We start from the raw sequence: 118,029 nt of genomic DNA, 5'->3' as shown, positions 1-118,029 counted from the left end.
TTCTACCTTCCTTTCTACAAAGCTGAAAGAATTCTATCACTGAGCAATCCATCCCAGCCTACAAAGTGATCGCATAATCACGCTGTTCCTGTGCATAATCAGAGGACATTAAATAGCGTTAGGAACCATAATGCTTCCCAAAGCGCTAATACAATTAATGTATCAGAGTGACTGAGGGTAAAGCAATGACTCTTACCTAAAGATATCATTGAGGATACTAATGAAACAAAATCGAGTTTTTAAAATCAAGTTTTAAAATAAGAGGGGAGATACTAAAGTTAACATTTTTAGACTGGTATTATGAGCGAAATAGCAAAAGAGCCTGGACATTGATGGATTTGGTAGCGTTGGCGCTTTACATGGTGTTCCTTAAAGCCTCATCTTCTTGGTACTTTCCTCTAAAACTAACACACTAATTCACCACTAACTTTACGGTTGTTTTTATTTTTTCGGCCGCACCACACCACATGCAGGATCTTACTTCCCCGACCAGGGAGCCAACCCGTACCCCCTGCAGTGGGGTCGCAGTCTTAACCACTGGACCCCCAGGGAAGTCCCACGGTTATTTATTTTTAAATTATTATAATTACGAAGTACATATTATACTTTACGTATAACCACAGTGTTGACTGAAGAAAAATGCACAACCTAAAAGTTACTAGTTATGTTTTATTTGGGGACCTTGCTGAGGACCATCGCCTGGGAGACAGGCGTTCCAAAGAGGTAAGGGGGAGTGAGGATATATAAGAGTTTCTCTGAAAAACACACATGGGAAGATGCAAGAGTCTGGGTCATTAAAGTTACTCCTTAGGTATGCATCTTTTTGTAGGGCCACTATCCTGTTTTTCTCCATCCTGAATTCCGCTCATGGGGCACTAATGGGGGGCGGGGGGTGGAGGGGGGCCAGGCTACAGTGGCTGATAGCTTGCGCTTGCGGGCAGGCAATAGTCATTATTTACTAGGATGGCAGGCAACATTCTTTGCCCTCGATAGTAAGTATATATTCATATTTATTTACCATATTTATAATGTTTCCATGTATGAAGTATATAGTCATTTCTTTTTTTTTCCCCCAAAAAAATCAGTTTTGAATCCCTAATCTCGGTTTTAAGTCCAAGATATCAGTGGTACTAGAACCTGCTAAAAGTTCTGTATATAGACCTTGGATTGGAGACTCCAACGAACTGTTGGGAACACACATTTTGGCACATGCCTCCTATTAGGCGAATAAATGCTGCTTCCTCCGGTTCCGAAGTGTGGCCTCCCTTCACGAGATCAGGTAGACTGTTTTGTTTTCATTTGGTGAAAATGACACTGATTCTGGTTGAAAGAGAATTAAAACTGCTATTTTTTGTAGGTCACAGGTCCCTAACACTGTAAACTCAGGTTGGAACAGGATAAACGGCTCGGTAGCTCCCGGCATGCAGCCAAGCACCTGCAAAGTACTAAGACTGCAATTGGCTCAATAAATGCTTTTCGGAGAAACCAGGGAATAAAGAAGCAACGACCATGAGACATGACCGTGCTGAGGACCGGTCCAAACGCTGGCTTTACCGCCTGACCGAGAGCAGCGCGAGCCTTTCTGTACATCCGATCCGGAGGTCCCGAGGGGGCTCTTCCCGCCGCCTCCGCGTATCCCCTCGGCGCTCCCCCCTCCAGCGTCTTCCCCGCCCGGCCCCCGGCTGCCCAGCCAAGACTGACCACCCGGCTCCCCGGCGCCGCCAGGACCGGGCTCCGCGCATGCTCCCTGGCTGCACCGGGGTCCCTCCCGAGCAGGGTGAGAATCCGCTCCTCCGCGTCTTGGAGGCGACCTGGAAGAGCCGTGACGAACGCACTAGGTCCCCAGAGGAGGAAGCCGCCGGGCAGAGGCGCAGAGTGGCCGGGAGGAGGCTACTCGCAAAGCCCGGAAGCCCTCCCGGATCCACCCTGCGGCGGCCGCGCGACCCCGGACTTGCGCAGTAGCGTCTGCGGCGGCGGCGGCAGCACGGTCCGCGGCGGCGAGGTCCGCGGCGTCCCCCAGCCGGAAGGTCCGGCAGCCTCAGGCCGCCCGAGGCCTCCCGCGTCATGTCGGCCCAGGGCGACTGCGAGTTCCTGGTGCAGCGAGCCCGCGAGCTGGTGCAGCAGGACCTGTGGGCCGCCAAGGCTTGGCTGATCACGGCCCGCAGCCTCTACCCCGCAGACTTCAACATCCAGGTGAGGCCGGGCGGGGGCGCAGGTGGGGCGCTCCTCCCCGCTTCCCTGAGCCCCCAGCGAGCCCGGCCCAGGGGACCCCGGGTCCCGCTCCGGGTCGGGGCGACGGGAGCGTTACCCTCTTGGCGGTCGGGACAGCGCCTCGCGCCGCCTGGGAAGGCCGCCCGCCGGCTCGTGGGTCCGGACGGCAGCCGCGTGGGCGCGGGTAGTGGCGGGGGCAGGGGCGGGGTGGGGGTGTTCTAGGTCCCCATGGGAGGGAGCTGGGGTGCAGTGTAGTGAACACAGGCGCCAGCTCCGGGCTGCGGCTCTGTGAGGGGACCAATACTGCGCATCTGCGGGCCCCGCGGTTGATAAAGGCATCCGAGTGACGCGAACGGCATAGACCTGCACCGCGTTGCCGTCCGCGATAGTCAGAAGTCCCACTGGCCGCCGGAGACGTGCCTGCGCTAATCCGGGGCTCCGGGGCCGCGCGGCGCGAGCCCTGAGGCTCCGTCAGCACGTGATGCCCGACCCTGGAACCTCCGGGGCGGTGGGGTGAGCCGGGCCGGCCGGGCGGAGGGCCTGACGCGGCCCCGGCCCGTGTTGCAGTATGAGATGTACACCATCGAGCGGAACGCGGAGCGGACGGCCACCGCCGGGAGGCTGCTCTACGACATGTGAGTGGGGACGCCGCCCCGCACCTCTCGGGAGGTTTCCGTTCTGTCTGTGGCAGAGGGAGTTGGGGGAAGGTCCTCAAGTTCATCTGCGTGTCCGGCACCTAAAGCTTAACTTGGTAGTGGTCTAGGCCTTCCGTTAACTGCAGGGAAGTCTTCTTAGGTTTTATTCTTGTTACAGCTCTTCCATTCAATCATTTATTTTACTTTGGGAATAACGTAATACAGGCTCCTCGCAGAAGTTGCGACGGTACTGAAGTATAAAGAATAATCAGTGGAAGTCCCTCCTAACCTCGGCCCGAATTCAGGAGTGTGTGTGTCTGTGTGCATGTACGGCCCAGGACGCATCAGTAGGTTCTGGGGGAGGAGTTGCAGCGGTGAGCGCCTACTGCACACCCACTGTGATGGGGCTCTTTCCAGGCCAGCATGTAGGGATCTACTTGGTTCTTTCTCCTGTCTGCATAGCGTTTCAGCCCTCTTTTGTCGGCGGACATTTAGGTAGTTTCCAGTTGTTTGAAATTATATTCAGAGTGTCTGAAAGCAGTTTTGTACTCACATTTGGGTGTTTTTCTGTAGAGTAGATCCTTAGAGTAGGTTTTCCTAGTCGAAGGGTATGCGCATTTTAAATTTCGATGCACTGTCAGATTACTCTCCAAAAAGTACTGTTCAGCTTACATCTCCACTGACCGTCTTTGAGTGCCTGTTTTCCCACACCTTCGCCAGCAATGGATATTATCCGTCTTTCCCTCAGCTGTCAATTTTTGCCGGTGCTGTAGGAGAAGGCAATATCTTGCTATTTTTTAAAGATTTGTGTTTGTTGTATTACTAATAAGACTGAGTATCTTTTCAAATATTTGGCTGTTTGTATTTTTTCTGTGATTTACCTTTGCCCATTTTTTTCTTTGGGGAGTTTTTTTTTTTTCTTGTTTGCCGTTTAGTAGTGTTTTGCATATTATGGACACTTGTCTTTTCACTTACTAAAAAAAACTAAAGACTTTTGTGAGTACCCTCATTTTTGTTAGTTTTTATTTTTATATCTTTATTTCAGTTTGTTTTGGTACATCTATGTATTCACTTGGAATATAGTAAAATGTGTTTTTCTCTGATGCTAGCGTTTTACTTTCTTTTTTGGATACTATTTAGAATCTGACATTTTAATTTAATGCATTCATTTTAAAAATAGGTTTGTGAATTTCCCAGATCAGCCCGTGGTGTGGAGAGAAATCAGCATTATTACATCAGCATTAAGAAACGATTCACAGGATAAACAAACCCAATTTTTAAGAAGTAAGAATAAAATGATAACTTACTGGTGTATAAATTACTACTTCTGTAAGTCAGAAAGAGAAATACAAATACCGTATGCTAACGCATGTATATGGAATCTAAAAAAAATGGTTCTGATGAACCTAGTGGCAGGACAGGAATAAAGACACAGGCGTAGAGAACAGACTTGAGGACACAGGGGGAAAGAGGAAGATGAACAAAGTGAGAGAGTAGCACTGACATATATGCACTACCAAATGTAAAATAGCTAGTGGGAAGCTGCTACACAGCACAGGGAGATCAGCTTTGTGACCACCTAGAGGGGTGGGATAGGGAGGGTGGGAGGGAGAAGCAAGAGGGAGGGGATATGGGGATATATGTATACGTATAGCTGATTCACTTTGTTGTACAGCAGAAACTAGCACAACGTTGTAAAGCAGTTATACTCCAATAAAGATGTAAAAAATAAAATTATCAACATCGATAAATAGCTAAGGTATTAAAGCTATCATTAAGATATCAGAGATAAGATATAATAATGTGTTTTATGCTACATACTCTAGCAATATACATAATTTATAAAATTAGAAGCAAAAATGTAAAAGAAGATAATTCATCTAATTTTTATAAAATGTCTGCATGAGATTAAAAGTAATTATATTTTGGAAGTTTTGCCTACTTGGGTAAAAATACTAGCAATTATTTCACCATAGTAAAAGTGACTCACAACTGTGAACCCAATAAGATGCAGTTTTATTGAGCTGTTAATTTTAAAAATAATAATTTTCTGAAAAACAGAAATATCTAGAAAGTGATCATTCTTTTTACTGTTATTAGAACATAATGATGGTGCTATCTCATATAATACAGTTGTAGATATACCAAAATGTTTCCAAGTAGAATTATATTATAATAAAAAACATATAATTCTTTTTAAAACCTCTGGAATACCAAGTTCTGTGTAGTAATTTCACAAAAAAGTCACATCTGTGGTATTGGTACCCATATGCATGTTTTGTTCTTGGCAACTGAAGCCTGTACAAATGATGTCACTTGATCCCTTGAGCATATGCTTAGAACCCTTTAAACTTTCTTAAAGGATGTGGATTTATCAGTTAGCCTGGGAAACTGAATATATTTTAACAAGTTCTACAGTAATCATAAAACATCTGTAGATTAGACAGATCTCCACAGAACAGGAGAGAAACTTTTAGTAATTTATGACCTTTCTCATTAACCTTCACTCTGTGTTGGTTGCTATAGCCAATCCAGTATTTCAGATTTTGGATAAAAAAGAAAGTAGATTGTTTAGGTCATTTCAACTTAAGTGAGTGTTTTTTATCTCAGTCAGCAGCAAACACTGCTGTGACCCTTCCCAGACATCATTCTTCTCTTCTAGATCCAATAAGGCCTCCAAAGGTTTTATCGTCATTCAGCAAATATCTTATGCCCAATAATATCTGACCCCAAAGCCTTCCAGGTTGTAGGTGAACTCCAACAATAGTGATTCTTCACTTAGTATATACCATTCTGTACATGATGATGCCTTATTTCCACTTTTGCTTCCGTATTTTCTTTCTGAAAGAAACTTTTAAAAGTGAAATATGTTATATACAGGTTTATTTGAAACTCTTCCTGGTCGGGTCCAGTGTGAAATGTTACTAAAGGTTACGGAACAATGCTTCAACACTTTGGAACGATCAGAAATGTTGCTTCTACTTTTGAGACGATTCCCTGAAACGGTGGTACAGCATGGGGTAAGATTTGATCCTTTCCTTTTTCATAAAAGAGTATAAAATTGATCAGTGGACTCACGAGTATGTTTAAGAGCTACAGTGTGTATTATTCTAAAGTAGATTATTCTAATTCTGAGGAGTACCAGATAAGATTGAATTCAAATCAAGGAATTTTTGTCAGTAAAGCTAAAAGGGTGTCACTGTTACCAAACTCTATGAACATCCAGTAGGAGTTGTGTTACCAGTGTGAGGAAACAATTACCAAGCCTTGACAGTGCAACTTATCTTCAATTTGTGAAGTTCACTAAAGTTTTAAAAAATAATGTTTCATTGTATTGAACAGTGTGTTTGAATTTAAAGGAGAGCCATAGTTTGTATTCTTAATGTTTTTCATATGCTTTTGCCATATGGTCACTGTTTTCCCTCTGCTCTGCCCTTTCCTCATATCTCTAATTATTATTGAGTGCTACTGGCAGGCATTGGTCGGTGTTCAGTAGGTCCTTCTATACTGCTTAGATCCGTTGAGGTAGACAGCATCCTACTTTACATATATGTTAGTCACTTCCCGTAGCCAGTAACGGAGAAGTGGGATTCAAATCTTTAACTTTCTTAATTCAACCTCTTTGGCTTATTCTTTCTGGCTCCACTTTTCTGGCTGCTGGCCCCAGTTAACCTTCTCTGTACGTCCCTATATTAGTTTCAAGGACCGCCGTAACAAAATACCAGAAACTGGGTGCCTTAAAACAACAGAAGTTTATTCTTTCACAATTCTGGAAGCTCGAAGCCCAAAAGCAAGGTATGGGCAGGGCCGTGCTCCCCGTGAAGGCTCTGGGTAGGACTCCTGCTCACCTCATCCTGGCTTCTGGGGCACCAGCGATCCTTGTCATTCTTTGGCTTGCAGCTTCATCTCTCAGTTTCTGCCTCTGTTGTCACATGGCCTTCTTTGTGGTCTGTGTCCCTGTGTCTTTACATGACCTTCTTATAAAGATACCAGTCATTGGATTTAGGACCCACCCTGATCCAGTATGACTTCTACGAAGACCTTTTTTTTTTGGCTGCGTTGGGTCTTCTTTGCTGCGCACAGGCTTTCTCTAGTTGCGGCGAGCGGGGGCTACTCTTCATTGCGGTGCGCGGGCTTCTCACTGCGGTGGCTTCTCTTGCCGCGGAGCACAGGCTCTAGGCATGCAGGCTTCAGTAGTTGTAGCATGTGGGCTCTGTAGTTGTGGCTCGCGGGCTCTAGAGCACAGGCTCGGTAGTTGTGATACACGGGCTTAGTTGCTCGGCGGCATGTGGGATCTTCCCGGCCCAGGGCTCGAACCCGTGTCCCCTGAATTGGCAGGCGGATTCTTAACCACTGCACCACCAGGGAAGTCCCACGAAGACCTTTTTAATAAGGTAAAAAAATATATGAGGTCACATTCTGAGGTTCTGAGTGGACGTGAATTTTGGGGGGATGCTGTTCAACCTGGTGTCCTCCCTGACGATTACTCTTTTAACTTTCTGTCTCATGTAATTGTTTACATGGTTCCCCTCTCCCCCCACCCCATGCATCCCCAGGTGGTTGCAAGGAAGATGATGCAGGTGTTGGTGGATTTGGAGAAGCCAGCTTTCTACTAGGCTAGGGCATCAGTAATGGGAAGGTGGCCTTCTCAAACAGTTGTGTCCGACCTAGTCCAGGCTGTATGACTGACTACTCCCGGCAACTCTTGAAAATGTTGTTTTGTCTACATGATACATCTTGATGTAGAGAATAAAGTTAGTTTCTACATTTCTTAGAAAAATCTCTACATCTGTATTATCAAACTAGCTCCAGTGCTTCCATTAAGTTTCTTAGACATTTTAATTTTACTAGTTCAGGGGAGAATAACCAAGACAGAGTGGTCTGTGGTCAGGTGAATGTAGGGTTCCCTTCTGGGTGGTGTTGCTGATGCATTCTTTTGTTTTCTAGTCTTTAAAATGATAATATTTGTTTCTTGGGTAAGTTTGAATATACAAACTATGTGGTAAATCAAATATGGTGTTTATTCATGTAATTCTGACATCTGAAACTTAACACAGATGATTAATTGTATTTTGAAACAGGTTGGCCTTGGGGAGGCACTGTTGGAGGCTGAAACTATTGAAGAGCAAGAATCTCCTGTTAACTGCTTTAGAAAATTATTTGGTAAGAAAAATTACATTTTGTATTCATTCCTTATGCTAAGTAGAATATGCTGGGGGTAAGTGTCATTTCAGAAATAAGGTCATTTGTGGAAAGCAGAGGAACTCTTCGTATTATGGGATTTAAATCCGTGTTTATTTTTTCAGTTCAGAAAGCATTTTAAACAACTCCTAAATTTTTATTATGTAATGGTTGATACTTCTGAAAGAATATGTGTAACCATGTATTTGAGTATGAGGCATAATAATAAACACCTGAATTTCCACCCAAACATCACTCATAATGTGGAATCTGCCTGTGTGTTTCCTTCCTGACTCCATCCACTGGTGTCCCTCTGCACTGCATTTTTTAAATAAATGTGCCATAAGGGGTTTCTTTTTTGCCTATATATTTCAGGTACTACATTAAGTGAACTCTAAAATAAATTTTGTTTTTGCCAGAACCCTAGAGTAGACAAACAGCTTAATCGGTTTTTCCTCATTTTCCCTCTTCAACAGTGTGTGATGTCCTTCCTCTAATAATTAACAACCATGATGTTCGGTTGCCCGCCAATTTGTTGTATAAGTACTTGAACAAAGCAGCTGAATTTTATATCAATTATGTCACTAGGTCTACTCAAATAGAGAGTCAGCATCAAGGTAAGTGGGAATAACCTGCAGTTTATTTTATTGTATTTCTTACTTTGTAAAATTTCAAGCTCAGAAATCCCTCAACATTCTGATTATTCTCCTCTGGATACATACCAGTTTGATAGTCTTGCTAAAAGATGGTTCCTAGAAAAAAACACTACAGTTAAGAGATGAGACTTTTTTGGAGCCAGTTTTACCCCTCGATTGAAGCAGTGAACCTGCTGAACTGTAAGGTTAGCTTCATACGTTAACCACAGCTCAAAGGTCCCTTCCTACTCTACCAGGGGCCAGTGGTGGGTCTTTGAATAAAACACACAACATGTTGAAGTTCTGTGTTCTTGCCTCTTGCATGGGGAGTTAGACGTTTCTTCTCTATAAAGTACTGCATAAATAGTAAGTAGTAATGGTAATTGTAAACTACTTTTTGTTCACATCTCAGGTACCCAGGAAACGTCTGATTTAATGTCACCGAGCAAACGTAGCTCTCAGAAGTACATAATAGAGGGGCTGACTGAAAAATCATCCCAGATCGTGGACCCTTGGGAGAGGTTGTTTAAGATTTTGAATGTTGTTGGAATGAGATGTGACTGGCAGATGGATAAAGGAAGACGGTACAAAACTGTTCATTTCTAAGATTGCATAACAAATCTTTTGATAGCATACTCTCTATAAAACAAAATACTTTTTTCTAAAAGCATATAATGTATAGGGACACCTCTGTCTGGGCAAATTCTGTAACACTCAGTATTTATGCAAAAGAGTGTGGTTTTTCACTTTATTAAAAGATTCCCAACGGGAGTATGAACTCTTAAGATGATATTGAGTTTGAAGAACTCCTTGGTGTTTAGAGGAAAGAGAAGCTACTTGGCATGTTTGTGTCATGAACTCTTGGCCTGTTGCTGCTCTAATTCGGAAGAGGAATTTGCATCCGTATGCAGACAATGAAGAATAGTTTTACATGCCTAGAGCCACATTTGGTAGTTGTAATGGTTCTATTGGGGCTTTTCTCTGGTAGACCTTTTGCTGACAAGCCCAGAGTAATTAAATAATTTTTATTGTCCTTCACCTTTCAGAAGCTATGGTGATATTTTGCATAGAATGAAGGATCTCTGCAGATACATGAACAACTTTGATAACGAAGCTCATGCAAAATATAAAAACCAAGTGGTTTATTCCACTATGTTGGTCTTCTTTAAGAATGCGTTTCAGTATGTCAACAGCATACAGCCGTCTCTATTCCAAGGTTGGTTGAAGAATTTTAGAGTGTCTCAAAATACTGGCCTCATTGTGGGTGGTGAGGAAGATGAAAATGTTTACCTTAACATTGTTCTTGGATCCAAGTAATTGCGGGGTGATGCCAGAGCTTTCATTAGTTGTTGATTTTTATGTAAGAAAGTTTTCATTAAAAACTTATATATCAAAGGATGTAGTGGTACTGTGAAACTACAGATATTGAATGCCTCTTTTAAAAAAGCAGCAGATATAGCTAAGTACTGAAGTAGATTTCACAATGACTTCTCAACAGACAAAGATTTTTAAAATAAGATGTATGCATATAAATTCTAGAGAATGTGAAAAACAGGAAAACTACAGGGTGAGATCACCCACAATACTTCCAGTATAATGCAGCTCTCATTTTTGTGTATTGACTGTAGTGTTTCATATATTTAGATTTGTTTGGAATTTATAACAATAATGTATGTGTGTATGTGTGACTTGGTAGTTTTTCTTTTTTTGGTAATTTTATGCTTCGTGATCATTGTAAAAAATTGTCCACCACTGAGAAAGAACCTTTATTAACAATTTGGTTTATATCTGTACAGTTTTTCATTTCTGTATATGTATACTTATTTGTTTACCTAGCTGGGATGATACTGAACGTATTTTCACACGATGTTTGAGTAAATTTCCACCTGATATTAAGTACTGTTTCCCTGCTGCATTTTTAAGTGTTGGTGTTTTCCCTCCGTCCACAGGTCCTAATGCCCCTAGCCAAGTTCCACTGGTTCTTCTGGAGGACATATCAAATGTATACGGTGATGTAGAGATCGATCGCAATAAACACATACATAAAAAGAGGAAACTAGCTGAGGGAAGAGAAAAAACCATGGTAATTCTTTCAGATATAATTGTTAACAGATTATATGTTTATGGTTTGCTAGAAATGAATCTTTGTAAAACATGGCTCTGGAGCTAAATTGATAAAGCTTGGGTCTTTTAATTATAAAATATAATTACTATATAAAATCAGTGGTTCTCCACTAGAGGTGATTTTGCCCCCTGGGTTATTTGACAGTGTCCGAGGGCATTTCTGATGGTCATGGCTCAGTGGGGAGGGATTACTGTTAGTACCTAGTGAACGGAGGCCAGGGGTGCTGTTAAACATGCTCCTGTGCACAAGGAGAGCCCCACAGCAAAGAGTTATCCAGCCCCAAAGGCCGCTAGTGCTGAGGCTGAGGAGCCCTGGTATAAGTCGTTTATACCTGTTTGACTTAGTGCCATCGATTAAATTTAAAAGGCAAAACCAAATAAACTACCTTGGGCATATAGAGCGGGGTGCCGAGGGGCACTGGCCGCCGAACGGGGAGTTCTTAGCCATCGGGGTAGGAAGTCATAACCCCAGGGGAGATGTTGGAAAGGTCCCATGAAGGAGGTTGGCATTTGACGCCAGCCTCGTAGGGTTTTGTTGTTTGGAATTGGGAAGTAGATTTTGTTAAGAAGGGGCAGCTTGCACAAAGATGCAGGAAACCAGAGAGTGAACCATCAGTCTTCTGGTCTGGCCTGCTGGCAAGCCAGTGCCCAGCGCTGATTTTCGAACTCTTTTTAAGCAGAGGAATCCTTTCTTTCAAGGAGCACTTTTGTGGAGGCCCGTCATGTAATGTGACAGTGGGGATGCTCTCGGTCAGGTCTCAGCAAACTTTGTCCTGTAAAATGCTGGGTGGTGAATGTTTCAGGCTTTGCAGGCCATGCGTCTCCATTGCAGATACTCAGCTCTGCTCCTAAAGTGCAGAAATAGCCACAGACAGTGGGAGACAGCAGGGTTTGTCCTGCAGGGCATAGCGTGCCAGCCCCTCTTCTGGTGGAAGTGTGAGGGCAGCCAGGAGTCTCACCCAACTTCTGTCCCCTCTTCTCTCCACCTTTCAGTTTCTTAACATGCTCTTCTTCAGCCCTTGGGTAACATTTAACGAGACCCTGGCTTGATGAGAGACAGGTCTGAAAATCAGTTTAATCTGATGTCTCCAAGGCTCTGGAGTATGAAATGGTTTGGAGTGGGAAGACGTGGCCCATTCTGAATGTGCGTGTAAGGGTATTAACTAGTTCTGAAAAACTGGTTTGTTTCCTTCCACAGAAAAATGCTCAACATGCACAATTTTGCTTTGAAGCCCAACCCTGAACCCCAGGCTGAGATCTCCGTGCTAACCAGGCTTTCCCAGATGCCCTCTGTCTGCTCTTTTGTTCTTTCCTGACATTCCCAGGCGGGGTAGCTCTTGTCAGCTCTCCCTTCTGCTTTCTGAGGGTGTGTGGTTTCACAGTAAGACCACAGACACCTCTCCCACCCACGTAGGTGGTAGGTTGTGTGTCCCTAGTCTCAATGAAAAGCAGTGGCCTGTCATTCAGTGTATGTAGCGTAGCCGCGCCCTGAGTTTCTCTCCACCCCCTCCCTGTCCAGGCACCGCGGCCTCTGCCCCGGCTCACCCGAGTCATCATCCTGGCTCCCTGCTCGCACTCTTGCCTCCCACAATCTCTCCTCTCCCCAGCAGCCTTAGTGACCTTTTTACAATGTGAGTAAGACATGGCTTCTGCCTCTGACGGCTCCGCATCACTCTAAGAATAAAATCCAGACTCTTTCCTTTGGCTTCAGAGCATGCACTGAGCCGCCCTCGGTGCTGCAGACACACTGGCTGCCACTGCTCCTGCCCGGGCCCCGGCGCAGCTCATAGCCATGCACTGGGGCGGAGTGCCTTTCTGTGCCTGGCTGGGTCCCATCGGGCAGTGCTTAGCCCAGAGCTGAGCTCTCTCCCGGAGGCTGCCTCCAAATGGCCATCAGTTTTCTCTTTTTATTACTGTATCTTAATTCTGCATAGCCCTTATTGCAGTTTATTTTTCATTCTTTCTTGGTTGGTTGGTTTGCTGTCCGTGTCCCTTCACCAGAGTACAAGCTCCACGGGGCCAGTGGCAGTGTCTGGGCATCCATCTGAACGGTGCCTGCGCCCCAGCAGGCCTTCGGTGAGCTCTGGTGCGCGAGGGGATTCACACATGCCCTCCCGGGTGTGGGTCCGGGCAGTGGTACAGCTGTGTAGCCTCTGGCCCATCCGTTCCTCCTTCCATCCTTCACTCGTCGTGTGCCGTCTAGCAGGCTCTGCTCTCATGCTCTGACCCTCCAGGCAGTCTGGGGTCTCCGTCCCACTGCCTGCCCCACCCAGTGCAGGTCCAGCCAGGTCTGTTTGTCCCATTGTGGCAAGGGACATACCTGGTGGCCCATGAGCTCAGCTCACAGACCTGTCTTGTTTTACTCGTAGTGTTTTGTTTTGTTTTGTTTTTACTAACCTAGCACCTAAAACTTGGAAGCTTTCTCTCACTATCCAGATGTCTGACTTCCCTTTAATAATTGGTGTCTCTGATAATGCTGGCCCTTGTGGAGGCCCACCCCTGCAGTGGGGTGGACATTCTCCCCGCAGCCTAAGTGCCTGCCAGGCAGCTGGAGCCGGGGGCAGTCTTCCCTGTGGGCAGGGTGTTCCACCACGTACACTCGTGTACCTTCCCTGAAGTCAAGACTCCTGCTTCAGAGCATCCCTGCAGAGCCTCAGAGTGCATTACTGTATTTCGAAATCAATTTCTCGAAATTTTACAGACTGTTTGGAACTCCACACTATCCCCACCACATCTGAGGCCCTTCCAGAAACTCCTGATCTCATTTTGAGCCCGGAATATGTTCCATGAGTTGCCACGGCGATGAACACACCATTCCTATTACTGTATCTCACTAGATGGCCCACGTGTGGCCCACATGTGGCCCCGATAAGCTAAGATGGGTTTTGGTTTTGAAAGGAATTGGGGTGTGTGTCATTACTAAGGGGATAAGAATATGAAGCTAACTAGGGTGGGACGGGGAGGTAGTGGGAGGGAGGTGCCAATTTTTTCTGAGTTTAGCTTGAGGATTGGAGCTTTTTATGTTTGTTTTAACTATAGTTGTTTTACAATGTTGTGTTAGTTTCAGGTGTACAACTTCAGATTCTTTTCTATTCTACGTTATTACAAGATATTAAATATAGTTCCCTGTGCTGTGCAATAGGTCCTTGTTGGTTATCTATTTTATATATAGTAGTTTTTATCTATTAATCCCATACTCCTAGTTTATCTCCCCCCGCCCCTCCTTTCCCCTTGGTCACCATAAGTTTGTTTTTTATATCTGTGAGTTTGTTTCTGTTTTGTAAATAAGTTTATTTGTGTCTTTTTTAGATTCTACATACAAGTCATATCATATAATATTTGTCTTTCTCTGACTTACTTCACTTAGTATAATAAGTCCATCCATTGGTCCTGCAAATGGCATTATTTCATTGTTTTTTGTGGCTGAGTAGTCCATTGTACATATATACCACATCTTCTTTATCCAGTCATCTGTTGATGGACACTTGGGTTGTTTCCATGTCTTGACCATTGTGAATAGTGCTGCTATGAAGATTGGGGTGCATGTATCTTTTCCAATTAGACTTTTTGTCTTTTCCACATATATACCCAGGAGTGGGATTGATGGATCATATGGTAGCTCTACTTTTAGTTTTTTAAGGAACCTCCATACTGTTCTCCATAGTGGCTGCACCAATTTACATTCCCACCAACAGCACAGAAGGGTTCCCTTTGCTGCACACCCTCTCCAATGTTTATTATTTGTACACTTTTTAATGATGGCCATCTTGACCAGTGTGAGGTGATACCTCATTGTAATTTTGATTTGCATTTCTCAAATAATTAGTGTTGTTGAGCATCTTTTCACGTGCCTGTTGCCATCTGTTTGTCCTCTTTGGAAAAATGTCTGTGTAGGTCTTCTGCCCATTTTTTGATTGGGTTGTTTGTTTCTTTGATATTGAGCTGCATGAGCTGTCTGTATATTTTGGAAATTAATCCCTTGTTGGTCACATTGTTTGCAAATATTTTCTCCCAGTCCATTGGTTGTCTGTTCGTTTTGCTTATGATTTTCTTTTTTTTTTAAACATCTTTACTGGAGTATAATTGCTTTACAATGGTGTGTTACTTGCTGCTGTATAACAAAGTGATTCAGCTGTACATATACATATATCCCCATATCCCCTTCCTCTTGCATCTCTCCCTCCCATCCTCCCTACCCCACCACTCTAGGTGGTCACAGAGTACAAGCTGATTTCCCTGTGCTATGCAGCAGCTTCCCACTAGCTATCTGTTTTACATTTGGTAGTGTATATATGTCCATGCCACTCTCTCATTTCGTCCCAGCTTATGCTTCCCCCTCCCCGTGTCCTCAAGTTTGTTCTCTACGTCTGCGTCTTTATTGCTGTCCTGCCTCTAGGTTCTTCAGAACCACTTTTTTTTTTTTTAGATTCCATATGTATGTGTTACCATATGGTATTTGTTTTTCACTCTGACTTACTTCACTCTGTAGGACAGACTCTAGGTCCATCCACCTCACTACAAATAACTCAATTTCATTTCTTTTTATGGCTGAGTAATATTCCAGTGTATATATGTGCCACATCTTCTTTATCCATTCACCTGTCAGTGGACATTTAGGTTGCTTCCATGTCCTGGCTATTGTAAATAGCGCTGCAATGAACATTGTGGTACATGACTCTTTTTGAATTATGGTTTTCTCAGGGTATATGCCCAGTAGTGGGATTGCTGGGTCATATGGTAGTTCTATTTGTAGCTTTTTAAGGAACCTCCATACTGTTCTCCACAGTGGCTGTATCAATTTACATTCCCACCAACAGTGCAAGAGGGGTTCCCTTTTCTCCATACCTCCTCCAGCATTTATTGTTTGTAGATTTTTTGATGATGGCCATTCTGACTGGTGTGAGGTGATACCTCATTGTAGTTTTGATTTGCATTTCTCTAATGGTTAATGATGTTGAGCATCCTTTCATGTGTTTGTTGGCAGTCTGTATATCTTCTTTGGAGAAATGTCTATTTAGGTCTTCTGCCCATTTTTGGATTGGGTTGTTTGTTTTTTTGATATTGAGCTGCATGAGCTGCTTGTAAATTTTGGAGATTAATCCTTTGTCAGTTGCTTTGTTTACAAATATTTTCTCCCATTATGAGGGTTGTCTTTTGGTCTTGTTTATGGTTTCCTTTGCTGTGCAAAAGCTTTTAAGTTTCATTAGGTACCATTTGTTTATTTTTGTTTTTATTTCCATTTCTCTAGGAGGTGGGTCAAAAAGGATCTTGCTGTGATTTATGTCGTAGAGTGTTCTGCCTATGTTTTCCTTGAAGAGTTTTATAGTGTCTGACCCTACATTTAGGTCATTAATCCATTTTGAGTTTGTTTTTGTTTACGGTGTTAGGGAGTGTTCTAATTTTATTCTTTTACATGTAGCTGTCCAGTTTTCCCAGCACCACTTATTGAAGAGCCTGTCTTTCTTCCATTGTATATTCTTGCCGCCTTTATCAAAGAGAAGGCGACCATATGTGCATGGGTTTACCTCTGGGCTTTCTGTCCTGTTCCATTGATCTATCTTTCTGTTTTTGTGCCAGTACCATACTGTCTTGATTACAGTAGCTTTGTAGTATAGTCTGAAGTCAGGGAGTCTGATTACTCCAGCTCCATTTTTCTTTCTCAAGATTGCTTTGGCTATTCGGGGTCTTTTGTGTTTCCATACAAATTGTGAAATTTTTTGTTCTACTTCTGTGAAAAATGCCATTGGTAGTTTATAGGGATTGCATTGAATCTGTAGATCGCTTTGGGTAGTATAGTCATTTTCACAACATTGATTCTTCCAATCCAAGAACATGGTATATCTCTCCATCTGTTTGTATTGTCTTTAATTTCTTTCATCAGTGTCTTATAGTTTTCTGCATATAGGTCTTTTGTCTCCTTAGGTAGGTTTATTCCTAGGTATTTTATTCTTTTTGTTGCAGTGGTAAATGGGAGTGTTTTCTTGATTTCACTTTCATATTTTTCATCATTAGTGTATAGGAATGCAAGAGATTTCTGTGCATTAATTTTGTATACTGCTATGCAAATCAAACAATGTGATACGCCATATTAAGAAACTGAAGGATAAAAACCATATGATAATCTTAATAGATGCAGAAAAAGCTTTTGACAAAATTCAACACCAATTTATGATAAAAACCTTCCAGAAAGTAGGCATAGAGGGAACCTACCTCAACATAATAAAGGCCATATACAACAAACCCACAGCCAACATCGTTCTCAGTGGTGAAAAACTGAAACCATTTCCTCTAAGATCAGGCACAAGACAAGGTTGCCCACTCTCACCACTATTATTCAACATAGTTTTGGAAGTTTTAGCCACAGCAGTCAGAGAAGAAAAAGAAATAAAAGGAATCCAAATCGTAAAAGAAGAAGTAAAACTGTCACTGTTTGTAGATGACATGACACTATACATAGAGAATCATGAAGATGCTACCAGAGGGCTTCCCTGGTGGCGCAATGGTTAAGAATATGCCTGCCAATGCAGGGGACACGGGTTCGAGCCCTGGTCTGGGAAGAACCCACATGCTGCGGAGCAGCTAAGCCCATGCGCCACAACTACTGAGCCTGCACTCTAGAGCCCGCCAGCCACAACTGCTGAAGCCCGCACACCTAGAGCCTGTGCTCTGCAACAAGAGAAATCACCGCAGTGAGAAGCCTCCACACCACAATGAAGAGTAGCCCCCGCTCACCTCAACTAGAGAAAGCCCGTGTGCAGCAACGAAGACCCAATGCCGCCAATAACAAAAAAACAAGAAACAAAACAAAAAGAAAAGATGCTACCAGAATACTACTAGATCTAATCAATGAATTTGGTAAAGTAGCAGGATACAAAATTGATGCACAGAAATCTCTTGCATTCCTATGAGTTTCTTTGCTGAGCAAAAGCTTATAAGTTTAATTAGGTGCCATTTGTTTGTTTTTGTTTTTATTTCTTTTGCCTTGGGAGACTGATCTAAGAAAATACTACTATGATTAATGTCTGAGAATGTTTTGCCTATGTTCTCTTATAGGTGTTTTATGGTGTCATGTTTTATATATAAGTCTTTAGGCCATTTTGAGTTTATTTTTGTGTATGGTTTGAGGGAGTGTTGTAATTTCATTAATTTGCATGCGGCTGTCCAGCTTTCCCAGAACCACTTGCTGAAGAGACTGTCTTTTCTCCATTGTATATTCTTGCCTCCTCTGTTGAAGATTAATTGACCAGAGGTGTGTGGGTTTATTTCTGGTCTCTATTCTGTTCCATTGATCTGTATGTCTGTTTTTGTGCCAATACCATGCTATTTTGATTACTATAGCTTTGTAGTATTGTCTGAAGTCTGGGAGGGTTATGCCTCCAGCTTTGTTCTTTTTCCTGAGAATTACTTTGGCAATTCTAGTTCTTTTGTGGTTCCATGTAAATTTTAGGATTATTTGTTTTAGCTGTTTGAAAAATGTCATAGGTAATTTGATAAAGGATCACATTAAATCTGTAGATTGCTTTTGGTAGTATGGCCATTTTAACAATATTAATTATTCCATTTCAAGAGCATGGGATACCTTTCCATTTCTTTGAATCATCTTCAGTTTCCTTTATCAGTGTTTTAGAGTTCTCAGCATATAGGTCTTTCACCTCCTTGATTAGGTTTATTCCTAGGTTTATTTATTTTTTGACCTGATTTTAAATGGGATTTTTTTTTTTTTTTTTACTTTCTGATATTTCATTGTTAATGTGAAGAAATGTAACAGATTTTTGTATATCTATCTTGTATCCTGCTCCCTCGCTGAATTCATTTATTAGTTCTAATAGTTTTTGTGTGGAGTCTTTAGGATTTTTCTATATAGAGTATCATTTCTTCTGCATACAATGACAGTTTTACCTCTTCCTTTCCAATGTGGATACATTTTATTTCTTTTTCTTGTCTAATTGCTGGGTTAGGACTTCCAATACTGTGTTGAATAGAAGTGGTAAGAGTGGGCATCCTTGTCTTGTTGCAGATTTTAGTGGGAAGGCTTTCAGCTTTTCACCATTGAGTATTATGTTGGCTGTGGGTTTGTCGTAAGTGGTTTTATTATGTTGAGATATGTTCATTCCCACTTTGGTGAGAACTTTCATCATGAATGGATGTTGAGTTTTGTTTTCTTTTTTTTTTTCTTATTTATTTTTTGGCTGCATTGGGTCTTCATTGCTGCACAAGGGCTTTCTCTAATTGCAGTGAGCAGGGGCTACTCTTCATTGCGGTGCACAGGCTTCTCATTGCGGTGGCTTCTCTTGTTGTGGAGCATGGGCTCTAGGCGTGTGGGCCTCAGTAGTTGCAACATGCAGGCTCAGTAGTTGCAGCACGTGGACCCTAGAGTGCACGGGCTTCAGTAGTCGCAGCGCATGGGCTCAGTATTTGTGGCACACAGGCTCTAGGGTGCGCAGGCTTCAGTAGTTGTGGCGCACAGGCTTAGTTGCTCCATGTGGGATCTTCCCGGACCAGGGATCGAATCTGTGTCCTGTGCATTGGCAGGCGGATTCTTAACCACTGCGCCATCTGGGAAGTCCAGATGTTGAGATTTATCAAATGCTTTTTCTGCATCTGTTGAGATAATCATGTGGTTTTTGTGTTTTCTTTTGTTAATATGATGTATCACATTGATTGATTAGTGTTATGTTGAACCATCCTTGTGACCCTGGAATGAATCTGACTTGATCATGGGTGTATGATCATTTTTGTGTATTGTTGGATTCAGTTTGCTAATATTTTGTTGAGGAATTTTGCATCTATATTTATCAAAGATATTGACCTGTAATTTTCTTTTTTTGTAGTGTCTTTGTCTGGTTTGGTATCAGGGTGATGGTGGCTTCATAGAATGACTTTGGGAGTGTTCCCTCCTCTTCAGTCTTTTGGAAGAGTTTGAGAAGGATTGGTATGAGTTCTTCTTTGTGTGTTTGGTAGAATTCCCCAGTGAAGCCATCTCATCCTGGACTTCTGTTTACGGGGAGTTTTCTTAATTACAGATTCTGTTTTAGTGATTGGTCTGTTCAGAGTATCTGTTTCTTCTTGATTAAGTTTTGACAGGCTGTATGTTTCTAGAAACTTGTCCATTTCTTCTAGGTTGTCCATTTCATTGGCATATAACTGTTCATAGTACTCTCTTATGATTTTTTTTGTTTCTCCAGTATTGGTTGTTATTTCTCCTCTTTCATTTCTTATTTTATTTAGTTCCTCTCTTTTCTTCTTGGTGAACCTGGCTAGAGGTTTGTTGGTTTTGTTTATGAGGATTGGAGCTTTTAGGTGAAATATTTTTACATATTTTTTAAAAATTTTACTGAATCTAAAAAATTCAGTTGATTTACAGTGTTATATTAATTTCTTCTGTACAGAAAATTGATTCAGTTATACATACATATTCTTTTTCATATTCTTTTCCATTATGGTTTATTACAGGCTATTGAATATAGTCCCCTGTGCTATACAGTAGAATCTTGTTTTTTATCCATTCTGTATATAATAGTTTGCATCTGTTAATCACAAACTCCCAGTTCTTCCCTCCCCTATTCCCACCCTTGGCAACCACAAGTCTCTTCTCTATGTCTGTGAGTCTGTTTCTGTTTCATAGATGTGTTTATTTGTACATATTTTTAGACAGTCTTAGTGGGGTAAAAATCTGCAGGGAAAATTTAATTTGGGTCAATTAATAAAAATGACGTAGGTGGAATAAAAGGTTCAAGAAATTTTCAGGAAAATAAAGTGAAATGGAGCTTTTTTGACTTTACTTGTTTTTGGCAAAAAGTCTGACCATACTCAGTGGCATTTACAATAGTTGCCTTTCTCTGAGGCCCTCTCTTTTCTTTGGCTTTATTTGAGATGAAGAGCAAGAAATGTAGGAAAGTTTATTATAAAGTAAAATGGGTAAGTGCAGACAAATGTAATTCCTGGCCAGACACCTTGCATTGGGTGGCCATTGGAGAAGTTATATGCAGTGAACAAAGGATAAGTAACAGTTTCTCTTAATTATTTCTCAGAGGACTCGGGCTTTAATTTTATGGCACTACAGAACAAACTGTTTCTTGGAAGCAAATTAAATGTCACCTATTGGAAAAAAGTAAACTGTAAAACAGGTGCTACTTAATTAAGCTGTATCCCTAAATGTAAAAATGTAAGTTTTGGCTTTTATAACATTGGTATATTTTTAAAGTTATTGGAAGTTTTAACTCTATAGCTTTACTCTGAAACCAACATAAGCTTAGAATTTTTTTTTTTTTTTTTTTTTTTTTGCGGTACGCGGGCCTCTCACTGTTGTGGCCTCTCCCGTTGCGGAGCACAGGCTCCGGACGCGCAGGCTCAGCGGCCATGGCTCACGGGCCCAGCCGCTCCGCGGCATGTGGGATCTTCCCAGACCGGGGCACGAACCCGTGTCGCCTGCATCGGCAGGCGGACTCTCAACCACTGCGCCACCAGGGAAGCCCAAGCTTAGAATTTATCATCAGAAAACCTTAATTTTAAAAGTAACTATCAAACTTGTGAAAGGATGAAAATTTTATGTTACTTTTTAAAGCTAAATTGTTAAATTCAAAAGAATTGTATTATACTCATGATAGTATCCTTTGATATGAAATTCATATAATGATCAGAATTGGCAACAATAAATGTAATAATGTTTAAGTAGTGACTATCTTCATAACTTTAATCATGTTCTTCACATTCTCTAAGCAGAGTTCAGACGATGAAGACTGTTCAGCAAAAGGAAGGAATCGTCACATTGTTGTCAATAAGGCAGAACTTGCTAACTCCATCGAGGTGTTGGAAAGCTTTAAGCTGGCCAGAGAGAGCTGGGAGCTGCTCTATTCCCTGGAATTCCTTGACAAGGGTAAGGCATGCTCATCCTGTTGTGATATTTCATTTTTTATGGGAAATCATCATGCCGAAAAGGTTCATTATTCTACTCGAAATGTCGTCACTAACGGCTGATTAAATTGATTACAGTAGTTCACACATTTCATAGGATTCTTTTTTGAGCAGGAAATCTAGTCAGTTATAAATATTCAAATAACCATTTACCTCTTAGCTCGTGCACTGGGGGTGTATTATAATCAGGGTTGGGGTGGACTTGGGGGGGGGGGTTTGATCTTTCTGTTAAAATTTATATTGCTGGCCATTTTCTTGCTGGGTTTGTCTGGTGCTTTTAGTCGCTCTGCCCACTGCTTTGTGTCCCCTCCAGCCACATGTGACTAAGGCTGCAGAAGGTGGTGCTGTGATGCCTGACTTGACTCCGTTGCTTGAAAGCCCAAATTCCAAACACTGCAGAAAGCCCGCTTTGAGCATAGACAGAAATGAGAGGGAGTTTCCTCTGTATAATATTTACACTACTGAGTATTTCAACACTACTCAGAAATCACTAGCACTCTGCTAACCAGCATATTTTCCTGTACTTTGGGATCAAGGCCGTTACTTTCCTCCTGGCCAGTGGACATTTGTCCCTGGCTTGCTCCTGTCACGTGCCTATACAGGCCCCTTGTTTGATGTGTCATGTCATAGTTTCTAAGTAAACATTGCATCGTCCAGTTCCTCCTTGTCACATCTAGAATGGTGAACAGGTATGTGACTTTTGGAGGGGATGTTTTTCTTTAGGCATAAATCGACTTAAAAAAATGAGTGAAACTCTTAATGTCATATATTTATTACTTTAACTGGGTGAAAGCAAAGCAGTTTAGAAGATAAAGTAATGTGTGAAAAGCATTTTGAGCAGCTGCTAGCACATGATGTGTGCTTAGGAAGTGTTGGTGCCTAATAAGGTTATTGCTTGTGTATTACTGGTAAGTATTCTGCCCTAACTTTACTATCGAACTGAAAGTTCAGACCATTGTTTTAGAAATCAAAGTCTAAAGTTACATCCATTTTTTGGTAATTTGTTTCTCTCTGACTATTGTTCTGTTGGTGGGTATGTCAGTTTTATTCTCTGCTTCTGTGTTACGTATTTCTGGTAAATTAACTTTTGAATTCTTGCTCAGAATTTACAAGAATTTGTTTGGCGTGGAAGACGGATACTTGGCTTTGGTTGAGAATCTTCCTCAACGATGTGATCATCTATCAGGTAATGTGTGTTTAAGTACCTGTGTCTTGACCACGGTTGCTGTGAGCATCTTCAGCGTGAAGATGTGTGCGTTTCCTCCTGCTCTGAAGGCAGATGTTCCTTCTTCACTGATGAGGGGATTGTGGTCCACTTTCAGCTGAGAACAGCTCCGGACGGCAGGCCCACATCTGGGTTACTTTTGGGGGGTCCAATCACACCCCTCTGTAAAAGTAAGAGTTTTATTTCTCAGTGAAAGACAAACACTGCTCACCTCTCCTCTCTGCTCTGGGGGAGCCCTGCTGCCTTGCTCTGCTGTCCTCGAGCTACTTATGTCCAGAAGCGAGAGAGGATTCAGTAACAAGAGGGAGAGCTTCCAACCCCCGTTGTTGAAATGGGCAGGTTGCAGCTTCCAGCCTTCATGAGGAGAAATGGTATTAGTAGTAAAATATTCATAAAGAAGTGGTATATCCAAAATGTACGCTACCAAAGAGCTTGTGTCATTTTATTTAGTCTCAAGAATTAAGACTAGAAAGAAAAATCTTTGTATTTTTGAAGTCCCCCTACAGATCCTCCACGTAGCTTTAGCTAAGTTGGTTTGATTCTGTAGCTGTGTCCATTCCCTCCTCAAATGATTAAGCACAGGTGCCTGATTTGTGGTTGCTTGCTAGGTGCGTAATTAGCTCTGGAGATTCTTTAATGGCACTGTGTTTCCCTCCTTGCTGTGACTTTCTAAGGGTCAATATAAAAAGGCCATAGCCAGCCTGCACCACTTGGCCGCTCTCCAGGGACCGCTTCCTCAGCCACAGATCTCGGGACAGGGGACCTTGGAGCATCAGAGGGCGCTCATCCAGCTGGCGACCTGCCACTTTGCCTTGGGGGAGTACAGAGTGAGTACTGGGTGCCTGGTATGGGGACGTGCAGGCGCACTCGGTAACCTTGGGGCTTTCTTTTTTTTTCCCAGAGTGGCTTTTTAATTCAGTGCATGTTTACTTGAAGCTTGCTCTTTCTGCCTAGATTTTATTATCTCATCTGCTGGTGAAAAGGTTAGTGATGCTGTTTAATTTCCTCCTTTCTATAGCTTCCCTCAAGTTAGGCTTCCATACTTTTCACATTTCCCGCTCATTATTCCATTTGTTTGAGGATGATTTTTACTTTCTTGCCTGGAATCCCTTTAGAGTAGAGTCAGTCCTCTTGTACTTGGACAGAAGAGGCCTTCACCCAGTGGGACATGGAGATTCACAATAGCATATCTGAACTCAGATTCTCTTTTTACGTGGTGGTGACACCTCTTAGGGGTGTTGCAGGAGCAGCTGTATGAACAGACCTGCCTTCTCCATGCTGTGAGCCCCTCCTTGCATGGTGGCCGCACAGCTTCGGTCCACAGTAAACACCTGCATGCGGTGAGCGTGACCAGCGCGGCTTTATACGCACAGTTACTGGATAGATTCAGGTCACACCTTAACACACCAACTCGGATTTCTTCTTGTCTCTCTATAGAGATTAAGTTGATTACTTTGTGATTAAAAACGCTAAATTAAATTTTTTCACTTGAACTTTGAAATATGATTTACAATTTGCCGTGATGAATTTTAGAAAGAAAAAGTTAATAAGTATGTGAAGTATGTGCATTTAAAATTGAAATGCTTTTCTATCACTTACGTTGTCAGGTGCCTAATTCTAAGTTTCAATTGATTCCTTTTGCGAACTTAAGAGAGCACATAGTTACGCACACAGATACACACGTGTCGTGTAGAATTAGACAGCCGTGCACGGTACGAGGGAATGTACGATAAACTGGTAGATTTGATTAAGCTACGCAGACTCATTCTCTCTGAGGGCTCCTGTTACCACCTCCGTGCGGGTCGCTCTTAGGCTTTTATCTTTGGTTTCTACCTTACCCGATTCCTGAGTCTCTGACTGCCTGTCTTTGGCTGGGACTCAGCATGTCCAGATGTGCATTTCCTTAGTTCTCTGGACCTTAGACACCACCTGTCAAGTCACAGAGACTCTTACTCAAGCTGGTCCTTTTGTCTCTTCCAGGATGGGGCACCAGTGCTTTTGGCATAGTGCCTTTTATTTCCACTGCCACCACCCTAACCCATGGCTTTTAACTGAGTTTGTTGCCTGTAACCATTTTTCCAACCCTATAAGTTATGGTCAGCTCTCTACAACATTGCTGTCATCATTCCATTTCATTGAGGTGTTGACTTCCTGGGTGCCCCAGGGTGGGATCCCTGTGTTCAAGGACATCTAATTTGAGTTGGAGAGAGAAGTGCAGGTGTTTATGTAAGACAGTTAAAAATCCAGTACTAGCAGTTTGCCTCAGACCTGTGCACAGCAGTCATACAGCAGTCATTCAGGGAAGGGTGGTTTCGCCCAGGCCCACACCCTCGGGGAAAGAAGGTGGGTATTGAAGGAAGGATGGCGGCATATGATTCTGAGTTAACTCCCGGTCTCACTACTCACTAGCGCTGTGACCTATCTAACTCCAGGGTTCAAGTTCTTAACTCCCCAGCTGCCGATCTCTCAAAGCTGGAGCTTCATGACCCTGTGGCCATGGGTGATTCTGGATGTGCCAGGATACCGACCCCTCAGCCCCAGGCAGTTAGCTGTGGCTTGGGCAGCTAAGCCCCAGATCATTTGCTGCCAGCTCCGAGCAGCCTTACAAATACTATTTTCTGGAAGTGCCAAGACATGAAAAAGGTTGGGAAGATTCCACTTCATCATCTGTAAAATGGGGGTAGTAGGGGGTTGTGCCTGACACACAGGAAATGCTCCCTCAGCCGATTCTGACTGTTACTACTGGAATTTGATGGGTGGACAGAAGGTGATGCCCTGCTCTCTGTGGCTTGAGACCACCTGCTCCATGGGCACCTGGGGCCGCCTCTCATCCAGCAGCACGTCATTGGTCCAGTTTCATGTCTGTTTCCTAAACCACGCCCTCCTTCCCCTCAAGGGAATTGCCAAAAACAGTAGAAAGCCTTCCCCACGTCGTCTTTCTCTCCTCCTTTGAAAACCCGTTTTTCTCTTTTCCATATTTCAGATCCTGCCCCCCTTTAAGGCTTAGATCACCTCCCTGCCTGAAATTTTTCCTGCTAGTTTAGTCTGTGGGTGTTTCTACTTAGTTTTAAATTATGCTCTAAACATAACATTTTAGTCCGCCACCATGTGTCCCATTTTGTTAATTTTTCTATTCAGTGAGTTAGTAAATGTCCTTAAGATAGGGACATACTTCTTTTGGATTCCACTGTGCTGTGAAACACTTTGGTAGTTTAGTTAATACTTGATTAATTTTTAGGTTTTGTTCTTTTGTTTTTTAACAGTGAAGAATGAGTTAGTGTTCCCTGAATGGTCTAGTACATGGATTTGATCTCAGTTATTTTTCTACACGGTGACAAGCAGACAGTACTGGTCACATGGCGTCCTGGGGCCGTGCTCCCAAGCTCTGTGCACAGGTGGCCCCACTTGTGCTGCATAGGTTTTAGTTACGTAGATTTGGTTTCAGTCAGAAACGTTCAGTTAGTTCCTTCTGGTCTTGTCTTCTCTAGATGACGTGTGAGAAAGTCCTTGATTTGATGTGCTACATGGTCCTCCCCATCCAGGATGGAGGCAAGTCACAGGAAGAACCCTCAAAAATAAAGCCCAAGTTTAGAAAAGGTACAGTGACAAATTTTATTTTTATTTTATAGAAATAGCTTTAGGACCTAAGGCTGGGAATTTTTTGTAATTCCTGACAACGTAATACCATGTGATCTGCAGAGCTTGACAAATTGTATAAGAAACGAAGTGCTCGCCAAGCTTTTCGTGGCTCTGATTTCATAAGCAGCCATACATCTGTCCTTCTTCCGAAGTTCTCATCAGTTCCTGAGTTTGTTGGCTCTTTGAAGAATATCAGTGAGCTCCTTTTCCTGTCTTTACCAATTCTAGGAAATCTTGTAATACTTAGTTGAGAAGGATCTCTTAGCTTGTCTCTCGGGCTGTTTTGAGCTTTACCTCAAGTTGCTCATTGTTGAAAAACTACGTAAATTGAGCTGTGATGCTTCCTAGGAAAGGAAGAGAGCCCCACTGTCATGATCTAACTTCCATCTTAGAAGTTGGAAAAAGATAATCTGTCAAACCCAAGCCAAGTAGAAAATGGGGACTAATAAAGACAAGAGCAGAAACTAATGAAATAGAAAAAAAATAGAGGAAATTAATAAAGCAAAAAGTCGGTTTTCTGAAAAAAAATAATGAAATTGATGAACCCCTAACAAGATGGACCAGGAAGGTAGTAAATACAAATAACCAATATCAGGAATGGAAGAGGGAATGTCACTCCAGATCGTGCTGAAACCAGAAGGACAGTAAGAGAATAGGTTGTGAATAACTTTATGCCAATAAATTTAACAATTTAGGTGAAATGGAAAGAATTCCTTGAAAAACACAACTTACCAAAACAGACACAAAATGAAATAGAAAATCTGAATGTTTTATATCTATCAAAGAAATTAAATTTTGTTGTCAAAAACTTTCCCACAAAGAAAACTCCAGGCCCGTTTGGCTTCACTGTGAATCTTGTCAAGCATTTAGTAAGAAATAACTCCAATCCTGTACACACTTTTGGAGAAAACAGAGAAAGAGGGAACACTTACCAATTCAGTTTTTAAGACAAACATAACCCTGATAGCAAAACCAAACAAGAGAAGAACATTAAAGGCCAGTGTCTATCATGATCTTAGATGCCAAAATTCTTAAGAAAATATAAGCAAATACAGCAATATATAAGAAAGATAATACATAATGGCCAAGTATACCGGAAATGCAAAGGTGGCTTAACACAGGAAAACCAGTCACTGCAGTTCACCACATTAGCAGATTAAAGGAGAAAAATCATAAGATTATCTTAATAGATGCAGACAGAATTCAATTGTGTCTGCATTTATCATTCATGATTTTTTTAAAATCTTAGTAAACTAGAGATAGGAGGAAACTTCCTCAGCATCATTCTTAACTATGAAATATTGAATGCTTTCCCCAAGACCAGCAGCAGTACAGGGGTGTCTGCTGTCAGCACCTCAATTCAACATCCTGGAGATTCTAGCAAACACAATAAGCAAGAAAAAGAAAGGTTGAAAAAGAACCGTTTTTATTCACAGCTACATATTTGGCTACGTAGAAAAGTCAAGGAATCTCCAAATAGAATAACATCAAACCCCATAAAATACTTAGGGATAAATTTAATGAAAGATATGCAAAATTATGTTTGTAGGTTAGAAGACTCAATATTGTTAGGATACCAGTTCTCCCCAAATGTCTTTATAGATTCAGTGCAATCCCAGTCAAAATCCCAGCAGACTTTTTTTTTTAACAGAAGTTGACAAACTGATTCTAAAATTTATATGGAAATACTACAACAGTTTTGAAAAAGACTAACAAAATGACAAGTGACCCTACCTGATAGCAGGGTTTAATATAAAGCTACAGTTATCCAGACAGTATTGGCACAAGATTGGAGAATCCAGAAATGGACCCACATAAGTATGGTCAAATGATTTTCCATGAAGACGCCAAAGTAATTCAATGGAGAAAGGAAAGCCTTTTCAACAAATGGTGCTGGAACAAAGGGATCTTCATGTAGAGGAAAAAAAGATCCTCACCTCCTACCTCACATTTTTCCCAAAAATTAATTTGAGCTGGAGCAGAGAGACTAAATGGAGAAGCTAAATGATAACATTTTTTTAGAAGAAAATTTCTTTGAGACTGGTAGTAGGTTCCTTAGGACACTAAAAGCTTTCTAGAAGACAAAAGCATGACAGTTTTGATACTTATTGGGAGTTCATTATACTATTCTGTTTACTTTTTATATGTTTGGGATTTTCTACAACAAAAGGCTGAAAAAACTAGACATAGCCCAGACCCCTTCAAAAATTAATATCTCTGTGGAACAGAAACAGATCAGGTGGGTAAGACTTGACCTAGCGGACATCAAGACTGATTTTAAAGTGTGGCATTGGCGTAGAGATTGACCCCAGGAACAGAATAGAGAACGAAGAAACTGGAAGCATTACAGTTCAGGGGAGGAAGAATGAATTTATCCTGTAAGTGGTACTGTTACAGTTGATTATCCAAATACAAAAATGACAGAAAAGAGATTCCTCCTTCATACTACACAAGAACCCTTTAAATTTTAAGATTTAAATATTAAAACTAAAACTTTTAAACTTTTAGAGGAAAATACAGAAGACGATCCTTGTTGCTTTCTAGTTAGAGAAGGATTTAGGCTACAAAGAGCACACGACATAAAAGATTAGTGAATTTGATCACGTTAAAATCAAAATACCAACAAAAGATATTATGATCAAAGTGAAAAGCTATAGACTATAAGAAAATTGTCCAGCACAATTTATATATTTATATACTTATATATTCAACAAAAAATTAGTATCCAGAATGTTGAAAGAGCTCCTATAAGAAACAAATAACCAACCCCCCATAGAAAAATAGGCAAAAAATATGAACAACAGATTCACAGAAGCCAAATGGCCAAAAACTACTTGGAAAGATTCTCCACCTATTATTAATACAGGAAATTCAGATTAAAACAATAAGCTATCATTTTACATCAGGATGCAGAGAGTAAAGGGTGGCCGTATTGACCATCAGGACGTGAAGATACGCGTCGCCCACGTGCTTCTGGAAGGTGCATAGATTCATATGGTCACTTTGGAGAGCAGTTTAGCAGTACCAAGTTGCATATCTCACTACCTGGTTATGTGCCCCTTCCAGGTATAGACTTTAGATCAGTGATCTCCAAATTTGGGCCCTCACCTACTAGGTCATGAATTTCCCATAGAAATTTTCTTTTTTAATGAGATAGACTGTAACAGTATTATTAAAATGAATGTATCTCCACTAAAAAGGGTAAATTTTATTTCATGAACCTTTTGTTTTAGACACGCAGTTGACCCTTGAACAATGCAGGAGTTAACCCAGGGGCTCAGACCCACCCCTCCCCGCAACGGTCGAAAATCTGGGTACTGCTCTCTGCCTCAAAAACAGGAACTGACCAGTGACTCAGCCTAGGGCAGGGAGCTGGAACAGTTTGGATAAAATCAGGGCTTAAACCGCAATTCTTCTGATTCCACATGTTGTGATCTCTAATCCAATACAGACTTTCCCCACAGTTAGTTCGTTTAGAGATCTGTAAGATGGAAATGCAGACACTGTATTTACTGAAAATCCACGTGTAAGTGGACCCGTGCAATTCAGACCTGTGTTGCTCAGAAGCCAGCTGTATGAACATGTGTAAGTGTGTGTGCACAGGGTTGCCACGTGAAAAGCATATTTATTTCTTGCTACTTCTTGCCTCTGGGGTAGAGAGGATTTAGGATAGAAAGAGCACACAGCATAAAGGAAAGGACTATGGTCTTGGTTTGAAAAACAACCATTGCTTAAAGTTTTTTCCACAAGTGCACAAGAAAATATATATAAGAATGTTTATTTCAGCATTGTTGGTAATAGTGAAAAATTGGAATACTCAGTGTTTACCATAAAAGAATGGATAAATCAGGTGTGGTCAGTGTAACCAACAGAACACTACGTAACACAGAAAACCAATGAGCTAGAGCCACAGATATTAGTACCAAAAACAATCTGCAGAAAGATATGTACGCTATGACACCATTTATATAGTAGACTGAAAACACACGAGACGTTTCTCTGCAGTGCGTGAATATAGATTCCTGTGTTAAAAGCAGGCAGTGTGCACAGGAATGATGAACCCCCGTTCAGAATAGCAGTCTTCTCTCAGGAGGGAGGCAGGAGTGGCATCAGAAGAGAAGTGAGCTTGCGATGCTTTATATTAAAATCTAAAACTAAAGCAGATGTCAGCATTTTATACAGCTGAGTGGTGAGCACTCTGCTGTTTGTAATAATCTCTGTCATTTTCTATGTATTTGAAATGTTTCATAATAATAAGTATTTAAGCAACTTTAGAAATTTAGATTGAGAAATGAAATCCAGAGACGATTGAAAAACCAGTTTCACCTTCACTAAATGTAATTGTGGTTTAACTGTGTTGAGACCATGTGATTGTTGCTTATCCTTTTCCTTTTAAGGAAAGCACTTTAAACATTTGCTTTTCAAAGCTCTTTTCTTTGCTACTAACAGATATATTGTGGACTTTTCTTAGGTTCAGATCTGAAGCTGCTGCCTTGTACCAGCAAGGCTATCATGCCCTATTGCCTGCATTTAATGTTAGCTTGTTTTAAGGTAAGCTTCACGTTGATTAGTGTAAAGGAAATTAATCTGCAGGATTGTTCTGATGACCTGGAATGACTTGAATTGAGAGCCTTAGGCACAAATGTTAGTTTAGTCCTTTGAAAACAGGGTGGTGTAGTGAGGAAAGCACATGGGCAAGGAATTAACAAATATTTATTAAATATCGACTGCACTAGGCAAAGATGAGTAGGAAATAATCCCCATCCTCGAGAGGTTTATGGGTAACAGTGGGGCAGATAATTTACAGGTAATAGTGGGGTGGATACACAAATAACCTTGCCTGTGGTAGCGTCCAGTAAATATTTTATCAATTAGCCTACGAGTCAGGATATATTAGCTACAGAAGAAGGGAGCACAAGTGCTGTTGGGCTTATGGAGGGATGTGAGTTCATTATCACAGGGATAGGGCATGAGGCTGGGCACGTGCAGAGGCCCAGCAGAGTCAGGAAAGCCTAAGGACCGGGCTGTGGGGAGTGGAGGCCTGGGGTGGACAGGCTGAATTGTCTACGAAGGCTCAAGCGGGCAGCAGTGTCGGGTCTCCCCTTCAGGGCGGTAATTCCCAAACCTGACTCTTTTTTTTTTTTTTTTTTTTGAATGGCTGTGTCCACTTTATTGATGTGTACCACAACGTATTTAGTCTTTCTCCTGGTGATGGACATTTAAGTTATTCATCTCGTCCTATCCCCGCCCCCCCTTTTTTTTTTAACATCTTTATTGGGAGGGTGGGAGGGAGGGAGACGCAAGAGGGAAGAGATATGGGAACATATGTTTATGTATAACTGATTCACTTTGTTATAAAGCAGAAACTAACACACCATTGTAAAGCAATTATACCCCAAACCTGACTCTTGATCTGAAGCATTGAGCGGCAGAAACAATTTGAAGTGACTTCAGGCACAGCTGCCGGTTTAGAACCAGAAGCCCTTTGACAGCGTCTCACTTCACACCCCTGCGTCCTCCTTCCCGTGGCTCCCGCCGGCCTTTCTCCCCAGTCCCACAGTCTCCTCAGACCCCTCTGTCTAAGGGGGCCTCTCACCCGCCCTCCATCCCCCCCCCCGGCCCCTTAAAAGAAGTCCCCAAATTCTCTGTTGCCCAGACCGCTCACCTTCCTCGCACCCTCATCCCCGTGTTCAGAGCCTCGGGCCCACCCTGCATGTCCCACTCCCGCCAGGATGCTCACGAGGGTGCCGGGGAGCCGGGTTCTGTGGTGGGGCCCCTCCTCGCCGGCAGCGGTGACATTTGCCAGGCAGGCTTGACTTCTGCTGTCCCTTCTGACTAGTGACCGTAGTCACGCACCTCCCTGCCACAGTGTTTTGGAGGAGGTGGTATCGGGCATGTGTGAGATCACCCCGTGACTCCCTCCCCTCTGTCCTGCAGCTGAGAGCCTTCACAGACAGCAGAGACGACCTGGCGCTGGGGCACGTGATCGTGCTGCTTCAGCAGGAGTGGCCGCGGGGAGAGACCCTTTTCTTGAAAGCCGTCAATAAGATTTGCCAGCAAGGAAACTTCCAATATGAGAATTTTTTCAATTATGTTACAAGTATCCTTTTTCTTGTTTGAGCAGAAGAAATGCTTGGTACAAAACTGAACGAACCATTTGGGGTAGAAATAATGCTTTTGGTGATTTGGGGGAAAAGGAGAAGGAATGGTGACTTAAAATGGGATTGTGGCAGCTGGTTTTGTGAAAGTCATGAATGGCTTCAAAGAGGAATCAGGAACGTGGACAGCCCTGTTGCATTTTCCACTTCAAGTGGCTTCTTAGGAAGGTACCCAGGGTGCCTGAAGTAAGAGCCTGCAGGCTCCCTGCAGGCCCAGGGTGACTGCTGGGGCCATAGACTGTGATTCTCTGTTGGCCTTCCTCTGGGAACAGGGCCCCTGGGGTCTGGGGTTACAACAGCAGCTGGTGGCCCGTGGGGCACCCGCCAGAGAATCTCCTCCACCCAGCACTGGCTTTCGTGTGGGGGAGCATTGTATTTCATACTGTTGGTTAGGGAAAGGTCTGCTTCTCTTAATATATTACTTTTGAGTTGCAAGGCATCTGACATCCCTCTCCAGGTACCTAGAGCAGCATTTCTTAACCTTTGGGCCAGGGGGAGGGGGGCGGTGTGTATAGCACCTCTACCGCCTCTTTCTTACTAAGAAAACAGAAGATTCTGCTCTTGGGACCTTATAGGCTCTGCTCAGTCAGCTACCTGAGGAACATGTTTCTCTTTGTGAGGGCGTTGGGCTGGCATAGGAACCGCTGGGTCTGGACTCAGGCAGCGCTGGGTTGTTGGTGCGGTCGCCGTGGGCAGGTCTCTCAGTGGCTGCGAGCCAGTCTGCTCCTCCAGGAGAGCAGGGCTCCATGATTTCTCACGTGGTTCCCTGAATCTGGCCTCAGATATCGACATGCTGGAGGAGTTCGCCTACCTGAGAACTCAGGAAGGTGGGAAGATCCATCTGGAACTCCTGCCCAATCAAGGGATGCTGATCAAGTAAGGGCACCGCCTCCTGCCCTCCGTGCTGAGCGCCCGCCTTCGTGTGCTCGTGGGAAACGTTTGTAAATGTCCGTGGCTTGCACACAGTCATTAGAAAGGAATACAAACCTGGTCTCTGTTTTGGAGAGTAGATTTGATTCCGGGAATCCTTTTGAAAGACTTGGCATTTCCTTAACTACATTTCTGATAGAACATTGTTTAAATTGGGGTAGTTCTGTCACTTTTGATACTTACTTCACTAGACAAAAGTCTTACTCATGGTATCTTTTCTGTTCCAAAACTTACAGACTGATCCTATAATTTCTGATTAGAAGTAGGGTGCTTTTAATTAAGAAAAGCCATGCTTAACTAAAGTTGAGCTGGACTGGGAAAAACTGCAGACCTAACTTCCACACTGTACTTGGGCCTCAGTGTTGACTGAAGCCCTGCTGAGCACCTGCCCGCTCAGCGGGGTGGGGTTTGGTCTTGGCACTCCCCACTCCTGGATGAAATCAGTGACCATTTATGATTTTTAAATGCCCTTGCTTCTGCCCTTCAGTCCTCATTGCAGTTTGGACAGTACATCCTCTGTGCTGCAGACGCCTCGCGTAGTGTGATGTCCATACCTCCTCCTCTGCGTCCTGCACGTTCAGCGTGTGTGGGTCAGGATCAGAGTCACTGCAGGAGACCGAACCCCGAGTGAGAAGAAAGTGTTGCTGAGGCTGACAGATTCTCCTTTTTCCCTCACTTGTGAAAGGGACGAGTTTTCAGCGCAAAGCCAAAATCCGCATCTCGTGCTGTCTTTGGGGAGTGTTGTCGAGAGGGAAGTAAGAAGTGTCCCTCTGGACTCCCGTAGCCTCGGGGCTGGGGCATCCAGGCAGCACGGTGTCCTGTCGGGAATGGGAAGGTGGGGTGCTTGTCCTTCACCTTGCAAACGTTACTAAAGATTCTGAGCATTTGACATGAAAGCGCAAGACCTTTATACGTTAGCTGGCTCAGGCAAGGGGACCAGACATGCTCATCTTCTCACTCTGGTAGCTCCCCTAGAACGTGGGGAAAATAATTGCGTGATTCAAAATATTCTTCACCATGCTTGAGAGTAAAGATGGCTTTTTGACACGGAAGCCTAGGTAACCCCTTTTACGTTGTAATTTGCAGGTTTTGAGGCTGGACACACAAACATACCTTTAATAGCTTTTTCTTTAATTCCCATTAATGCTCACCATACAAATTGTCATAATACGGAGACAACCTCAGTAGAATCAACTCCGTTTACTTAGATTAAACCTGAGTTTAATAATCCTCACACTAGATAATGCTTAGCTGTGAATGTGAGAGAAGAGGCTGTCAGAAAATCAGCAGTGAGTCTCAGACTTCATTCTACTGAACCTGTCTTCTCCAGCCAGTCTTATTGAGCTGCACAGCGACACGGGAACATGCAGACAAGCCCTCGGACGAGTAGTGAAGGCGAGGGCTGTTGGGCACGCAGACGGTGTCCTTAGTTAAAGAAACCCTTAATTTCTTCTAACTCCCTGTAGAAGACCATTAAGTCTCTTAGGAAACCTGCTGCCCCGTCAGTTTGGAAGCAGGACTAGGGGCTGTTGCTTAGTGAGCTGACAGTGTGAGTCCCAGGGTTCATTTGAAACCTGCCTTCCAAATTTCTGACGAGAAGCTACCGTGGAGAAGCGGGCCGCCTGAGACAGTTGAGGTATGGTCGGGATCTTGAGTAAAACTGTCACATTCCTTTTCCCTTTGGGTCGCAAACAAATTGTCTGAAGCCATTGTGGACCTTTTGGGGGGCCCTCCAGCCGAGCGCAGAGATGCAGGGAGCAGAGTCCAGCCTTCCCTCAGGTGAGGCTGTGAGTCTGTCCTGGTTGTGGCGTCTGGGCTGCAGCAGGTACGGTACCAGCGCCGAGGGCACGGGGGCCTGACTGGCAGGAGGGACGAGCTCTGATTCTTACCTACACGTGCTGCTCTCATGTATTTTGAAGTAGAGAAATGCTTCTGTGCTGATGCTTGCAGTACCCTGGGTGACACAGAAACCCATGTCCTGTGTGTGCCCCGAACTGGGTGCATGATGACGTTCTCAGAGGTGATCACCCGGCTAATGTACTCATTTCTGTTGTTACAGAATCCCACAAAGCCATGGCCCAGACTCTTGTTTTCCCCCATCTGTTCCTTTTCTCAATACTTTTTGAAATTTAAACTCAACCTTTCTTTATCAAAAACATTGCCAGCCTCTCCAGTCCTCTTGAAAGGGCCTCTTCAGTCTGGGGCTTCAGTCCCATCAAAGATGGTTCTAAAAAGTCACGGGTGTCTTTCTGGGATCGGCATGGACGTGGCAAGCGTGGAGAGCAAAGGCGCTGGATTTGAGATTCTCTCCACGGCCGTTCCATGGCATCTCCCCGTCCTCTCCCCTGGCTCTTGCTTTTCATGCCAGATCTCAGCGGGCTGAGCCAGGGACCGGCAGCCGAGAGGCCTGTGGACCCATGTGGGCCACAGCCGTGCAGCGGGGGGGCTGGTAGCCTCTGTCCTCCCGAAACAGCTGCTCGAGGCCTGAGGCTGGCGGTTCTGTGCAGCCTGCCCCCCGTCTCATGCGTTTTCTCTGGAGTGTTGTTTTTAAGTGCAGGCTGAGTCGGTGTGGGTGTTTGAATGCCGCTGTTTGCTGTTTTTTAAAGGCCTTCTAGCCCTCCCATGGGGTTACTGCAGCAGGAATTCTTACCTGTGCTTCAGCCCAGCATACAGACTGCTGACAGGTACCAAGTGGACACACCTGCTCATAGTGTACTGTTTGTCGACATGTTTTACTGCCCATGGTTTTCAGCTCTTTGTTCCTCAGTGCTCTTTTTCATGCTTTATTTAATTTTTTAATTTGTTCTGCATTCCTTGGCAAACCATCTGGTTGTAATATTGTAACATTTCTTATTTTTTTCCATAAGTTGCCAGTGTTTTTGTGTTCAATTTAAAAATCATTATGGATCTGGAAATAAGTGAACGTTATATAAAACTGTGTGAGACTAAGTACACATTAGATTAGGCACTAAATTATGATTCTCTTTTGGTAAAACATAAGGCATTCGGTCCTAAATATTTAAGGATGCTGAAACTTACTCTAAGTAAATTTTTATTCTCAGATTTTCGTATTAGTGTTGAGGTCTTGGTCTAAATGGGCATAAGCACAGTATCTTCCTGCCACTGGTACTGTTTTTTCTGACCTTACCTGTCCGGATTGAAAATATTTGGTAGGCTAGAATGCTGCATTTACTAGTTGACTTATCCTGGTCTTAAACCACAAAAGCTAATTCGTCCTCTTCTTCATCCAAACTTGCCAGAGCAATAAAGACTCTGATAGAAATACAGTTGGGTTGTACCACTCTTCATATGTGGAAACACCTTTGGCCCGTGACCAGCAGGACACAGCATTTTATTACATTTTTACTAGTATTAAGGGGAGCGTGTGCTTGGAGCCATCCATGCCCTTTAGCTCAGTGTCTGCAAATACCAGCGTCTTTCAGTGGGTCAGAGGGAGGGCTCCCATTTGGGGTTGCAGTCTGGGTCCCCTGAGAGCAGTATCTCAGGGCAGCATAAAGGGGCTGCATGAGCTCCCAGCGGGGCTCACTGACACTGTACTTACTACTGAGTCACCAGCCAGACCTGATTAGAGATGTCCACAGAGAACTGGCTGTGCTGTCTCACTGTGTGGTTCTATAAACTGTCCATGGGCGTTGTAGGGTGTCCTGTAATATCTTGCCCTTCTAACAAAGCCTGTTTTGGTTTTCTTTTTCCTTCTATTACATTGCAACTTTCTGACTTCTGTTGTACTTATTTTATATAATTCAAGTTTTAAAAACAGCAACATTTTAGAGTGGTTTCAACAGTTTAATCTTGGCCAGTACCTAAAAATCTAATTTTAAACCCCCATGACTGTGTCTTAGGGAAGTTAGGCAGTGGGAGTGGAGGATGGAGGTGGCTTCTGTTCGTCTAAATCTACCAAATTACTAACTGGTAGTTAAAACGCCTTTCCTTTTGATTGAACCCATTGAATTTTGCTAGGTTTTTCTTTTGCTTCCTTCATTTTGGTGTTTGGAGTTTCCTGGGGTTTCCTCTGTAATTTCCTTCTCTGAAGCCCACCCTCCAGGGCGTTGTGAAGGACCCACCTGTGCTCCCACCGGCCCAGCCCAGCCCAGCATGCAGGGCTCCCGGGCCCCAGCAGGCCCTCAGGAAGCTTTGCATCAGCGACTCTGCTGCTCTCTCCCTGCCGGTGCCGGACTCTTGTCTTGGGGCCCCAGGTCCTCCTGCTTCTTTGCAAAAAGACCTGGAGGAGCTGTCCCATCCTGGCATCACAGGGAGAGAGACACGCCTGTGGCCCGCAGCCTGACACGGGGCACCGGCCGGGGGCTGCGGCCATGGCCACGCTCGCTCAGGCATCCCCCTCCCCACTGCTGCCTCTGCGCTCAGCTGGCCTGGCTGGACCCGAACTGTGTGGCCAGGGTGGTCTGGACTCCGTCAGCCCCAAGTAACTGAACTGTGCACAAGTCACAGAGGGAAGTACAGCGTCAGGGCTGCAGAAGTTAGAAGCCAAGCAGGCAGCACCTCGCCAAACATGCGATGTTTAGAATAGCCTTTTCCTGAGTGGGGAAGACGACTCTCCGGCTTTAAGTCTTTCTGAAGAGGAACGGGCAGTGGAGGCTGTTTGGTTGGGGCTTTTTGCTTTTTTAAACTCTTCGCTAGATTTGAGGCAGCCTGTTCTCCTGCCCCAGAGTCACTGACCCGTGCTGCCGTGCTAACTGTGGTGTCTGTTTGTTTCCCTGTCGCTGCCCCAGGCACCACACGGTCACCCGGGGCATCACCAAGGGCGTGAAGGAGGACTTCCGCCTGGCCATGGAGCGCCAGGTGTCCCGCTGTGGGGAGAACTTGACGCTGGTGCTGCACAGGTTCTGCGTCAACGAGAAGATCTTGCTGCTCCAGACTCTGGCCTGACCGGCCCTCCCGCCAGGGGCAGCCCACAGCCGCGGGGCTCTGGGGAGACATAAAGCGCAGATGAGCGTTGCCGTCATCGCTCTTCAAAAGAGGAAGACCATCGGGGTTTTAACTCATTGGTTGCTTAGAAGTAGTTCCCAACAGTCCAAGAAGCTATTTCTATTTTTGTCGTATTTTGTAATTTTTGTAAAACAAAAGAACCTGTTTTGTAAATAAAATCATCCTAAATTTGTGGGGGTGGTTTTCAATTTTATTTTTAATTCTTAGAGTTTCTGAACAAGAGTGTACTTTACTTAAAAGGCATTTCCTTCCATGTTCTCAAGATTTTCTTTTCCACAGTCAGGTTTTGGTGAATATCACATATCAACATAATGCTAGACCTTTTCCTTCAGGAAGTTTTAACACCAAAATCCTTTGTGCCAGGATGAACTTGAGTGAACTTCCACTGAAGCCGCCGTTGGGGGCTGGGGTGGGGGTCCTGCCCAGTGGCCTGTGGAGGGCACCTCCCCTCCCCGTCGGCTGCTGTCACCTGGGTGCCCTGAACCAGACAGCCTAGCCTCCGGCCTGGTTCTGCCCAGCCCTTTACTTGCCACGTACCAGGGACAGATTCATGTCCCTCAAGCTTGTCATGGGAAATACAGGCACTGGCCCTTCCCTCCCAGCTGGCTGTAAAGCCAGTGACGTGACACACTTGGGATGGGGCCTCACACTTCTAAGTACAACACTGGGGTCAGGGGTCAGGTTCATTTCTTTTGCTGTTCCTGAAATATATCAGGTAAGCATCACATGAACAGTTGTTTCTGGGGGGATGTAAGAATGAAAGAGCTAAGAAGTTGTTCAGTTACTGTTACTGGACCAGGCCCATTGGCCCAACATGCAACAAGCCAAATGCTGAGAGGCCAAGGTTTGCAGCTGAGAAAGACTTTATTCCTAAGGCAGCCAAGCGAAGAGACAGGAGAACGAGTCTCAGGTCTGCCTGCCCGAAGGCAAGGGGCTCGGGGTATGTGTGTTGTGAGCAGGGTGGTCTTGGGAGTGGGGACAGATGAGGTGTTGGGTGTTCTGTGCGGGGTCATCTGGGCTCGTGCGTCTGCACGTTCACAGTGGAGGCACCGAGCGCCATCTGAGGGTGGAGACTTCTGGCGGCAGAGGCTGTTCATGGGAACCCCCAAGGCCCAGTTTCAGGAGCAGTGGTCCCAACCGGTCCTAGCCAGCTCACGTCGGGCAGGAGCTGATTACAAGTTCCTGGGCTACGGGAGGCTGGGAGGCGTGCATTTAAAGAGGAAGAAAAGGAAAATAACCAAAGTGAACTTGCTCAGTGAAAGCAGGCCACAGGGGTTTTTAAGCTGTTCCCTTTGCTGCTGTTCTGTGAGGAGCTCGGGAACTTCCGTTAGTCACCAGTCTCTGTCAACCCTGTGGGGCATGGTTTCATTACCGTGCACAAAAATTTTAGAAATCTTTTCTATATAAGACCCTTTTATAGATTTATTAAAATCGATGGGAAACTGCAACAAGAGAAGCCACCACTATGAGAAGCACGTACACCACAACGAAGAGTAGCCCCTGCTCGCCACAACCGGAGAAAGCTGCGTGCAGCAACGGAGACCCAATGCAGCAAAAAAAAATAATTATTATTTTTTAAAAATCAGTAGGAAAGAAAAGATGGTGAGGTAGAAGGACTTTGAGCTCACCTCCTCTCATGAGCACACCAAAATCACAACTGCTGAACAACCATCAAAATAAAAGACTGGAACCTTCCAAAACCAGATGTTCTACATCCAAAGACATGACGAAACCACAACGAGACAGTAGGAGGGGTTCACTTGCAATATAATCAAATCCCATACCACCCAGGTGGGCAAACCACAAACTGGACAATAATTATATTGCAGAAGTTCTCCCACAGGGCACTTCCCTGGTGGCACAGTGGTTAGGACACCTTGCTCCCAATGCAGGGGGCCCAGGTTTGATCCCTGGTCAGGAAACCAGATCCCACATGCATGCCGCAACTAAGGGTTCATGTGCCGCAACGAAGGAGCCCGCAAGCCACAGCTAAGACCCAATGCAACCAAATAAATAAGTAAATATTTTTTTAAAATGTTCTCCCACAGGAGTGAGAGCTCTGAGTCCCACATCAAGCTCCCCGGCCTGGGGGGGTCCAGCATTGGGAGGGGGAGCCCCCAGAGCATTTGGCTTCGAAGGCCAGTTGGGCTTGACTGTAGGAGCTCCACGGGACTGGGGGAAGCAAAGACTCCACTCTTGGCACACACAAGGTCCTGTGTGCACCAGAACTCGGGGCAAAATCAGTGACTTCACAGGAGCCTGGGCCAGACCTACCTGCTGGTCCTGGAGGTTCTCCTGGGGAGGTGGGAGGGGGCGCCTGTGGCTCTCTCTGGGGTCATGAAAACTGGTGGCGAACGTATCAGGGAGTGTTCACCTGTGTGAACTCACTAGAGGCAGACGTTTTGCTTGGCTCATTAGCACCAAGACCTGGCCCTATGCAACAGCCTATGGCTCAGTGCTGGGATGCCTCAGGCCAAGCCAACAGTGGGGGTTAAACAGCCCCACCCATCAACAGACAGGCTGCCTAAAGATCTCCTGAGCCCACAGCTACCTCTAGACATGGCCCTGCCCACTAGAGGGCCAAGACCAAGCTCCACCCACCAGTGGGCAGGCACCAGCCCTTCCCGCCAGGAAGGCTGCACAGCTGCTAGACCAGCCTCATCCGCCAGGGGGCAGATACCAGAAGCAAGAAAACTATGATCCCAGAGTCTGCAGAACTGAGTCCACAAACGCAGATCAGAACCTACTCTGGGACCACCTGGTCCCTGGCCCTTGGGTGATGAGAGGGGAGTGTACTGCTGGGACACATAGGACATCTCCTACAGAGGGCCACCTCTCCAAGATCAAGAAAAATAACTAACCTACCACATAAATAAAAATGCTAACAAATGTAAACAAAATGAGACAGCAAAGGAATATATTCCAGATGAAGGAACAACATAAAACACCAGAAGAACAACTAAGTAACGTGGAGATAGGCAATCTACCTGAGAAAGGTTCAGGGTAATGGTCCTAAAGATGATCCAAGAACACAGGAAAAGAATGGATGCAGAGAGTGAGAAGTTACAAGAAGTCTTTAACAAAGAGAAGATATAAAGAAGAGGCAAACAGAGTTGAAGAATACAATAACTGAAATGAAAAATACACTCGAAGGAATCAATAGAATAAATGAGGCAGAAGAACGGATCAGTAAGCTGGAAAACAGAATAGTGGAAATCACTGATGCAAAACAAAATAAAGAGAAAAGAATGAAAAGAAAAAAGGACAGTTTAAGAGACCTCTGGGACAACATCAAATGCACCAACATTCACATTATACAGGAAGGAGAAAAGAGAGGGGAAGGGCATGAAAAATATTTTAAGAGATAATAGCTGAAAACTTCCCTAACATGGGAAAGGAAACAGTCACCCAAGGCCAGGAAGCACAGAGTGTCTCATACAAGATTAACCCCAGGAGGAACATGCCAAGACACATAGTAATCAAATTGACAAAAATTAAAGACAAAGAGAAAATATTAATATTAAAAGCAACAAGGGAAAAACAACAGATAACATAAAGGGGAATCCCATAAGACTATAAGCTGATTTTTCAGCAGAAACTGCAGGCCAGAAGGGAGTAGCACACTATATTTAAAGTGATGAAATGGAAAAACCTACAACCAAGAACACTCTACCCATCAAAGCGGTCATTCAGATTCGACAGAGAAATCAAAAGCTTTACATACAAGCAAAAGCTAAAAGAATTCAGCACCATGAAGCAGCTTTACAACAGATGCTAAAGGAATTTCTTTAAGCAGGAAAGAAAAGGTCATAACAAGAAAATTATGAAATGGGAATGCTCACCAAAACATACAGTAAAGGTAGGAAGTCATCCACACACAAATATGATATCAAAACCAGCCACCATGAGAAGAGGAGAGTACAAATGCAGGAAATGGGAATTGCATTTGAAATTAAGAGACAAGCAACTTAAAACAATCTTGTATATATATAGACTGCTGTATCAAAACCTCATGGGAAATGCAAACCAAAAAACTACAATAGATACACAAACAAAAAAGAAAAAGCAACTCAAACACAACACTAAAGATGGTCATCAAACCACAAAAGAAGAGAACAAAAGAGGGAGGGAAGAAAAAAGACCTACAAAACAACCCAAAACAATTAAGACAATGGCAATAGGAACATACATATCAATAATTACCTTAAATGTAAATGGATTAAATGCTCCAACCAAAAGACATAGACTAGCTGAATCGATATAAAAACAAGAGATGAATATGCTGTCTACAAGAGACCCACTTCAGATCTAGAGACATATACAGACTGAAAGTGAGAGGATAGAAAAAGGTATTCCATGCAAATGGAAATCAAAAGAAAGCAGGAGTACCAATACTTATATCAGATAAAATAGACTTTAAAGATTGTTACAAGAGACAAGGACACTACATAATGATCAAGGGATCATCCAAGAAGAAGATATAACAATTGTAAATAGATATGCACCCAAAACAGGAGCATCTCAATATATAAGGCAAATGCTACACTAGCACAATAATAGTGGGGGACTTTAACACCCCAGTTACATCAATGGACAGATTATCCAGACAGAAAATCAATAAGGAAACACAGGCATTAAATGACACATTAGACCAGATGGACTTAATTGACATTTTTAGAACATTTTATGTGAAAGCAGCAGAATACACATTCTTTTCAAGTGCACATGGAACATTCGCCAGGATAGATCATATGCTGGTCCAGAAAGCAATTTTTGATAAATTGAAGAAAAAAATCATATCAATCTTCTTTTCCGACCACAACACTCTAAGATTAGAAATCAACTACCAGAAAAAAAAAAAAAAAACTGCAAAAAACACAAACACATGGAGGCTAAACAATATGCTACTAAACAACCAATGGACCACTGAAGAAATCAAAGAGGAAATTAAAAATTACCTAGAGATAAAATGAAAACATGATGATCCAAAACCTGTGGGACACAGCAAAAGCAGTTCTAAGATGGAAGTTTATAGCAATACAATCTTACCTCAGGAAACAAAAACCTCAAATAAACAACCTAAGTTTACATCTAAAGCAACTAAAGGGGAACAAACAAACAAAACCCAAAGTTAGTAGAAGGAAGGAAATCATAAAGATCAGAGCAGAAGTTAATAAAATAGAGACGAAGAAAACAATAGAAAAGATCAATGAAACTAAAAGCTAGTTCTTTGAGAAGATAAACAAAATTGATAAACCTCTAGCCAGGCTCATCAAGAAAGAAAGGGAGAGGGCCCAAATCAATAAAATTAGAAATGAAAAAGGAGAAGTTACAACTAATACCACAGAAATACAAAGGATCATAAGAGACTTCTACGACCAACTATATGCCAATCAAAAGGACAACCTAGAAGAAATGGACAAATTCGTAGAAAGGTACAATCTCCTGAGATTGAACCAGGAAGAAACAGAATATATGAACAGACAAATTACAAGTACTGAAATTGAATCTGTGATTTAAAAACTCCCAACAAACAAAAGTCCAGGACCAGATGGCTTCACAGGCAAATTCTATTAAAAATTTAGAGAAGAGTTAACACCCATCCTTCTGAAAGTATTCCCAAAAATTGCAGAGGAAAGAACACTTCTGAACGCATTCTATGAGGCCACCATCACTCTGATACCAAACCAGACAAAGATACCATCAAAAAAGAAAAGTACAGGCCAATATAACTGATGAACATAGATGCAAAAATCCTCAACACAATACTAGCAAACCAAATCCAAGAATATACTAAAAGGATCATAAACCATGATCAAGTGGGATATAAGCCAAGGATCAAGGATTTTTTCAATATCTGCAAATCAATCAGTACGATACACCACATTAACAAACTGAAGAATAAAAACCGTATGATCATCTCAATAGAGGCAGAGAAAGCTTTTGACAAAATTCAACATTCATTTATGATTAAAACTCTCCAGAAGGAAGGCACAGAGGGAACATACCTCAACATAATAAAGGCCATATATGATAAACCCACAGCTAACGTCATCCTCAATGAGGAAAAACTGAAAGCATTTCCTCTAAGATCAGGAACAAGACAAGGATGGTCACTCTCACCACTTTATTTTTTTTGAATTTTATTTTCTATATTTTTTTATACAGCAGGTTCTTATTAGTCATCCATTTTATACACATCAGTGTATACATGTCAATCCCAATCTCCCAATTCATCACATCACCACATCCACCCTCCCGCCACTTTCCCCGCTCCTTGGTGTCCATATGTTTGTTCTCTACATCTGTGTCTCAATTTCTGCCCTGCAAACCAGTTCATCTGTACCATTTTTCTAGGTCCCACATATATGCGTTAATACACGATATTTGTTTTTCTCCTTCTGACTTACTTCACTCTATGACAGTCTCTAGATCCATCCACATCTCTACAAATGACCCAATTTCATTCCTTTTTATGGCTGAGTACTATTCCATTGTATATATGTACCGTATCTCCTTTATCCATTCGTCTGTTGATGGGCATTTAGGTTGCTTCCATGACATGGCTATTGTAAATAGTGCTGCAATGAATATTGGGGTGCATGTGTCTTTTTGAATTATGGTTTTCTCTGGGTATATGCCCAGTAATGGGATTGCTGGGTCATATGGTAGTTCTATTTTTAGTTTTTTAAGGAACATCCATACTGTTCTCCATAGTGGCTGTATCAATTTACATTCCCACCAACAGTGCAGGAGGGTTCCCTTTTCTCCATACCCTCTCAGCATTTGTTCTTTGTAGATTTCCTGATGAGGCCCATTCTAACTGGTGTGAGGTGATACCTCATTGTAGTTTTGATTTGCATTTCTCTAATAATTAGTGATGTTGAGCAGCTTTTCATGTGCTTCTTGGCCATCTGTATGTCGTCTTTGGAGAAATGTCTATTTAGGTCTTCTGCCCGCTTTTGGATGGGGTTGTTTGTTTTTTTAATATTGAGTTGCATGAGCTGTTTATATATTTTGGAGATTAATCCTTTGTCCATTGATTCATTTGCAAATATTTTTTCCCATTCTGAGGGTTGTCTTTTCATCTTGTTTGTAGTTTCCTTTGCTTTGCAAAGGGTTTTAAGTTTCATTTAGGTCCCGTTTGTTTATTTTTGTTTTCATTTCCATTACTGTAGGAGGTGGATCAAAAAAGATCTTGCTGTGATTTATGTCATAGAGTGTTCTTCCTATGTTTTCCTTGAAGAGTTTTATAGTGTCTGGTCTTACATTTAGGTCTCTAGTCCATTTTGAGTTTATTTTTGTGTATGGTGTTAGGGAGTGTTCTAATTTCATTCTTTTACATGTAGCTGTGCAGTTTTCCCAGTACCACTTATTGAAGAGACTGTCTTTTCTCCACTGTATATCCTTGCCTCCTTTGTCATAGATTAGTTGACCATAGGTGCATGGGTTTATCTCTGGGCTTTCTATCCTGTTCCATTGATCTATATTTCTGTTTTTGTGCCAGTACCATATTATCTTGATTACTGTAGCTTTGTAGTATAGTCTGAAGTCAGGGAGCCTGATTCCTCCAGTTCCATTTTTTTCCCCTCAAGACTGCTTTGACTATTCGGGGTCATTTGTGCCTCCATACAAATTTTAAGATTTTTTTGTTCTAGTTCTGTAAAAATTGCCATTGGTAATTTGATAGAGATTGCATTGAACCTATAGATTGCTTTGGGTAGTACAGTCATTTTCACAATATTGATTCTTCCAATCCAAGATAATGGATATCTCTCCATCTGTTGGTATCACCTTTAATTTCTTTCAACAGTGTCTTATAATTTTCTGCATACAGGTCTTTTGTCTCCTTAGGTAGGTTTATTCCCAGGTATTTTATTCTTTTTGTTGCAATGGTAAATGGGAGTGTTTCCTTAATTTCTCTTTCAGATTTTTCATCATTAGTGTATAGGAATGCAAGAGATTTCTGTGCATTAATTTTGCATACTGCAACTTGACCAAATTCATTTATTATCTCTAGTAGTTTTCTAGTGGCATCTTTAGGATTCTCTATGTATAGTATTATGTCATCTACAAACACTGACAATTTTACTTCTTCTTTTCCAATGTGGATTCCTTTTATTTCTTTCTCTTCTCTGATTGTCGTGGCTAGGACTTCCAAAACTATGTTGAGTAAGAGTGGCAAGAGTGGATATCCTTGTTTTGTTCCTGATCTTAGAGGAAATGCTTTCAGTTTTTCACGATTGAGAATGATGTTTGCTGTGGGTTTGTCATACATGGCCTTTATTATGTTGAGGTAGTTTCCCTCTATGCCCACTTTCTGAAGAGATTTTATCATAAATGGGTGTTGAATTTTGTCAAAAGCTTTTTCTGCATCCATTGACATGATCATATGGTTTTTCTTCTTCAATTTGTTAATATGGTATATCACATTGGTTGATTTGCCTATATTGAAGAATCCTTGCATCCCTGGGATAAATCCCACTTGATGGTATATGATCCTTTTAATGTGTTGTTGGATTCTGTTTGCTAGTATTTTGTTGAGGATTTTTGCACCTATATTCATCAGTGATATTGGTCTGTAATTTTCTTTTTTGTAGTATCTTTGTCTGGTTTTGGTATCAGGGCGATGGTGGCCTCATAGAATGAGTTTCGGAGTGTTCCTTCCTCTGCAATTTTTTGGAAGAGTTTGAAAAGGATGGGTGTTAGGTCTTTTCTAAATGTTTGGTAGAATTCACCTGTGAAGCCATCTGGTCCTAGACGTTTGTTTGTTGGAAGATTTTAAATCACAGTTTCAATTTCATTACTTGTGATCCATCTGTTCATATTTTCTATTTCTTCCTGGTTCAGTCTTGGAAGGTTATACCTTTCTAAGAATCTGTCCATTTCTTCCAGGTTGTCCATTTTATTGGCATAGGATTGCTTGTAGTAGTCTCTTAGGATGCTTTGTATATCTGCGTTGTCTGTTGTAACTTCTCCTTTTTCATTTCTAATTTTATTGATTTGTGTCCTCTCCCTCTTTTTCTTGATGAGTCTGGCTAATGGTTTATCAATTTTGTTTATCTTCTCAAAGAACCAGCTATTAGTTTTATTGATCTCTGCTTTTCTTTTCTTTGTTTCTATTTATTTCTGCTCTGATCTTTATGATTTCTTTCCTTCTGATAACTTTGGCTTTTGTTTGTTCTTCTTTCTCTAGTTCTTTTAGGTGTAAGGTTAGATTCTTTATTTGAGATTTTTCTTGTTTCTTGAGGTAGGCTTGTATAGCTATAAACTTCTCTCTTAGAACTGCTTTTGCTGCATCCCATAGGTTTTGGACCCTCGTGTTTTCATTATCATTTGTCTCTAGGTATTTTTTGATTTCTTCACTGATCTCTTGATATTTAGTAATGTATTGTTTACCCTCCATGTGTTTGTGCTTTTTACATTTTTTTCCCTGTAATTGATTTCTAATCTTATAGTGTTGTGGTCAGAAAAGATGCCTGATATGACTTCAATTTTCTTAAGTTTACTGAGGCTTGATTTGTGACCCAAGATGTGATCTATCCTGGAGAATGTTCCATGTACACTTGAGAAGAAAGTGTAATCTGCTGTTTTTGGATGGAATGTCCTACAAATATCAATTAAATCTGGTCTATTGTGTCATTTAAAGCTTGTGTTTCCTTATTTTCTGTTTAGATGATCTGTCCACTGGTGTAAGTGAGGTGTTAAAGTCCCCCACTATTATTGTGTTACTGTCGATTTCCTCTTTTATAGCTGTTAGCAGTTGCCTTATGTATTGAGGTGCTCCTATGTTGGGTACATATATATTTATAATTGTTCTATCATCTTCTTGGTTTGATCCCTTGATCATTATGTAGTGTCCTTCCTTGTCTCTTGTAACAGTCTTTATTTTAAAGTCTATTTTATCTGATATGAGTATTGCTACTCCAGCTTTCTTTTGATTTCCATTTGCATGGAATATCTTTTTCCATCCCCTCACTTTCAGTCTGAATGTGTCCCTAGGTCTGAAGTGGGTCTCTCTGAAGTGGGTGGATGAGGCTATCTAAGAGGCTTGTGCAAGTTTCCTGATGAGAGGGACTGCCCACGGTTCTCAGTCTTGGCTCTATGCTTGGGGAGCTGCTCTGTGTCCTCAAGGCCTTGGGGGCATCCTGGCTCCACCCACCGGGACTCTGGGCTTCTTCCTCACAGAGCAGAAGGTCTTCCTCGATCCAGGTCTTGATCCAGGTCTGTAGGCACGACACAGCCCACCTTCTCTGTTCACTGAGTTCTGAAGGCTGGGAAGTCCAAGATCAAGATGCCAGCTGATTGGTCTCTAGTAGAGCACCCTTCCTAGCTTGCAGACAGCTGCCTCCTTGCTGTGTTCTTCCCACTTTTTTTTTTTTTTTGGCCATGCCACACCGCTTGCAGGATCTTAGTTTCCTGACCAGGGAGTGAACCCAGGGCCACAGCAGTGAAAGTGCCAAGTCCTAACCACTGGACTGCCAGGAATTCCTTACCACTTTTATCCAACATAATTTTGGAAGTCCTAGCCACAGCCATCAGAGAAGAAAAACAAATTAAAGGAATTCAAATTGGAAAGGAAGAAGTAAAACTATCACTGTTTGCAGATGACATGATACTATACATAGAAAATCCTAAAGATGCCAACAGAAAACTACTAGAGCTCATAATGAATTCAGTAAAGTTGCAGGATACAAAATTAACACACCAAAATCCACTGCATTTCTATACACTAACAGTGAAAGATCAGAAAGAGAAATTAAGGAAAGAATCCCATTTACCATCACATCAAAAAGAATAAAATACCTAGGAATAAATCTGCCTAAGGAGGCAGAAGACCTGTACTTTGAAAACTATAAGATGCTGATAAAAGAACCTGAAGATGAAAAAACAGATGGTTAGATATACCGTGTTCTTGGATTGAAAGAATTAATATTGTTAAAATGACCATACTGCCCAAGGCAATCTACAGATTCAATGCAATCCCTACCATATTACCAATGGCATTTTTCACAGAACTAGAACAACAACAAAAATTAATTTGTATGGAAACAAAAAAGACCATGAATAAGCCAAAGCAATCATGAGAAAGAAAAACATAGTTGGAGGAATCAGGCTCCCTGACTTCACACTACTACAAAGCTACAGTCATGAAAACAGTACGGTACTGGCACAAAAACAGACACATAGTTCAGTGGAACAGGATAGGAAGCCGAGAAATAAGTCCATGCACCTATGGTCAATTAATCACAACAAAGGAGGCAAGAACATGCAATGGAGAAAAGACAGTCTCTTCAATAAGTGGTGCTGGGAAAACTGGACAGCTACACGTAAAAGAAAGAAATTAGAACATTCTGTAACATCATATACAAAAATAAACTCAAATGGATTAAAGACCTAAATGTAAGACTGGATAGTATAAAACTGCTAGAGGAAAATGTAGGCAGAACACTATTTGACATAAATCACAGCAATATCTTTTTGGATCCATCTCCTAGAGTAATGGAAATAAAAACAAAAATAAATGAATGAGACCTAATTAAACTTAAAAGCTTTTGCACAGCAAAGGAAACCACAGATAAGATGAAAAGACAACCCAAAAAATGGGAGAAAATATTTGCAAACAATACAACCGACAAGGGATTAATGTCCAAAATGTACAGACAGCTCAAACAACTCAATATCAAAAAACCAAATGACCCAGTCCAAAAAATGCGCAGAAGACCGAAATAGACATTTCTCTGAAGAAGACATACTGATGGCCAAAAGGCACATGAAAAAACGCTCAATATTACTAATTATTAGAGAATGCAAATCAAAAGTACATGGAGGTATCACCTCACACCAGTCAGAATGGCCATCATCGAAAAGTCTACAAATAATAAATGCTGGAGAGGGTGTGGAGAAAAGGGAACCCTCTTGCACTGTTGGTGGGAATGTAAATTGGTGCAGCTACTGTGGAGAACAGTATGGAGGTTCCTTACAGAACTAAAAATAGAACAACCATATGATCCAGCAATCCCATTACTGGGCATATATCCAGAGAAAACCATAACTTGAAAAGTTACATGCACCCCAAATTTCATAGCAGCACTATTCACAACAGTCAAGACCTAGAAGCAACCTAAGTACCCATCGAGAGAGGAATGGGTAAAGAGATGTGGTACATATATAAAATGTACCAGCCATAAAAAAGAATGAAATAATGCCATTTTCAGCAATAGGACCTAGAGATTATCATACTAAGTGAAATAAGTCAGACAAAGAGAAATATCATATGATATCACTTATATGTGGAGTCTAAAAAATAAAAGATACAAATGAATTTATCTACAAAACAGAAATAGACAGAAAAACACTTATGGCTAGCAAAGGGGAAAGGAAGGGGGAGGGATAAATTAGGAATTTGGGATTAATATATATACATCCTATATGTAAAACAGTCAACAAGGACCTACTGTATAGCACAGGGAACTATACTCAATATTTTGTAATAACCTAAGGGAAAAGAATCTGAAAAAGAATTATATAACTGGATCACTGTGCTGTACACCTGAAACTAACATGACATTGTAAATCAACTATACTTCAATAAAATTTTTAAAAATAAAATTAGATCAATATAGTGGCTTAAGGAATAGACATCCGGTTTCAGAAAATATTTCAACTAGCTCATTTTAAAGTGCTTATCACTGTGATATGAGTGGATTACAAATATTAAACCATCCTGTTGTTTTTACAAACGTGGCGTGCGTTGCCCGTAGCAACTTTCAAAGTAAACACTCTGGCACCTTTTGGTTTCATAACCCCTTCCTCAGATCGGCATCTGGGGGCAGCACACATCAAAATAAGACTGTCTCACACCCACATGTGTAGGGACCAGATAAAAGGGAACCAATCATCTTTTTTTTTTTTTTTTTCAATTCGGTGGTGCGTTGCTGTGCAGAGTTGCAGGAAAAGGGCCACAGGATAGAATGGAAACTCAGACCAAGTGTGCAGATGAGGAAGGGCTCGCACCACTGGCACAGCAGGGTCCGTCCAAGCCCTGCACTGAGAGACTCAACCAAAGGGCAACCGCCTTCCAGCAGCTGAAAGAGTGTCCCGGGATGACCCCAGCGCCCTTAAAACGTCTGCCTGAGAAAGCTGCCACCGCCAGAATTTACTCTTTGCTCCTTTAGAAAGCTTGCAGTGCTCAACCCGCCCTCTGTTCTCTGAGATGTGAGACTGCCACCCGGAACTGTTTCCTCCAGGAGCTCTCTCTGAAATGTAAACATCCGGGGAGGATGGGGACTAATTCCGTGGGTACCTTGCTTCATGTGGCACCACCGCCTCCTGCCATAAGGATAGAAGTTTGTTTCTCCTCCATAAAAGCGCGAGTGAACAAACCCAGGTGGCCCAGTCACGTGGACCAATCCCGTCCCAGCTCCCAGTGCCCTTCCAAAGCCAGTCAGCCTTTCAAACTCCAGCCTTTTGCTTCAGGAAACTAGTTCCGATCACGCTGGACCCTCTTTCCATTGGCCTCACCGCTTTAGCAGCCTCTGGCTTTGTTCATCTTTGACAAGGGCTGGCTTCGCCTGTGATTTGTTAAACTGATGTGAGCTGTCTCCTGGGCAGAGCTGTAACAGGCAGGATTTGGACGGAGGTACCACTTTACAAGCCAAATGACATACAGAGTTTAATCAAATAGAAGAAAAACTCTTTATTTATGGAAGTGGAAGGGTGTGACCTCTAATAAGATAAAATGCAAGAACAAACAGCCATGAAAGGTGGGAAAATAGAAAAAGAACTGACCTCTGTCGAAAAAATCCAGCAGTCAGGACAGAATCCCACCAGACCCGAGATGGTAATGGACACCGTGGGAAGCCGTGGGCTCGGCCCTGCGGGGAGTGAGGCCAGCTGTCCTTACAGCTGCGTTTGGGATGGATTCTGAAAAGGAAAGCTAGCGGGATGCTGGCATCTTTTATCTGGCGCAGTGTTTGCAACATACATAATTAGATAAGGGGGTTACAGGGTCTGGAGCATCTTATGACATGACGCAAACATCTAGCATTTCTATCAACTTTGAAATCGGAAACACATGTAGCCTGAAGAAAAAAAAATGTTTGGAACTAATGCCCAACAAAAACTGATTACCGGGAGAAAAATGGTGGCTTGCTACACCAGTGAAAACAGATTACACAGATATGTAGCTGAAGACAACCACTGGCGATGCGTCTTCCCGCCTAATTTCAAAGTTTAAACAGAAGGTGTGTTTAAAACCTCAGAAGCTGCATTGTTCACAGGGCCATGGCTGCTACAGCGTACTGCTTAGGATTTTTAAAGATCTACCCCTGGTTTTTTACGATTGATGGAAATCTCTTTCTGAAAGGCAGTTTGATTTGTTGAGAAAATTTCTCAAAGTCCTTTTGTCACCCCCATTTATTTGGAAAAAAGGACTACATTAAAGGAAAAATAGTATGTTGACTTTCATTTAAGCTGATACCATCTGATAAAAACCAGATTTATGAACGAGGCCCTTTATGGGCCAGAATGAAGTGAGGTCAAGTGTAAGAGCAGCAGTTTATTCACCTAATTATAAAGCGGAATTAGGAATATAAGTGCAAAAAATGAATAAACAATGTCAAATTATTACATCCCCACTCCAGGACAGTACTTTCTGCTTTGTTACACAAGGACTCCACCCAACTTCCCCACAGGATGCACTGTGACATGGGTTTTCTGCAGCCACCGCTGCACACGGTTGTCCCCGCTGCCATGTCTCACTCCACCACTCACCCTGCACACTCCCTGCCCTCCCCAGGGAGGTGCCAGCTGTCCCTGCTCAGCCCTGGGCCAGGCCAGCCCAAGCTCCCTCGTCACGGCTGGTCTTGCACAGTTTGGGGAGCGTTTTCCGGCCAATAACGTTATGAGGCACAGAGGGGATGCCCGCTCCCTCCCGTGTGGCGCTGGCCGAGTGCGTGTGTCTGTCGTGATGGCAGTGGGGTGGGCATCTCAGCCGTGAAGTGACCTGAGCGGGAGCCCACCCGCCGTGGGACCACTTATGTGCGATGCTCTGCTTATAACCCAGCTGGATGGGGAGTTCCTGCTCCATCCGGCTCAAGACATCCTAACCGATGGACACCCCGACTTGAAAACTGCTTCTGGAGAGGCCCAGCTCAGCCTTACCTGCTGAGACTCGGGATGACAAATGTGCACCGCAAGAGAGGGGTTTCCTCAAAGATGACAGCTCTCCCCACACGCACGCGTGCACACACGCACACACACACATTAGCTCCAGATACACGTGAAATTTTACCTATGAAAAGCAAACCCACCACCCCATTTTGCTTTCACACGTTTATTTAGTGCCTGCTCTGCACGGGCCACTGTGGCGTGCGTGAAGAATGTGCCTTATCCGCCACAAGCTCACAGGCCAGCGTGGGAAACTGGTCATGTACCCAAATCACTGTCATGCAAGGCAGAGAGCAACAAGTGCCACAAGATTGAGCCCAATCAGATATTACGAGAACTCAGAGCAAGAAAATATTACTTAGGGACAAGATTAAGAGATTAGAGAAGGTGCCTTAGAAGCAGGGGGCAAATGTGATAGGTCAAGGGTCGATGGGAGAAAATTAAGGGGACTAATCAAACTCAGGGGCAGGAGGCAGCTGATGGGGCTGGACACAGCCGAGAAGGTGTGCTGGGCTCAACGGAGGACGGCTCTACCTGCCAGCAAAGCTGTTCGAACTTCAGTGTAAGTGCTTATAAGGAGGTGATGTGAGTCAGCTCTGTTTATGAAGTGTAATCTGGGGCAGTGGACAGTGGCTTTACAGAAGGAGGGACTGAGGGAAGGAGGCCGGTTGAAAAATGATTCCTCTTGGCATCTGGGCAAGAGTAACAGGCAGTGACCGTGAGAACTGAGACGACTTGGCAATGACTAAACATGGGAAAGGGGGACAGAGGAGGTAAAGCGGGTGAAAGACAGTTTTATCCGAGAGACAGAGGGTCACCTGTCTGCAGAGCTGGGACAATCCAAGCCGGAAAGGCTTGTGTTTGAGAAGAGAGGGTGGAGGGGGAAGCCTGAATGCTGGCGGACACCCAGGTGGACGGGTACAAGTTGGGATGAGAGTTCGGGTAGAGACGGGGTAGCTGGAAACTCACTATCCAAGCAGGGTGATAGCTGACATCAGGGGACAGGTCGAAGTGACCCCGTCTCACCATGCAAGGATGCTCCAAAGTACACCTATAGCCACATCTTCCTTCAGTTTGGAATTCTCACAGGAAATCCCTAAGTAGGATGCTGCAAAACGGGGGTGCTGGTCCCCTGTGTTCTCCTCCTTCACTCCTGAGAAACAATTCTGCAGTTTGGTGATTCCAAGCAGGAAAGCTGCCTCCACTGTGGAGGGTCATTCTGAAAAGAGTTACTCTGATGAGAGTTTTTTAAACTTCTCATTTATTTTGAAGAGTTTTCTGTAACAAAATTATTTTTCTAAGGATTTCAGAAATGCCACTGATGTCTCCCACCCCACTGGGTCTCAGAGCTGGAGGGGAGCTGAGCGGGCAGCACCGTGTCCCTCGTTGTGAGGGGACCTGCCTCGCGTCTGACCCGGCAAAGACGCCACAGCAGGAGCCCGGCCGAGACCATGAGCTTCTCTCTCTTCCTAGAGTCAGAGGATGGCCTGGGGGACCAGCTACCACCCAGACACACAGACAGAAAGACAGACAGGCAGGCAGGAGGTGGGTGGGTAGAGAGATAGGTATATGCAAGGGTGGCTGGGAATAACACACCTACTGTTTCACTTGTTTTTCAAATGAGGAAAAGGAGAAAATGGCTTCTGATAGAAAGGCATTTTTTTGGACCCACCAGTTACTTACAGATCTGAAAGGAGATTACTTGGAATTTCTTGAAATACTAAACTGTACGTAACCGAAATATGTTAGACTATGTTACCACACACTATACCCAATAAGCTTCACAGTCAGACACAACAGAAACGGTGGTATCTTGGTCGGCGTGGACCAGCACAGAAAGGCAGTCTGCAGGAAAGATCATAAGGTCAGACCGTAGGTGGTCACAGAAGCAAAATGGCCTGGTTAACTCCCTTGTGAAAAATTAGAGGAGAAATCCTTAGAATGAAGTTGCAAAGGCATCCATTTCTACAGAAGATGGAGAGGAAAGACAATCACGTTTCAGACGTCTGAGTCTCACGTATACAGAGTCAGATGAGCCACGTCCGATAATCAACCAGCCTGAGCACGTCCGCATCGCCCCCAATAACCTGCAAATACGCAGGTTTATAACGAATGGCTCCTTTTAATGATGCCCCAGGCCCTGTTGTCTGCTAGCAACACATCTCAGCTGGGGACTCAGATTTTCCAAAACACCTTCTTCTTATAGAGAACGTAAGCGATGAGCACCCAGAGTGCAGTGGCGACTATGTTCTGAACGAGATGCTCCCTGTGTGACTGGTTGTCCCCCAGCCTCCACTGGAAGGGGAAGTAGTTGGCGAAGACCTCGTGGCCCACGTACACCAAGATCGAGTTCATTCCTGGGGAAACACAGCTGGTTATCCACTTAACTCTTGCAATTTGCCTTTAGTTCAGTGAAAAAAGAAAAAGTGCCCACTTGTTATTGGCTACTCCAAAAATAAGTGATGCGAATCTTAGAGATTTGAGTGTGAACCTTATTCAAAAATTATTAGAAAACATTCCTTTGGTAAGTGTAATTCTGGAATACCAAATTTGAAAGGAAAGCCAGAATTATTCATTTATATTCTCCACACAGAAAACTGGAGGACCAATGAGCGTAACTGTTACTGGACTCGGGGCTGAAACGAGTCACTGAAGTCATCTGCTGTCTCTCATCTCGGGCAGAACCCGTGCATCTCCGCGTGGTGTCTCTTAGGCACCGCCTGTAGGGCAGGGGGTTTACATGAGAAAGCACGGCCCTGTTTGTGAAGCTCGAGGGACTGGATGACGTGCCTGAAGCGGCCAGAGGGGTGCATTTATGATCCCACAACCTAACTGGTAAAACGAGGTGGCGCTGCTCGGGGACAGGCCCAGCAACGCCCTGCATGGACCCCCTCGGACCCCCTCGGTCGGCACCTTGGACACACCCGGCACCCGCGGCCTCTGGCCCATCCACTGGGTCCCCTCCTCCGCGAGGCCTGGGGCCGGTTGGTGGGGGGGACTCACCAGGGTAGAAGAACGGGGTTCCCGTCCACAGCCCCTTCACGTCCACAATGGGGTACAGGACCAGCAGGATGAAGAAGGCGAAGGAGCTCAGCGTGGTGACATAGGAGATGGACCTGGGGGACAGCGGGCATCTCAGGGCTCCCGAGAGCACATCCAATGCCAGCCCGACCGGATGTGAAAACGACAGACTTTCTGTACCTACCAGAGGTTTTTGTTCACTGGAATAAAGCCTTCATTTTCGGAAGCCTTTGTCAAAGCAACAGAAATAAACCCCTAGAAGCGGGGAGAAGATGTTAAAGTTTTTTACATCATCTCAAGAAACAATTGTGGTTCAAAACTGAAGAAAAGGAGTGACTTAATTGCTTAGGGAAGGCTGAAAACTGTGCCCTCCGTTTTATTCTTTTAACTGGAAAAACATTTTTAAGATGTGTTAACTAAAAATGTTCTCCAAAAAACCTCTTTTCAGCATTACTCTTGAGTTGAAGGTAAACGACCTTATCAACTGGAGTGAATCCGTGGAGGAAACAGGGCTGCCAGGTCAGGGGTGAAAGAACAGCTAAGCTTATCTTTTGCCCCCAGTGAACCTGTTATCATTGGCCTGGTCCTTCTGGCAAAGGTCCCCACCAGAACCCACACCTCTGCTCCATTTCCTCATATCTTCATTGACTTATTTATAAAGACATTTTCCTAAGAAAATCAACCTGAGAACTTAGGTGTCGAGACTTTTCCTCTCTGATATTCAAGTGAAGAGTGTTACCGATGCGAAGTGACAGCTGCTGTCTATCCCACGGCCGGCCACTAAACATTTTATGTCTTTGAAATGTGTATGTGTGAAGAGAAGGAATTTCAGTGAGGACCAACCGCTACTTACAAGGAAACAACCCCAGGTAGCAAATCTGATCAGGATGCCTTTAGTCTGATCCTTGTAATACAGGAGTATTTTCCCTGCCTGGGGAAGAAAACGCACAGTATGACCAAGAGAATCACCTACGATGTGTTCTTATTTCATACTCATCCACTGTCCTAACCGCTCGACAGGCGGACTCACCTGCAGGTACCGGGGTTACGAGGGGATGAACGGTACCCCTGCCCTTGGCTAGTGGAGGCCTAGAGGCACAGGGACCACTGGGGAGGGAGGGAGGGAAGGAGGGAGGGAGGGAAGGGGATGCACAGAGGAGGTACCGCCAGGCTGAGGATACGAGCACAAAGCAGTAACAGTGTCTGGGCAGTAAGGAACAGCATGCACAGGAGTATGTCACACGGGTGAAAACGCACAGCCTCCCCGAGGTGCTGCAGGTAATTCAGAAAGGCCGGGGGTGGGCAGAGGGGGGAAGGTGGGAGCAGGTAGGCACGAGCTTTCTCCCACAGGTGATGGGAGCCAAGGAAAGTCACTTTTCCCCCACAAAGTGACAAGGGACCAGCTCAGGCTGGCCTGCTAGATGGCCCAGTCTGGCAGGGGTACAGAAGAGGGACAGAACAGCGTGGACCCAGAGGCAGGGAAACACTTTAAAAACAGAAAAATCTGGACTTTGCATAGCCCCACCCTCCTGCAAATTAGGAATTAATTTCTGAAAACATCAGAGAAAGTGTTAATAATAACTTAAAATAGCTAAAATTTATGAATGTCCCGGTCTTAGAACCTTATGCGAATTAACTGATTTAGGTGCGCCTACTTATTTGGGTGCCACTGAATCACAGAGGGTGCAGTTACACTCCCGGGATGACCCGGCTAGTAAGCGGGGTCAAGTCCAGGCCCCGGCGCCGGGCTGTACTCCGCGGCACCCACCCTCGGCTGTCCTGCAGGCGCAGATTTACCTGGAGAGCACGTGGGGGGATTAAATGCATTTATGACTAAAAGCACCCAATGTAAACTCTAAAGTGCTGCAGAGAGCAAGGCAGTATCTCTAAATAGGAAATTATTTCATCACCAAAACGTATATGCTGTAGACCTGCACTGTCCCACGTGGGAGCCACTGACCACCTGTGACAATTTCAGTTGAAATTTAAATGACGTAAAATTAAAAACCAGTTCCTCCGTCAGACCAGCCACGTCTGAGGACTCAGCGGCCACATGGACAGCACACGCGGAGCATTTTTACCGTTGCAGAGGCCCCCCCGCAGGAGGCTGGACCCGGTCTTTCCCCTCCCCGTCATCTCGCCGCAAATAATAGTTTCAAACACCAATAAGGAGAACTTCAGCAAGGAAAATCTAGACTGCTCAGAATCCTAACAAACGCGTGAAAGAAGCCAAGAACAACCTGTACTGACTTTGGCATAAAACAGGCATAACCTGAAACTGTGCCAACTGTACACACAAGGTGACAGGTGACCTTCCAAAGGCTGCCAGCCCAGCAGGGACCCCTCTCAGCCAGGGGCTGCTGTGCGCCCACTGCCGAGATGAGCCGTATGAATAGCTTCTTTGGAGAATACAGGAATTATACCTAATTATTCGAAGGTGCTAAATTTCAGCAACCTCTGGTTTTGACCACCTGTCAGGTCTGAAACACAGAAGATGTGCTTCCAGTTACTTATTTTAATCAAATGGTTTTTGGATTAGTAATGAATCAATAACCACGAAGTGTCAGGAACACGCATTCTCATGAAATGAACAAATACCTGAACTCCTAAAAATGCCATCACGATGGAGTTGATGGTCCCCAGGATGCCTTCTGGGTCGTAGGCCACCTCGGTGTGATAAAGCACCTGACAGGGCAGGACAAGAAGGCGGGACTCACCCAAGGATCACAAAAAGCACACAGCAACTCACAGACAAAATGCAAACTCGGATACACCCCAGTATTCAACATTTTTGGTTTTGCTGCAGAAATTCACTGCTAACTTATGGGGATGACGGGCAGAATACTCCTGGCCAAGAAAGTGTGTGGCATGTGACACTCTGGCATGTGACACTCTCCCCACATGGGAGACCGTGCTGGGCCCTGTGGCTGTGACACTACACGTCCCTAACCAGCTTCAAACACCACACATGACACCTTCTAATTTTCAGGTTTACTCTTTGCGGCCAACCCTACTGTAACGTCGACAGCTTCCTTTCTTCTTTTAAGGCAAATAACGATAAGAAAAATACCTTTGTATTATGTCATTATAAAAGAAATCGTTCCTGTAGAAACGGCAGAAATTTGGAACCAGTCATTGCAGTGGGTGCTGGAAGGCACTGCCCAGCTATCTGGCCCCCGCCTGTCCATCCCACCCCTTTTGCAACTAAAGCATCCACTCCCCCGGCTGCTAGACGTACCCACGGCCCAAAGCTCTCAGCAGCTTCTGGATTTGTCCCTGAAGACAGCTGCCCCTCAGGAGCCGCCCTCTGGCCAGGCCATCACATCCCACCAGGGATGTCTAGGGCCTGGTCCCTCACCTCACTGAGAACAACCCTGAAGGGCCGCCCCAGCCCCCAGGAGACCAGCGGGGGCCTGCGTGTGGCTGTCCCCACTGCCCCGTCCTGTTTCCTCCAGACCCACACGTGCTGATCCCAAAAGCACTGCCTGACAGACCTCCCTCACGGGAAGCTGTCCCCGTACCTGAGATGTACAAGAAAGCACCTTGCTGCACACCTGACACCAGGCAGTCTCACTTTAACAGCCAAAGAAATGTCTACATGCCGCCCACAACCAACATTAAACTGAAGTCTGTAAAGTCAGCCAACTTTTCAAATAAAACTTCGTTCCACCCAAGTCTATTTCGTGGACACAGTTCGGAGTTGGCTCTTTCCCTTCCTTCCCCTCAGTGTCCGGTTCCAAGTTGGAGCCAGGCTCACTCACAGCCGAGGAAGGATGCTGGTAAAGGTGATGGTCTCCTAGGAGCAGGCGGTCAATGTAGCCGGCAGCGCCTCCCGTGCAATTCGGATACTTGCCCCAATCTCCGAGGCCCCCGGGGCCCAGATAGCCGCTGGGGAAGCGAGAACATGCACTTCACCCACCAGACTTAGGAGCAGGGGGAGGTACATTGGTGATGTGCGTGCCCACAAAGAGCCGCAAACACCCACCAGCCTGACGACCCCGGGGCGCCACGCACGTCCACTGCGGGGCCCCTGACTCGACGGCTGCCCGAGGGGTAAGGCGGAAGCCCAACGTCCGTCCCACCGACCCTGGAAAACCTCATGGAGACAGGCCTCTGGACACGTGCCCAAACCCCCTCCCACACAAGGGGAGAAGAGAGAGAGGAAGGGAGGTCCCAATGTGGGAAATCCGACAGCTGTAACCCAGGGGCTCGGACTTGGCAAAAAGGGGATTCCCGCAGGGCTGGCTCACGTAGGGCATCCGGGAACAGGTAAGAAGAAGGTCAAGGCCAGCCAAACACCTTCCAGCATCAGGATGAAGAGCCACTGGGGCCAGCTGGATGTGATGTCCAGCAGAGAAAAGCAGCTTGTCTCCTGCAGGGGCGGGGCATAAAAAAAGTGAGCTAAACGCAAGTGGAATGGGAAACAATACACAGTGCAGTACATATACTCAGAAAATTCTCTGTGACGCTCCTCGTGGCCTTTACGGTAGTAACACAAAATAGACGCGTGTTTATTCCATATGTGGCATGTGGTCTAGATGCTTCATCTCTATGACATAGCACAGTAAAATGCCAGTTAAGAAGAAATCAGTGGACAATTCCACTCCTATACCCAAGAGATCTGAAGAGAGATGTTCGTACAAAAACTTGTACACAAATGGACATAGAATCACTATGCGTAATATCCAGAAAGTGGAAACAAGTCAAATATCCATCACCTGAGGACTGGCTACAAAATGTGGTACATTCATAAAATGGAATATTATTCAGAAGTAAAAAGGAATCAAGTACTGATGGTATAACATGGATAAACCTCAAAAAATATTCTGCTAAATGAAAGAAGCCAGACACAAAAAGCCACATATTCTATAATTCCATTTCTAGGACATGTCCAGAACAGGCAGATCTATAGACAGAGAGTAGATTAGGGGTTGCCTAGGGCTGGGGGGACCTGGGGTTGGAGGGCGGCTGGTAGTGAGGACAGGGTGTTTGGGGGATAATGAAATTGTTCTAGAATTAGACAGTGGTGACGACTGCACGACTCCAGGAATATACTAAATATCCCTCAATTTTACGCCTCAAATGTGTAAGCTTTATGGTACGTGAATTATATCTCAATAAAGCTATTATTTTAAAAAGAAATAAAGGGACTTCCCTGGTGGCGCAGTAATTAAGAATCTGCCTGCCAATGCAGGGGACACAGGTTCGAGCCCTGGTCCGGGAAGATCCCACATGCCGCGCTGCAACTAAGCCCGTGCGCCACAACTACTGAGCCTGCGCTCTAGAGCCCGCGAGCCACAGCTATTGGGCCTGCGAGCCACAACTACTGAAGCCCACGCACCTGGAGCCCGTGCTCCGCAACGAGAGAAGCCACCGCAATGAGAAGCCCGCGTGCAGCGACAAAGAGTAGCCTCCGCTCGCCGCAACTAGAGAAGGCCTGCGCGCAGCAACGAAGACCCAACACAGCCAAAAATAAATTAAATTAAATTAAAAGAAATACAGCTATATTTTAAAAAAGGAAAATAAAATTTAAGCTTTTGGAGCTTAAAATGGAAGGAGAGGGAAGGAGAGGTGCAGCCCACCACTCCTGGTGTCCCCCCAGCCCTGGGCTCCACTGTGGGACCTGGATGAGCCTTGCAGACCCTCCGGTTCCCCACAGCCAGCAAGGTCAGGTTCACACGTGCACATGGAGCCCCTGCGTGCCTTCCATAGCCTACAGCAGAGGGCACAGGTGCGCCAGCAGGGGTCGGGGGGCGCGGTGTGAAGGAGTGAAGTGTAAATGCTCTCCAAGCACGTGAAACCAAGGGATCATTACAGGAAAAACCAAGAGAACCGGGGATTCAGTGATGAATTTGCTAGTTACCCACACAGGAAGGAGCTGGACAACAAATACAGCTTTATTAACTTACTGTGAAGTAGGACCCCAAATGGAAGAATTTAAATATTTCCACCTGAAGTTTTACTTTCGTTGGGGGAAAAAAAATAGTGGTCATCTGAGTAAACTCAACTCAGCAATTTATAATAAGACAGAAAGTAATTACAAAAGAGGTGAGATGCTCACATACTTCTTACAAAGAAGACACAGGAAGCGGCCCAGGGCGGAACTGTCATCTCCTGGCCCAACATTGGCACTGTCCAAGTCGAACCTCTGCAGCATGTGTATAGACACTGAAATGTTCTGTGAGGTTTTTGTGTATCCTTACCACCAGGAAATTGAAAAACTGGCAGTAATTCCCCCAAGAGGCTGGACCAGCCAACTAGAAGATGGTGATGTTATTTAACGCCATCACGTTCATTTGATTAATGGAAACTGAAATATGTGTTAAGAGGGTAGATCTCATGTTATGTGTTTTTTACCACAATTTAAAAGAAGATTGATATAAAGACTAAATAAAAATAACTAATTGAAGAGAAAAAAGAATGTTTTTGACTAACTGAGTTAAAGAGTCTTGTAGTCTCTGGTACTGCACTCAAAACTAAAGGAAGTTCTAGCACCTAAACAGGGACCTCTCCCCCTTTCATAGTGCAGGGTTTCTCACCGAGGTGCAGATCTCAGGCACGGGCTTGGCAAAGAGCAGCTCCAACACGGCGACCACAAAGTAGGTGCCCCCGAGCCGCTGGAGCACGCCGGGGATCCGCACCTTCTCCCAGGACACTGCGGGACGCACAGGGTGCAGGGGTGTCAGCCGGCACTGCTCACTTCACCCCAAGATGACACCACTGTTTCCTGAGGGGGGAGACAGACTTCCATTGCATCTGAGGAAGTTAAGCTCTTGGAGATGGAAACACACGTGGTCAAGGGCCTGGCTCACACACGGCAGTGACGCTGGGCTAAGAGCCAGGGCGGGTCCGGCTCGGTGTGGGGATAAAGCGCAGACGCCCTCGGCCCTGAAGCCCTGCCCCACCCCGCCCCGGCCTTTCCCATCAGGAGTGTGGACTCAACTCACATCCAGCAGGAGCCTGCAGACCCAGCGCAGCCCGCGGACTGTCCCTGCCATGCAGGCTACGTGACTGTATCACTGCCCGAGGGTAACCCTATAAGGACCCCCGCAGTGTGTCCTCCTGGGAGCAGTGGCCCTCTGTTGGGGGATCCATCGAATGGACTTTTCTGTGACACCTTCCCTTAGCACCCCACCTCCTCCCGTCGCCTGAAGCCTTAGTGCTTCTTGCCTGAGGGGTTCACCTGGCACCTGCCTGGATAAGTACGTCTTCTTTCTGCTAATGACACCGTAAGCCCCTTGAGGACAGTGGCCGCTGCCTTCCCCAGTTCCGACACTGGTCCCCAGAACAGGGCTCACTCACATCCTTCCCTCAGCTTTCTTGTCCCTCTCACGCCACTCAGTGACAGAGATGTCATACCTTTCCCACAGCCCGGGGGCATTCAGGTGATGGCAAGGTGGACCCTTGAACAACAGCCTTACTGTGAAAGCTGGTGAAACCAAAGCGGCAGGAGGGTGGCTCTGAGAACCAGTGTGGTCCCTGCTCTGCCCTTCACTACACACGGACACAGCACTCACTCTCCCGGCCCCAGGGTCTTCCCTTGTACAGAAGGGTTTGAGTGGACTGGTGGCGCCTCCCAGGCCTAAAATTCCAAGATAGTAATAATGATAATGCCCAAAGTCATACAAGCATTAGATATACTTTTCTAGTAACTGTTCTTTTTGCAGGTACATGAGACGGAGAAACTGCATTTCTTTCAAATTATAACACATCGTTTCCCTATTTCAACCTGAATACATTCTAACAGAGGGGAAAAAATACTCACGTGGACCAAGGCAATAATTGGGGTTCACAATGACAATTCCTATACAGATTAACAGGAAACTCCTCCACGCAATTTTCCCCAGCAATCTGAATTTTGAACATCCCCGCTGCAGAACGGAAGTCATTGACAGAAAGATCGAAGATCCCATAATAAACACAAACCTGAAAAAACAAAGCTGTTACTAGATGGCCACTTTCAACTTTGTCTCTATGTCATTAGTATTTTATAATCTACTACATAAGAGAAGCAACACATGATTTTTGAAAGAAACTGACGATTGAAACCACATCCGGTTTAGTGGTGGAGAAGAATCAGAATGTTGGGCTGGAAGGACTGTGCACCTTCTTGTCCTGTCTTAGGGGGAGATCCTTCGGGACTGACTGCAGCTTCCATGGACAAGCCTTCCATCAAAGACAGACAAACCACTAGGTATAAAATAAGCTACAAGGATGTATTGTACAACATAAGGAATGCCAATATTTTATAATAACTATAAATGGAGTGTACCCTTTAAAAATTGTGAATCCCTATATTGTACACCTGTAACTTATATAATATTGTACATCAACTATACGTCAATTAAAACAAAAGGAACTCCTCCCCCACTCAGATAAACCTGAGTTCACGTTAGCAGTGAAACACTGGGGACCAAAGACGCAAACCAGTGGCTGGTCCTGCCTATAAATGGTGGAGGCAAGCCGCTCAAAGCATCTCAGCAAAGACACAAGAGCCACGCTGTGCAGGGGCCAGAGTCCCTCAGCAGGGGAATGCTCCGGGCAGAGCGGGGTACTCCACTATTATTTTATTTTATTTTATTATTTATTTATTTATTTATTTAATTTGTTTATTTATTTATTTTTGGCTGCATTGGGTCTTCGTTGCTGCACACGGGCTTCCTCTAGTTGTGGTGAGCAGGGGCTACTCTTCGTTGCGGTGCACGGGCTTCTCACTGCAGTGGCTTCTCTTGTTGCAGAGCATGGGCTCTAGGCACACAGGCTTCAGTAGTTGTGGCTCGTGGGCTCAGTAGTTGTGGCTCGTGGGCTCTAGAGCGCAGGCTCAGTAGTTGTGGTGCACGGGCTCAGTTGCTCTGTGGCATGTGGGATCTTCCTGGACCAGGGCTTGAACCCATGCACCCTGCATTGGCAGGCAGGTTCTTAAGCACTGCACCACCAGGGAAGTCCTCCACTATTATTTTAAAGTGTAACTTATTACTATCCTTAACTGCTACATACTTATCTATATTCCCTGATACTGATATACTGCATACCTTTTAGGAACTAAGATGTTTAAATTTATTTTCAGGATTAGTGGAATATTCAGAATTTATGATTTCCTACGAGATTCCAAGATCTTGTACATCATATCCACACTAATAAAATGTTCCCTGTGAAATCGCAGTCTTTTATTCTCACGTCTCTTAGATAAGCACGAGCCCAAGTGTCAGAATGATTCAGAAACCCGGCTTTCGGAAGGACCTCATCACGCTACCACCTGTGGGCAGCACAGGCCCGCAGCCCGGAACTCAAGGCTGGTGTTGGGAAGGTCCAGCATCCACTGAAAACAAAACTTTGCAGATGGGCTACGAAGAGCGGATGGCGGATTTGCAACTCACCACGGGAACACGAGGTCAGCCACCGTCAGTCCTGCAGAAGAACACAAGCACGACAGTGAGGAAAGGACCTGGAACGCCGGTGCTCCCTGACCCAGGAAGGCTTCTGTCTCACACTGACAGGGAAAGCCCTGGGTAAACCTCATGAGGCAGCACCGAGCTCCCTGGACTCTGTGGCCAGGGGCCAGCCCGGGCACCACCTGAGAGCACCCCTGCTGTGGGAGCACCACAGAGAAGTATGTGGACAATCTGTGCTCTTAGGCAGATCTTACTCAAAACCCATCCTAAAGCAACCCCCCAGCCAGATTCACAGCCACTGTTCAGCGCCACTCAGACCACCCCCAGCTCCACGGCATCCCAGGGGGACCATGAGTCTCGGGGCAGGATGCCCGTGCGGCTGAGGCACGGGGCACACCTAGAAGAGCACAGGGACCGTGTACAACGTGATGGCAGCGAGGCATCTCGGAGTCAGAGCACGTGAAAGGAAGAGCAGAGCTGAAGGCTGACAGAACGACCTAAGGGGCCTCTGTGGGGCTCACCTCTGGAACCCCTGGGGGACGCCAAGGAGCCCTCCTACCTGCGGCTCTCAGAGGGCCCGCGTCAGCAAGGCGACCTCTCGGTGGTGTCTTACCGTTCCAACTCGCGTGCTTGAAGTACCAGTATCTCCCACCTCCGTAGTTCACAAAGACCATGAGGGTGAGAGCGATCCTGCAAAGCCACAAAGATACACTCTCAGGGCCTGGGCGTGTGACAAGGATGGCCTGACTGCAGGACACAGGTGCCGTCACAATACAAGCAGACGCTGAAAGAGCAGGAAACTCCCACTTCTAACCATCACGGTTAGGACCCCGCGCTAAAGTCCTCTCTGCCAACATTTCCAACATGACGTCTGAAGACAAACTTACACCAACACTGAACTGTGTAACTTGAAAATGGTGCAAAACATTCCCGATCACTCCACTTTGTGCTAATTACTTAGATGTCTCAGGTTAAAGAACTGTAGTGGGAGGGGACAGTCTTTAGGGTCAAGCCCTGGGTCCCTCTCTCTTAGGAGCCACTGGACCTCAGGCGAGCCCCTCATCAGTTCTCTGTGAGGAGGGACACCCCTGACCTGGGGACCACAGGCACCACGATGGAGAGTAACGTACATCACAGCACCTAAACGGTGCTTGAAACATCTTAGCACTTAAATCAATGTCAACTCCCGTCCACCTGTGAACATCTCCGAAAGAAAGAGGAATACAATAAAACAGATTCTGCATGTGCTGTTGTTTGCTGCTAATTTCTCAGAATACGGGGAATAAAAACGTTAGTATGTCAGGGGGTAATTTGTGGGCACTCTGGAGCCCAACTTACTCAACTCTGTGGCTCAATTTCTTTATCTGTGAAACAGGTGTATTATTACAAGTATATACTTCATAGGATTGCTAAAAGATTAAAGAAATTAAGACAAGCTGGAACAGTGCTTGGCATACCATGAGGACTCAAAACTGTTAGCAGTGGTTACTATTAGTATCGTTACCGTTATTACTGCCTGGCTTTGGGCGCACACACAGGAGCACTTAGAGCTCGGGAAGCTGGGTCAGTTATCAGGTTATCACTGGAGTTTGAAAGGCCTCAGTGGGAGAAACAGAAGACCCGACACCTAGATATTGCTTTTCAGCCATACAGTCTTAGACTCTATTTTCAGAGTTTGGTCCCGGCCTTCGTTCTTTTCCCAGAACCGGAAAATAACAATTTACTGCAGGACTCTGTGGATTTGCTGTCAGTTGATATCCGAGCTGCTGTGCGAATGGTGGAGGAGGCCGAGGGCTGTCCTGGGTTCCATTTCCAGACTGGGGCACTGGCCCATTGGTCCAGGGCTGAGCGGACACGGGGCCCTCGGGCAGCTGCTCACACGTGTGAGTGGCTTTCTCAGCAGCACCTGTGCACCAGGGGAGACGGGCTCCGGCCTCTCCCACTGCTGCTCTCCAGTGACACGTCACCCTGGCTCTCGTGACAGTTTTCAAGGCAGGAGAGGCTGCCGATTTCTCTTTTGGGCAGGAAATCCTTTCTAGCCTAGAGAGTAAAAGGCACGTGAAATGCCTCCCGCTGCAAGTGGGTGGACTTGTGAACGTGCCACCCGAGGCCACCTGTGCCCACGGGTCACCAGGGAGCCCACGTACCCGCGGAACGTGTCCACGCAGCGGAGGCGCAGGGGGGCCGCCGACTGACGCCAGGTCTCTGGTGGGGGGTCACCCGCCCTGCTCGGAGACCCCAGCTCCTGCCGGAAAAGAGGAGAAAAATGCAAACAGTTCATAATACAAAAGAGTAAACTATACTTTCCTGTGTTTTAGGGAAGAAATTAGCAGCGTGAAAGCCAAGGATCATTGTTCTGGGTAGTACTTTAATTCGCCTTTGTAAAGACCCCACCTAGAGGTTAGGTTTTTCACTTTATTTGGTTTATGTGCCGCCTGCTGAGCTCTCCGTGGCCACGCTGATAAATGACCACAAAGGAGCAAGAGTACCAGCAAGTGTGTCCAAAAGTGGACAAAGATACGTCCATGTTAATCAATTAACACAGACAGTATGTTTAATCATCACAGCAGGCCATCCCATGTACAGACTTAATACTGATGTCTCTCACTCTTTTGTCTTCATCTTTTTTTTTTTTTTTTTTGCGGTACGCGGGCCTCTCACTGTTGTGGCCTCTCCCGTTGTGGAGCACAGGCTCCGGACGCGCAGGCTCAGCGGCCATGGCTCACGGGCCCAGCCGCTCCGCGGCACGTGGGATCTTCCTGGACCAGGGCACGAACCCGTGTCCCCTGCATCGGCAGGTGGACTCTCAACCACTGCGCCACCAGGGAAGCCCATCATCCTGATACTCTCTACTAAAACGGATTGATTCAACAGTGGTGCCTGAAGAGTGAAAACCATCTCCACACCCAGCATCACAAAGCAGCTCAAGCTCCAGCCTCACAAAGATGGGGGCGGGGGGGGCACCCTTCACGGGGCCAGCAAGGACTGCTATTTACCAAGAAGGCAGGACACATGACCTGGCCTTGCACAGCACGAGATAATTAAGATTACTAAATAGCGGACTGTAAATCCGAATCCAGGAAAACACCCAGAGCACACACGATGCGTTTGAACAACTCACAGAATTGATGAGGCCATCCGTTTCCTGAGAATTTATGGCTTTAGAAATCCAATCACGAAAGTCTTCCAAGCTGTAAATAAATGAAAGGCCTGGTTAATTTGTTTTCCTCGGCAGAATTTTCAGAATGGTATCATACTGAAAGGAAATTAATTTAAAGTTCACATTCTATACAAGTCAAAGAATTAAACATTTTAAAGTGTTTTAACGAAACGGAAGTAGAAATCCAAGTACATTCAAATGCTTCACCCTGACAGCATGGTCTCCTGATCGATGAGACAGAAATAAAGACAGAGCTTTCGTTCAGGGGTGTTGTGAGGAAGATGGCAGAGTACAAGGACGTGCGCTCACTCCCTCCTGCGAGAGCACCAGAATAACAACTAACTGCTGAACAATCATCAACAGGAAGACACTGGAACTCACCAAAAAAGATACCTCACATCCAAAGACAAAGGAGAAGCCACAATGAGATGGTAGGAGGGGCACAATCACAGTAAAATCAAATCCCGTAACTGCTGGGTGGGTGACTCACAGACTGGAGAACACTTGTGCCACAGAAGTCCACCCACTGGAGTGAAGGTTCTGAGCCCCACGTCAGGCTTCCAAACCTGGGTGTCTGGCAACGGGAGGAGGAATTCCTAGAGAATCATACTTTGAAGGCTAGCGGGATTTGATTCCAGGACTCTGACAGGACTGTGGGAAACAGAGACTCCACTCGTGGAGGGCACACACAAAGTAGTGTGCACATCAGGACCCAGGGGAAGGAGCAGTGACCCCATAGGAGACTGAACCTGACCTACCTGCTGGTGTTGGAGGGTCTCCTGCAGAGGCGGGGGGGTGGCTGTGTCTCACCATGAGGACAAGGACACTGGCAGCAGAAGTTCTTGGCTTGAGCCCTCCCAGAGTTCGCCATTAGCCCCACCAAAGAGCCCGGGTATGCTCCAGTGTTGGGTCGTCTCAGACAAAACAACCAACAGGGAGGGAGCACAGCCCCACCCATCAGCAGACAAGCAGATTAAGTTTTACTGACCTGTGTCCACCACAGCAACACCCAGCTCTACCCACCACCAGTCCCTCCCAACAGGAAACATGCACAAGCCTCTAAGATAGCCTCATCCACCAGAGGGCAGACAGCAGAAGCAAGAAGAACTACAATCCTGCAGCCTATGGAACAAAAACCACATTCACAAAAAGACAGACAAGATGAAAAGGCAGAGGGCTATGTACCAGATGAAGGAACAAGATAAAACCCCAGAAAAACAACTAAATGAAGTGGAGACAGGAAACCTTCCAGAAAAAAGAATTCAGAATAATGATAGTGAAGATGGTCCAGGACCTTGGAAAAAGAATGGAGGCAAAGATCGAGAAGATGCAAGAAATGTTTAACAAAGACCTAGAAGAATTAAATAAAAACACCTAGAAGAATTAAAGAACAAACAAAGATGAACAATACAATAATTGAAATGAAAAATACACTAGAAGAAATCAACAGCAGAATAAGTGAGGCAGAAGAACGGATAAGTGACCTGGAAGACAGAATGGTGGAATTCACTGCCACGGAACAGAATAAAGAAAAAAGAATGAAAAGAAATGAAGACAGCCTAAGAGACCTCTGAGACAACATTAAACAGAACAACATTCTCATTATAGGGGTCCCAAAAGGAGAAGAGAGAGAGAAAGGACCCAAGAAAATATTTGAAGAGATTATAGTCGAAAACTTCCCTAACACAGGAAAGGAAATAGCCACCCAAGTCCAGGAAGTGCAAAGAGTCCCAGGCAGGGTAAACCCAAAGAGAAACACGCCGAGACACATGGTAATCAAACTGACAAAAACTAAAGACAAAGAAAAATTATTGAAAGGAACAAGGGAAAAATGACAAATAACATACAAGGGAACTCCCATAAGGTTAACAGCTGATTTCTCAGAAGAAACTCTACAAGCCAGAAGGGAGTGGCATGATATACTTAAAGTGATGAAAGTGAAGAACCTACAACCAAGATTACTCTACCCAGCAAGGATCTCATTCAGATTAGATAGAGAAATCAAAAGCTTTATAGACAAGCAAAAGCTAAGAGAATTCAGCACCACCAAGCCAGCTCTACAACAAATGCTAAAGGAACTTCTCTAAGTGGGAAACACAAAAGAAGAAAAGGACTTATAAAAACAAACCAATAACAATTAAGAAAATGGTAATAGGAACATACATATCAATAATTACCTTAAACGTGAATGGATTAAATGCTCCAACCAAAAGACACAGGCTCGCTGAATGGAAAAAAAAAAAAAGGACCCATATATATGCTGTCTACAAGAGACCCACTTCAGACCTAGGGACACATACAGACTGAGAGTGAGGGGATGGAAAAAGATATTCCATGCAAATGGAAATCAAAAGAGGGCTGGAACAGCAATACTCATATCAGACAAAATAGACTTTAAAATAAAGAATGTTACAAGAGACAAGGAAGGACACTAAATAATGATCAAGGGATCAAACTAAGAAGAAGATAGAACAATTATAAATATATATGCACCCCAACATAGGAGCACCTCAATACATAAGGCAACTGCTAACAGCTATAAAAGAGGAAATCGACAGTAACACAATAATAGTGGGGGACTTTAACACCTCACTTTAACACCTCACACCAATGGACAGATGATCCTAACTGAAAATTAATAAGGAAACACAAGCTTTAAATGACACAACAGGCCAGACAGATTTAATTGATATTTATAGGACATTCCATCCAAACAGCAGATCACACTTTCTTCTAAAGTGCACATAGAACATTCTCCAGGATAGATCACACCTGGGTCACTAATCAAGCCTCAGGAAATTTAAGAAAATTGAAATCATACCAAGCATCTTTTCTGACCACAACGCTATGAGATTAGAAATCAACTGCAGGAAAAAAAACATAAAAAACACAAACACATGGAGGCTAAACAATACGTTACTAAATAATCAAGAGATCACTGAAGAAATCAAAGAGGAAATAAAAAAATACCTAGAGACAAATTACAAAGGAAACACAATGATCCAAAAACTATGGGATGCAGCAAAAGCAGTTCTAAGAGGGAAGTTTATAGCTATACAAGCCTACCTCAAGAAATAAGAAAAATCTCAAATAAACAATCTAACCTTACACCTAAAGGAACTAGAGAAAGAACAAACAAAAGCCAAAGTTAGTAGAAGGAAGGAAATCATAAAGATCAGAGCAGAAATAAATGAAATAGAAACAAAGAAAACAATAGAAAAGATCAATAAAAATAAAAGCTGCTTCTTTGAGAAGATAAACCATTTGCCAGACTCATCAAGAAAAAGAGGGAGAGGACTCAAATCAATAAAATTAGAAATGAAAAAGGAGAAGTTACAACAGACAACGCAGATATACAAAGCATCCTAAGAGACTACTACAAGCAACTCTATGCCAATGAAATGGACCTGGAAGAAATGGACCTATTCTTAGAAAGGTATAACCTTCCAAGACTGAACCAGGAAGAAACAGAAAATACGAACAGACCAATCACAAGTAATGAAATAGAAACTGTAATCAAAAATCTTCCAACAAACAAAATAACAGGACCAGATGGCTTCACAGGTAAATTCTATCAAACATTTAGAGAAGAGCTAACATCCATCCTTCTCAAACTCTTCCAAAAAACTGCAGAGGAAGGAACACTCCCAAAATCATTCTATGAAGCCACCATCACCCTGATACCAAAACCAGACAAAGATACTACAAAAAAAAAAATTACAGACCAATATCACTGATGAATATAGGTGCAAAAATCCTCAACAAAATACTAGCAAACAGAATCTAACAACACATTAAAAGGATCATACACCATGATCAAGAGGGATTTATCCCAGGGATGCAAGGATTATTCAATATATGCAAATCAATCAATGTGATACAGCATAAAACAAATTGAAGAAGGAAAACCATATAATCATCTCAATAGATGCAGAAAAAGCTCCTGACAAAATTCAACACCCATTTATGACAAAAACTCTCCCAAAAGAGAGCATAGAGGGAAACTACCTCAACATAATAAAGGCCATATACGACAAACCCACAGCAAACATCATTCTTAATGGTGAAAAACTGAAAGCATTTCCTGTAAGATCATGAAAAAGACAAGGATGTCCACTTCCACCACTATTATTCAACATAGTTTTGGAAGTCCTAGCCACGGCAATCAGAGAAGAAAAAGAAATAAAAGGAATCCAAATTGGAAAAGAAGTAAAACTGTCACTGTTTGCAGATGACATGTTACTCTACATAGAAAACCCTAAAGATGCCACCAGAAAACTACTAGAACCAATCAATGAATTTGGTAAAGTGCAGTATACAAAATTAATGCACAGAAACCTCTCACATTCCTATATGCTAACAATGCAAAATCAGAAAGAGAAATTAAGGAAACAATCCCATTTACCACTGAAACAAAAAGAAAAAAATACCTAGGAATAAACCTACTTAGGGAGAAAAAAAGACCTGTATGCAGGAGACTAGAAGACACTGATGAAAGAAATTAAAGATTATACAAACAGATGGAGAGATATACCATGCTCTTGGACTGGAAGAATCAATACTGGGGAAATGACTATACTACCCAAAGCAATCTACAGATTCTATGCAATCCCTATCAAATTACCAATGGCATTTTTTTACAGAACTAGAACAAAAAAATCTTAAAATTTGTATGGAGACACAAAAGGCCCTGAATAGCCAAAGCAGTCTTGAGGGAAAAAAACAGAGCTGGGGGAATCAGACTCCCTGACTTCAGACTATACTACAAAGCTACAGTAATCAAGACAATATGGTACTGTCACAAAAACAGAAATATAGATCAATGAAACAGGATAGAAAGCCCAGAGATAAACCCACGCACCTATGGTCAACTAATCTATGACAAAGGAGGCAAGGATACACAATGGAGAAAAGATAGTCTCTTCATTAAGTGGTGCTGGGAAAACTGGACAGCTACATGTAAAAGAATGAAATTAGAACAATCCCTAACACCATACACAAAAATAAACTTAAAATGGACTAAAGACCTAAATGTAAGACCAGACACTATAAAACTCTTTGAGGAAAACATAGCAGGAACACTCTATGACATAAATCACAGCAAGATCTTTTTTATTCCACCTCCTAGAGTAATGGAAATAAAAGCAAAAATAAACAAATGGGACCTAATGAAACGTAAAACCTTTTGCAAAGCAAAGGAAACTACAAACAAGACGAAAAGACAACTCTCAGAATGGGAAAAAATATCTGCAAACGAATCAACGGACAAAGGATTAATCTCCAAAATATATAAACAGCTCATGCAGCTCAATATTAAAAAAACAAACAACCCCATCCAAAAGTGGGCAGAAGACCTAAGTAGACAGTTCTCCAACGAAGACATACAGATGGCCAAGAAGCACACAATAAGCTGATCAACATCACTAATTATTAGAGAAATGCAAATCAAAACTACAATGAGGTATCACCTCACATCAGTTAGAATGGGCATCATCAGAAAATCTACAAACAACAAATGCTGGATTGGGTGGGGACAAAAAGGAACCCTCTTGCACTGTTGGTGGGAATGTAAATTGATACAGCCACTATGGAGAACAGTATGGAGGTTCCTTAAAAAACTAAAAATAGAATTACCATATGACCCAGCAATCCCACTACTGGGCATATACCCAGAGAAAACCATAATTCAAAAAGACACATGCACCCCAGTGTTCACTGCAGCACTATTTACAATAGCCATGTCATGGAAGCAACCTAAATGCCCATCGACAGATGAATGGATAAAGAAGTTGTGGTACATATATACAATGGAATATTACTCAGCCATGAAAAGGAACGAAACTGAGTCATTTGTTGAGATGTGGATGGATCTAGAGACTGTCATACAGAGTGCAGTAAGTCAGAAAGAGAAAAACAAATATCGTATATTAACGCATGTATGTAGAACCTAGAAAATTGGTACAGATGAACCGGTTTGCAGGGCAGAAGTTGAGACACAGATGTAGAGAACAAACGTATGGACACCAAGGGGGGAAAGCCGCAGGGGGGTGGGGATGGTGGTGTGCTGAATTGGGAGATTGGGATTGACATGTATACACTGATGTGTATAAAACTGATGACTAATAAGAACCTGCAGTATAAAAAACCAAACAAACAAACCAAAAAAACAACTAATACTAAACTTCCTTTGGGTTACTTGTATGGAAATATGTTAATATAAATGTTTCAGACATTGCATGAAATTTCTAAAAATCTTATATGTTCTGGTATAATGTTATAAGTCATAATTCTAGTTATTACTTTAAAATGTGTATCTCAGAAATAACTAAATTTCCTTGTCAATTGCATTATTATGAAGTGTCATCAAATCTGTAACCATGGTCATTTTTAAGTCTTTTGTCATCTACAGACAGTTCTGGGTGTACTCTGATGCTTTTGCAAATATGTTCCTATAAAAGGGTTTCGTCTTCAAGGAATTCATGGGAAAGACTCTGACAAGTACAGGTTTCTGGTAACTGACTATACTGCTGAACTGAATGAATAAGCATTTTCAGAACTCTAATGGAAAACTAATGAATTCATAAAAGTGCTAACAAAAGATCAAGATAAAAAAATAATTACATGGGACTGAGTGAACTGATGAGGATGATTATAATTTTTGTGACTTTCTGTATGAATAAAAAAAAATCCCACAAGGACTCAGAGGCAAAAGATACACAAATCAATTTTCACTGCAAAGTAAAGGAGCTGTTACAATGGAGGATTACTGGACTGAATGTCAATATTATGACACAGTATGAGTGTGTTTCGTGTTTGTTAATTGCAATCATTGTTGCTTTTCTTGTGGTCATCCATTTACAATGCTTGGTGTCAGTTTATTTATCTCTTGTAAAAATAAAATACAGTGTGTATGTGTGAAAAAAAAAGATGAGTGAAAGACAGATAGAGGTTTAAGTCAGGATGCAAAAATCAGTGAATGTATCTGATTAATAAATAAATAAAAGTAGTATTAAAAAAAAAAGACACATGCACCCCAATGTTCATTGCAGCACTATTTATAATAGCCATGTCATGGAAGCAACCTAAATGCCCATCGACAGATGAATGGATAAAGAAGATGTGGTACATATATACAATGGAATATTACTCAGCCATAAAAAGGAACGAAACTGGGTCATTTGTAGAGACGTGGATGGATCTAGAGACTGTCATACAGAGTGCAGTAAGTCAGAAAGAGAAAAACAAATATCGTATATTAACGCATGTATGTGGAACCTAGAAAATTGGTACAGATGAACCGGATTGCAGGGCAGAAATAGAGACACAGATATAGCAAACAATCATATGGACACCAAGTGGGGGAAAGTGGTGGGGTGGTGGTGGTGTGATGAACTGGGAGATTGGGATTGACATGTATACTCTAATATGTATATAATGGATAACTAATAAGAAGCTGCTGTATAAAAAAATATACAAAATTTTTTAAAAAAGAGTGTTGTGAGGGTGAAATGAGATCATTATTCCTCGTCGCTGGAATTCTGATTAACAACACTATTAAAGTTAGAATAGCAGAAGCCTGAAACAACCAAACGTGCCCAATGCAGCAATGACTAATCTCAGTGTCTGCATCTGTGAGAGGATGAGCTATGGCTACTAAAACAGCAAGAACAGTGCAGCAACGGGATGGACCCAGAAACCATCATACTAAGTGAAGTCAGAGAAAGACAAATACCATATGATATCACTTATATCGAAACAGAAACAGACTCACAGACATAGAGAACAGACTTGTGGTTGCCAAGAGGGAGGGGAGTGGGAGAGGGATGGAATGGGAGGTTGGGATTAGCAGATGCAAACTATTATATAGAGAATGGATAAACAGCAAGGTCCTACTATACAGTACAGGGAACTGTATTCATATCCTATTATGAACCATAATGGAAAAGAATATTTAAAAAAAAGAATGTATATACATGTATAACTGAATCACTTTGCTGTACAGTAGAAATTAACACAGCATTGTAAATCAACTATACTTCAATAAGACAAATTTTAAAAAAAGAGAGACAAAAGAAAAAAAAATTTTGTCCACCCTGGAAAAAAAAAGAATGCCTGTACAAAGAAATATAAATACAAACTATTAAATACAAAAAGCAAATCATAGTATTCAGACTCAATTACAACTAAATAAAAATGCACAGATGTGGGACTTCCCTGGCCATCCAGTGGTTGGGATTTCATGCTTCCACTGCAGGGGGCACGGGTTCGATCCCTGGTCGGGGAACTAAGATCCTACATGCCGTGTGGCACGGCCAAAAAAAAAAAAATGCACAGATGCAAACTGAGAAAGTTTGACAGTGACCTTGGAGTGACTCACAGTTAATGTACGGGGTTCTTTCTCCTAGATGGTGCTTTAGTGCAACAAGATATCCAGAGGATATTAAGTTGATTTACATGATTAACGAAAGATAAATAACTTAACTGGTTTTTCTTTGAAACGAGAGTTCTTACTTGGAAAAAATGTTTCAAAAAGTGTATTTAGCTCTTTCACACAATGTTTACATTCTGATTCAGTTTACTTCTCCCTTTTTTTTTTTTTAAACTTTGGAGTGGAAACGAATCCTGATTTCCAATACACTAAAGATTGCTTAGTGACTTGATGGGGTAATATCTTTTGTTATTTACAATTCCTGAAATTTTCTGGGACAGTTTCACTTTTATTTAGTTTGTTTGTACCCATAAAGACATGAACTTTCCACTTTATGTCCCCACATCCGATTATTAAAGTCCACACAGAATCCTTTCTCAACCCAACAACTGTAGCAAACTCAGAGCTAACAGGCCAATTTGTTATTTTTCAAATAATAATGAATACTTAGCATTTTTAATTTGGTATATAAGAATGATTAAATTTGCCCTTTTAGTGAGTATAATTCTTTGATTAAAAAATCAAGAGAAGGCAAATCTTTGTCTGTAAATCATTGAGGGCTTTCTTATAGAAATTATATATAACATTTCTAATATTACAAGCCCTTATATGTACTGTGCTTCCAGCTCTCTTGATACTGAAAAGTGTAATAAACTTCATACTCATACAGGTTTTGCATAAAATTTGCACATTTGAACATTTGAAATATTCAATGCATAGGATTTTTCCTCCTCTTTCCTTTTTTTTTTTTATGGTCATGGAAAGTTTCAAACATATACATACATATAAGTAGACAAACCAGTATAATGAACCGCTATGGACCCATTACCTACCTTCAACAAGTATCTACGAAGCATGGTCTTCATCTTCATCTCGAATCTTACTTCATCTATACTCCCACCCACTGCCCCTTTTCCCTGACTTGGCTTGGTCATTTTAAAGAAAATCATAGGGGACTTCCCTGGTGGTGCAGTGGATAAGACTCCATGCTCCCAAGCAGGAGGCCTGGGTTGGATTCCTGGTCAGGGAACTAGATCCCACATGCATGCCGCAACTAAGAGTTCACATGCTGCAACTAAGGAGCCTGCCTGCCACAACTAAGGAGCCCACGAGCTGCAAATAAGGAGCCTGTGTGTCACAACTAAGGAGCCCACCTGCCTCAACTAAAACCCAGTGCAACCAAATTAATTAATTTTTAAAAAGAATATATTTTAAAAAAAAAAAAGAAAGAAAATCAGAGACATCATATCATTTCATCTATAAATACTTCAGTATGTACTGCTAAAAGATAAGGACTCAGGGGGCGGAGTCAAGATAGCGGACTAGGAGGACACGGAATTCGTGTCTCTGCACAACTAGGGCACCTACCAGGGACTGGTGGGGGACCACGGATGCCTAAGGCGATGGTAGGAACACCCAGTGACTGGCTTGCAGGATCCTGGTTCCCAGGCCAGAGGTCGGGCCCGAGCTCCTGCGGTGGGAGCTCCGAGTCCAAACCAATGGACTAACAGAGAACCTCAGACCCCGGGGAACCTAGACCTGGCTCTAACCAACTGCTTGCAAACGCCAGTGCTGGAAACCTCAGGCCAAACAACCAGTAAGATAGGATTACAGCGCCACCTATCAAAAAAAAAAAACAAAGAAACGACAAAAAAAATGTTACAGATGAAGGAGAAAGGTAAAAACCTAAAAGATGAAATAAATGAAGACAAAATAGGCAACCTATCTGAAAAAGAATTCAGAGTAATGACAGTAAAGATGATCCAAAATCTCAGAAACAGAATGGAGAAAACAAAAGAAACATTTAACAAGGATCTAGAAGAACTAAAGAGCAAACAAATAATGATTAACAACAAAATTACTGAAACTAAAAATACTTTAGAAGGAATCAATAACTGAGACAGAAGATAAAATGGTGGAAATAACTGCCAGGGAGCAGAATAAAGAAAAAAGAATGAAAAGAATTGAGGAGAGTCTCAGAGACCTCTGGGACAACACTAAACATAGCAACATTCGAATTATTAGGGTGCCAGAAGGAGAAGAGAAAAAAAAGGGTCTGAGAAAATATTTGAAGAGATTATAGTCGAAGACTTCCCTAACATGGGAAAGGAAATAATCAATCAAGTCCAGGAAGCGCAGAGGCCCATACAGGACAAACCAAAAGAAAAACACACCAAGACACATATTAATCAAACTATCAAAAATTACATACAAAGAAAAAATATTAAAAGCAGCAAGGGAAAAGCAATAAATAACATACAGGAATCCCCATAAGGTTAATAGCTGATTCTTCAGCAGAAACTCCGCAAACCAGAAGGGAGTGGCAGCACATATTCAAAGTGATGAAAGGGAAAAACCTACAACCAAGATTACTCTACCCTGCAAGGATCTCATTCAGATTCAACGGAGAAATTAAAACCTTTACAGACAAGCAAAAGCTAAGAGAATTCAGCACCACCAAACCAGCTTTACAACAAATGATAAAGGAACTTCTCTAGGCAGGAAACACAGAGACGGAAAAGACCTACCAAAACAAACCCAAAACAATTAAGAAAACGGTAATAGGAACATACATATCGATAATTACCTTGAATGTAAATGGATTAAATGCTCAAACCAAAAGACATAGACTGGCTGAATGGATACAAAAACAAGACCTGTATATATGTTGTCTGCAAGAGAACCCCTTCAGACCTAGGGGCACAAACAGACTGAAAGTGAGGGGATGGAAGAAGATAATCCATGCAAAAAGAAATCAAAAGAAAGCTGGAGTAGCAGTTCTCGTATCAGACAAAACAGACTTTAAAATAAAGACTATGACAAGAGACAAAGAAGGACACTACATAATGATCAAGGGATCAATCCAAGAAGAAGATATAACAATTGTAAATATTTATTCACCCAACATAGGAGCACCTCAATACATAAGGCAAATGCTAACAGCCATAAAAGGGGAAATCAACCGTAACACAATCATAGTGGGGGACTTTAACACCCCACTTTCACCAATGGACAGATCACCCAAAATGAAAATAAATAAAGAAACACAAGATTTAAATGACACATTAAACAAGATGGACTTAATTGATATTTATAGGACATTCCATCCCCAAACAACAGAGTATACTTTCTTCTCAAGTGCTCATGGAACATTCTCCAGGATAGACCATATCTTGGGTCAGAAATCAAGCCTTGGTAAATTTAAGAAAACTGAAATAGTATCAAGTATCTTTTCTGACCACACCACTATGAAACTAGATGTCAATTACAGGAAAAAAAACTAAAAAATACAAACACATGGAGAGTAAACAATATGCTACTAAATAACCAAGAGATCACTGAAGAAATCAAAGAGGAAATAAAAAAATATCTAGAAACAAATGACAATGAAAACACAACGATACAAAACCTATGGGATGCAGCAAAAGCAGTTCTAAGAGGGAATTTTAGAGCAATACAATCCTACCTGAAGAAACAAGAAAAATCTCAAATAAACAACCTAACCTTACACCGAAAGCAATTAGAGAAAGAAGAACAAAAAAAAAAGAAGACCCCAAAGTTAGCAGAAGGAAAGAAATCATAAAAATCAGATCAGAAATAAGTGAAAAAGAAATGAAGGAAACAACAGCAAAGATCAATAAAACTAAAGCTAGTTCTTTGAGAAGATAAACAAAATTGATAAACCATTAGCCAGACTCATCAAGAAAAAAACAGAGAAGACTCAAATCAACAGAATTAGACAAGAAAAAGAACTAACACTGTAGAAATACAATGGCTCAGGAGAGATTACTACAAGCAACTATATGCCAGTGAAATGGACAACCTGGAGGAAATGGACAAATTCTTAAAAAGCAAGACCTTCCAAGGCTGAACCAGGAAGAAATAGAAAATACGAACAGATAAATCACAAGCACTGAAATTGAAACTCTGATTAAAACTCTTCCAACAAACAAAAGCCCAGGACCAGATGGCTTCACAGGCAAATTCTATCAAACATTTAGAGCAGAGCTAACACCTATCCTTCTCAAACTCTTCCAAAATATAGCAGAGGGAGGAACACTCCCAAACTCATTCTACAAGGCCACCATCACCCTGATACCAAAACCAGACAAAGATATCACAAAAAAAGAAAACTACAGGCCAATATCACTGATGAACATAGATGCAAAAATCCTCAACGAAATACTAGCAAACAGAATCCAACAGCACATTAAAAAGATCATACACCATGATCAAGTGGGGTTTACCCCAGGAATGCAAGGATTCTTCAATATACGCAAATCAGTCAATGTGACACACCATATTAACAAACTGAAGAATAAAAACCATATGATAATATCAATAAACATAGAAAAAGCTTTTGACAAAATTCAACACCCATTTATGCTAAAAACTCTCCAGAATGTAGGCACAGAGGGAACCTACCTCAACATAATAAAGGCCATATATGACAAACCCACAGCCAACATTGTTCTCAATGGTGAAAAACTGAAACCATTTCCTCTAAGATCAGAAACAAGACAAGGTTGCCCACTCTCACCACTATTATTGAACATAGTTTTGGAAGTTTTAGCCACAGCAATCAGAGAAGAAAAAGAAATAAAAGGAATCCAAATCAGAAAAGAAAAAGTAAAACTGTCACTGTTTGCAGATGTCACGATACTATACAGAGAGAATCCTAAAGATGCCACCAGAAAACTACTAGAGCTACTCAATGGATACAAAATTAATGTACAGAAATCACTTGCATTCCTATATGCTAATGATGAAATATCTGAAAGAGAAATTAAGGAAACACTCCTATTTACCACTGCAAGGAAAAGAATAAAATACCTAGGAATAAACCTACCTAAGAAGATAAAAAACCTGTATGCAGAAAACTATAAGACACTGATGAAAGAAATTAAAGATGATACAAACGGAGGGAGAGATATACCATGTTCTTGGATTGGAAGAATCAACATTGTGAAAATGACTATACTACCCAAAGCAATCTACAGATTCAATGCAATCTCTATCAAACTACCAATTGCATTTTTCACAGAACTAGAAGAAAAAGTTGCACAATTTGTATGGAAATACAAAAGACCCTGAATAGCCAAAGCAATCTTGAGAAAGAAAAATGGAGCTGGAGGAATCAGGCTCCCTGACTTCAGGCCATACTACAAAGCTATGGTAATCAAGACAGTGTGGTACTGGCACAAAAACTGAAATATAGATCAGTGGAACAGGATAGAAAGCCCAGAGATAAACCCATGTACATATAGTCACCTTATCTTTGATAAAGGCGGCAAGAGTATAAAGTGGAGAAAAGACGGCCTCTTCAATAAGTGGTGCTGGGAAAACTGCACAGCTACATGTAAAAGAATGAAATTAGAACACTCCCTAACACCATACACAAAAATAAACTCAAAATGGGCTAAAGACCTAAATGTAAGACCAGACACTATAAAACTCTTCGAGGAAAACATAGGAAGAACACTCTATGACATAAATCACAGCAAGATCCTTTCTGACCCACCTCCTAGAGAAATGGAAATAAAAACAAAAGTAAACAAATGGGACCTAATGAAACTTAAAAGCTTTTGCACAGCAAAGGAAACTATAATCAAGATGAAAAGACAACCCTCAGAATGGGAGAAAATATTTGCAAATGAAGCAACTGACAAAGGATTAATCTCCACAATTTACAAGCAGCTCATGCAGCTCAATATCAAAAAAACAAACAACCCAATCCAAAAATGGGCAGAAGACCTAAATAGACATTTCTCCAAAGAAGATATACAGACTGCCAACAAACACATGAAAGGATGCTCAACATCACTAACCATTAGAGAAATGCAAATCAAAACTACAATGAGGTATCACTTCACACCAGTCAGAATGGCCATCATCAAAAAATCTACAAAGAATAAATGCTGGAGAGGGTGTGGAGAAAAGGGAACACTCTTGCACTGTTGGTGGGAATGTAAATTGATACAGCCACTATGGAGAACAGTACGGAGGTTCCTTAAAAAACTAAAAACAGAATTACCATATGACCCAGCAATCCCACTCCTGGGCATATACCCTGAGAACACCATAATTCAAAAAAAGGCATGTACCACAATGTTCATTGCAGCTCTATTTACAATAGCCAGGACATGGAAGCAACCTAAGTGTCCATCGACAGATGAATGAATAAAGAAGATGTGGCACATATACAAAATGTAATATTACTCAGACATAAAAACAAACGAATTTGAGTTATTTGTAGTGAGGTGGATGGGCCTAGAGTCTGTCATACAGAGTGAAGTAAGTCAGAAAGAGAAAAACAAATACTGTATGCTAACACATATATATGGAATCTAAAAAAAAAGGTTCTGAAGAACCTAGGGGCAGGACAAGAATAAAGACGCAGATGTAGAGAATGGACTTGAGGACACGGGGAGGGGGAAGGGGAAGCTGGGGCGAAGTGAGAGAGTGGTATGGACTTATATACACTACCAAATATAAAATAGATAGCTAGTGGGAAGCAGCCACATAGCACAGGGAGATCAGCTCGTGCTTTGTGACCACCTAGAGCGGTGGGATTGGAAGGGTTGGAGGGAGACGTAAGACGGAGGAGATATGTATATGTATAGATGATTCACTTAGTTATAAAGCAGAAACTAACACACCACTGTAAAGCAATTATACTCCAATAAAGATGTTAAAAAAAGAAAACGATAAGGACTCTTTATTTTTAAACATACTGCAATTCTATTACCTCATTAAGAATATTATCAACAATTCCTCAATATTGTCAAATAGCAAGTTCAATTTTCCTGTCTTTTTTACAGTTTAATTGCTCAAGTCAATATCCAAACATGTTCCATATACCCATTGCTTATATTTTTAATTTCTTTTTTCCCTTATAACTCAACTCCCATTTCTAGTTTATCCAGCACTAATAACATCAACATCACATGAAAAACTTGAAAACAGAACCATCTAAGGAAAGGTAAAAGAAGATATTTAAAAATTAAAATTAAAAAAAGCACTTATTTTCTTGTACATGCTTGTTCCCCAAGTGAAAAGGAGAAACACGCTGTATTCTTACTACTTTTTCAGATTCTTTTCTGGTTCAGACAAATCTGAACTTCCCTGGGCTTCCACGGGCACACTGGAAAGTGATGGGGAAAGGTACAAGGCACTCTTGCTTTCCCCACAAGAGCTTTGTGCCCACAGGCTGCAAAGGGAGAATCACACGTAGAAGGAGTTTCAATTCCACGGTGGGGCAAGGTGGGATTCTTCTCTTTGCAAGAGTCTGATATCAGCTATCTACCACTTTAAACATCATGTAATAGATACATTCACATCCAAAGCACCAAATGAAAACACTCTAATAAACTGGAAGACCATTTACATCTTATCACCAAAGTAATGCAACTCCTCTTTACGGATTGCACTCCATCCCTAAAGGGTCAGAGTGATAAACTCCCCAAAGGTGCAGGATTTCCCCAAGCTAGCAGGTTTTTTCTTCCAATTTGGATCCGGCTCACCAATAAAATCGCATGGTCTTTCCTGAGACCGTAACCAGCTGAGCATGTGAAAATTCAATCTTATTCCTTTTAAGAGGAAAGACCTCCCCTTGGCAAGGTGACGTGCCAGGCCTGGGTCTATTTTACTTTCTTTTCCTTCTGCAGTCCGCAAATCCACTCACCAGAATCGTTGTTTACCAGGCAGGAGAAGGAATCCCCTCTCCAAGCTGGCCGACCCTAACCAAGGGAGAGTCCACCTGAGGTCAGAGGTCCCCACCGCAGGAGCTGGGAAGCTGGACCAGAGGCGTGGCCTCTGGGTTCAGAGCCAAGAGGAGGAAGACAGTCAGTGTGGCAGCACCTCCCAAGCCCATCACAGGCCTCTCCCATGCGCTATGTGGCAGGATGTGAGTCTGTCAGGAAATAATGATTGCTCAAGTATTTTCTTCTACATCTTCAGCCACGTGGGAGAATTGAAGGCAGAGAGCCATTCGCACTAGGTTATTATTTCCCTGAAGTCAGGGACCATCTCTTATTTGACACTGAATCCCTAATGCCTAGGACTACACTGGGCACGGTGGACACAGTAAGTTTTCATTTAATCCAGGAATAACGGTCAAAGTACCCTTTCTGAATACAGTTATTCTGTATTCTATTTTCCCCAGTGTGACCCCCCCAACGCCTGCTTACCTCAGCGCGAACCTTAGAAAGGACACCACAATGATGAGCACCAGGCCGACAAGGAATGCGATACTCACGGCTGCAAAAATAAAGAAACGTATCATCACCAAAAGCTGTCGTGTCATCACAGTGAATCAGTAAATGAAAAATGCAAACAATATGAAAAAGAATGTATACATACGTATAACTGAATCACTTTGCTGTATAGTAGAAATTAACACAACATTGTAAATCAACTATACTTCAGTAAAACAAATTTTAAAATTAAAAAAAGAAAAAGGGGGCTTCTCTGGTGGCACAGTGGTTAAGAGTCCGCCTGCCGATGCAGGGGACATGGGTTCGTGCCCCGGTCCGGGAAGATCCCACATGTCGCGGAGTAGCTGGGCCCGTGAGCCATGGCCGCTGAGCCTACACGTCCGGAGCCTGTGCTCCGCAATGGGAGAGGCTGCAACAGTGAGAGGCCCGCATACCGCAAAAAAAAAAAAAAGAAAAAGGCAAACAAATAAAAATGGAAACATATGAAGGAAAAGCCTATATCCTTATGTGAAATTTCTTATTAACAATTGAGAATACTCTTCATGAGGGAAGCGCTAATTTTCATCATGAAAAATATCAAACATACACAAAAGTACAGAGAACTGTACAATAAACCCACATATAGCTGTCACCTAGATTCTAGAATATCAAACACTGCCACTCTTGCTTCATCTACTACTACTACTCACCCTTTTTTTTTTTTCCACCTTAAGTGTTTTAAGCAAATCCCAGACATCAATCTATTTCATTCCCACATCTTCAGGATGTATCTCTATGTACGTCATGCAATTCTTACGTGACCCCCTGAGGAGGACACTGTATCTCTTCTGTAGGACGCTACCGAAGACACACGGCCTCTTCTGGGTCACAAGAAGGCAGCAAGCAAACCAAAGTAACAAAATAACTGGCCAGTCCTCTTCAAAAGTGTCAAGGTCGTGAAAGACCAAGAAAGGCTGATTAGAGGCCATGAGGTTAGATTAGAGGAGGCCTGGGAGACCTGATCACTAAATGCTCTGTGGGACCCTGGACACAAAACGGACACAAATAGGACAACTGGAGAAATCTGAGAACTCCGCAGCTCAGTTAATAGCGCTGTGTGCATGACATTCCTGGTTTCAATCACTGTACATGGAATCACTGTACTGTGATTATATAGTTTAGGGGCTTAGGGGAAGCTGAGTGAAGGGTATATGGAAATCCTGTTTTGCAACGTTTCTGTGAGTCTAAAACTATTTCAAAATTAAAAGTTTCTTAAGAATGGACCTTTTGCTGTATAAGCACAACGTCATACAAAATTAATAATTCCCTGGCTAACACTGAGTCCATATTCAAATTTTTCTAGTTGCCTCGAAAATGTGTGTTGTAGTCCATGTGTTCAAGTCAGGATCCAAGCAAGGCTTACATCTTGCCTGCATTGTTAACATGCCTTAAGCTCCATGCATTGGTCCACAGCCACTGACTTGATTTACACGAGGCTGGCTGTCTCCTATCAGGGCATCTCATTCGCGGTCTAGATCTGCCAGGACCCCTCGCCTGGTGTCACTCAACTTGTTCCTCTATCCTCTGTGCGTTCTATAAATGGGAAGTTAGCTGTAAAGCCTTGGCAGAGAAGTCCCACTTCTCCGGCAGGAACGCGTCGCAGGTGCTGTGTCTTTCCCACCACGTCCCATCAGGAGCACCTCCTGCTTCAGACCTTGTGCCCGATGCCCGCATTCAGCTGGTGAAGGCCTGTCCCCTCCCGTGTAAAGTTCCCCTTTCATTGGATGGTTCCATCCACTCATGGCTTTTGCCTAAATCAGTAACTTCAATGCGCATTGCAAAATATTCTGCCACATTATTAGCTGGATTCCTTCTCTAAAGAATTTACCCTCATCACCTAGGACTATTTCGTTACCCTAAGATATAGTCAAAACAGGAAAGGCAGGAGAGATGATCCTGCCTTCACCAGGATCATCAGTTAACACCAGGTGTCCTTGTTACCCTCAAAGGCAACCAAAATATTGTTTTTGTTGGGGGCCTTGTGCTTTTTAGCTTCATAGTGAACTCACTGGTTTTTGTATGTGCAACGTGTTTCCGTCAATTACATTCATTATTCTTTTAATGATTAAATCATCCCGCGTTGACTCTTTCACATTGGCTCTAACCAGTGTTCTTCTGACAGTCTTCAACAGCGTCACTGTGTACAGTACTTATTGTTGGAACAGCCCCAGGGATTCCTGATACTATCTACTGGGGGCTTGGAGGGACAAATTTTCTCCAGTGGAGTTATTAGAGAACGAACGATCCCTCCTGAACCCAAGGGGACCTCTGGACAGTCAGAGACACATACAGGAAACACTGTACCCTAAATCCTAAAACAAAGAAAGACACCTGACAGCCAACTGTCTTATTTCTAGTTTCTTTCCACTGCATTAATTTTTTTGGCTTATTTATACTTCATAATACAGTAAATAAAAACTATGAGAATATGTTGATACATCAAATAATTTTTTGTATGTCACATAATTTTCTTAGTCTACACCAATGACACAATAAATATATTATAAATATGCCATAACTGAGACAGACAACCTATAATCCAGGATTTAAATTACCCGAAATGTCGCAAACAGTACTCAAAAAGTAAAACCGTTGAAAATGCAAATTTACCAAGAGGGACTTCCCTGGTGGTCCAGTGGTTGAGACTCTGTGCTCCCAGTGCAGGGGGCCCAGGTTTGATCCCTGGTCAGAGAACTAGATCCCACATGCATGCTGCAACTAAGGAGCCTGCGTGCTACAACTAAGACCTGGAGCAGCCAAATAAATAAATAAATAAATATTTTTAAAAAATAAAAATCAATCAAGAGCATGTACGTACGAAGGTTACTGTCAACTGGCTTCTCATTAACGACCAGGTCACATGCAATTTCATTGACTCCATCGTGGGTGTGCTTTACCAAGAGAGAATAGTTTCCAAATTCCCCAAATTTGTATTCCAGCCTACAAAGATTACGGAAAATGAAGAAACATCATTAGGTTAGGAAATAAGCAGTTGGATGTTGGTAATGTCACCCAGGCAGAGTGACAGGCATTCCTGGGTGCAGATCAGGGAAGACACAGAAAGATACTTTGAGAGAAGAAGCTAAAAACCAAACAGGAAAAAAATAGTAGAGAGAAAGTACAGGTGTCAGTAGGTCACATCATAGCAGGTACGAACCTACAAACTTGCTTCTCCTCCGCAGTGTCATTAAGCTGCAGGATGGATCCATGCTGGGTGCTCACAGCCACAGCCTCAATGCTGGGCTCCCCGGGTTTCCTGCTCTGGGAGACGTCAACCAGGACCTGGAGCAGGCACTACACGATCCAAGCACAGGCCAGGTGTTAGGGGTTTGACAGTCTGTGGTTGCTGGGTATCCAACTGAAGACCTGAGATAACTTTTCCTTCATGCTTATAGAAAACTTTTACACTTCAATAATTTAGGTAAAATTTGCCTACATAACTAGGTGTTGCTATGGAACTACATAATCTTTGTTCATAGGTACATTCTTCACATAATTAACAAATACAGCATCCCTTTAATCTTGCATTCTATGGTTTTACTTAATATTATTTAACAAATAAACTTCCATGATTCTACCTAATTTGCATATTTATAATTTTTAATGGTTGCATTATATTCCATCAAATACTATCGCTATGAATACTTAGGGTGCTTTCAAAGCTCGTTTTATCTTTTTGTATATAACTTATATAAATTATATTGCTTTGGAAGATATATAATTTAATTATATGATATATAATAATATAAATCTACTTATATTTATAATTTATATAAATTATATTGTTTTAAAAGATCTACACATGATGTTCTTATTCCTTTAAACTCTTTCCCTAAGACAAATTTCCAAAACTGAGATTACTGGATTAAAAAAATAATCATTTTAATGGTTCTTGTTACACGTGGCCAAATAGCACTCACATAAGAAAAATTACAATAGATTTATTTCTCATCAGCCTTACCAGGACTTCATATCATTCTTCCTTTTGTTCAGGTACTAGGTGTTTATGATACCACAGCATTAAGATTACATTTTAAATTAGAAGTAGATTAAATAATTCAATTTTCTTTTGCTCTTTTATGTTCCTTATGGTGTGAACCACCTGGTAGACACTCAATTCCCTCAAACAGAATCTTAGAAATCTGTCCTCGTACACTGCAACATGAAACTTCTAACTCTCTCAAACGCTTCTCCACTCTAGTGCTTTCATCTTATTATGTTGTTGTTTTTAAAGTTTTACAGAGTCACACTACTCTGGTTTGTTATTTCTTCTATGGCTTCATGAGTTTAACAATGTATTCTGCATTTTTTAGTATTTGTTAAATTTGTGGGTTTTGTTTTTTTTTACTTGAATCCACTTGGGGTATTTGATAGATGGTATCCCATAATTCTAAATACCTTTCCCATGGTTTTAGCTGTTAAATTCTTACGTAAATTAGATTCTACTTCTTATACTTCGTTTGGCCCGTTGGTCTTCATTTATCTTTTTTGGCTACATTCACGACCGTGCTCTGCGATACTTCTTATCCGGTACAGCAAGTCTCCGTACCATCCGTTCTCCTTTTGGGCCATCCTCTGATTCTCTTGCACACTTACTTTTTCATAGACATTTTGGAATTATTTTTATGCAGCTTCTATAAAGTATCCACAAGCAATTGTGTTGAATGTATAAACTAATTTGGGAAGTATTGCCATTTTTCCTACGTTTAGGTGTCACATCAGCGTGCATTGGCTATTTCTCCATTTAGCCTATAATTTTCCCATTAAAATTTTATCATTGTCCATATATATGACCTCTTATAGATTCCTCAAGATGAAAATATAAGTCATCATAAATCTCTCAATATGCCAACTTATTCTACCTGATAATTTATTTAAGATTTTTACACCCACATTAATTAGAAAGATTGACCTGCATTTTCTGTCATGTCTTGGCTAGATTTTAAGATCAACACCCTGCAGAATGAATCAGATACCAAGATATCATTTTTTTTATTGTTGTTATATTTAGGGTCAGTTTATATAGATTAAGAATTATTTATTATTTGAAAATGCAGGAGAAAATGACCTATTTTTAGGTAGAGAAATTCATTACAACTCTCCAGATTCTTAATCAGTTGCTGATCTATTTATATCCTCAATTTCTTGAATCAATCTTCATATTATATTTTTTGAAGGAAATCAATCAATTTTTGTACTTTAAATTGATCAGTCTTAACTGTTCATTGGACCATAATTATTTCAATTTCTGTTGAAATATAATTGCTAATTTCCATTGTTCCCTTAAATGTATCAATAATTTATCAATTGTGTGACTTTTATTTATTTTTTAATTTTTCAAATTTTTATTGGAGTATTGTTGATTTACAATGCTGTGTTATAGTTTCAGGTGTACAGCAAAGTGAATCAGTTACATGTATACATATATCCACTCTTTTTCTTTGTTTAGGTTCTTTTCCCATATAGGCCATTACAGAGTATGTGTGACTTTTATTTTAGAAAACCATCTCTTGGCTCATTCTTATTCCCAGTTTTTTTCTCATTTTGCAGTTTCCATAGTTACTGTTTTTATTGCTTCCTTTTTTCTTGTTTGGATGATGACACTGCTTTCCAAGACCTTGAGATCCTTACTCAGTAGCTTTTCTTTTCCCCTTTTTTTCCTGATTAACATAAAGCAGGATCCAGAAAGGAAAGCGGACACACTCTGAAGCTAGACTGAGGGGTGAGGATCCCAGCGCTGCCACGTGACAGCGGGGGGACCTGGGATAAAGTCACTTTCCCGCTCTTAATCTCAGCATCACCATCTGCAGAATCCAGGTATTTCCTGGATTGCTGTGAGGATTAAATGAGATATAATGTATCTAAAACAGAGCAGGCCCTCAGTAAACAGCAGCGACAACTTGTATTAACATTATCTTTACTGTTAGAAACATTTAGACACAAATTTTCATAAGAATTGCTTTGGCCAGGTCAAAGATTTTTCTATGACATTTACGGCTGTATTCTCTCTCCTATTAGTATTTTTCTGTTATGCAGAGGTAGGAAATTGCAGAAAGTATAATCTCTGCCGTTTGTGTTTAGTCTCGTTTGACAACACATGATTGATGTTTTGTTAAATACATTACAGATATTTTTGAAGTTATTGATTTTTTTCTACTTAATTTAAGGTCCTTTTAGTCCCTCTTGTGATAAGCCTTTTCTTGGTCTTGACCTACCTTTTTAATATTACCAATGTTCTGTGTTTCACTTAACTTTACAGGAGGTGTCATGTACTGCTCCATCATCTTCTAGCTGATACCCACACTGGGGACTTTTAAAATTTGTTTTCTTTCTTAAAAAGCTATTTACACTAAATAGGTCACTATCCATTAAAATTCCTCCTCTGAAGGTGGTACATTGAAGCTCTCAATCTGGAAGTAAAGACTATTTCATTTTACATGGAAGAATAGCCCTGTCCTTAAAAAGCAACAAGGTCTAGCATAGGAGCAACACCTTCAGATAAAATCCTTTATCATCAGAAGGGCCTCAGCGTAAGCATCCAGTGGCCCTCACCGCCCCCCCCCCCCCCCCCCCCCCCCCCCACCCCCGCCGTGTCTCACTCCTTCCTTCTCTGGTCCAGCAGGAGGGTTATGCAGTGGGCAGAGGAGCCAAAACACGTCTATCACTTCAGGCTTCACAAGGGATCCAATTGAATGGACTCCAAAAGGGAGTGTGAATACCCTGCTGAGACCCCATCCTAGTGCATCACCCCTCTGCAACTTGAAACCAGTGGTGTGGCTGCCCTGTCACACTCTAGGCCCCTTGATTAATGGCTCTGAGGGTACAGGCTATAAGAGGTGGCAGAAATGAGCAAGTGGCCCGGATCTGGTTTATGCTCTTATTGTGGAATGAAAGAATGCTTGTCACATTAAAAAAAAAACGAAAAACAAAAAAACCATGTCTATCAATTTTGCTCATCACAGAAACTGGTTTGAAAAAGATGGGCAGGGAAACAATAAAAAAGGGATGCTGCCCATTGCTAGGCATCCTCCGTGATGGAATTTCTTCTGAGTCTTTGTCTAGCCTGTTTGTTTCCTCACCTGTAAAGCTGAGGCTAACATGTGAAGGGCTTCAGGTCTGACAGCACTGGGGCCATATCAAACCAGCCCCAAAGCAAACACAACTGTGAGCAAGCACGCAGCACCTACATGATAACAGCGATCGAAATTCCAGTAGATGGTCAGGTTTGTCCCAGGCAGTTCATTATGGATGAGCAGCAAAGCCTGGTCCATCTTCAGCTCCAAGTGCCTTTTTTTCCCTAAGTCTGGTAAGAATTAGAAAAAAAAAAAAAAAAAAAGAAAAAGAAAAACTAGGCACCTGAAAGATGTGTCAGACACAAAGTGCATCAGAGTGGAAAGTGGCTTCTCAGGAGCGCTTCTCAAACGCCTGGGGTCTCTCGTCCCTCATGCCGTGTCCACACGGATGTGCACGTGCACACACACATCCAGTTCCCTTCCACACACATGCCTCTACTACAAACAAGGATTCAATCAACACCAAGTTTAGTTGTTTCCGTGCAACTTCTATTTGATAATATAACAACCTCATGAGCTAGGTATTTTCTCCATCCTACGGATGAAGAAATTAAGGCCCACAAAAATTACATAACTGCCCATGGCCACAGAGGTTTTCAGTAAAATCACTGACATGAACCCAATCTGCGTGATTCCGAAGCTCCAACTTTCCTGGCCCACATCACTCAGCTCTGAGCTGGGATGGGCAGCTCTTAAGACCTGCAGGACCCCAGACTAGGGAGTCAGGACACGCAGAGCAGCAGTGTTCCTGGGGGATCTGCACGCCCTTTACAGTCCGAGAAGCTCTGCCTGATGTCACTTTTGTTTGGAGTTCTGCATCTCCTGGTTTCCATGGCAGACATGAGGCGGGGAAGGAGAGAGGGTAAGTCTGAAAGGCAGAAAGAGCCACTGCTCCATATTCCCTGGGCTTAGAGCTCATCACTTTACCAGATGCTCTCAGGGTACCATAAGGATGATGCATCTTCTACCTTTCAGTCTGCCAATTTGGTAGGAAAACAGTGAACTATTATTGGCTAAAGTTAAAGCAAAGTGTTTCATCCAGATCAACTAGGCCATTTATATCTGTTATATTATATGAAAGAGAAATCACCATCTAGCTTCTAGGCAAAAGAAAAAAAGGGAAACTTTCTTTAATTTTTAATTTTATACTGGAGTCTAGTTGATTTACAATGTCGTGTTAGTTTCAGATGTAGAGCAAAGCGATTCCATTATACATATACATATATCCAGTCTTTATTTTTTTAATTAATTTATTTATTTGGTTGCACCGGGTCTTAGTTGTGGCAGGCGGCCTCCTTAGTTGCAGCTCGCCAGCTCCTTAGTTGCAGCACGTGGGCTCCTCAGTTGCGGCAGGTGGGCTCCTTAGTTGTGGCATGTGAACTCTTACTTGCGGCATGCATGTGGGATCTAGTTCCCTGACCAGGGATCGAACCCAGGCCCCCTGCATTGGGAGCACAGAGTCTTATCCACTGCGCCACCAGGGAAGTCCCCATATATCCATTCTTTTCCAGATTCTTTTCCCATGTAGCCTATTACAGAATACTGAGTCCCCTGTGCTACACAGTAGGGCCTTGTTAATTATCTATTATATATACATATATATAGTAGTGCATATATGTTAATCCCAAACTCCTAATTTATTCCTCCCCACACACATTTCCCCTTTGGTAACCATAAGTTTGTTTTCAAAGTTTGTGAGTCTATTTCTGTTTTGTAAATAAGTTCATTTGTATCATTTATTTTTAGATTCCACATATAAGTGATATCATATGATATTTGTCTTTGTCTGACTTACTTCACTTAGTATGATAATCTCTAGCTGCATCCATGTTGATGCAAATGGCATTATTTCATTCTTTTTTATGGCTGAGTAATACTCCACTGTATATATGTACCACATCTTCTTTATCCATTCCTCTGTTGATGGACATTTAGGTTGCTTCCATGTCCTGGCTATTGTAAATAGTGCTGCAATGAACATTGGGGTGCATGTGTCTTTTCAAATTATGTTTTTTTCCAGATATATGCCCAGGAGTGGGATTGCTGGATCATATGGTAGCTCTATTTTTAGTTTTTTAAGGAACCTCCATACTGTTCTCCACAGTGGTTGTAACAATTTACATTCCCACCAACAGTGTAAGGGTTAAGGAAAACTATTTAATAACACAACCAGAAAGGTAATAATCTAGCCTCTTTTATTTTGTAATATGAAAGCTTAATTCAGGGCTCCCCAGTACCTCATCTGGTTAATTCAGAAAATTCTTCACTGCAGCCAGCCTAAATCCCTCATTTTTAGCGTTCATCCTAATTTACCCTTATTTAGCTCTCAGTGAAGACAAAACACAGAGTATATAACTTTTAATAATCTACTGAGGCTTTTTTTCCCTTCCAGGCTAAACAAAGCTTTATCAATCACTTTTTCTGTTGGTCGCCCTATGGCGAGCAGCCAGCAGAAGCAGCGTTTGAGACCAGGAGTATAACATGGTGGGTTAAGTGTGTGGACTCCATGTTGGGCCAACTTGAATCTGGACCCCACCCTGCCTCAGCATCCTCATCAATAAATTAGGGGTCATAACAGTGTGTGCTTCGGAGGATTGCTGGGGAGGCTAAAATTGATAACACTAGCAAAGTGCTTGACAGAGAACCTCAAACAAAGTAAGTGTTCAACAAATGATGATTATAATGACCTGGGCCACATCCAACCAATGCAGGGGACAAGAGGGGCTTCGTCAGAATCAGGAACATGTGGTTAAATATTTTGAAAAGTTGTTTCTTCTCTTTTCATTTAACCTTATTTCCAATTTTTCCCCATTCCCCTTTTTTCCAATTATAAGAAATGATGCTATATCCTATATAAAAATGGCGCTATAGACACCTGAAAATCAACATGCTCTTCTTTCAACATAGTTCCTTAAGAATGAACTTCCAGGAGTGAAATTTTCAATCAAAAATAGCTTTTTAAATAGTTTTTGATATGTTTAGCCAAATTCCTCTCCCAATTTAGCTGTGCCGGTTTATAAAGACAACTGTGGTGTTCATCGGCTCCCAGGTGACACCAAAAACGACACACTTACTGTGCTCCAGGTCCCAACAGCCTCGTGAAACAGCTGCTGGTGTCTCCAGCCTCCGGATGAGGTATGGAAGGCCTGGAGAGGTCACCCACCAGACTGACTCACCAGTCTGGCCAGCACCTAACCTCTATGCTCCCAGTCTCCTGAGACTAAGCAGATCTGTCCCCTAGCAGCTGGGCCAGTTTAATTTTTTCCCTTGCGTTTTAGCCCGAAGTATAGAAAATATAATTTCCTTATTATTTTAGTTCTGAACTGACAATTAGCAAGTTCGAACATGTTTTCCAAATGTTGACTATCAGTACTTTCCTTTCCTGTGAATTGTTGGAATGTTTATTTAACCACTTAGCCCCTGTGATATTAAATCCTTTGTCATACTTGTCATAATGTTTTCAAGTATTTCTCTTTTTCATTTCCCTTGTTCAGGTTTGAGAGCTTCCATTTGCAAATTTATAGTCACTAGCTGTTGACCTTTTCCTCCGTAATTGTTCTATACAGCATCATCCCTTCAGAGCTGTAGTAACTACTGTTTTTATTCATACTTCTATGAGTCTTCAGTGGTGGGTGGAATACGGTTCTTGTTTCATGCTTAATTTTTCCATGAGAATTTCAGACTTTGAAGGCTCTTAATTGTCATCAATATTATTTTATATAAGGTTGTATGAAGGGTTAATGCTAGCTGAACATCAGAATTACCTGGCAAGCTAAAAAAAACACAAAACCAGACTTCCCTGGTGGTGCAGTGGTTAAGAATCCGCCTGCCAATGCAGGGGACATGGGTTCGAGCCCTGGTCCAGGAAGATACCACATGCCACGGAGCAACTAAGTCCGTGTGCCACAACTGCTGAGTCTGCGCTCTAGAGCCCAGGAGCCACAACTACTGAGCCCACATGCCACAGCTACTGAAGCCCATGTGCCTAGAGCCCATGCTCCACAACAAGAGAAGCCACTGCAATGAGAAGCCCACACATTGCAATGAAGAGTAACCCCCGCTCGTTGCAACTAGAGAAAGCCCGCATGCAGCAACAAAGACCCAACGCGGCCAAAAATAAAATATAAATAAATAAATAAAATAATAACATAAATAAATTAATTAATACATAATTTAAAAACAAAACAAAACAAAAAAATACCAATGCCCTGGCTCCACCCCAGACCTATTAAATCAGAATCTCTGCCCAACCAGTATGATTTATTTTTTGTATTTTTTAAATTGAGGTATAGCTGATTTACAATATATTAGTTTCAGGTGTACTACATAGTGATTCAAAATTTTTATAGATTATACTCCATTTAAAGTTACTATAAAATATTGGCCATATCCCTCATGCTATACAATATATCCTTGTAGTTTACTTTATACATGGCAGTTTGTAGCTCTTAATCCTCTACCCTCGTTCTTGCTCCTCTCCCTTTCCTTTCCCCACTGGTAACCACTAGTTTGTTCTCTATATCTGTGAGTCTATTTCTGTTTTGTTATATTCATTCATTTTATTTTTAGATTCCACATATAAATTACAACATACAGTATTTGCCCTTCTCTGACTTATTTCACTTAGTATAATACCCTCATATCCATGTTGCTGCAACTGGCATTATTTCATTCATTCTTTTTTATGGCTGAGTAATATTCCATTGTATATATGTACCACATCTTTATCCATTCATCTGTTGATGGACACTTAGGTTGCTTCCATATCTTGGCTATTGTAAACAATGCTGCTATGAACACTGGGTGCACGTATCTTTTTGAATTAATGTGTTCATTTTCTTCAGTTACATACCCAGGAGTGGAATTGCTGGATCATATGGCACTTCTATTTTTAGTTTTTTGAGGAACCTCCAAACTGTGCTCCATAGTGGCTGCACCAATTTACATTCCCACCAACAGTGTAGGAGGGTTCCCTTTTCTCCACACCCTCATCAACACTTATCCTCCTCAAAACAGCAGCAACAGACTGTGAGTGTAAGGCCAGGGGATTCTGACATCTTTGTACCTTTTTGCATTATTTGAGCATTTTTTAAAAAAACCAATGAGTCTGTGGGATTAGCAGATGCAAACTATTATATATAGAATGGATAAGCAACAAGGTCCTACTATAGAGCTATATTCAGTATCCTGTGATAAACCACAATGGAAAAGAATATGAAAAAGAATGTATATATATGTATAACTGAAGCATTTGGCCATACAGCAGAAATTAACACATTATAAATCAGCTATAGTTCAATACAATAAATTTTTTAAAAACCCAATGAGTGTGTAGTCTGTATCACTCACACACTCACACACACACACACAAACACAAAGGACGAAATTCCTAAGCCATCCAATATGACACCGAAATTGAAACTGATGCTCAGTTTCTAGAAAAAGCTGCCAACAGCTGAACTTACAAATACCAGGGCAGGGACTTCCCTCGTGGTGCAGTGGTTAAGACTCTGCGCTCCCAATGCAGGGGGCCCAGGGTTCGATCCCTGGTCAGGGAACTAGATCCCACATGCATGCTGCAACTAAGAGTTTGCATGCCACAACTAAGGAGCCCGCCTGCCGCAACTCGCCCTGCGCAACCAAATAAGCAAATAAATATTTTTTAAAAAAAGAAATACCAGGGCAGCCTCAAGGAGCATTACATACAACAGACAATTCCCTCTTCCTGTCTACAATGTCTTGGTGAGGAAATAAACCAAACAAAGTCACGTTTCAATAGTGCCCAAGTAACTGTACTGCTCGCATATTAGGCTTTTACTTCATTTCCAAATACTTAATTTCTGGTTCTAGCTCCCTGCTCGTAAGTGTCTTTGCTGAGCATATCTGAAAAGACATAGTCTACTTAATTTTTTTCTTTTCTTTTCAAGTAAACTTGAGTCCACAAATCATATAAAGGTGGAGTTCTTAGTAGGAATCTGTCCCGCCCAAAGTTGGCCTCCAGGTGGCACTAAAAGCCTGGCTGACCTGGCAACACTGCTCTGTGAAGGTTCGGGAGTGGATGGCTTCAGAACGCTACTAGTACGCTCTCCCTCACTACACAGAATCACTGCTTAGAAACTTACCTTTTTCCTACAATAATTATCGGTATTAACTGATGCTAAAGCACAAAAATAGAGCGTTGTACGGGTTCAGTCTCTGACAAGTTGTGACAGGGCAGATTATGTAACCCCTTGAGGTCCGTTGCTCGATTATAAAAGGGAGGGAGTGACGAGACTGAGCTCGGGGGCGGGGGAGACACTGTATTAAACGTAATCAGCTAAGATGCTTTTTCAAAATTGATTTTGTCTTCTCCCTACAACATTTTGATTGAGGAGGAGCGGCAGTTTGAACCACACACGCTGACACCAAAACCCCCGCGTTCTGATACAAAGATGATGGGATGAAGGGAGCAGAGGCAAGTGGTCCCCAGCTACCCAGGTGGTAAGGAGACCTTCCCCAACACTGACCGAACCGGGTTTGCTGCCCTTGGCTGATCCCAAGGGCTGACCTTCGACCACAGCATCCCCTGGGGAGGGGCATGGGACTGAGATCTTCTAGGGCCCTGGGTCCTCGTCCAAGGGGTCTAGCGAGAGGCCCAGGAATTTGCCTCTTTTTTTCCACTTCCCTGGCGAGCTCGGAGACCAGGCAAGCTGGGGAAACGCTCGCTGAGCCGAGGTTCACCTCTCCTCTCCTCCCTGCCGGACATGAGCACCGATCCCCCCGAGCCCTCCCAGGCCGCCGACCTCGCCCGGGGCGCCCCTGCAGACCGCAGCCCCGGCGCTCCGCCCGTCATCATAGAAGCGGAACCGCCCAGCGGGCCGGGGAGGCTCGCTCGAGATCCGACCCCGCGCCTCGGCCGCCAGCTCCCGCGCCCGCCGCCTCCCGCGCGCTCCCGCTGCGCCCCCGGCCCGGGCCGCGGTGGCCCCGGAGCCCAGCACAGCCGAGCCGGCCTCTCCGTCCCGCCGCGCACGGAGCTGCGCGCTCGGGCCGCGGCTCCGGCGGGTCCCCCGCAACCCCTCCGTGCGGCGGACGGAGCGGGGCGCCGGCCCGGCTCCGATCAGCTTTGCATTAGGGGGCGACAGGTCTCCGGGTCAAAGGCACTCCATAAGCCCGAGGAGCGCCACTCCCGCCCTCCTGCGTCCTCCCGCGGGTCGGCCTCCGTGCACGAGCCCCGGCCCCGCCACGACAGCGCGGCGGAAACGACACGCGAGTTCCGGGCGCTGCTCCTCCCGAGCTGTCCCGCGCGCCGCCCCGGGGAGGGGACAGTCACCGCCCCGCGGGCCCGGCCGGAGCGCGCACTCACCTGGCGTCGGGGAGCTGCCGGGGGCCAGCAGCGCGGCGCTCAGCACGGACGCGGCCAGCAGCAGCGCGGCCAGCGCCCGACCCGCGGCCCCCGTCCCGCTCATGCCGCCCACCGCCCCCGCGCCGCCGCCGCCGCCGCCGCCGCCGCCGCCGCCGCGCTCCCGGGACCCGCGCTGCTCGGCCGCACACGGCCGCGAGCCCGTCATCGCCCGGCGCTCGGCCCCGGGGGCGGGGCGCGAGCCACCGCGGGGGCGGGGCGGGGGCGGATCTTCCGGGGGAGGGGAGCTCACCGCGCCAGGAGCCGCTGCGCAGGGTTTTGCTTTTTTTGGTTTTTTTTTTTTTTTTTTTTTTTTCCTGAGGAGAGACGCGTCGCGTCGGGAAGAGAGGGCCCCGCAGGCCCCGAGCCGCCGCTCCGCGGTCCCTCACCACCCGCTGAGCGACATTACGCTGAATCCCTGCGTCCAGCCATTCGCCATACAAACGGGTGTTAGTGTCCTCTGTCCACTGTTCTGAGTCCCAGCCCCCAAGGCGTTTGCTATCCAGAGGGAGAGTTGCGACATAAAAGCCATAAAAGCCACCGTGTGTTACTACCACTTGGAAGAGCTGGTTGCCAGTCCCGGATGAAGTTAAAGGCTCGCAGGCACGATGACCCCGCGGTTACACTCCTAGCTTTGCGCCCGGGAAAACTAACATACGCATGAAGGGCAGATCCAGTCATGCTTGAGGCAGAGTGGTTTGAAACTGCAAGAACCTGTAAATGATCTAAATGTCCATCAGTGGAGAAAATGGATGAATTGTGGTGTAATGCATACAGCAGTAGAAATGATCTAGACTTACCTGTGTCCACACGGATGAATCTCAAAAATAAGGCTGAGAGGGAAATGCAAGTTGCAGAAATATCTTTGTAATATCATACATAAAGTGTAAAGCCAAGCAAAATAGGTATGTTGTTTAGGCTTACATGCATGTGTAATAAAAGTATAAAGATACATATGGAAAGTTAAACACTGAATTTAAGCCGTGGCTGGGAATAGGGAGGAGGCACAATGTTGAGGTCCAGCTTCACGGTGGGCTTCAGCCAAAGTTATTGCTTAGGTAGGGTGATAGATTTATGCGTGCTCTCTATATTATTTTTTATACTTCTCTGTATATTGAATGACTTTGTAAAGCTACAATACAGTGTGATGAGTGCTATGTTCATAGAAGGACAAGACGCTAAGATAGCATTTGATGGAAGCACCTAAGGTAGTCTGGGAAGCCTCCCAGGAGGATTGACATTTAAACTGAGTCCTGAGGGATGTGAGCCAGGAGAAGGGAGGAAGAGCGTTCCTAACAGAAGGAACAGCCTTTGCGAAGGCTCAGAGAAAGCACGTCTCAGTGCAGGAACTGAAAGAGACCCAGTGTGACGGAAGCAGAATTCTGTGAGGGGAAGGAGGAGACAGGAGGTGAGCTCGACAATAGAGTTGAGTTTAGGCTTCTTCTTAAGGACAGTAGCAAGCTGTTGAGTTTTACGGTGGAGATAACTTTCAGGAAAGTCATGGTCATGAACTATCTAATAAAGGTCAGTCACATGGGTTTTCTCAGAGAAAACAAACCTCTGTGCCTGAAGGTCAGGAAGAAGTTCAGTGACTCCTTTTTTCCTCCTTGCCCGGCCCCACTGTTCAAAATCCCAGGAGTTGAGGGACACTGGTGTATAAGGAGTATGACAAGACCATCGCCAAGTAGACATCTGCTGTCCAACAGCTTCTCTGGTCCCCACAAAACCAGAATGGGCCACAGGGCCCCTTGGGTGGATGTGCCCTTCTCTGCTTCCTCTTCGAGGATGGCTCTTTCAGCTCTGTCACAAACCTCCGTGCCCAGAAGAATCTGGAATTCCTGTCTTAGGGCTGAGCATGGCTGGTCCCTCTACCTAGAACACTCTTCCCCTGACACCTCACAGACCCTCCCTCACTTCATTCAGGTCTCAGCTCACCTGTTACCTTCTTCCCCAATACCCCTATTTAAAACTAAAACATTCTCTATCCCTGTGTCCTGCTATATCTGCTTTGGTTTTCATTCTACTCATATCTACCTGACATTATAATGTGTGTTTGTTTTTCTGCTTCCCTTGCACTAGAATGTAAGATCCATGAAGGCAAAGAGTTTGTCCTGAGGGCAAGAACCTTCTCTGTTAAGCTATAATGCACAATAAACAGACACCCAGTCCTGTGGCTTATTTCAGCAAAAGCTCATGTCTTGCTCACATTCATGTCCAGTGCTTCATTCTACCATGACTGCAGCTGTGGAGAAATGATGTAGCAAATCCTACACTGGCTCCTGCCCAGCAGAGAGATGCCTGTGACTGGCATTCACTGGCCAAAGCAGGTCATATGATTCCAATGTGACAAACACATGCAGAAATAAAATTGGACAAAATTCAACATCTATTCAACTCTCAACAAAATAGGAATAGAAGGCAACTTCCTCAATCTGATAAATGGCATCTATGAAAAACTTACAGCTAATATGACACTTGAAAGACAATATTTTTTGCCTAGAATCAAGAACAAGGCAAATATATCTGCCCTTACCACTTCTACTCAACACTGTCCTGGAGGTCCCAGTCAGTGCAATAAGGCAAGAAAAAGAAATTAAAAGCACATAAATTGGCTTTGTTCAAACATGACATGATTATATATGTGTAAAATCCTAAGGAATCTACAAAATAAAAGCTGCTAGAACTTAAAGTGAATTTAGCAAGGTCACGAAATTCAAAGTCAATATACAAAAATAGATTGTATTTTTATAACCTAGATATAAACAAAATTGAACATTGAAATTTTTAAAATAGCATTTACAGTAAGTTTTTTAAATGAATACGTAAGTAAATTTAACAAAATATATATAAGCAACAAACATGGATGGATCTCATAAACATTACACTGAATGAAAGAAGACAGACTCAAAAAGGTATATACCATACTGCATGATTCCAACTACATGAAACTCTGGAAAAGAAATTCTAATCTTTCTAAGAATAAAGCAGAGAGTCATTGCCTGGGGCCAGCAGTGGAGAAAGGATTGAATGGGATGGGGCACATAGGAAATTCCAGAAGAGATAGAAATGCATTGTTTTATCTGTAGGGGTGGTGACACAAGTATATAAATGTATCAAAACTCATTGAAATGAATACTTTAAATGGTTGCATTTTATTATATATAAATTGAGCTTCTCCCTTGGGAAATCACCATGGATGGGATGCCATGTACAGATGTAGCACACACAAAGCAGCAAATTTGAAGCAGAGAAGAGTTATTTTGGAAATGTTGAATTTGAGATGTTCTTTGGAGAAATGTCTATTCATTTCACTGGATGGTTTGTGGGTCTTTTGCTGAGTTGTAGAAGTTCTGTATATATACTGGATATCGATCACACATAAGATATATGATTTGCAAATAACATTGATATAAAAGGAGAGTTAAGTATTTGGGGAAAATCAGTACTTATATGGCAAGTGAAATTGTGAAAGAGGATGAGATTACCCAGGTAGTGTGTGTAGGGCTGAAAACAGAAACCGGGAGCTGTGGGGTGGGCAGAGACTGAGCGGAAGAAGCCAGAGGGGTGGGAGAAAGCTTGGGGGTGGGAAGCCACAGCAGTCAAGGGGGATTTCAAAAAGGAAAGGACTGAAAAGTGCACATTAAATTTAGCCATTAGTGACCTGGTGACAGCAGTTTCAGGGCAGTAGTAGTAGCAAAGTTCAGACTGCAGTGGGTGGAGGGGTCAAAGGAATACAAAGAATCGTAGACATTTAAACAAGTTGTTCTCAGACAACTGGATAGGCATATAGCATATATAGCATATAGCAAAAGAGTGAAGCTGGACACTTACTTTACACCATATGCAAAAATTAACTCAGTACTTTAATGTAAGAGTCAAAACTAAAAAACTATTAGAAGAAAACATAGGGGTTCATCTTCATGACCTTGGATTTGGCCTTGGATTCTTTGTTACTCAAAAGCATGACTAACAAAAGAAAAATATAGTCAAGTTGGACTTCATCAAAATTTTAAAAAATTTTTTAAAAGACACTGTCAATAAAGTAAAAAGACAACTCAGAGAATATGAGAAGATATTTGCAAATCATACATCTGATAAGGAACTCGTATACAGAATATATGAAGAACTCCTACTCAACAGCAACAAAAACCAAACAACTTGATTCAACAATGGGCAAAAGAGGGGGCGGAGTCAAGATGGCGGACTAGGAGGACGTCAAATTTGTGTCTCCTCACAACTAGGGCACCTACCAGGCACTGGAGGGGGACAACGGACACCTAAGGGGATGGGAGGGACCCCAACTGGGTAGGATGTGGGGCTTGGGGGAAGTGAAGAGAGAGGAAAGGTGGAGGCAGGATGGGACTGGCCCACCTGAGGGGTGGCTGGGGGAGGGGAAGGGATCCCATGCCTGAAGGGGGAAATGGGGGGACCATTGGGAGGGCAGAGGATCAAAAGGGAGCATGGACAGGTTTCCCCTGCCCACCTGGGCCCCCAGGAACCTGCTGAGATCCCCGGCCTGATCCTCTGCTCACCGAGGCCCCCTCCAGCTGCATGGGTCCTGAGGGAGTGGGAGGGACGAAAGGGGAAGCAAAAGTAAAGGCCGGACCTACAGGACGGGCACCCCTGAGGGGCAGCTAGGGGAGGGGAGGAGTTCCTACACCCAGCGGGACCCACCCACAGTTAGGGGTCCAGCATCGATGGGGGAGGCCCTGGGAGAGGGGCATGGAGGAACGGAAGGGAACGGGGCCAGCGCTTTCCCTGTCCTCTTAGGCACTGGGGAACCTGTAGGGCTCCCGGGCCTAATCCTCTGCCCTCGGAGCCTCCCTCCTGCGGGGCAGAGCCCAAGCCCCACCCCTACGCCCCCACCCGGGGCCCCACGTCTACACTCGGAGACCCCCTCTGAGACCCCCTCCAACACACTGGGCCTAAACCCCACCCACACACCCTCACTCAGGTGGCTACCTCCAAACTCAGGAACCCCATACAACAGAGGCCCTCCTTTCCACGTGCTGCTGCTCCCCTTCTGCGCAGGTCGTAAGCAGAGGCCCTGCCCACACTTGAACATTTCACCGCCTAGGCCCCGGCCCATGCTCTAATGTCACCCCCAACCCACCTAGGTCCCGCCCCACCCAAAACCCTGCCCCTGCCGAAGTTCCAGCCCCCGCCTAAACCCCACCCCCAGAGCCAACGCTTTTTTTTTTTCCTCTTTTACATTTTCCTGTTTTACCTTGTTGATTCATTGTTGTTGATCCTTTTATATTTTTATTTTTCCTAAAAAATCTTTTATTTTTCTAATTTTATTTTATTCTTTATACTTTGTTATTGTTCTCTCCTTCTGGCTTGTTCCCCCCCCCCCTTTTTTTTTCTTTTTTTCTGTTGTGGCTTTATTTTACCATGTTGCAGTTGTTTCAATTATAGTTTTATTTTTCCTAATATAATTTTTATCTTCCTAATTCTATTTTGGTTTTTTACTCTTTGATATTGTACTGCTGCTTTTTTTCTTTCTACCTTTTTTTTTTTTTTTTTTTTTTTACTGTGCCACAAAGGTTGTGGGATCATGGTCCCCAGGCCAGAGGTTGGGCCAGGGCTCCTCTGGTGGGAGCTCCGAGTCCAAACCACTGGACTAACAGAGAACCGCAGACCCCACAGAATATCAATTGGAATGAGGCCTCCCAGAGGTGCTCATCTCAGCACCAAGACCCAGCTCTATCCAACTGCCTGCAAACTCCAGTACTGGACACCTCAGGCCAAACAACCAGTAAGACAGGATTACAGCACCACACATCAAAAAAAAAAAAAAAAAAGAAATGACAAAAAAAAAATGTTAGAGACAAAAGAGCAAGGTAAAAACCTAAAAGACCAAATAAATGAAGATGAAATAGGCAACCTACCTGAAAAAGAATTCAGAGTAATGATAGTAAAAATGATCCAAAATCTTGGAAACAGAATGGGGAAAACACAAGAAACATTTAACAAGGATCTAGAAGAACTAAAGAGCAAACAAACAATGATGAACAACAAAATTACTGAAATTAAAAATACTCTAGAAGGAATCAATAACAGAATAACCGAGGCAGAAGAACGGATAAGTGAGCTGGAAGATAAAATGGTGGAAATAACTGCCAGGGAGCAGAATAAAGAAAAAAGAATGAAAGGAATCGAGAACAGTCTCAGAGACCTCTGAGAAAACATTAAACGTACCAACATTCAAATTATAGGGGTCCCAGAAGAAGAAGAGAAAAAGAAAGGGTCTGAGAAAATATTTGAAGAGTTTATAGTCGAAAACTTCCCTAACATGGGAAAGGCAATAGTCAATCCAGTCCAGGAAGCACAGAGAGTCCCATATAGGATAAACCAAAAGAGAAACACGCCAAGACACATATTAATCAAACTATCAAAAATTAAATACAAAGAAAAAATATTAAAAGCAGTAAGGGAAAAGCAACAAATAACATACAGGGAATCCCCATAAGGTTAACAGCTGATTCTTCAGCAGAACCTCTGCAAGCCAGAAGGGAGTGGCAGCACACATTTAAAGTGATGAAAGGGAAAAACCTACAACCAACATTACTCTACCCAGCAAGGATCTCATTCAGATTCAACGGAGAAATTAAAACCTTTACAGACAAGCAAAAGCTAAGAGAATTCAGCACCACCAAACCAGCTTAACAACAAAGGCTAAAGAAACTTCTCTAGGCAGGAAACACAAGAGAAGGAAAAGACCTACAAAAACAAACCCAAAACAATTAAGAAAACAGTAATAGGAACATACATATTGATAATTACCTTAAATGTAAATGGATTAAATGCTCAAACCAAAAGACATAGACTGGCTGAATGGATACAGAAACAAGACTCCATATATATTCTGTCTACAAGAGACCCACTTCAGACCTAGGGACACAAACAGACTGAAAGTGAGGGGATGGAAAAAGATATTCCATGCAAATGGAAATCAAAAGAAAGCTGGAGTAGCAATTCTCATATAAGACAAAATAGACTTTAAAATAAAGACTATTACAAGAGACAAAGAAGGACACTACATAATGATCAAGGGATCAATCCAAGAAGAAGATATAACAATTGTAAATATTTATGCACCCAACAGAGGAGCACCTCAATACATAAGGCAAATGCTAACAGCCATAAAAGAGGAAATTGACAGTAACACAATCATAGTAGGAGACTTTAATTTTTTTTTTTATTACCTTTCGACAAACCCTTGTGTCAAGGGCTGACTTTCAATAGATCGCAGCGAGGGAGCTGCTCTGCTACATATGAAACCCTGACCCAGAAGCAGGTCGTCTATGAATGGCTTAGCACCAGGTTCCCCACGAATATGCACTGAATAGTAGGTGACTTTAACACTCCACACTCACCAATGGACAGATCATCCAAAATGAAAATAAATAAGGAAACACAAGATTTAAATGACACATTAAACAAGATGGACTTAACTGACATTTATACGACATTCCATCCAAAAACAGCAGAGTACAATTTCTTCTCAAGTGCCGATGGTACATTCTCTAGGATAGACCATATCTTGGGTCACAAATCAAACCTTGGTAAATTTAAGAAAACTGAAATAGTATCAAGTATCTTTTCCAAACACAATGCTATGAGACTAGATATTAATTACAGGGAAAAAAATGTAAGAAATACAAACACATGGAGGCTAAACAATATGCTACTAAATAACAAGGAGATCATGGAAGAAATCAAAGAGGAAATTAAAAAATACCTAGAAACAAATGACAATGAAAACACGACGATGCAAAACCCATGCGAGGCAGCAAAATCAGTTTTTGCTAAGAGGAAAGTTTATAGCAATAAAATCCTACCTCAAGAAACAAGAACAATATCAAATAAACAACCTAACCTTACACCTAAAGCAATTAGAGAAAGAAGAACAAAAAAATCCCAAAGTTAACAGAGTGAAAGAAATCATGAAGATCAGATCAGAAATAAGTGAAAAAGAAATGAAGGAAACAATAGCAAATATCAATAAAAATAAAAGCTGGTTTTTTGAGAAGATAAACAAAATTGATAAACCAGACTCAAGGAAAAAAGGGAGAAGACTCAAATCAACAGAATTAGAAATGAAAAAGGAGAAGTAACAACTGACACTGCAGAAATACAAAGGATCATGAGAGATTACTACAAGCAACTATATGCCAATGAAATGGACAACCTGGAAGAAATGGACAAATTCTTAGAAAAGCACGACCTTCGGAGACTGAACCAGGAAGATATAGAAAATATAAACAGACAAATCACAATGAAATTGAAACTGTGATTAAAAATCTTCCAAAAAAACAAAAGCCTAGGACCAGATGGCTTCACAGGCAAATTCTATCAAACATTTAGAGAAGAGCTAACACCTATCCTTCTCAAACTCTTCCACAATATAGCAGAGGGAGGAATACTCCCAAACTCATTCTACAAGGCCACTATCACCCTGATACCAAAACCAGACAAAGATGTCACAAAAAAAGAAAACTACAGGCCAATATCTCTCATGAACATAGATGCAAAAATCCTCAACAAAATACTAGCAAACAGAATCCAACAGCACATGAAAAGGATCATACACCATGATCAAGTGGGGTTTATCCCAGGAATGCAAGGATTCTTCAATATACACAAATCAATCAATTTGATACACCATATTAACAACCTGAAGAATAAAAACCATATGATAATCTCAATAAATGCATAAAAAGCTTCTGACAAAATTCAACACCCATTTATGATAAAAACTCTCCAGAAAATGGGCATAGAGGGAACGTACTTCAACATAATAAAGGCCATATATCACAAACCCACAGCCAACATCGTTCTCAATGGTGAAAAACTGAAACCATTTTCTCTAAGATCAGGAACAAGACAAGGTTGCCCACTCTCACCACTATTATTCAACATAGTTTTGGAAGTTTTAGCCACTGCAAGCAGAAAAGAAAAAGAAATAAAAGGAATACAAATTGGAAAAGAAGAAGTAAAGCTGTCACTGTTTGCAGATGTCATGATACTATACATAGACAATCCTAAAGATGCTACCAGAAAACTACTAGAGCTAATCAATGAATTTGGTAGAGTAGCAGGGTACAAAATTAATGCACAGAAATCTCTTGCATTCCTATACACTAATGATGAAAAATATGAAAGAGAAATTAAGGGAACACTCCCGTTTACCACTGCAACAAAAATAAAATACCTAGGAATAAACCTACCTAAGGAGACAAAAAACCTGTATGCAGAAAACTATAAGACACTGATGAAAGAAATTAAAGATGATACAAACAGATGGAGACATATACCATGTTCTTGGATTGGAAGAATCAACATTGTGAAAATGACTATACTACCCAAAGCAATCTACAGATTCAATGCAATCCCTATAAAACTACCAATGGCATTTTTCACAGAACTAGAACAAAAAATTGCACAATTTGTATGGAAATACAAAAGACCCTGAATAGCCAAAGCAATCTTGAGAAAGAAAAATGGAGCTGGAGGAATCAGGCTCCCTGACTTCAGACTATACTACAAAGCTACAGTAATCAAGACAGTATGGTACTGGCACAGAAACAGAAATACAGATCAATGGAACAGGATAGAAAGCCCGGAGATAAACCCATGCACATATGGTCACCTTATCTTTGATAAAGGAGGAAAGAGAATACAATGGAAAAAAGACAGCCTCTTCAATAAGCAGTGCTGGGAAAACTGCACTGCTACTTTAGTTTTGCTTGAAGGTAAGGAATGTGGACTTTAAAGATGTAAGAGGCACCATTACAAGTCACTAGGAACAGCCTCAAAGAGCAGCTTCTTTGGGCAACAGACAAAGAAGAGACTGGAGTTGTGTGCTGTGGTGTAGGTGTGGTTGAATCATTCACTGGAGTCACCAGTCAGCCTGGGACGTGCGTGTAGCTCCAACAATTGCTGGCTGAAGATGTGAGAATACAGCGAAGCTCATTGTGTTCATAATGTACTCACAATGGCCAGTCCAATTGCTATCCATTTTTTTTTAATCTAGAGGCTTAATTGAATGATGTGACAAAATGATGTATGAGAATTAAGACAGCGAAATTCTTTATTTCTGGGTGGAAAGATATACCAGATTAGATTTATCTGTTTAAAAAAAGACAAAAGTTATCACCAAAACCCCATTTCTCATCTTGCACTGTTTGGATTGAGCTTGGGGGAAGAGATGTTTTTCTTAACTCTCTATTTTCTTTGAACTTTTTCTGTGGTTCAAGTGCTGTTTTTTGTGTTGGGACCAAACAGGTGTCAATTAACTTTAAAAGCAAGCATCAAAAAAAAAAAAAAAAAAAAATGAGCAGAGGATCTGAACAGGCATTTCTCCAAGGAAGATATACAAATAGCCAATAAGGATATGAAAAGATGCTCAATATCATTAGTCATCAGGAAAATACACATCAAATGCACAGTGAGTAGCCTGCTCATGAAGGAACAGGGTAGACTGTTCCTGTTCACCGGAAGACTTAATACTGTTAATATGTCAATACTACCCAAAATCAATCTACAGATTCCATGCAATTTTCATCAAAATCCCAATGATTTTTTTGCAGATAGAAAAAAAATCTAAAACTTATATGGTCCCACATACTCAATTTCAAAACTTACTACAAAGCTATAGTAATCAAAACCATACGATACTGAGTCATAAAGACAGAGAAATAGACTGAAGGGATAGAATGGAGAACTCAAAAATAAACTCTCACATATAAGGCCAAGTGGTTTTAGACAAGGGTGCCATGACCATTCAATGGGGAAAATACAGTGTTTTCAAACAAGTGATGTTGGGAAAACTGGATAAGCAACATGTAAAAAATAAGTTGTACCCTGTATATAAAAGTTAACTCAAAATGGATCCAAGAGCTAAAACTATAAGTCTCAGAAGGGAATACTTCATGATAATGGATTTAACAATGATTTCTTGGACATGACACCAAAGCACAGAAAACAAAAGAAAAGATAGATAAATTGTACTTCATCAAAATTAAAAACTTTTGTGCATCAAAGGATACTATCAATAGTGAAAAGGCAACCATGAAATGGCAGAAGGTATCTGCAAATCATATATCTGATAAGGGATTGATATCCAGTATCTATAAAAAGCATCTACAACTTAACAACAAAATCAAACAACCTAATTCAAAAACGGGCACAGTACTTGAATAGACATTTCTACAAAGATATACAAATGGCCAATAAACACATGAAAAGATGCCCAACATCACTAATCATTAGGGAAATACAAATCAAAACCACAATACCACTTCACATCCATTAGAATGCTACTATTGAAAAAAAGAAAAAGGGGAAATAACAAGTGCTGATGAGGATGTGGAGAAACTGGAACCCTTGTGTAATTGCTGGTGGGAATGTAAAATGGTACAGCCACTGTAGAAAACAGTATGGTGGTTCCTCAAAAAATCAAACATAAAATTACCACATAATCTAGGAATTCCACTTTGGGGTATACACCCAAAAGAATTTAAAGCAGGGACTCAGAACAGATATTTGTACACCCATGTTCATAGTAGCATTATGGTGGCTACCAGGCACTTGGGGTGAGAGTGGGGCGGGTTGGTGAATATGGGGAGTTAGTGTTGAATGGATAAAGAGTTTCCCTCGAGGAAGATGAAAAAGTTTTGAAGATGGACGGTAGTGGTGGTTGCACAACACGGTGAATGTACTTAATGACACTGAACTGCACACTTAAATATAGTAATTTTATTTATATTTTACTATAATTTAAAAAGCGGGAAAACCACTCTAGAAGAAAGTTATTGTCATTTCCTATTTCACATATAAGAAACAGAGCCTCTGTGAGACTGATTTTAACAGTCAAATTCCAAGTATCAGAAGGACACTCAAAGGACACTCAAGGACACTCAAATTCCAAGTATCAGAAGCCTCATCTAAAAATATATAAAAGTAAACCCACCCCAAAGAGAAACCATCATCAAATACCACTTCCCACCCATTAGGAGAGTTATGATCAAAAAGATAATGTAGAGAAATCAGAACCCTCATACATTGCTGATGGGAATGTAAAAGTGCAGATGCTTTGAAAAATAGTCTGTTTAATGGCAGTTCCTCAAATGATTAAACCTAGAGTTACCAAAAGACCCAATAGTTCCATCCCTGGGTATATAAGAAGAGAAATGAAAACACAAAAACTTGTACACAAATGCTTATATCAGCATTATTCATAATAGTCCAAAGTGGAAACAACCCAAATGTCCATCAATGGACTAAAGGATAAAACAAAATATTACTCAGCTCTAAAGAGGAATGAAGTGCTGATACATGCTACAGCTTGGATATACCTTGAAAACATTAGGCTAAGTGAAAGAAACCAGACACAAAAGTTCACATATGTTATGATTCCATTCATATGAAAGTCCAGAATAGAGAAATCGGTACAGATAGAAAGTAGATCAGAGGTTGTTTAGGGCTGGCGTTGGGGGAGGGATGGGAAGATAGGGGATGATAGCTAATTGGTATCAAGGGTTTTGAGATGATGAAAATGTTCTCAATATTTTCTCAGCTTTACTGAGGAATAATTGACCAATAAAATTGTATCTATTAACAGGGTACCACATGATGATTTGACATAGTATACCGTGTGAAATCAGGTTATTTAATACATCCATCTCCTCACAGTCACTGTTTTTTGTAGAGACAATGCCTAAGGTCTACTCTTCAAAAATCTAGAGTACACACACATTAACTATAGTCACCATGCTGTACACTAGATTCCCAGAGCTTATCCATCTTACAACTGAAGACTTGTTGTACCCTTTGACTGGAATCTTCCCATCTCCTTCACTCCCCAGCCCCTAGTAACCACCATTCTATTCTCTGAGTTTAATTTTTTTTAATTCCACAGATAAGTGAGATCATGCGGTATTTATCTTTCTTTGTCTGCCTAATTTCACTTAGCATAATGTCCTCTAGTTTCACACATGCTGTTGCAAATGGCAGGATTTTCTTTTTTCTCATGGCTGAATAATGTTTTTTGTGTATGTGTATTTTCTTTCACATCTTCCTTACGTTTAGTTTGCTTTTATATCTTGGCTATTGTGAATAATGCTACAATAAACATAGGAGTGCAAATATCTCTTTGAGAGTCTGATTTCACTTACTTCAGATATATTCCCAAATGCGGGATTGTTGGATCATACGGCTCTATTTTAAATTTTTTTGAGGAACCTCTATACTGATTTCCATAATGGCTGTACCAGCTTACATTCCTACCAACAGTGCACAATTTCTCCACAGCCTGGACAACACTTGTTATCTGTTGTCTTTTTAATAAAAGCCATCTTAGCAGGTGTGAGGTGATATCTCATTGTAGTTTTGATTTGCATTTCCCTGGTGATTAGTGATGCTGAGCACTTTTTGTGTACCTGTTGGCCATTTGTATGTCTGCTCTGGAAAAATGTCTATTCTGCCCATTTTAAAATTGAATTATTTGTTTTTTTGCTATTGAGTTGCACAAGTTCTTTATATATTTTGGATATTAACCCATCAGATATATTGTTTACAAATATTTTCTACCATTCTATAGGTTGCCTTTTCATTTTGTTTCCTTTGCTGTACAGACACTGTTTAATTTGATGTAGTCCCAGGTGTCTACTTTTGCTTGTTGCCTGAGGTTTTGGGTGCCATATAAAATAATCATTGCTAAGACCAACATCAAGGAGCTTTTTACCTATGTTTTCCTCTAGGAGTTTTACAGTTTCAGGTCTTACATTCTAAGTCTTTTATCCAATTTGAGTTAACTTTTGTGAATGTTATAAAATAGGGGTCCAGTTTGATTCTCTTGCATGTAGATATCCAGTTTTCCAAACACCATTATTGAAGAGACTATCCTTTTCCCATTAAGTATTCTTGGCACTCTTGACAAAATCAAGGTTTATAAAAGCCTCTCAAATCTGTTCCATTGGTCTGTGTCTACTATAGATTTGTAATACAGTACTTTGAAATCAGGAATTGTGATGCCTCCAACTTTGTTCTTCTTCCTCAAGACTGCTTTGGCTATTCAGATTCTTTTATGATTCCAAACAAATTTTAGGATTGTTTTTTCTATTTCTGTGAAAAATGCCATTGGAATTTTGATAGGGATTGCACTGAATCTGCAGATTGTCTTTGGTGGTATAGACATTTTAACAATATTAATTCTTCCAGTCCATAAACATGGGCTATCCTTCCATTCATTTGTGTCTCCCTCAATTTTTACATCACTGTCTTATAGCTTTCAGCATATATATCTTTCATCTTCTTGGTTAAACTTATTCTTAAATATTGTTTTTAATGCTATTGTAAATAGAATTGCTTTTTAAATTTCTATTTCTGATAATTTGTTAACATATAGAAAAGCAACTGATTTTTGTATATTGATTTTGTATCCTTCAACCTCATTGAATTCATGTATTAGTTCTTTTTTTTTTTTTGGTGGAGTCTAGGTTTTTCTATATATAGAATCATGTCATTTGTAAACACACGTTTTTACTTCTTCTTTAAGAACTTGGATACCTTTTATTTCTTTTTGTTGCCTAATTACTCTAGCTAGTACTATGTTGAATAGAAGTGGTGAGAGTGGAAATTCCTGTCTTTTTCCTGATGTTACAGAAAAAGCTTTCAGATTTTCACTGTTGAGTACGATGTTAGCTGTAGGCTTGTCATGTATGGCCTTTATTATGTTGAGGTACATTATTTCTATGCCTTATTATTGAGAGTTTTTAATCATGAAAGGACGTTGAATTTTGTCAAATTCTTTTTCTGCACGTATTGAGATGATTCTATGATTTTTACCCTTCATTCTATTAATGTGATGCATCTCATTGATTGATTAGAGCATGTTGAATGAACCATCCTTGGTTCATATTCATATATCCTTTAGGGATATTGGCCTGTAGTTTTTCTTTTCTTGTAGAGTCCAGCAAGGCTTTGGTATCAGTGTAATGCTGGTCTCATAAAGTAAGTTTGAAAGTGTTCCTTGATCTTCAATATTTTGAAAGTTTGAGAAGGGTTGGTATTAATTATTCTTTATATATTTAGTAGAATTCACCAGTAAAGACTGTAGGTCCTGGGCTTTTCTTTGTTGGGAGGTTTTTGATACTGATTCAATCTCCTACTCGTTAGTCTGTTCAGATTTTCTATTACTTCATGATTCCATCTTGGTAGGTTATATGTGCCAGGGATTTATCCATTTATTCAAGGTTATAAAATTTGTTAACATACAATTGTTCATAGTAATCTCTTATGATGCTTTGTATTTCTGTGGTACAGTTGGAATATCTTCTTTCATTTCTATTTATTTGAGTCCTCTCTAATTCTTCGTCTAGCTAAATGTGTGTCCATGTTTATGTTTTTTTTTTGTTTGTTCATTTTTGTTTTTGTGTGCTTCTTTCTAATTGTATTTCAAGTTCTTTCTAAAACAAGGCCCTTGGATACCCCAGGTTCAATATGCCCCTGGGCCTGGTCCACTGCTGTCTTGTATTCATATGTGGGTATTTGTTCGTTCACCAACATGAAGTCCCAGGATAGGTGTGATAAAACAGGACTCCCTCCTCCATGACACAAGTCCTTTGCTGGTTTCAGAGGTGGATGGCGGTCTTTGCAGAAAACACACAGGAACTTTTTCTTGGAACTGAAGTGGGATGAGAAGTGCCTGCCCTGAACATCACCATCTTTTCCCTGACCCTTTCCCTCCAGTTTCTGAAGATACAGCAGAAAATAATCTTGCTTGCAGATACTGGGTAACAATTCCATAAAACAAAAACACATGCTTCCAAGGCACTGTGCTTTCAGATATGCTGGGTTTAGTTCAGCTGCTGGATAAGCTGATTGATGCATTCACCTCGATAGCCAGGTGAGCCCACTACCTTGAGGAAGCCCACTCTATTCTTGGTAGCGTAACGGGCCACTGAGAGTTGGAAAGGGCGCAAGAACCCTGAGATCACCTGAAAATTCTTCCCCAGAAAGGCAATTTCGTGAATGAGGTCTTCCAAGCAAATTACACCAAACTTCCCCAGGTGCTCCTCAATCACCGTGTTGTCTGTCAAAGGGATGATTTTATTCTTGACCTTGGCTTGTCCATGTTTCAAGATGAGTTCCCGAACTGACTTCAAATTTGGAAATCCCCAGGTCACATAAGGTTCCATTATACGAAGCGTTTTTATGGTTTGAGGAGTTACTTGCATAAAGACACCACTGAAAATCTTATTCAGGCGAAGTCTTGCAATGGTCCTCTGCACCAGTAAACTCACCCCATTAATCCTTTCGATGCGTAAAACAAAGGCCAAGGAATGTTTATCTGGCACTTCCAAGCCATGAGGTTTCACTTCTAGTCGTCTGAGTCGCACCTTGTCACGTAGTTGCTGCCAGGAATCATGTAGGAACCATTCTAGTGGCTTAAACTTGATCTCTTTTCCTTTCCTCTGCTCCTTCCTTTGCAAAAGCGCCTGCTTTGCCTGGGTGGCTTTCAGGGCCTGATAAGCCTTCCTCTTTTTCAGGAGATTTTCTGGAACCAAAGGGATCTTTTTTCTTGGCTCTTCCTCCGCCATCTTTCCAACTCTCCATGTTTATGTTTTAAAAAAAATCAGATCTTAGTTTCATTGACCTTTTCTATTGACTTTCTGGTCTCTTATTTCATTTATTTCTGCTCTGATCTTTGTTATTTCCTTCCTTCTACTAACTTTTAGGCTTAGTTTTTTTTTTTTTTTCCTAGTTCTTTGAGGTGTAAAGTTAGGTTGTTTATTTGAAATCTTTTTTTCTTAATGTAGACATTTATCACTATACATACGCTTTCCTCTTAGAACTGCTTTTGCTACATCTGTAAGATTTGGTATAGTGTGTTTTCATTTTTGTTTGTCTCAAGGAATTTTTTTAAATTTCCCTTTTGATTTCTTCTGTGACTCATTGTTTGTTCAGGAGTGTGTTGTTCAGAACACTCCCTAACACCATGCACAAAAATAAACTCAGATAGATTAAAGACCTAAATGTAAGGCCAGATACTATAAAACTCTTAGAGAAAAACATAGGCAGAACACTCTTTGACATAAATTGCAGCAATATCTTTTTCAAGCCATCTCCTTGAGTAATGAAAATAAAAACAAAATTAAGCAAACGGGACCTAATTAAACTTAAGAGTTTTGCACAGAAAAGGAAACCATAAACAAAACAAAAAGGAGTGTGTTGTTTAATTTCCACACATTTGTGAATTTTCTCTGTTCTCCATTTGTTTTCTATTTCATTGGTTTCTGTTCCCTTTGTTTTCACCCTCCTGTTACTGATTTCTAGTTTCATACCATTTTGGTAGGAAAATGAGATGAGATGGTCAGTATGATTTCAATCTTCTCAAATTTGTTACAGTATGATTTCAATCTTCTCAAATTTGTTAATACTCGTTTTGTGACCTAACAATATAATCTATCCTGGAGAATGTTTCATGTGTGCTTGAGGAAAATGTGTATTCTGCTGCTGTTGGG

General features: G+C 42.5%; 3 protein-coding genes across 16 annotated transcripts; 1 reads left to right on the top strand and 2 right to left on the bottom strand.

Annotated features, from left to right (window-relative positions):
- Nucleotides 1-1,959: 1,959 nt before the first annotated feature.
- INTS10 (integrator complex subunit 10) lies at nucleotides 1,960-38,793 on the top strand. Of its 10 annotated transcripts, none has more exons than XM_027122981.1 (19): nucleotides 1,960-2,193; nucleotides 2,779-2,846; nucleotides 4,027-4,130; nucleotides 5,727-5,866; nucleotides 7,928-8,009; nucleotides 8,504-8,644; nucleotides 9,075-9,246; nucleotides 9,709-9,878; nucleotides 10,612-10,745; nucleotides 12,788-12,862; nucleotides 21,509-21,662; nucleotides 22,804-22,886; nucleotides 23,600-23,752; nucleotides 26,414-26,522; nucleotides 31,036-31,115; nucleotides 32,502-32,664; nucleotides 33,505-33,598; nucleotides 36,259-36,336; nucleotides 38,404-38,793. In XM_027122981.1, the coding sequence occupies exons 1-19, from the start codon at nucleotides 2,065-2,067 to the stop codon at nucleotides 38,558-38,560; spliced, it is 2,286 nt and encodes a 761-aa protein (XP_026978782.1). In that variant the 5' UTR covers nucleotides 1,960-2,064; the 3' UTR covers nucleotides 38,561-38,793. The 10 variants fall into 10 exon arrangements, with proteins under 10 accessions (XP_026978782.1, XP_026978784.1, XP_026978783.1 ...); XM_027122985.1 differs by having other exon boundaries at nucleotides 2,079-2,193; nucleotides 4,044-4,130; XM_027122983.1 differs by lacking the exon at nucleotides 12,788-12,862.
- Nucleotides 38,794-53,155: 14,362 nt separating this feature from the next.
- HGSNAT (heparan-alpha-glucosaminide N-acetyltransferase) lies at nucleotides 53,156-100,663 on the bottom strand. Of its 5 annotated transcripts, none has more exons than XM_027122977.1 (18): nucleotides 98,586-98,604; nucleotides 93,235-93,350; nucleotides 89,205-89,341; nucleotides 88,866-88,987; nucleotides 85,982-86,051; nucleotides 69,326-69,395; nucleotides 68,352-68,449; nucleotides 66,818-66,894; nucleotides 66,190-66,220; nucleotides 64,578-64,738; nucleotides 63,352-63,467; nucleotides 61,063-61,184; nucleotides 60,574-60,700; nucleotides 59,411-59,497; nucleotides 57,666-57,743; nucleotides 56,997-57,067; nucleotides 56,795-56,907; nucleotides 53,156-56,148 (listed from the first exon to the last, which is right to left on the bottom strand). In XM_027122977.1, the coding sequence occupies exons 2-18, from the start codon at nucleotides 93,316-93,318 to the stop codon at nucleotides 55,967-55,969; spliced, it is 1,746 nt and encodes a 581-aa protein (XP_026978778.1). In that variant the 5' UTR covers nucleotides 93,319-93,350; nucleotides 98,586-98,604; the 3' UTR covers nucleotides 53,156-55,966. The 5 variants fall into 5 exon arrangements, with proteins under 5 accessions (XP_026978778.1, XP_026978780.1, XP_026978781.1 ...); XM_027122975.1 differs by lacking the exon at nucleotides 98,586-98,604 and adding an exon at nucleotides 100,463-100,663 and having other exon boundaries at nucleotides 53,161-56,148; XM_027122979.1 differs by lacking the exons at nucleotides 85,982-86,051; nucleotides 88,866-88,987; nucleotides 89,205-89,341; nucleotides 93,235-93,350; nucleotides 98,586-98,604 and adding an exon at nucleotides 85,477-85,655.
- A 15,264-nt stretch (nucleotides 100,664-115,927) lies between these two features.
- On the bottom strand, nucleotides 115,928-117,147 carry LOC113628920 (60S ribosomal protein L7-like 1). The gene has a single exon (XM_027122974.1). The coding sequence runs from the start codon at nucleotides 117,103-117,105 to the stop codon at nucleotides 116,362-116,364; it is 744 nt and encodes a 247-aa protein (XP_026978775.1). The 5' UTR covers nucleotides 117,106-117,147; the 3' UTR covers nucleotides 115,928-116,361.
- Nucleotides 117,148-118,029: the final 882 nt, after the last annotated feature.

Source organism: Aethalodelphis obliquidens, unplaced genomic scaffold, assembly GCF_003676395.1.
Source record: "Aethalodelphis obliquidens isolate GAN/ISIS:26980383/991018 unplaced genomic scaffold, ASM367639v1 scaffold25, whole genome shotgun sequence".
Lineage (NCBI taxonomy): Eukaryota > Metazoa > Chordata > Mammalia > Artiodactyla > Delphinidae > Aethalodelphis > Aethalodelphis obliquidens.
The sequence above is the reverse complement of the archived record's forward strand: the minus strand, read 5'-3'. Positions and strand labels throughout refer to the sequence as shown.

Bases quoted from the DNA above. Each gene is read 5' to 3' on its own strand.
- LOC113628920 (XM_027122974.1), bottom strand. From the start codon at position 117,105: ATGGCGGAGGAAGAGCCAAGAAAAAAGATCCCTTTGGTTCCAGAAAAT.
- INTS10 (XM_027122981.1), top strand. From the start codon at position 2,065: ATGTCGGCCCAGGGCGACTGCGAGTTCCTGGTGCAGCGAGCCCGCGAG. The intron at 8,645-9,074 runs GTAAGTGGGAAT...TTCACATCTCAG, and splicing joins AATAGAGAGTCAGCATCAAG to GTACCCAGGAAACGTCTGAT. The intron at 31,116-32,501 runs GTAAGCTTCACG...TCTGTCCTGCAG, and splicing joins TAATGTTAGCTTGTTTTAAG to CTGAGAGCCTTCACAGACAG.
- HGSNAT (XM_027122975.1), bottom strand. From the start codon at position 100,565: ATGAGCGGGACGGGGGCCGCGGGTCGGGCGCTGGCCGCGCTGCTGCTG. The intron at 86,052-88,865 runs GTACGTACATGC...TTATTTTTGCAG, and splicing joins GCCAGTTGACAGTAACCTTC to CCGTGAGTATCGCATTCCTT. The intron at 56,149-56,794 runs GTGAGTCCCCCC...GTGTTTCCCCAG, and splicing joins AACCCCGTTCTTCTACCCTG to GAATGAACTCGATCTTGGTG.